Below are 144,179 nucleotides of genomic sequence, written 5' to 3'. Positions count from 1 at the left end.
ACACTTAAGAGGAAGTGCTGACGTTCACAGGGATTTCTGGGACATGAAGTCTCTCTACCTGCAAACAGGAAGAACAGAGGAGAAAGGCTCAATTGACATTCATCTGTCTGTACATGAAACACACTAAAATGATTATCTGATCCACATTTAGAAAAACAGAAGGGCCGAAAACCAATGCTAAAGTAAAGGTGGCAAAAAAAATAAATTAAAAATGCAGTTCATCTAATGGACACAAATTGGGGTCCAGCCACACCAACTCCCATGTCAGTCCTATGTTACAGCATTAACCCCCACCCCCCAAAAAATACAACAACAACACATATTTTCATCCATTTATATATTTACTATTTTATAAAGTGTTTTTCCAACTCATCCATCTGGATAACAGAGTTGTGGCTGCTTTGATTTACTGGACCTCTCAAAAGCATTTGTGATGTTGGTGCCTTTAAATGGAACTGACTGACTGATATTAAGGCCACCTTTGAGGTACAGACCATCCACATTTGTACTTCTGTTTTGGTGAGTGAAACTTTTCAGTTTCATTAGTCTGTTATTTAGTACCCACCAGCAGCTACTTGTATCTGTACACTGTATCCATATAGGTTTCTGGATGTAGCTTGATAAACTTGGCACTCCACCCTTTCATTTGCGGTCACTTGTGGCTCCCAAAAACAAAAAACAAAAAAACAACACTAATGGCAGCTGCCAAAGCACTTATATTAAGGCTTTGAAATCTTGACTATTGTTGCAACTATACTCCTACCAGCCACTGACTGAAAGCAGCAGCCTATAAACATTAAGTTTACTGTGACAATGCAAAACTCAATACCAATTTAGAATTTTTTTATTGTTAAACACGTCTTCAAACCAGAGGCTCTGTTCAGAAGCATTACCATGCAGCAGTCCCTGCTGAGAGTCTGTTGGTTGCACCCTAAGTTGATTAGTGGCTAATTTGAAGTCTGCTTGCTTGTTTGACTGTCTGGATATAAACAGGCTGTGCTGATGCAGATCCTCTTATCCACAGATTAATCATCACAACTGGCATCCTGTGCATCCTGACCTCTTCTCAACCCCACCACCACCATGGGGCAACCACAGCAAGACAGAATTTGGCTGGCCCTCCCCCTAACACCTTTTAACCCCTGATAGTGTTTCTATTGTCCAAGTCCAGACAGAAGTTGGGAATTACACAGTGTGATAGAAAACACTTTCTCATTCTTCCTGTTCATGACCAAAGCTTACCCTGTGGAGGTTGTCTAGGCTCTTTGAGTGTAGCTGAGAATTGGAAGGATGCGTCATAGAAACCACTTTCTAGTCTAAAAGCATTAGTTACTGTTCAAAACATTAGATAGTGAAATCCACTATATCAGCGGTCCCCAACCTTTTTTGCGCCACGGACCAGTTTATGCCCGACAATATTTTCATGGACCAGGCCGGTCCATGAAAATATTGTCGGGCATAAACTGGTCCGTGGTGTCGCGGATAAATACAACAAAATAAAACTAGTACCGGTATCGAAAAAAAGAAAATTTATTCATAACACACGTGAAAAGACCAAGGAAAACCGAGTAAACGATAGAAATGATAACAAAATAACGCTGAAAACCGATAAAAACCCTGAAAACTATACATTTCACACCTGAGCCTCAACTCTCGCGGCCCGGTACCAAATAACTCACGGACCGGTACTGGTCCGAGCCCCGGGGGGTTGGGGACCGCTGCACTATATATAACAACCAAGACTTTAGGTCAGCCATTAGTATATCAAAGCTTTAAGATATAGTTCGAATTTATAATATAGAAGATCTGGCAATGGCATGTGCCATAACACAATAACTTCAGTAAAGTCAGTGTTTCCAGACGCTACTATCACAACACTCTTAAACCCCTGCCACCACTCTCCCTCTGCACCTCCAGTTCTCTCACAAAGTTTTCCTGCAGCATGGAGGGATACAGCTCAGCTACTGTCACCCTGTAAGAATTGATCAATTGATATGAACTGCATGTGTGGCAACATCTGACAAAGCTCTTGTGACTCATCGAGTAATGCGACCGACTAGCCAATAGGTGGCACGTCATATTTTTGGGATCACTTGAAACCCTAGTCGAGTAGGTACTAAAAATGTACCTGGTACCAGGTACTATCACCCTATTGGAAAAGGGTGATAAAACAATTGTCTTATACAGTTGAAAAAAAAATATTTTAGTTTGTATGAGGTGGTGCTGTGTAGGGGTGGGCGATATAAACGATATACGATAGAAACTATATAAATTTGGCCAACGATAGAGATTTTGACTATATCGCTCTATGATTGATTGGTAATTTATTTCAACATGTGAACAATATACAAGTACATTTAGAAAAGAAATAAGAGAGAAAAAAAATACTATACAAATTACATACAAAAAACCATTCTGATTAATTTACATGTTGAAAGGGAGTGGGAAGAAGTATACACTTATTTAATCCCACCCCTTTGCCATATCGCGATGATGTCATCAAGCTGCGCCTGTTTTGGTCGAAAGCATCGCAGCGGCTAAAACCATTATCATCTGCAAATTATGCCGGTCGACAGTCATAGCAAAGAGATGAAGCACTTTTGAAATATGGGGAAAGCCAAAAACTGCGCTTCCTCCACTTCCGTAACATTGATTCATTAATGCTGAATTCTCTCGCAGCTGTTCTATTCCCATGTTGTTGCAGTATATTAATAACTAACCTCGTATTGTGGATGAATAATCTCAGTTGTTCTCCTGACTGAAGTTTGGCCCGTGTATAGCATCCTGCTATGCGATTGCATTTGTCCCTAACCACCAGAATCCCTCACGTTAACTTTTATCGAGTGGAAAAAAAGTTGGCGTTCATCCTCCAGCTTCACTGAGCCAATTTCTAACATTCAAAGAGCTCAAGCAAGAACAAGTGTTGTGAAAAATGAAATGTGTCCACTGCAGCCACTGTCTGTGCTTTTCATGCATTAATTTTTCATCCACAAAATTTCTTTCACAGTTTCCCTGTTCCCAGTAAACTCCACTATTGCTCCCTTTTTCATTTTGGCCCACCTGTCAGCCAATCAACATTGGACAATTGCTTACATCATTCAATTCTAGTGACACACAGTCAGGATCCTAGAATGTGCATGGGAGTGCATTTCGGGTGGGGGAAATCTCATCTCCTCCTTCTGTCTGACCAAAAAGTATACGTGGACACAGACATTTGCAGGATTAGTGAGTCACAAAGACACAATACTGGTAGCACATATGAAAAGTTTTACTACTGCACACGTTAAGGACTGCTATGAATTGTTAACTTGGCAGTTGCTGTGTGTTCGAATAGGTATTCCAAATTCAATTTCCAACGAGGAACTCAGGAATTACAACTTATTCAGGAATGCACCGCAAGTCAGACTTGAGGGGGCATTCCAGCTGAAAATTCTATTAGAAACTGAGAAAATCTGACTACAAATGAAACAATCAATTTGGAAGTGACCTCACTCACAGTTCTGACATCCAACTTCAGAGGTAAATATGGCAGCATTTAACCAGGCAAGTATTAAGAACCAATTCTTATTGTACTTACAGCGATCTGGCAAATGGAAAAGCTTCTTAGGGAAATGTGGGTAGACTAAAAAGAAAACTAATTTAACACCAACACATACTGGAGAACACACACCTGTAAAACTTTGTTAAATTATCTAATCACAAAAAATTACTTTCGCATAGACTGTACTGATTTTGTTGAAACCAACTTGCCGAAACATAGCTTTTCCAATGAGGAGTGGATACCTGAGACAAGATTAAAAGAATGTAAGCTCTCCATAAAGCATTTCTTAAACCAGAAAGACAGCAATTGAAACATGGACATTTATTACTCAGTAATTCGGCAAAGTTCGCTTGACATGATTGAAACCTACAGAACAGCTGCCACGCTCACAATATGGTGAAACAGTTACAGTACACCAACATAATAAAAGTTACACATCACATAACAGTTACACAGCAAACTGTTAAGAGAAGTGACCATTAGGTAAATAAAACAAAACAATAATATAAAAATAAATGTTGATGTAGTAACACAAGAAATCAACATTTAAATGTTCCCATGTTGAATTCAAACTTTTATACTTTATACGCAATGTTAAAAAGTCGGGCAAAGAAAGCTTTGTTATGACTAATGGAAAACAAACGTTCAGCCATATCCGAGAGAGCTAATCGTATGACCGCAATTTTTATTATTTGACGAGCCATACGGAGCCGAACTATTCACACAAACCAACTTAAGAGATATAGAACAGCTATGTTATTGGAAGCGGTAAGCCTTAGAGTTAGCTGTCCAGTTGGGTACATACAGTTTTATAGTCGAGTAGTAGCTTCACTTCCAGATTCGCTAATGTAAAGCATTGGCCGATTTCAGGCCGATAAAACGAAATAAAACTTAAAGAAATCTCTATAATCCCTCAACCTCAGACTCGGCTGCTTTCAATTAAGTCATACAATTGTTTGTCGCTCAATATAAAAGTAATTTCATGTACCGAAACCCGGAAAGCCGGCTAATGTTAGCCGATTAGATAGCCTTAGCACCACGTTAGCTTTCAAAAGCAAGCTGACTTTAACAACAAAAAAGCTTTCTCCCTACTAACAACTGAAGCGTCTGGTCCAAAAATGTTTTTTTAACTATTCAAATCATTTATATCTGTATTTTATGCTTGCTTTGTCAACCAACTATACATGCGGCCTCGGACTTCTAAAGGGAAACCACCGGACTCGAGTTCCACGAGAGCCGAGAGGCCACGATGAAACAGCGGACACAAAACTCAAGCGACAACGGCCTCGATCTTCAGGTCACCAGCAGAACGATTCACTCACCGTTTTTGCTCTTTTCGACAGAGAGACGATCGACAAGTGTATGAATAATTCTTCAGGGTTCAAATACAGGGTATAGAGCAGTTTGTGTCGGGAGTTACGTCAAGGTGTTTCCATTTCTTCTCAAAGAGTCTTAAGAGGTCAGAGTGGACGGCGGCCCGCAAAACACAACAGACCGGACTGAAATGGAGAGCTGAGGCGATTGAGCCCGCTGCCTTCAGAGGTCACTATCTGCCTCGGAAATGCCAATGTTCAAAAGCTATTCGCTTCATTTTTTCATTAATATTCTTAATTATTCTCAAAAATGTATATATCACGACTTGTAAATCACGAGCTCTCACATAAATATCATTTTAAAAAATAATATATAACACACTGAATATTAGCACGGCGTGGATTTAAATTTACAGATGTCCCCAAACAGCTCCCACATCTCCCTTAAACTTTAATTTGTACTTATGTAGAGCCACGAAGTAGCATGTGCAAGTGGCCGTTTGCCACTGTCCCTGCATCAACAGCCATGTATAGTTAGATTACTAGAGGTACACATCAGAAGCGTTTCCAGTTACAACTTAACTAAGGTGTTGATGTAATGCAGAAGTATAAATATATAAAAGTAAAGCAGAAGTACAAATAGAAAAGTAAAAGTAAATATATAAAAGTAAGTATAAATATTTATAGATATTCTAGCTGTAAGGGCCAATATATTTTCCTATATTTTCCAAAGTTTGTTCATAACAAACACCATGTTTGAGCTGTTCATAAGTTCACATGGCAACAGATCTGTGGCCATGTCTTGGACACTTGGGTAAAAAGAGCTTCTATGCTATCAACTGATCACCACCTGGTGGTGAATTGGATCAGGTGGCGGGGGAAGATGCTGGCCAGACATGGCATACTCAAAGTATATTGAGCAAGCATTGGGGACATCTGGCAGAGGCCCCAGTCCTCCAGATCTTCAATTCCCAGCTCTGACAAGACTTCAATTGCATTCTGAGGGAGGGTGGGGACAGTGAGTCTGAGTGGACCATGTTCTGCATCTGTATTGTTGAGGCAACTGCAAAATGCTGTGACTGCAAGGGCATTGGTGCCTGTTGTGGCAGTAATCCCAGAACCAGAAGTTCAAGGGAGCTATCAGGTTGAAAAAGAAGTCTTATCATGCTTGGTTAGCCTGTGGGACTCCAGAAGCAGCTGACAGACCAGCAGGTCAAGCGGAGTGTAGCTGACCCAAAAACTCGGGTGTGGGAGGAGTTGGTTAGACCACTGAACAAGACTTTTGGTCTCAAAGCGGTGGTGGGATGTCACTGACCTCAACTGAGGACATAGGTAAGGCAGTGGAAGGAACACTTAGGGAATACCTCAATCCCACTGTCACGTTTTCTGTATGGAAGAAGAGTGAGGCTGAGGGGGATGACTCGCTTATCACTTGAGGTGAGGTCACTGATTGAGTTGAACAACTGCTCCGTGGTAGGGTAGCTGGGCTGGATGAGATTCACCCTGGATGTTGTGGGGTTACCCTAGCTGACATGCCTCTGCAATGTTGCATGGAGGTCTGGTGGTGGCTTAGATTATATTGCACCAATTCATTACTAGTGTGCATAGGAATTTGTCCAATCAGTCTGCATGTTTTTTGTGGACCTGGAAAATCTATTTGACTGCATATCTCAGGACATCCTGTGTGAGGTATTTAGGGAGTATGGAATGTCTGGCCAGTTGTTACTGGCCATTCGGTCCCTGTACAACTGCAGCAAGAGCTTGGTTTGTATTGAGTACAGTAATTTAGATTCATTTCCAGTGTGTGTTGGTTTCTGCCAGGGCTGCCCTTTGTCACAGATTCATAGTTTTTATGAACAGAATATTTAGACATAGCCAGATGGTGGAGTCTCCAATTATTGGGCTTTGTTGAAAAACATCTTTGTTTTTTGCAGATAATGTGCTTCTGTTGTCTTCATTAGCTTGTGACCTCCAGATTGCTCTGGGATAGTTACTTTTGTAACCTGCTGTAATGTGGATTTTATACCAGGTTTTCGTGGTCAAGAGAACTGAAAGTGGAGGAGTCAGTTTAGCAGTTAAGACACCTTCAAACTCTTATCTATGGTCCAACATGTGGGTAGGGACAGAAGGAACGATTGGCAGAAATTAGCTTCCTCCAAGGGGTGTCTGGGCTCTCCCTTTTGGAGATGATCTTGGTCATTTGAGAGAGCCTCAGATAGGATAAACAAACTTAAAATTGCTCAGCCTATTATGAAAAGTGAGTTTACTACCCTGAATACATCAACAGCCTGTGCGAGTTTTGTAATAAACTCTTCTGCTTTCAGTGGAGGCTCCATTTGTTACAGTAATATAGCAGTATTACTGAGCAACAGAAACACACATGACCTTGTTCTAACAGTGTGAGAACTCAGTGAAAAGCTATAGGATGGAGCCAAACTGTTGGCACTATGATGACGTGACAACTTCCCTAATCACTGCATATTTGCAATTATCATAGGCATTACTTAAGTTTTAGGCAGTGTTGGGAAGGTTTCTTTTAAAATGTATTCCATTACAGAATACATGCCCCGAAATGTATTCTGTAACGTATTCCGTTACGTTACTCAATGAGAGTAACGTATTCTGAATACTTTGGATTACTTAATATGTTATCATGCTGTTTACAACTACGTGAATGTACTATTGCTGTGATTTATTACTGTTACTGAAGGTCCGCGGCTCCGAACCGTAGTAAAGGGACCTCTGGATAATACGTCGGGCTCGTAGCCGAAAACTAGCTTTACTTTGTTGTCTGGGTCAACTTTGCTAGCGAGAGACAGAGAGAGGCGTTGAAAGGCTGCTCCAACGGAGCTTATTGTTTTTGGAGGAAAACACAAACAAAGCGTACAGTCGAGTCTTAATAGCTTACTTACAACTGGGCTCATCAGGCACTCTTCTTGGCTGCAGTGGTTATTATTATATTTACATGCTTCCAGCTCCCGTTTTTGCTCGATGACAACTCGTACTTCCTTTTTCTCCCTCCCTCATAGACAAATAACGGGTATGGCAGTCCATTCTCCCTGCAGCACGGACTACACTGCCTATGATGCTACATTCTTTAGAGCTATACTGGTAGCATTCCAACAACAAAAAGGCCTCTCTCATCCAGGAAACACGCAGAGAGAGAGCGTCACCCTGTAACCATGGCGCTGCCGCCTGGAACAACAGAACGTAGCTGTCAAACAAAACCCAAACAGTCCTGACCCGCCACAATATGAAACAGGGAAGTACCGCCGTGTAATCCATTTATTTCAACAAAGTAACTGTATTCTAAATACCACCTTTATAAACGGTAACTGTAACGGAATACAGTTACTCATATTTTGTATTTTAAATACGTAACGGCGGTACATGTATTCCGTTACTCCCCAACACTGGTTTTAGGTGCTCTGTATGTACATAAGACAATAAAAGACAAACATGCCTACAGGAAGGCAGGATGGAATCACAAGGCACTATAGAAATCAAGGCACTTTATATTGTAAGGTAAAAACCTTACAAAAATACAAAGAAAACAGAGAAAACCCCAACAATTATAGGACTCTCTTTAAGCAAGTGCTTTGGTGAGAGTGGGAAGGAAAAACTCCCTTTTAACGTGAAGAAACCTCCAGCAGAACCAGGTTCAGGGAGGGGCGGCCATCTGCCGCGCCAGGTTGGGGATGAGTAGATGAAGACATGACAAAGACATGCTGTGGAAGAGAGACAGGGATTAATAATAACATGTAATTAAATGCAAAGAGGTGTGTAAATACATAGCTCCACAGCGAGTGTTGCAGTATTGGGAAAACCGATTATACACAGGAAAGGGTTGGTGGTGTACCATGGGCTTTTGTTTACAACTACGCTTCCTCCTCACTGTTACCTAGCCATCCTGTTTTCCCTTGGGACAATCTGCTGGGGGAGAGCCAACGGGGCCTACGCTACCTTTGGCTGCTCCAGCTAGAGGGGCCTAGCTACGGGTTTTTCAAGGGTGCGAAGCCGGTTCAAAAAGTGATTGCAGGAATTTAAGCTGTTAGAAATTACTCGTTGACCTAAATTCTGTCAAAAACAGATCAATCATATCTCTCAGGAAGAATGTCAAGTAATTTGGAGCCAGTAAAAGCATTCCTATCATAAAATAGCTGCTGCAACCAGTTTTTGTTAAAGAGACCAATTTATCCTGGTACAATGTGCCACTGACATTAAAACTAGATGATAGTAGTTCTATAAAAGTATTTGAAGTGACCAAAAAGGACTGGACTGACGACAATATAGGTACAAATACGCAGAGTCATGAAGATACTTCAAAAACAGGTATTCTTTTTAATTTGATCTACAATCCCTTCATGAATCATGTTCACTAGAGTGTATTTACTAATATTAGTAAAGACAGTAGACATTAAAAACACATAATGACATCAGAAATCACTTTTTGGCCCAACACTGGGTCTCCAGAGCTCCAGAGAGGAGTTACTAAACACACTGAGCAGGAAAGCGCAGGAGGGAAAGAGGAAGAGGCCATGCTGCAGGTAAATCAAATAAGACGTTATCAGTAAGTTGTTAATTAAATGGGCTACACAAAAAGCGGTAAAGAGAGCCAACTTGAAAGAGAATCACCTTTGAGTTAACTTTTTATTTCAAAGCTGCGCTATTACACTTTACACAGAGCCACTTTAATGTCATCTGATATTTGCTGTGCTGTTTTTAACCACATTTAGTAAATCGTAATTGTTTTTGGTTCTTTTGTAAATTGACTTGTTATATGTGTAATATTACTTTATATTTTGGTTTAAATGTATCATGTAGAAAATTCCAGTATTTATTTTCAGATGTTTTTGCCTTTTTTAAAAATATGTGTTTGGTCATATTTGGTCACATTTTATGCATTGCACTATGTACATTCTACTTGTTCTGTCTGCTGGGTTTAGTTTATCTATTGGAAAAGCAATGGTATTTCTTAACCGTAAGATATATTGCCTTACTACTACCGTACTTTGAACTCCGATGATTAGGATGTAGATCTTGAAATGCACCTTCTTTAACAGTTATTTCTGCTGGTAGGGTCAAGTGATTGAATTATGCTGTGGTCCTTTTACCAAATGTCTGAGCGGTACTCAAATTTAGATTGAATTCATGACTCAGTTCTTTGGAGGACATGATCATTTGGAAGGTTTACATTTACCATCTTTAAACCCTTCATAGTCAGTTTTCTAAACCATACAAACCTAAATGTGAAGAAAACAAAGAGATGAATTTAAAGACAGTTTATTTGTACATGTTCAGAACATTTAACTGTACCTACTCGTTCATTCAGTTCACACCTGTACACTGCACAAATGAGATGGCCAGGACAGAGACAGACACTCAATCTCTGCTGCCTCGTACACTTATTGCTGGTCAGTACTTTAGTGTTACCCATCATCATTCAAGAAAATCATGTTAAGAGGACAACATTTACATTTACAAAGTCAAGACTTTTTTTCTTTTTAAACAAACTGATGAGATTTAGGTTTAAGTAACCAGTCAATGCTTTTTACAGCAGATAACAGCACACTCAAAAAAACATTAAACTGTTAGTGTAGTGTTGTTTGAGGGGCAGTTAACCTCAAAAATCACAAGTATGTGTTTTCCTGTGGTCTGCAGTGCTGTTTCCTCATCTAGATTGCTTAGATTTGCAAATATCTACTGTAGATGTGTCTGCTTTTGCTTGAATAAAATGTATGTGGTGCTCAGAGCAGCAGAAAAATGACATGTGATCAATCCTAGCACAATGTCTTTGAAAAAAAAAATCATGAATGGGTTCATAAAAAAAATCTAATGAAAAAATAACAAAGTGAAATTGGCAAGTGTGCAAAACTTATACTTGGGGAAAAAAAAAAAAAACCTCAGGCAACTGAATGTTGCCTTTTAGGACATGCACGCTAACAGCTGTTGGTAGTTTTACCATTAAAGTGGCTTTAATGGTAAAGCAAACACACGGGCAAATGGAAAGGGATACTAACAATATACAGGAGCAGTTATGTCACTTTTTGTTATTGTCCCAGTCTTGACGATAGAGATTGGATTGAGGTCATATGCAAGAGGTGAAAAATGTAACTCAAAAGACTTAACTGATGACCCAGGTATCCCAGGGTTGATCAGTTAAAGTCCCACCTTTATGATGGCATGCTGTGACTTAATTCAAATTAATGCTTAATAACCCAAGAAGTTGCAATACAGCAACACTTAATACAAAATGAATTGTAGTAATCCTTTAATACGCTTTGATCATTAAGATATAGCTCATAATTCTTTACAGTACAAATAATTGTTCCCGTGGCAACACCTCAAGAAAGCAAATCTGATCACAGCAGTGTAATGTTCACAGTTCAGCTGTGGGTTTAACAGCCTATCATTGATGGTTTAGGACATAAGAGCGGTGTGAGGCACTATTAACCTGATGTGTGTATTAAATGATGTGCGCAACTTATGTTGATTGTTTTTAAAAATGATCTGACGAATGAAATCTGGGCAGGATTTATCTCCTCTCCTTTCAGAATGTTCTATTGTATCCTCTACTAAAGGGGATAATAAAGGAAGCAACAAGGCATCTTCCCTTTAGCTCTAAAAGCTCTTATTATAGCTATGCAGATGGTTTCTGTTCATGTTACTTAGTCAGGAACTGAGGAAAATCTGACTACCTGACATTTCTCGTGTGTGACTCTGGGTCTCCTACCTGTTGGATACACCCAAAACAGCTCATTCAGGAAGCATCTAGGAGGCGTCCGTGTCACATGCCAGAACCAATGAAACTGGTTCCTTCTCTTGTTTGCACACAGCTCTATCTGAATACAATTGAATCACATTCCCTTCTTTTCAAGGTGAATAAAGCTCAGTCGGTTTCACACAAGACTCTTTTTGATATTGTTAGCCATCATGTTGATCATTCACCAAATTACTGACACCGGCCTCAGTTCGTTTTGAAGCTGAGTTTGAACTCTTCAAGTTCATTCTCGTAGATATGAACTGAAGCTCATGTGTCCTGGGGAGGAGTCAGTCTGTGATTTGATCAACAGGTATGTATGACGTATGTATGATGCACAGTTCGTGTGATAAAACATGCCAACCTGGCAGAATTGATTTTTTCAAATGACATAATAAAGGTAAGCGTCAATGTGAGGTGGCATGCAGTGTGCTGGAAAAAGTAAAAGAAAAAAAAAAAAAATCGAAATTCGATCTAGTTTTTTTTTTTTTTTTTTCCCAAAATGAGACAGGAAGTGAACTCACAGAATTTTTTTTGGTCTGCTATCTGCATATATTTCAATATGGTGTACCACAAAACCAGTCAGAATGTCCCTCAGAACAATCACAAGTACCACAGTGTGTTAGTGACGTTAAACTCCAGAGACAGTCTCTGTGTGGCGGATCTAAGCTTGGCTGCCTCACAGGAACTTTGTTTTGAGCGTGATGCTGGGAGAGGACTTCCCAGTGCTGTGGGCAGCTGGGTTAGCACTGCTAGCTTTAATATTCAAACTCTCCTGATTTCCTTTGATGGCAGCTTGAAGACGAGACTTCAGGTGAGGCGATGTTGTGATGAGTGACCTGTAGGAGGAAGGAAAATATATAACCGCCTGCTTCATATTCACTGATCCTTAAAAGCAGCATGACAAAACATGGCTTTGCTCTGCATGACATGATTTAATTACTGATGGAGACTGCCAATCTCTCCTTCACAGGTAGGGTGAAACTACAGTGGAAATGATTTTGAACTATATGAAAATCATCCAAAAGTTCCTGGAGATCAATAAAATCCTAAAACCTCAGAGAGGAGTCATACAATGCTTTTTCCTACAGCCTATAATCACATTATTGTAAACTTTTTTCTTACTGAGGAGAAGAGCAGGAAAATAAAATACTCATGAATCCCAGAAATCAACATGTAATCTACATAAAAAAAACAAATTATGAAAGAGCTAAAAAGGTTGCTTGTACAGTTCAGTCCACTGAGAGCAGCAGGAGCGTTTCATACAAACCAAACCAGACCCGTATGCAAAAAAATAACTGCACACATCACTACCGACCTGAAGACAGCTGGGTGCTGAGGGCCAAAGCGCATCAGATCCTTGAGTGCCGAATCATGAAGAGACCTGGATGGCAGGGGAGCAGAGCTAAGGGCATTTTCGTCCAGGAGAAAGGAGATGAGGAGGGGCAGCAAGACTGCCACCAGCTGAGGACCTGAAGGGCAAAATACACAAAACATGGGAACAAGCTTCAGATGGGGGAGAATGTTTTATCTGTTAAATATCTCAGCAAAAGCTGGATGGACTTGTACCTTTGCTCAAGGAAGCAAGAACAGCTGAAATCACTGACCTTTAAACAAAATAATTGAATGTAACTTGAATTTATCTACTTGTGTATAACATTTTAGTGTTTTTTTTGTTTTATTGGCTTGACTGTAGTCACAAGGTCTCGTTTACGTTGTCTTTCCTGCTGGCAGCGTGCTCAGTCATATTTGGACAGGGAGTATCAATCCAGAGTGTTTAAACCAGTAATTTAGTCACCTTTAAGTTCTCACAGCAGACACATTCATCTCTCACGCACACCTACAGCCAAATTTGAATCACTGGTTAACCAAACTAACATTTCACAGCTTCTCACTTCAGTGCGTGGTTGTGAAGGGCTGCATGCTGGTTAATCAGGAAGGGAGAACACATCAGATATGCGAGCAGTGAATACTGAGAAGGATTCGCACATTTAGAGCACAAATCAGGCTGCTGCACTCCACCACTATCCTCCTTTGGACAGAGAGCCTTGCTTTACCTTCTTCCATTCTATCATCTCCTGACTCCACCATGTCTCTGCTACAGACTCTACTCACACTGTGATTCATCAGCTGCCTGGATCAAAGCCTCCATCGCTCGGATCCCCTCCAAGACTCCAAGCAGCTCCTGTGGAGTTTGAGGACGACTCCGCTCCACCTTCTGAGGAGGAAGCAGACAAATATATGCTGAAATCACCTGAACAATGCCTTCTAGTGATCATATAGGTTTTTATTTCATTTTCCCTTAGTGTACATGCAAGCATCAGCAGAAAGAAAATTAAACATATTACAAAAAATAATATATATATTATTAATGAACATAAAGCAACTCAGATACTCATGTATGGTAAATAAGTTTGGTTGGATACCTGGAGGAATCGAATCAATGTCGGACCAAGGGCCTGGATGTATGGGATGGCCACACCGGGCTGAGCCTGAAACACTGTCGTTAGCAGCTGACAACAGTGACTCACAACCTAGAGCAGAGAAGGGAGGAAACACTGTCACTGTCGAACCCCACACTTACTCAAATATCGACTTAGAGGAACATAACTCTGTCCTTAATCCAGAGTTTTACTGGTCTGGAAGAATATGGCGTACCCCAAACTGTCTAGATTAAGGATGTCAAACTCTTTTACATTGTGGGCCCACATTGACTTGAAGAGGGCCGGACCAGTGAAACTATTTTATCTCGCTGTAAAGACGTTTTCCTACATATTTAATCCCTGAGATATTCTAATATAAGAGTTTTATTACATGATAAAGGAATGCCACTATAGTGAATGAAAAATCTGTAGGGACAACTCTTTGATGTCATAAAATTTAAGCACAAGGTGTAAAACTTTGGTAGCTCATTTCCCTAAATGTCCTCTAATCACGAAACACAGTTTTGTTAACTTGCAGAAAATGTCCTGTTTTAATGTGGACCCACTTTAAAAACAAAAACAAAACAAACAAACAAAAAAAGTCTACATTTAATTGTGAAACCTTTCTGCTGCTTAATTCTTTATCTAACCCTTAATTCCTTCGGTGCCGTGTGAAACTGGATTTGGGAGAGTTGGGAAATTATAAGGAGCAAAAACTGTGAAACATATTAAATGAAATTACAGTTAAAAGTTTGAAATTTATGCCCCACATTTTTCAACGCTGTCCAGTAGACTGGATGGAGTTTTTGCTGGGCCAATTGTGGTCCCCGGGCCTTGTGTTTGACACCACTGGGGCGATCGTAGCTCAAGAGTTGGCAGCTCGAATTGTAATTGGAAGGTTGCCGGTTCGACCCCCGGCTCCAACAGTCTCGGTCGTTGTGTCCTTGGGCAAGACACTTCACGTTTCCTACTGGTGGTGGTCAGAGGGCCCGGTGGCGCCAGTGTCCAGCAGCCTCGCCTCTGTCAGTGCGCCCCAGGGTGGCTGTGGCTACAATGTAGCTGCCATCACCTGTGTGTGAATGTGTGTGTGAATGGGTGGATGACTGGATGTGTAAAGCGCTTTGGGGTCCTTAGGGACTAGTAAAGCGCTATATAAATACAGGCCATTTACCATTTACCACTGGTCTAGTTAATGGCAACAGAAATATGTGGCGGAAAAACACTTTGAGGCACAAACTGTATATGAAAGATGGTCATTGCCACACTGTATACATTGTTCCTTTTAAAGAAAACAAACAAAAAGCACTGATTGTCAAAACACAAGGTTGAAATGACTGAAACTGCAGAATGCTGCATGCTCAGTTCATAATGATTTCTCTGTCACAAGTTGTTAGTAAATGAGCAAACCCTACTTTATGCTACTCTCCGAGTCTGAAACAGACCCGAATTAACTTCACGGTGTATTCAGTAAAACTTGAAATTAGTGACTGAGCTCACAAAGTCAACAGGAAAGTGTTTACTAAGGTTAACAGCAAAGGCGCCGAGGGCTGTTTTTATATAGACCTCTATACTACCTGAGGTCTTGCAGACACTCTCTGGCTTTTAGAATGTCCATCTTCTAAGAGAGGTCATGGTCAGAATATAGCCTAACTATCAGATATTACCAGAGGGTCTTTGGAGTCTATGCTGGTGGTGAAGCGCTGCAGACAGAGCTTGTGCAGAGGCTCAATGGTACAGACATCAGGACCAGCAGATAGCAGGAAGACTGTCAGAGCGGTGAGGAGGCTGACCTTGTCTACAACACAGCTGGAAGGCCCTGAAATTACACAAAGAAACAATTTCAGGCATTCTCTTCAGTGTTTGGTAGTTTAGCATTTTTCTGCCAGTGGCTGTAATTTTTAATCAGTCAGTGTGGAGTCTACAGTTCTCTCCATCACCTCTCTGGCCATAGGGAGTACTGCTAATGAGGACTTTATTATTAGCACAGAAATACCTTACAGCTTTATTGCATAGTGCCTGTAGGTATATGGGTGGCAAATTGAAGATTTTTTAGAAGCACTTGCTAAAACTACAGAGAGCTGCACGTTTGTAAGTTACATTCACACTGTACGTACCACTGTCCCAAAATGTTAGAAGTGTATTTAGAGCTGATTGCAGCAGCAGGTTCCAGGATCCTCGACATTTCTCTTGTCGGCTCATGGGTGAAGTCAAGACGGACTTCAGAGCCTGAATAGCCGCCTGGATGACCACACTCAGACAAGCCCCACCTGCCGATTCAACTGCTGAAGCACCTGTAAGCAAGTTTAACATCATCATTGATATCAAACATGATCACTGAGTGGACAAAATACTTATACATTTTACTGAAGTCCATTTCTAAACTTGCAGAAACACAATTTATTGTTATTTTCAGCTCTGACGGTTTGGCTTTGAAGGAGAGAAGATGTGCTTATTTAAAAACTGAATGAGATGCTGTTAACGTCCACCCGATTAATCCTGACTCTTTTAGTTTTGTTTTTGGTAAATGTCACTTTTATGTATTTATGTCACTTTTATGTGACAATGTCAGTTTAATTATTTACTTTATGTGTATAAAATGCTCTTGGTATAGACGTTTTTACTTTGTTACTTCACAGTTAGTATAACACCCACCTTAGCCACATTAATAACATAAATTATTTATGGACATTACAGTCTAAATTATTTGTCTTAACCTGTTTGCGCGCTGGGCTGGTGGACCAACTCTCTCAGGACTCCCAGCAGCAAGTAGAGGACAGTGGGGAGAATGGACACACTGCCTACAAAGAGGACAGACAGCCATCAAACCAACAACAGACCAATAAAAGGAGATGCATCGCATGTGTGTCCATTTGCATAGATATTTGGCTAGACAAACTGAAGGATTATGGGTATGCAACCTATGCAGATGTGCTCTCCTCCAAAAAACCAACACACAGCCCAGAGCCCTTCAGTAGTAAGTAGCTAAAACTCAAGGGCTCTAATACAACCATGCCAGTCCCTTTATTGTTGTGTTAGCATGAGAAAATGGGTGATTCATGCTCTCACCTTCAGGAGAGCAGATGGACGGCAGCTCAGAAAGCACACAAAGAGCTGATGCTACCAGACGACAGTCGCTGTCTGTCAGAGTCCACGCTGAGCCTCCAGGACCTAAATGCACACCCCAAAAATACTGATAGGTTTATATGTGCAGACGCTTTTATCCGCAAGAATGAAGGAATGCTATTTTGGAATTTTTTTTAAAAAAATTTGTTTTTGACAGTAGCTACAAAAATCTTTGTCTTGTGCTTGTCTAGCCAATCATACACCACTGACAGAGAGTATCTGAAATGAAGTTCCCTTGAGTCCTTCCATTTATTTATTTCTTCTCCCTCTCTGCAGCAGCCCTCCCTGTTCCCATCCATCTCCTTACCAATTGGACTAGTTCCAGCCAGTTTGGGGCTCAGCTGTGGGATTTTCCGGACCAGTACACAGAGGCAGAGCTCCAGAGCACCAAAAACCAGTGAGTGACCAGGAACCAAACCACCAGTGTCTCGCCCCTCCCCAAACTCTGGAAGTGTTTCCTTCTCTGCTGCGCCATCATCCACTAAGAAACATTAAAGTTAAATAGTATGAAAGGAGCATTTAAATTATTCTGTTTGGCAACAATCTAGATAGGTTCAGACATATACAAACTGGATCTAAAAATTACAGATTACAATTATTAGAACTGTTGAGACCTGATGAGAAAGATTCAATGTAGCTGGAAGTTCCAGAAAAAGATAAAAAGTGAAGCTTGCGTTACGATTTTGTTGAGATCAGAAAGGAATTTTTGCCGTCTGGTTGTAAAAATGGTTTATTGCTTCCCTTGGTTGAGAAGCTGGTTTTACTCCTCTAAGAGGATTTATTGAACACAAAAGAAATGATACATAAACGAGTGAGGTATCTCACTATTGGAAGCACTTTCTGGCTTGACCACTACTACTATATCTTACTAAGACAGACCAATCATTTCAAGGACACGGGATCCCCTGATCCCCTTTATAACAGCCCCTGAACAAGACCAGGCATTCTCTGTGTGTTTCTTCCACATCCCAAGGAGGGCATCGCTTATTTTAAAGAGAAAACAGAGTGATATATCTCCCCTGTGCAAAGACAGTGACTTTGGCTGGCTGTGGAGCAGACAAGCTAGCTCTACCATCCAGTGCCTGCTGGGCCAGTAAAGAGCAATCAAAATTAGAGACTGGTGCTGGTGTCAGTTCCATGTAATTTATATGTGCGAGACAGACTATTTAAAAGTAGTCAGGGGACCCTGTGTCCTTGAAGTAACTGATCTAACTTACATAGATGTGGTAGTAGTAGAGTCGGTGTGGTTAGTCACACCAGAAAGCACTTCCCGTACTGAGATACCACGTGAGGTTTCAAAAAGAAGAAGCAGAATAATCTTTTTAGAATCAGAATACTTTATTAATCCCTAAGGAAATTTTGTGTTTACCTTCAGCACTGTGGCGTTTCTCCCTGATGTGCTCATGAGCAGCAGCTACAATTCGCTGCAGTAAATCCAACACAGCGAGCTGAACTGATACAGACTCTCTGGTCACCATGAGTCTGTGGAGGACGCTGAGTAGCTCCACGCTCAGAGCCTAAACAGACAAAGAAAGTCAGCACTCGACCAATGCAGTTTATTATTAGGAGTTAAATGAGCTTTGAATGACCCTTTCTAGGTGAGCGCATGCAGAGTGAAGCAGTAAACCATGCAACACAGAGAGAGATGACAGCCATTAATATTAATTGAAGTTTTAGGTTTTTGTTGTGCCAGCTAAAAAAAACAAAACAACAACTATTATTTACACTACCCTATATTGCATTTAACTGTACAGAAGAGTCCTAACTTCACGTCATTATTCACTGGGAAATAAATACCGCACATATAGAATTGCCAGTCAAATTCAAACCTGTACAATTTAGTTTGGATTCTAGTGTCGAAAGGCTAATGTTTCAAATCGTGTTTACTGTGAAAACTAGTAAAAGCTGTGCCTCACCTGGTCATTTCCAATCTTTGCTCGGGGCCACGAAACTTCCAGCAGCACCTGCAGAGCTCTCAGACAGGAGGTGATGGTCTCCATCTGGTCCTCTGAATGTGGAGAACAGAGAAACTCCACGCTGATCCCTGAATGCGAGACCAACATGATTGGAGTGAAACTATGGAACAGTCTGAATATGGAATTAAAGCAATGTCCAAACATAAAACTGTTCAAAAAGAGTTATAAAAATATGATCTTCTCGATCTATAAAGAAAAGGAAAATATTTAAATTAAGTGAATGTCTCTATTTAAAAACAAACAAACAATTCATGATGTGATATTATAGTATATAGTATATCAGAAATCTGTTCACTATTTTTATTACAAATTATATCAGTAAGGAAGCTGACTAAATATTCACTGATAATTTATGGCAAAGGGGTGGGATTAAATAAGTGTATACTTCTTCCCACTCCCTTTCAACATGTAAATTAATCAGAATGTTTTTTTGTATGTAATTTGTATAGTATTTTTTTTCTCTCTTATTTCTTTTCTAAATGTACTTGTATATTGTTCACATGTTGAAATAAATTACCAATCAATCAATCAATCAAAGTCAATACAATAGGACAGAATTTAATACATAAACACATTTTACTCAGCAGTTATAACCAGTTTGTTACCAAGTATGAGGTGCAATCTGTCAGTATTAATGTCTTCCGGACTCTTTGCTCCACCCACAGAGCTTCTGTTTCCCATGGAGGTAGGTGTTGCTGGTCTAGATAGGTTAGCAGGCGCTTCATCTGACATCACGAAACCTGCACACACACGTAAAGTAACAGATACTTTTACATGTATCTGCTTATTGCAATGAAAGAACAGCGGTATTAAGAGTGAGAAGGAGGAATACTAACCTGTGCTGTGGAGCCAGAGGGAGGTGGCATGGAGGATGGGAGCCCAGGACGATGTGTAATGACGTCTTGCTTGGCTGACAGTCTCTGCTGTGTAGAAGGAACCTCCTGCATGAGAAAGAGGGAGAGGAAAAAAATAAAGAAACGCCATATCTCTCAAAATAAAATTATCTAATCACAGCTGTGGTCCGGATTACTTTATTAGGGGAGAAAAGCTATCTATACCTGGCCCTATATGAAAAAAAGAAATCAAAACAAGTTTATATCCCACCTGTTGCAGGTAGCTGTGATGAGTACTCCTGTGGGAGGGTCAGTAGTGCATAGTCCTGTAGTGCTGCCAGCCATAGACGGCTCAGTGTCGATAGCTCTGATTGGACCAACTTCAGAAGGCCCGCCCCTCCTGACTCAGAGCCTGAGCTGTCACTGGCCAGAGAGGAGACCGATGGGTCAGCTGGTCTATGAGAGCTTTCTTTTTGTTTGCTCCTCTGAACAGCTACAATGTAAACCTGACAGAAATGAAGAAAACCACAGAAAATTGCAGCAATAATTTAATTTATTTTCTGCAGAAATATTTACGATTGATACACAATACTCATTATCTAGATAATATCTTGCCAAAAACAAGATGTTGGAGACATTTGGTGCTTAGGGCTGTTATTAAAAACCCTATCAAGTCATTCTGCCTAACACGCAACAAGTTGTTATCAGGAGAGTATTGAGGTAAGTGCTATTCGAAACATTATCCCGAGCTGTATCATCAAGAATATTTTAGACACACGAATGGACGTTTGGATTCAAGTCTTTGCGCTACTATTGCTGCAGAAAAAAGCAAAACAAAAAGAGAAGTATTTTTTTCTGCAATAAAACATTTCAATAATGATGTAAGATGACGAGAAGATTAAAAAACGAACGACTAAAAAGGGTAAATACTCACCTCAGCCCAGGCTTTGAGAACAGCCAGTGTCTCCATGGCAGCAGCAGCCTCATTGTACAGCTGGCTTGACGCTTCCCTTCCACTCTGGACCTTAGCCAATGAGGAGACAAGGAGCTGGTGGACACGTCGCAGGTCACGGAGGTCACTGACTACACCACTAGCGATCCATGCACTACACACCTGTAGAGGAAAAGGCAGCATTAAAGGTAACACTTTACATCTCTGTTCATTAGCTGACGACCTGAAGGGCAGACAGAATGACCCGAGCAGCGCAGCAGTGAGGATTATGAAAATGATTACTGACAACTGTTCACCTGGCAGGCTTTGGCAGTAATGTCAGGAGGAGCATCAGCGGTGAAGGCGGGTCTGAGAGCAGCTCCAACCTGCAAACACATACAAATTAAAATACTACAAGACTCTGACACAGCAGATTCTGTAGCATCTTTTCAAATAGAAAAAAAGTCAGGATTTTCAGGAGCCCGTTTACCCCTGTGTAATGTCACCTCTTCTTTTAGTAACTTGCTGTTGATGGCAACTAAAATCAACAGTTCAGATGAGTTACTGATCCTTACATTAGCCTGGTACTGCTCCAGGATCACATGACCAGGAAACTCTGGTTCTGGAATGGCTGAGAACTGTCTGATGATAACCAGGAGTGTTTGGAGCCCTGCTAGTCGCAGCTCATCACTGTGATCTGTTGATGCCATAAACGCCATGCGTACCAGGTCGCCAAGATGGAGGACCAGGAAATCTGAGAGAAACGGGTGAGAGATCAACGATGTCTGAGACATCCAGAAACATAAACCGAGCAAATCCCTGTGAGGTCTTACCAGTGGAGTCATGCAGGCGTCGTTCCTGAGCAAGAGGCATGTCAAAGTGAGCTGGGTCGGCAGTCTCGCACTGTGCTATGATGCGACACACACACTCCATGGCGAAACAACGTGTGGCTGAGCGCAGCGCTGTGAATGGGCCACCAGACTCAGACCGGGCTCTGAAGGCAGAGGAGTCATCATCTTTGCCAGGGTCTGCGTCTTCATCCTCCTGTTTCGACTCCAATGGGGCACGACCATCTTTAACACAGATTTTTAACGTCACAGACGCTATCAGTGACCCATTAACTCATAATCACCAGGTATTATCTTAATCCTCAGTAGTTTTCAAACAAACTGCCAGCTTTTTTCCATTCTACACATTCAAAGCAATCATCAATGAAATATTTCTTTTTCAGCTGACCCCTCCCTTCTTTTTTCTGACAGAACCCAGATTCCATAAAATAAAATTCTGTCCTTTAAAAAAATATCTTATTCTTTATATAATTTAAGCCCTTTAACTTTTAGTCTGAAAACAGAAATGTAAACTTGAGCTTTTGGGTACTCAAAGAAACAGCTACAGGCTGCCAACCTCCTGAGCCCACCTGTAGTTGCAGACAGGACATCTTTGCAGAGCTTCAGCCAGTGGGCCAGTTTGCTGCTGGTGGCACTCGCTGCCATCATATGAACCAGAGTCTCTTGAATGTCCTTCCTCAGACTGAAGTCTGACTCCTGGTCCAGCAGAATGAACAGAGCACCTTCGAGACCGACCTCTTTTATAGTGACATCTGCTCAGACAGATCGAAAGGATTAGGTGAGCAAAGATGTAGAAGAGAGGTGCGCTGCAATAAACTGCTCATATGCTACAAACAGAAGCAAGTAACTGTGTGTAAGTGAAATTTAATGATAAAACAAAATCAAGCAAATTTCACTGCACAAAGAGAGCTTCACAAGCAATGAAACACACATCAATAAAAACGTGAGATCAACAGAAGTCAGACAACAACAGTGAGCTGAAGGGCCAGAGAATAAAGTTCATTTATTATCAATCCAAACAAAAAAAAAATGGACTGCTAACACTAACAAACTGAAAAATGCAGTCCTGTTAAAAAAGAAGGCTGATAATCATCATAGTTTCCATAAAATGTCTGTTTCTTCTCACCAAGTTGCGTGTTGTCTCGTCTTGGGAGCTCTTTGACCAGAGCAATGGCATGCTCAGAGACCTCCAGCGCTTCCCGCTGGACAAGCTGGCGCAAACACGCCACCACGGCCCGGCGCAAACATAGGAACGAGCTGCACAGGTTTGCCTGAAACACAAACACACAGTTCACACACATAACAACTCTACCTGACACTGTACTTTTTCATCAGGGGAAAGCATGCTGCTAAAGACAGTGTTTCATCCAGGAGTTGTTTCCACCAAATCTTCAAGGTCTGCAGCTGCGGACCTTAAAAACAGCCCATCAATATGGAACAGTATTCTCTCAAATAATAACGTTTACAAGTTCCTAAAACTGAGTTTGAGTGGAATACTTTGTTTTGTTTTTAAAAGTCTGGCTAACAGCACAAAAAACAAAACCGGTATATTTTTGGGTTTAATATTCACATTAAAAATTCTACAATTATAGAATATTGTGCTTTTAATCAAACTTTGTTGTATGAACAAACAAAAACAATCTACAAACTAATAGTAGCAACACTTTCTCCAGAGGAAACACTGTGGGGGATAAAAAAACAACGGAGGAACTTTTTGTCAGAACTGCACTTGAGGCTGTTAATGTGTTAGCTGAAAAGCAAACAAAGTGAGAGTAGATAGTAAATTAAGAATAAACACTCAAAGAATAAGAAAAAAAACTTAATTAATACTGTAAAACAGGGAAAAAGGTTAAAATTCTGCAAAACAGAAAACTGAGCTGACAGGATTCATTCCAACAGAATGGTGTGTTCATAAGTGACGAGGAGCTGTGTTAAAACAGAGTGTCAGTGACACAGTGACTCTGGGCGATACGGGCATCTTTTTTGAGATCACATTTAAAACTGTTATTTATAACAAATTTCTGAGCTAGCATACCCTGAAAAATACAACTGTAAAAGTAGTACAAATAGGCACTATACAACTACTATACTACTGTGTTAACAGCCTGAGGTGTGTCTAAAAATCTCACTACGCCTTCCTAAGATATGTTCCAATACCTAGCTGATGTATAGATATTTCCACTAACAGTTAAGCAGATGGTGATGTTTGTGGAAAATCTATTTTGTGGTTCTTCCTGGATGCAAAAATGTCAGCTAAGGAAGAACAGCCAAGTCTGAAGCTGCTAATCAGGATCCTGATTAAACAAAGCCACAAAAGCAATCATTTTGTGCTTAAATAAAGAAATAATATAAAAATAATCTAAAATCTTTCCTATCTGTCTAAGTTCTCAGGATATTTATTGTGAAAGGAACTTTGTGTGAAGAGTATTTTTATCGCCCAGACCAAGGTCACAGCAACAGAAAAGTCACAATGAAAAAAAAAAGAAAAAAAAAGAGATTACAAAGCTAAAACTGAGAGACAGCAGCTGCGGACCTTGGGGGAAAAAAAAAAAAGAACCTACCAATACGGAATAATCCAACAAGATCTCCTGTAAGACAGAATGATCAAAAACAACACACACTATAAATCTGGACGAACTCTAATTTCGACACAGCAGAGAAACATGGCAGGAAATGCAGTATGCAGAGATGAAATATGAATCCAGTCGAGTTTGGACAAGTTGTGTCTGTCAAACAGGAAGCATGATGATGTTTAACAACATTTTATCAAAACTGAACCCAACAACCCTATAACAGCCATGACCGTGTATAAAACCTTTTTGTACTCAATGTCCCTCTGCGATTAATAAAGTCTCTCTGATAGAATAGAATAGAGAACAGAATAGAATAATCCTTTAATTGTCCCACAAGGGGAAATTTGGTTGTAACAGCAGCAGAATGAAAAACACATATACAAACAAACAGTACACAGCACACATACACAACATACACATTTTTTTTACACATTTACATCAAGGCCAATAGTTACCAAAAACAGAGTTCTGTATAGTTATTAATATTAAATAAAATTAAATACAGATAAGAGGCCCAGGTTGTAGTGTGAATCGGTTGATAAGATAGTGCAAGTTACAGCACTGATGTAAACATCTATGTTTGTTGGGAGCTATATTGATTGTACAGTCTGACAGCTGCAGGAAGGAAGGACCTGCAGAAATGCTCCTTCATGCATCTAGGAGCATGGATAAAGTCTCTCTCTGAAACACCATATTTTAACATATTTTAATAATAAACATCTAGTGACAAATCAGGAAAAAAAATCAGAATATTTGTCAAATATTTTGCAATTATTTGTTCTTTTTACCCCGAGTCACCTCAAATGGGCTGGCATTCATCAGCCTATCAGTCCACTGTTTACCTCAGCTGTCAATATGCCGGGTTTTCACATCTATTTACTCTGGAGGAGGGTGTAAAGCTGCATTTGTGAAAGCAATCCGATTTGTGGCGATGACTCAATTAACCTCTTTTTCAAGGTATCCCTTGAAAAAGAGGTTTTTAATCTCAATGGGATCTTCCTAGTTAAATAAAGGTTAATAAATAAATAAATAAACCTCACTTCCGCCCCATGACAGCGACACTGATGGTGTAATTATGTAATCAAACTGTTTATCATAGGGAAAGTGTCATTTTTAGAGCATTTGAGCCCAATGTTAGCTAGTTAGCTTATAAATAGCTGCTACTTTTACACCCAGTACTTTGTCAGCTATCTGGTGATGGGTCGCATGTTTTATCTGTTGACAGTAACTAACTGTGACAATATAGTAGTAATAAATAAGTATGTTTATGCACATTTTCTTATGTTAGAGTCTTGATTTAAGTTCAGGACATGAGGCTTGAGGCGAGAAGGAAGAGGAGGAGATGGAAATGATGCAGGAGAGAGTAGTGGTGGATGAGGCAGATGAAGAGAAGGAAATGATAATGCGAAATACAGTGGTGTAATTATTAAGTGGAAAAAAATCCTAACCTTAATGTTCCTGAGTGAAAAACTGATTGCCCTCTAAACCCAATAACTGGCTGGGCTACCCTGGAGCCAGCAAAAACTGCTATCAAGCCTTTGTGATAACTGGCTTCTAGAGCTGTGGAGGGATTTAGAGCCACTCATCTTTGCAGAACCACTGGAGGGTTTTCGAGCATAAACCCCCTTTTTTAAAGTCATGCCACAGCATCTCAATTGGATTCAGGTCAAGATTTTGAGTAGGCCAATCCAAAGTTGTCTTTTTGTTTTCCTTAAGCCATTCAGAGGCGGACTTGCTGATGTGTTTTGATTTCATTGTCCTGCTGAGAAACCCAAGTGTGCTTCAACTTGAAATCACTATTTCACACAGGGTAGATTTGGATTTTTTCCCCCTTAACAATAAACACCATTTAGAATCTGCGTTTCATGTTGACTTGTGTTATTTTTGACTAATATTTACATTTTTTGACGATCTGAAACATTTTAGTGTGACAAACATATAAAAAAAAGAGTTATTTGTGACTGAGGCTTTACAGAAGTAGAGTTTTAAGCTTTGGTGTTTACAATATCAATGAATAATCATAAGGTGAGGTTTAAAAAAATATACCTTCTTTGCCAGAAAATGTGATAAATGTCAACTTTTTTGGTCCTTGTTTTCTTTTGTAAATACAAAAAAAGGTTTCTTGACCAGTGTTTCCCAACCACTATGTGCCGCGAGAAATGAGTAGGTACGCCTAGGAAGATTATCTGGTTCCAACTGATTAGTACTCTAAATCACCAGCGTGAGTAATAGGCAGAACAATTACATTCTCTTCCACTAGAAACCAGTACAACTACCTGCTATAATTAAATAGAATGCCAACTGCCAGTAAAACAGTCATGCTGTGAGTGAGACAACGCGGCAAGTAATAGCAATAGATAAATATTTGAAAAGAATCTGACCTGGGTCCTGGAGAAAATCCTGACCCAGATGAAGGCCCTAGCATGAGTAGTGGCCAGAAGAAAGCAAAAAAGGTATCCTGGGGACAAACCAAAACCAATTCTGCTATGCCTGGTGCATAGGGAAAAATGATCAATATGCTTTTTGTGACCTTTTTGTTTGGTGGTGTGCCGTGTGATTTTTCTAATGTGAAATATGTGGCGTGGCTCCAAAAGGTTGGGAAACACGGTTCTAGTCAGCTTATAGAAAAGAAAAAGCTATAGAAAGCCATGCCTCCTCAGGTGTACTTACACAGAGTGCAGGTACAAGGCTGGTCAGGTTGACGTGTGGAGGTGAGAACATGTGCAGCTGTTGCAAACAGGAAATGGCCCTGGCCTGAACAAGACAGTCTGGACTGTCTTGCATCACTCCACATGCAACCAGACAGCTGGAGCGCAGACCAGACACTGCTGCGCCATTACCTGGAGTCAAAAACACAAATCACTTACACATCCCTAAAACATTCTCTAATTTTGAAACTGTCCTTGGGTATGACAAAGGGGTTCCATACCCTGCAGGTCTGGGCCCAAACAGGTGATCAGGCAATGCAGGCAGCGTCCTAGGCTGTAGTGCACCTCAGGGTGGGTGGGTGGAGTGGAGAGCAGCAGCCGGAGCACGAGAGTGAACGATGGTTCCGCATGGGTTCTATAAAGACCACCTGACAGGTCGACCACCAGAGAAAGACTGTAGAGAGACCAGGTCTGGACACAGAGATACACAAAAGGTATGACCAGCAAGAAGGGAAAAAAACCAAAAAAAAACCCCAAAACAAAACAGAAACCTGGTCCAGTCTTAACTTTCTCACCTTAAATCCTTTATACCTTGAGACTTGAACAAATCAAACGAAGCACCCTTTGCAGAGCAGAAGGAATGCACATCAAGTTGCCTATTAGCCAACCCTTCTCCTGATTTAAGCAACAGTTAGGTGGGGCTTTTGTGCTCACACCTAGAGCTTAGACTTTAGCTTAGCTTGTTATTCTCCGATGTAAACGTGGTTCTTATATCTTTTACATTTGTACATATAGAGTCAAACATACAGATATTCCCCCACTTGTCCCTAAGCAAGTTGCAGATTATACCAGATACTGCACTTAAAGTGTACCTCTAATTCCAAGTCACTTAAAACAAAGTAATGACTTGCCAATCTCATAAACCAATATTTTCTTTACAGGAACATAAAGAACAAATCAAATGTTTAAAATGAGACATTTTACTATTTCATAATAAACATTTGATATTTCCTAACGTCTATTGTAAAAACAATGGGTTTATCAGATTTGCAAGTCATTGCATCTTGGTTTTATTTACACAGCCTGCCGACTTTTTCAGAATTGGGGTTTTAAGTGTTGCAGAAGTGTAAGCAGTAAAGAAATAGTGCAATTTAGCTTGAAGGTTCCTGTAATGTGGTTTGGTGGAGAACAGAAGCATAATGAAATAATTTATCAAATGTTTTTCTCAATTTTCTCATTCTGGTATACAGACAGATAGATTTAGAAGTGTGTAAGGGTAAGCGTGTACCTGGACCTCGGGTGAGGTGCTGTCCTGGCTCAAGGTGAACAGGACTCCCAGACAGGTGGACAGGTGTTGAGGTGAGCTGATTCCTCCAGTGTAGCGGTATAGCGCCCCCAGAGCCAGGGCATAGCCACTGCGTGATGCCGCATCTCGAGCAGTCTTCAGCCTGCAGACACGATCAACAAAGTCAACTGTGATATTAACCAACATTATATTCATGAAAAACGTCCAACTCTATTTGTTCTAGTCTCCAGGGACTGCTTTTAATTCATTTAACACAGCCAATATCCAATGCTAGAGTATGAAAGAAAAACTACAGGTTTTGGTAAGGTACAGGTTAGTGGTCATTTAGTGGCCTATTCTGCTCTTGCATAATTTGAAAAAAAAAAAAAACCCCCAAACAAACAAAAAACATATTTACATTAAACAGGGTCGTACAGGAGATTAACTGAGGTGTTGCACATAGATAAACATTTACTATTGAAGACTGAAAATCATGCAATAAGATCAGTGAAGTCCAGGAACAAAAACGTGAAATTGGGACACTAAAATCCCACAGCTGCAGTTTTCTTTTTTTAAACGACAGACATCAACTGTCATCGTTTCCTGTCTTGAACACAGTGTGATATCTTTGGGTCCAGACTCATAGCCACAGCTATGTGAAATTTGTTTTGAACTATTTCTGGCTTATTATGCAACTTCTGTGTGTTTCAGTATATTTTTGTATCATGACCTACTTTGTTTATGCTGTTGCTCTTTTAAAGAGAGCACAGATCCAGATCAGTTTCCTGGACGTTTTTGCCTTTCCCCTGCATTCTGTGGCAAGAACTCCTAAAAGAACCAACTAACTAAAAAACTTGAATTTTGACTACTATAACTATTTTCATCAGTGGGATGAAGACAAGTGTAAGAAGTGGTACACAAAGCTATGATTTAACATCTGCCCACCTATCAAAGCAGAGCAGGGAGATAGAGACAGTGAACCCTGGATCTCCAACCACTTGAACCAGTCGGGCTAGACCTTCAGCAGCCAGGCAGCGTAGCAGAGGACTGGTGCTTTCCAGTGCCCCCAACAGGAGCGACAAGGCTGGGGGCCGGATCTCCTCAGGCCCCAGAGAGCCCCGATTGCTACCTTGATGCTGAGGAGAGGTTAGTTATGGTTATTTCGTGATAAAGTCATGAATTGTGAAAGGTTTATGTTTTTCAGAGACTGGAGCAAAGTTATGCTTAAAAAAAATTTGTGATGCACAATTACTTTTTTTTTTTTTTTTTTTTTTTTTTTTTTGGTAAATGGACATCTTGGTGATGTTAAAAAAATGAGACTCCTAACAGTCTGTAAAGTAAGTATTGTCTCTCTAAATGTCACTCTCCAGCACGGGTGTCAAACTCCAGGCCTTGAGGGCAGGTTTTAGATGCATCCTTGATCCCACGCAGCTGATTTAAATGGCTAAATTACCTCCTCAACATGTCTTGAAGTTCTCCAGAGGTCTGGTAATGAACTAATCCTTTGATTCGGGTGTGTTGACCCAGGGTGATATCTAAAACCTACAGGACACCGGCCCTCGAGGCCTGGAGTTTGACACCCCTGCTCTACAGTCTCTTGAATTTTCTACAAAGAGATGCTGTGACCCCTGTGGTTGGCCCTGAGAGCTTTGCCTCAATACCACTCTACCCTGTCTGTGTTGGCAGACCACTCCAGCTTGTGATCCAGTTGAACTCCCAGATACTTGTAAGGATGTGACTATTTCGACATCAGTCCCACCAATGCAGACAGGGTCGGGATCTGTTCCTGCCAAAGTCTACCACCAGCTCCTTTGTTTTGGCCACATTCAGCTGCAGGTGATTCACCTCACACCACCACCTCATGAAGCAATCAATCAGTCCTCTGTACTCCTCTTCCCATCCCATGTCCATACTTCCAATAATGTCTGTGTCGTCAGAGAATTTCTGGAGGAGACAGGTTTCTGTAATATACTTTAAGTCGGCCGTATAGATGGTGACAAGGAAAGGGGACAGAACACTTACCTGGGGTGTTCCTATGTTGCTGTTCAGACTCTCAGACACAGTCTGTAAGATGATCAATGTCACTGCCATGTGGTTCATACAGGGCATTCCAGTTGATGGCTTCCAAAGCCCCACAAAGTGTCTCCCTAGCCCCCTGAGACCACCTCTTCACAGTTTTTACAGTCACTGACGTCCGCTGAACCACTGGCCTATATGCTGCTATGAGCAGTACAAGGTTGTGATCTGACCTGTCCAGTGGAGGGAGGGCAGTGGAGGTGTAGGCATCTCTGACAGTAGTAAAAAAATAGGTCCAGTGTTCTATTGTCTCTTGTGGTGCATTTTACAAACAAACATCTTGTTCTCAAGTTATCGCAATCACCGGATTCTTACAAAAACGTACTCTGACCCTAAGGGGGAATGCACTGAGATTTAAACTTGTCTGAGATTTTTAATAAATGTACCTTGTATTAATTTAAATTGATCAATTTAAAAATCCAAGGCGACTTCCTACTTGAGTTATCACATTCGCAAACTTAGGTGTCCACGCCACCTGCCCATCAACCTTTTAGAACTGAGCGGTAAAAAATCAACAGTAATAGCAAACACAGTTAACCAGCTAACTACACAATATGCATCTTGGTCCTGAGAGTGGTATGCTGATCTCTTGGGTACTATACAATACACATGCGTATTGTATAGTGCACTATTACGGAGCATAGAAAGTGCAGTTTAGTGTGCATCTCATCACTGCCTTGCAAATGCAAGATTGCACATGAAGTGTAAGGATGAGCACAAAAGATTAAAAACAGAATAATGGCAACTGTTCACTTAAACATCAGGGTTTTCATTAATACCGGTTTTCTGGAAGATACACAGGGGTTACGCAGTTGCAGTACCTTGAGCAGACTGCAGAGGGCAGCACAAAGGTGAGTCTGGATAGTCTGCTGGCGTTGACCCTTTAGCTGGTTCACCGTTTCCACAAACTGCTCCAGTATCTTCACCCTGACACACAGGACTCATTATTCCACAGCTTTCTAAGCTTGGCTTAGAAAGCTTATCTATCTGGCAGAGCTGCACCAAACTGTAGCCCTAACTGAGAACAAAAACCTGCATCTCAGATTAGGACCGTGTCCTTCTAAAGAGTACAAACTTGTTGTAATGTTCAAAGAGAAAGCTGTGAGGGTTAAACTATTATAGCTCTCACCCCCTGGGGCAAGTTTTAGACATAACTGTATGTGTTCGTCACTGATGTAGTGGTGCTTATAATGCCAAGACTTTCTTCAAATATAAAGAAAGAAAATAAATAAGAATTGTAAAATGTGCAGAAGTGCTGCCTTTATTGAGGCAGCTTAAATTTTTTTGCTGTGGTTTGTTATTACAACAACATTAAGTATGCAAATGAACAGCTAAATAAATACACAATGTCCTTCTCGTGTCAGTCTGTGCTGGTTAGGCTGTCAGAGGTCGCTTACCTCTGAGCAGAGATTATGTGAGGGAACACGGCTCCAAAGAGATGGATGGAAGTGGTAGCCAGAGCGACAGGGGATGGAAGAGGAGCGGGAGCTTCGTAGCCCCTCTCACACAGACTGAAGGGGTCATTGTCCAATGATCCTCCTCCCACACTGCTACTGTGGAGCTGCAACATAAAAATAAAGCAGTCTTTCTGATTCTAATCCTCAGACTTGTCAAGTTTCTCCCCCTTTGAGCCATCACTGTTAAGAGCTGGGCTGAAGCTCACCTGTTCTTCGATGTATCTGTGGTCAGTGTCATGGAGGGCAGGGCCAGCCAGTGGTAGGTCGTCACAATGACAGAGGGGAGGCAGCAGAGAAAGCTCTGAACATGTCTGATTCAGGTTGTCCTGACCTGACACATCAGACACCAGCTGATTCATCACCAGCCCAAAACTCTCTGTAGTTGGAGAAGAAAACCGACTCACATCAACTACTGCTGCAATCTTTTTTTTTTTTGGCCTGTCCCGTTTGGCTCTTTTGCCATCAGAATTGTTGTCTAAAGGCAAAGAAAGATGCCCAACGGATTTACTTTACCAAACTGACCATCCCAGCCTTGCCGTAATGGTCCATTTGATTCACCTTTTATTGTTTATTTTATTTTCACTTACTGAATACGGGACAGACTTGACTGGGGGAAAGAAGGGGAGAAAGAAAGAGGGAAAGAGAAACAGCTGAGAAGAGAGACGGGGGAGAAGGGCAAAAGACAAAAACCAACAGAACGGGCAGAGAAAAAAAAAATGCATATATCAATCACCTGGATCACCTGCTGAGAAAGAAAAAAGAAAGCAAGCAGAAGAGAACAAGAGTAATAGAATAAACAACATCACAATGATATATGGGAATATGACAGTAAATACTAAATGTTAAACATTATTGTGCAGCACATAAGATCAACAGAACACAGTGTGCTTTGAGGTAGGAGCCAAAAAGGGTGTAGTTTGTGGGTGTGATCACCCGTGTGTACACCTGTGAGCATGGACGCGCTTGTTTTTTGTTTTTTTAAAAGGTTCCTTCATGTAATAATCTGCTAGAGGGTGTGGGGGGGCCACAGCCCCGTCCTCCAGGGCGTGAAGCAGGTGTGGAGGAGATCAAAACTCCAGACATCCAGAGGCCCCCAGAACACAAAAGACCAAGGAAGACCAACAGAGGGGCAGCTGCGCCACTGTCCCGGAAAGAGCTGAGGAGAGTCCCAGATGAGGGCTCACTCAGCAGCCGCGGAGCAGAAGCCAGGGGGAGTTGCAGTGACGCGCCCGTGAGCTCCGCCGGCAGCCAGCTGCGCCTGAGTGACCGAGCCCCAGGCCGAGAGGCCGGGGGCACCCCACCTCCAAAGTGGCCCGAGCGAGCCCCAGGCTCCAGGCCCCGATAAGCGGCCGCCAAGGAGTGAGCCGGTGTGTACCTGGACGCCCATCCCCGGACACAAAGAACCACCAACGCACCGATGTCTGAGGGGGTCCGCCACTGGCAGGGGAAGTGGTGGTAGGGGGAGATAGGCCTCCAAACCTTGGAGGGCCTGAGATGTCCCCAGAGAGGTGGCGCCTGACATCCAACCTGACATATAGACACAGACATACAGGCACACACAGATACAAACATCCATTCCCACCCTCATGCTCTCATATGCACTTACTCCACACTCAACCAACGTGGAGACAGACATAAAGAGACGTTGTACACACGATCACACTCCCCAAGCGTACTCTACAAACCGGGTCTAGGTGCCCCCGCCCCTGGAGGGGGGAACTGCACCCAGACCCAGGTGGTGTTTCCCTTTTCCCTGCGGTGGGGGGAGGCAGACCGCCCCGACTCCGCAGCAGCAGGTTGTCCTGACCTGACACATCAGACACCAGCTGATTCATCACCAGCCCAAAACTCTCTGTAGTTGGAGAAGAAAACCGACTCACATCAACTACTGCTGCAATCTTTAGCTACCCATTAGTGTCTACAGGAACTGTTAGATATTGAAGTTCTGCAGATATGTGAAGTGACAATAAACACTGGACAGTGTGTCTATAAACACTGTCCAGGTACTCTGTTTTCTCATTTTTGCCAAACTTTTACCTTCAGTAATCAGAGCTCAAAGGTTCAGCTTCAAAGTAAAAATTGCACCTTTGAAGGAAACCTCCATTTACAGTTCCAGAACACCAAAAAACAATATTCCTGAAGATATTCCTTCACCTTTACCAGATACATTCAGTAGGGCAATTTAGAATAATGCTGCAATGGCAAAAATGAGCAGATGTGAGTGGAACGTTATGTCGGTAATATAACAATATGCTGTTGTTGTTTTTAAGACACTACCAGCCAACTCATTTGAATTCTAACAATCCCTGTTCCCCAAAAAGTTGGGACATAAATAAAAACAGAATGTAATGATTTGCAATATTTTATTCACAACAGAACATAGAAAACGTATCAAATGTTTTAACTGTGAAAAGAAAAAAAAAAACAACCCCAAAGTAATGTAACTTTGAATTTGATGACAGCAACATGTGTCAAAAAAAAAGTTGGAACAGTGTCACTGTGCCCAGTGATAAACCACTGGGGCATAAACATCTGGAAACGGATGAGACCAGCTGCTAGACTTTTGGGAGAAAAATGTTGCCCCCATTCTTGACTGACACAGGATTCTAACTGATCAATAGTCCCGAGTCCTGTTTATTATATTATTTATTTCAAAATGTTCCAGATGTTTATAACTGGTCAAACATCTGTACTACAGGCAGGCATCTCTTCAGACTCTGTGAATCTTTAAATATTATGAGCTTTATTATGCTGTAATCTTTTGCTACCCATCACTGTCTACAGGAGGTTATACAGATATGTGACCCAAGTTTTTGCAATTTTGCATCGAGGAACATTCCAATGAAATTATTCAAGATTTGTAGATTTCTCAGTTTAAACATTTGAAATGTTTTCTATTGCATCCTCTTTCTTTTTTTCTTTTTTTTTAAATTAACATTTTACAAAGTAGGGACTGTTTTCCAACATGGGATTGTGAGAGCAGAACAAATAAATGTGTCAAAGACAAGCAGATCAAAAGGAACAAATAATGTACTAACAAAAATAAGTAAGTAAGCACACTTTTTATGCTTGTGTTTCTCAGAGTTTAGGGTACATAAGTTACCATGAAAGAAGAATCTATATGTTTTTGATATACAGGTGAATCCTTAGGAGTTGCTCACAACTGGTCCTGAAGACGGTGACTCAGGTGGAAAGCTGGATGTATTCAGCTGGGAGTTGCGTTACTAAAAACTAATATGAACCTGAAATCTGTGTGTAATGGCTGAGCTATTGGATGTCTAGAACAACATAAATCACTTATTGGATTATGAACTGTCTGTCTGTTAACATATTTATCTGAACCTAATATTATGAAATTGAGAAAGTAAATGAAAAGATCTGCTAAAACTAGAAAAAGTTGCATTTCCTGCAAAAATGCAGTGTGAATGCCATGTAGTGGAGTCTGCTGAAAACAGCTGAAAAGCGGTGTAGAAGCAGAAGTGCTTGCTGAAGATGGCTGTATATGTGAAAGGATACACTGAAGAGTGTCAAGAAAACAGAGTGCATGCAAGAGGGGAAGATGTGTGGCAACCGTCACAGGTAGGATTCGAACGTTTGCCACCGGGTCTCACGGCAGCTGCTCAACCAACTGAGCCTAACGAGTTCTGGTCCCAAACAAAGATATGATGAGAGAAAAAATGTGCACTGTGGAGCAAAGCTGAAATTTGCTGAAAAGAGGTGAAGAAGCAGAACTTTGTGCTGAAAACAAGTGAAAAAGCTGAAGTTTTAGCTGAAAAGGGGTAAAGGAGCTGAAATTATTGCTGAAAAGAGCTGAAAAACTGAAATTTGTGCTGAAAAGAGGTGAAGAAGCTGACAATTCTGCTAAAAAGTGCAGAAGAGGCTGAAATTTGTGTTGAAAAGAGTTGAAAGTCTAAAATTTCTGCTGAAAAGAGCTTAAGAATCTTGGATTTGTGCTAAAAAGAGCTGAAAAAACTGAAAATTGTGCTGAAAAGAGTTAAAACAGTTGAACCGTTTACTGAAGAAAATGTTGCCATAAGCAGTATTTGAACCCGGCCCTCCTGCTCTGAGAACGGCAGCTTATCTCACTGAGCTAAGACATGGCTCAGCCCGGCAAGCTAAACTTGTGATCACACTGATAATGTGCTCCCTGTCAGCAAAAATCAGCCAAAAAAAAAAATGGCATAAAAGCTTAATATCTCAAAAAGTATAAAAGTTATGAGCACCAAAAGACATAGCAGGCATTAGCAGAAGGAGCAGAACAGTTTAAAGTTTGAATGGTGAAAATCGGCTGAAAACTGAGGGAGTAGTTAACCAGCAAAGGTCGGAGCAACTAGAATAAGGTAGAAGAATAAAGAACTAGAAAAAATTGCATTTCCTGCGAAAATGCTGTGTGGATGCCTTACGCTGAAGATTTCTGCTGAAAAAAGCAGAAAAAGTTGAAAAAACAAAAAACATTGCCCTGAGCGAGATTCGAACCTGGCCTTTCTGATCTATAGGCGGCGTCTCACCTTACTGGACCAAACTGATTCTTACAAAGAAGAGGTGGAGAGACTGACAATTCTGGTGAAATTAGCAGAAGCTGCTTAGTATTGTGCTAATAAGAGGTGAAAAGGCTAAACATTTAGCAGAAAAGAGGTGAATCAGAAGAAGTTCTGCTGAAAAGAGGTAAAGAAGCAAAAAGATGAGTTGAAAAGAGGTGTAGAAGTGCTTGCTGAAGATGGCTGTATGTGTAATGACACACTGGAGAGTGTCAAGAAAGCAGAGCGCATGCAAGCAGGGAACATGTGTAGCAACTGTCACAGGTAGGATTCGAAACTCTGCCCCCGGGTCTCACGGCAGCTGCCCTACCCTCTGAGCCAAATGAGTTCTGGTCTCAAGCAAATATATGATGAGAGAGAAAATGTGCACTGTGGAGCAGAAGCTCAAATTAGCAGAAAAGAGGTGAAGAGGAAGAACTTTGTTGTGAAATGAGGTAAAGAAACTGAAATTTGTGCTTAAAACAAGTGAAAAAGCTGAACTCTGAAATCCTGCTAAAACAGTAGTAGAGGCTGATATTTTTCAGCTACTCACTGAGCCAAACTGGTTCTCACGTAACTGAAAAAAGGTGGAAAAGCTTAAAATTCTAATGAAAACAGCAGAAGAGGCTAAGTGCACTGTGGAGCAGGAGCTCTAATTAGCAGAAAAGAGGTGAAGAGGAATAATTTCTGCTGAAAAGAGGTAAAGAAGCAAAAAGCCAAGTTGAAAAGAAGTGTAGAAGCAGAAGTGCTTGCTGAAGATGGCTGTATGTGTAATGACACACTGGAGAGTGTCAAGAAAGCAGAGCGCATGCAAGCAGTGAACATGTGTAGCAGCTGTCACAGGTAGGATTCGAACCTCTACCACCGGGTCTCACGACAGATGCCCTACCCTCTGAGCCAAATGAGTTCTGGTCACAAGCAAAGATATGATGAGAGGGAAAATGTGCACTGTGGAGCAGCAGCTCAAATTAGCAGAAAAGAGGTGAAGAGGAAGAACTTTGTTGTGAAATGAGGTAAAGAAACTGAAATTTGTGCTTAAAACAAGTGAAAAAGCTGAACTCTGAAATCCTGCTAAAACAGCAGAAGAGGCTGATATTTTTCAGCTACTCATTGAGCCAAACTGGTTCTCACGTAACTGAAAAAAGGTGGAAAAGCTTAAAATTCTAATGAAAACAGCAGAAGAGGCTGAGTGCACTGTGGAACAGAAGCTCAAATTAGCAGAAAAGAGGTGAAAACAGCAGAAGAGGGTGAGATTTGTGCTGATAAGAGGTGAAACTGCGGAACCAATCAGAGGTACTGCTTCTGTCTGCTTCATCAGGCTGTGTACTTGTATGTATTTCTGCCATAGACTGTTAACCAGAATCTGAGGTCCATATTAGAAAAGCTGCTAAAATCATTAAACTTTGCAGAATTGTAATAAATTATCAATATGAATTACCGGTCTGTGATAGTGTATAAATTTGTAGTTAAAAAAAAAAACATGTGGGCCAAGGTGGAATCGAACCCACGACCTCTGGTCTGAAGAGCGGTGTCATTACCAATCGCGCCACCTCTAAGGGGGCGGGCGCTTTGAAAAAAAGGGTGATGAGGAGTCAGAATTAGATCGCGGTGAGACGCGAAAAACGCCGTTTTTTGGAGTTACAAAACGTCGTGTAACTCAAAAACTAGGTGGGATAGAAGCATAATTCTTGCACTGGGTGAATCAGCGGACTTTGGTGTACTTTGACTGCGATTTACATAGCTCTTTGTATCTCCGTCGCGGAGATATGACGAGAGAAGAAACGGCTTCATTTTCGGAATTTGAAAAATGAGAGGAGGACAGATTTCCACCCCTCAAACAAGTCTAACTCATCTCAGAACGGTAATAGGTGAGAAAATAATTCTTGAATTGTGAGTGTCAGGAGTGTCTGAAGATATACAGGGACAAGCCTCATGTCTTAACTTTGCTTCGTTAAGGAGATATGACGATTTGAAAATGCCTTCAGTTTCAGTATTTCAGCTCTGAGTTTCACAACCTCCCCATAGACTTTGAATGGGGAGTTTTTAGACCATGTGTCACTTCGAGGCAAATTGTGAAAAAAACGTAACTCTCACAATAATTATAGTGACACTGTCTTAAAGCCAGCAAAAATACCTACGTTTTGATGTATAATTTGTGGAAGTTGAGTGGAAATTGAGCGAGTAGCAAGGAGTTGTTCAGACATGAAGAGAAAATTCAGAACGGACGAGTGTGCAGTGGGAGTTAATTGCATAGCAACCATAGCAACACATGTATTTTCTGAAAAATCACAAAGTTGTAACTGAAAACTTAAAGAGTCACTAGAAAAAATTGCATTTCCTGCGAAAATGCTGTGTGGATGCCTTACGCTGAAGATTTCTGCTGAAAAAAGCAGAAAAAGTTGAAAAAACAAAAAACATTGCCCTGAGCGAGATTCGAACCTGGCCTTTCTGATCTATAGGCGGCGTCTCACCTTACTGGACCAAACTGATTCTTACAAAGAAGAGGTGGAGAGACTGACAATTCTGGTGAAATTAGCAGAAGCTGCTTAGTATTGTGCTAATAAGAGGTGAAAAGGCTAAACATTTAGCAGAAAAGAGGTGAATCAGAAGAAGTTCTGCTGAAAAGAGGTAAAGAAGCAAAAAGATGAGTTGAAAAGAGGTGTAGAAGTGCTTGCTGAAGATGGCTGTATGTGTAATGACACACTGGAGAGTGTCAAGAAAGCAGAGCGCATGCAAGCAGGGAACATGTGTAGCAACTGTCACAGGTAGGATTCGAAACTCTGCCCCCGGGTCTCACGGCAGCTGCCCTACCCTCTGAGCTAGAGCTGGGCGATATGAGATTTTTTCATATCACGATATGTTTTTTTCATTTCAGGCGATAACGATATCTATCACGATATAAGCCAAATAACTATATTTGTAAGATTTAAATGTGCCGTTGCTCACAAGTAAAATGTGAAATAATCAGCAGCTTGTTTTTATTTAAATATTTATTTCCCATAATAAGTTCAACAGGGTAGATGTACTTAAGGAACATGAGACTTTTTCAGATAAATAAAGGCAAATATTGCAAACTACACACAAGGCAGCCGCTAAAGCGTTTAAGTTTCAAAATAGAACAAACGAAACAGACTAAATTGTCAATTCCACTTAGAAACAAAATATTAATTCTAAAAATAAATCTTAGTTTGTTTTACAGAAGAACAGACAAAACTGACTAACTTTTGTCAATATCAAATAAACTGAGAACTAAAAGGAAATTCTCAATCTCTCCTTGTTGTATAGCTGAGCTTTTCAAACAGTTTTAACAGTTACTTTAGTCTGACAAAAGCCGAATGACGAATTAGCGCTTCCAGTCAGAGACTGAGGCTACGTCCACGCGTACATGGGTATTTTTGAAAACGGAGATTTTCCGTTTTCGTTTTAAAAATAATCCCGTCCACACATAAAGGCAGAAATGAAGGAAAACGCTGCTATGAACATGCCAAAGCAGCAGGTGGCGCTAGATTCCTAACCGTGCAGAAATGTTGGCCAATCAGAAGTCTAGAAGCCTCGGTGGGAAAAAGTAAACAAAGCTGGGGCATAGAAGCAGAACCGAGTCGTATGTGTGGAGGGACAGTAACTGTGTGTATATGTAAGCATTTAAACACTGCAGAGAGTAGAATTAACAGTAACAGTATTGTAGAAATTCATTTCACCGAAACAATAACGTGGCGCACAGTGTGACGCATGCACCAGTTTATTGTATTTCCAGACTTGCTTTCGGCACAATTTACAGTGCACGCTACTCTGTTTTTTGTCAGACTTGAAATAGCCGAAATACCTTCACACTACGGAACTTCTATGGCTCTTCCGTTCGACAATCTCTCCGGCATTGCAACCATCATCTGTTTTCTCTTCGGTCACGCTCGGTTGATTTTTCTAGTCGGCACACTCATTTCCTCCATTACGCGCTGGCTCCATTACCCGCTGGCTGCTTCCCAAACAAACACACGTGTGGCTTGGCACTTGTGCTGTACGTAACAAGTCACGCGACGTGACGCTGCGGCTGTGATTGGTTCGGCTCTGCGCTACTTAATTTGGATTGGCTGACCTTTTTTTTTTTTTTTTTTTTTTTTTTTTTGAGGACAAGAGCGGCGAGGTCTATCGCGATAGCTTAATTTCTCTATCGAGTAAAAGTTATATCGCGATACATATCGTTATCGTTCTATCGCCCAGCTCTACTCTGAGCCAAATGAGTTCTGGTCTCAAGCAAATATATGATGAGAGAGAAAATGTGCACTGTGGAGCAGAAGCTCAAATTAGCAGAAAAGAGGTGAAGAGGAAGAACTTTGTTGTGAAATGAGGTAAAGAAACTGAAATTTGTGCTTAAAACAAGTGAAAAAGCTGAACTCTGAAATCCTGCTAAAACAGTAGTAGAGGCTGATATTTTTCAGCTACTCACTGAGCCAAACTGGTTCTCACGTAACTGAAAAAAGGTGGAAAAGCTTAAAATTCTAATGAAAACAGCAGAAGAGGCTAAGTGCACTGTGGAGCAGGAGCTCTAATTAGCAGAAAAGAGGTGAAGAGGAATAATTTCTGCTGAAAAGAGGTAAAGAAGCAAAAAGCCGAGTTGAAAAGAAGTGTAGAAGCAGAAGTGCTTGCTGAAGATGGCTGTATGTGTAATGACACACTGGAGAGTGTCAAGAAAGCAGAGCGCATGCAAGCAGTGAACATGTGTAGCAGCTGTCACAGGTAGGATTCGAACCTCTGCCACCGGGTCTCACGACAGATGCCCTACCCTCTGAGCCAAATGAGTTCTGGTCACAAGCAAAGATATGATGAGAGGGAAAATGTGCACTGTGGAGCAGCAGCTCAAATTAGCAGAAAAGAGGTGAAGAGGAAGAACTTTGTTGTGAAATGAGGTAAAGAAACTGAAATTTGTGCTTAAAACAAGTGAAAAAGCTGAACTCTGAAATCCTGCTAAAACAGCAGAAGAGGCTGATATTTTTCAGCTACTCATTGAGCCAAACTGGTTCTCACGTAACTGAAAAAAGGTGGAAAAGCTTAAAATTCTAATGAAAACAGCAGAAGAGGCTGAGTGCACTGTGGAACAGAAGCTCAAATTAGCAGAAAAGAGGTGAAAACAGCAGAAGAGGGTGAGATTTGTGCTGATAAGAGGTGAAACTGCGGAACCAATCAGAGGTACTGCTTCTGTCTGCTTCATCAGGCTGTGTACTTGTATGTATTTCTGCCATAGACTGTTAACCAGAATCTGAGGTCCATATTAGAAAAGCTGCTAAAATCATTAAACTTTGCAGAATTGTAATAAATTATCAATATGAATTACCGGTCTGTGATAGTGTATAAATTTGTAGTTAAAAAAAAAACATGTGGGCCAAGGTGGAATCGAACCCACGACCTCTGGTCTGAAGAGCGGCGTCATTACCAATCGCGCCACCTCTAAGGGGGCGGGCGCTTTGAAAAAAAGGGTGATGAGGAGTCAGAATTAGATCGCGGTGAGACGCGAAAAACGCCGTTTTTTGGAGTTACAAAACGTCGTGTAACTCAAAAACTAGGTGGGATAGAAGCATAATTCTTGCACTGGGTGAATCAGCGGACTTTGGTGTACTTTGACTGCGATTTACATAGCTCTTTGTATCTCCGTCGCGGAGATATGACGAGAGAAGAAACGGCTTCATTTTCGGAATTTGAAAAATGAGAGGAGGACAGATTTCCACCCCTCAAACAAGTCTAACTCATCTCAGAACGGTAATAGGTGAGAAAATAATTCTTGAATTGTGAGTGTCAGGAGTGTCTGAAGATATACAGGGACAAGCCTCATGTCTTAACTTTGCTTCGTTAAGGAGATATGACGATTTGAAAATGCCTTCAGTTTCAGTATTTCAGCTCTGAGTTTCACAACCTCCCCATAGACTTTGAATGGGGAGTTTTTAGACCATGTGTCACTTCGAGGCAAATTGTGAAAAAAACGTAACTCTCACAATAATTATAGTGACACTGTCTTAAAGCCAGCAAAAATACCTACGTTTTGATGTATAATTTGTGGAAGTTGAGTGGAAATTGAGCGAGTAGCAAGGAGTTGTTCAGACATGAAGAGAAAATTCAGAACGGACGAGTGTGCAGTGGGAGTTAATTGCATAGCAACCATAGCAACACATGTATTTTCTGAAAAATCACAAAGTTGTAACTGAAAACTTAAAGAGTCATTACATGAAAACGGTAACAGATATGAAAAAGCTGAATCACACAGGAATAGCCCAATCATCTGAGAACGTTTTAAAGTTTGAATGGAGTTTCTAGGTGAAAGTATGAGGAAGTAGTTAAGTTTCAAAGACAAGCAAGTTTTAGCAGAATTGTAGAAGTTTCCCATTCATTTCAATGGGACAAATTAAAGGAAAAAAGTGTAATATTTTAAAAAGTATAATAGTAATAAGTACCAAAAGATATAGCAGTCGAAAGCAGAAATAGCAGAACAGTTTAGAGTTTGAATGGTAAAAATCGGCTGAAAACTGAGGGAGTAGTTAAGCGGCAAAGAAACGGAGCAACTAGAATAATAAAGGATAAAGAATAAAGAGAAACAGGATCTCAATAGTGTGGATGCCTACGGCATCCACCCAACTAGAAAAAGTTGCATTTCCTGCGAAAATGCAGTGTAGTGGAATCTGAAAAGAGCAGAAGAAGGAGAACTATGTGCTAAAAACACTGTGTTGAAGCTGCACTCTGCTGAAAACTGCTTTATTTGAAAGGGTACACTGAAGAGTGTCAAGAAAGCAGGGAGAGTGAGAGGAGGGAAGATGTACGGCGAGGACAACAGGTAGGATTTGAAGCTGAGCCAAACTGGTTCTCAGGTGACTGAAAAGAGATGAAACTGAAAATTGTCTTGAAAAGAGGTGAAGATGCTGAAAATTCTGCTGAAAAGAGGTGAAGATGCTGAAAATTCTGCTGAAAAGAGGTGAACTTTTTGAACTTTCTGCTGTAAAGAGATGAAGAAACAGAAAACTGTTCGGAAATGAGGTAAAGAAACTGAAAATGTTGCTGAAAACAGATCAAGAAGCTAAAAATTCTGCTGAATAGACATGAATCAGCAGAATTTCTGCTGAAAAGAGGCGAAGAAGCTAAAATTTGTGTTGAAAAGAGTTAAAAAAGTTGAACTGTTTATTGAAATTTTTTTGTCATAAGTGGGATTTGAACCCGGGTCTCCAGCTCTGAGAACGGCTGTTCATCTCACTGAGCTAAAACACAGCTCACCCTGGCGGGCAAAACCAGTGATCACACTTGTAATGTGGTCCATTGATTTTAATGGGCCAAAAAAAATGGCGAAAAAAAGCTTAATATCTCGAAAAGTATAACAGTTATGAGCACCAAAAGATATAGCAGGCATTAGCAGAAAGAAAGAAAGAAAGAAAGAAAGAAAGAAAGAAAGAAAGAAAGAAAGAAAGAAAGAAAGAAAGAAAGAAAGAAAGAAAGAAAGAAAGAAAGAAAGAAAGAAAGAAAGAAAGAAAGAAAGAAAGAACAGTTTAAAACTTGAATGGTGAAAATTGGCTGAAAACTGAGGGACTAGTTAAAGAAATTGGCAACTAGAATAAATTTTATTCTAGTTGAAAAATTGCATTTCCTGCAAAACAGACTGATGAGCAGTCAGAATTAGATCGCGGTGAGAGGCGAAAAATGCCGTTTTTTGGTGTTACAAAACGTTGTGTAACTCAGAACGTAGGTGGGATAGAGGCATAATTCTTGTACTGGGTGAATCAGCAGACTTTGGTGTACTTTCACTGCTCTTTGTACCTCCGTCGTGGAGATATGACGAGAGAAGAAACAGCTTCATTTTCAGAGTTAGAAAACTGAGAGAAGGACAGATTTCCGCCCCTCAAACAAACGTAATTCATGGCTCAACGGTAAGATAATTGTGAAAACTGCTTCCACTGTGAGTGTCAGCAGTGTCTGAAGATATATTGGCACAAGCCTCATGTCTTAACTTCGCTTCATTAAGGAGATATGACAATTTGAAAATCCCTCCCGTTACAGGATTTCAGCACTGAGTTTCACAACCTCCCCATAGACTTTGAATGGGGAATTTTCAGACCTTGTGTCACTTCGAGGCAAATTGTGAAAAAAACGTAACTCGCACGATAATGATAGTGACACTGTCTTAAAGCCAACAAAAATACCTACGTTTTGATGTATAATTTGTGTGGGTTCAGCGAACATTGAGTAAGCAACAGGAGTTTGTTCGTACATGAAGAAGGGATTCAGAGCTTAGAGTGCACGCACTCAAACTCTCAGTCCATAGCAACGATAACAACCCATGCAAATCCTCATAATTCATACAAAAGTTAAAAATTAATTTAAGGGAAACGGTAGAACTTATGGAAAAGCTGAATTAGACAATAGTAGCAGAAGGACAGGAGAATAGTTTAAAGGTGGAATGGTGGTTCTAGGTGAAAGTATGTGGAAGTAGTTAAGCTTCAAATAATGCCACTTAGAGCATTTTATGGGATGTCTGCCATTCACTTCAATGGGAGCAGAAACTGGATGAAAAACTTAATATAGCAAAAAATATAACAGTTATAACAACCAAAAGATATAGCTGGAAAGAGCAGAGCTGACAGAAACTGTAAAAATTTGAATGGTGATAATGGCATAAAAACTGGGGGACTAGTTAAGCGGCAAAAAACGTACGGAAGCAACTAGAAAAAGAAAAAGAAAGAATAAAGAGAAACAGGATCCCAATAGTGTGAATGCCTGTGAGGCATTCACACTATTGGGATCCTGTTTCTCTTAATCAGGTCAGGTCCTTAGTGTGGCAATAAGGACCTGACCACATAGTTCATACTTTTGACACACTTTGTTCCCCAGTTGCTGCTTTTCCAATCCCAGGCTGCAGCTTTTCAGCTGCCAGCGACACATACACATCAACCCCCAGATCCCAGCACACTCCTTTGAACAGGGGAGGCCACAGCCTGCCACATACCCCCATCGCCCGATCTAGGCCGGGGAGTCGTCCAGCCTAGCCTACCCACCCCCAAACATCTGTGTCCCCGGCCCATGGACCAGCGGCAGGGATGAGTGGGACCAGGGGTCCAACCGCATCACCAATGTAACGGGAATGACAGACCCGACCACATATTTCACTGGTTTACACACTTTATTTCCCGGTTGCTGCTTTTCCAATCCTAGGCTGCAGTCTGCAGATGTGCCCAAGCCACACCCTGCCACAATTGGTTTTTAAACATCCACATAAAAATATATATAACTGAAATAATCAATATATTTTTTGTAGCTTTGTCTATAGGGTTATTCATGGATGCAAAAAAAGAAGAAAAATTGTGATAATAAAAGGCAGAAACAAGAGACTTTAATCAAAGGAAAGGAAAGAAGGCAATGAGATACAAAAAGAGGACAACAGGCAAAAAGATGCAAGTCAAAGGAAATGAAAAGAAGAAAGAAAATAAGTGCAAAACAGTATCAGAGGTGAAGCATTACCCTGGTAAGTTTGTGGATGCAGTAGAGCAAGCAGCTCATATACTCTCAGCCTGTAGACGATGGACCAGCTCTTAACTGAATTGCCATAAGACCTGAATAGAGCAGGCAACCTGGAGACATAAATAAAAGGATACTAAGACTATATAACTGAAAATGACATTAAACAAATTTTTTAACATACATTTAAACAATTCTTTACAAGTAAAATCAACGAGGCACTAACTTGGTAAGCAGAGCCACAGCACAGGTTAATGGTGTGAGTAGACGGCTGATGACTTCATCAGTCACAAGCTCTCTACAGTGCTGCAGCAGGTTCTTCATCGCTGTTCAGACACACAGTTGAGAGAAATTTTAACTTTCTTTCTTAATCACACACACACACACACACACACACACACACACACACACACACACACACACACACACCTCTCTTATGGTGACATCTAATTGACATCTAATTGACATAATGCTTTCCCTAGCCCCTTACCTTAACACTAACAATGAAAAATGAATGCCTAACCCCTACCTAACCATAACCCAAATTTAACCCTGTCACTGAAACCACATTTGGAGTCTCAAAAATGCCTTCCAACTTGTGGAGACACAGATTTCTGTTTGGCAGTGAGTGTACCAACCACTGAGTGCTCCAGAACGTCCTTCGAGTGTAACCTGCCACGTGAAGTAGTCCCCACGTCGGAGCTCCATCTCCTGCTCACGAAGTGAAGCAGGAAACACACATCTCCACAGTAGAAGCAGGCGGGGCAGATGGTGCTCCACCACAGCTGGACCTATAAACACAGATTAATACACAAGGCACAACAAATTCCTATCAAATCTTTCATCTCTCCAGATACAAGCTCTCCAATCTACCACAGGGCCTCCTCGGAACACCTCAATGTAGAGGAGCAGCAGCTCTGAGCCCATTCTAAATAACTGAATTCCTTACTGTGTTGCTAAAGGAAAGCCCATCCACCCCTCAGAGAAAGCTCATTGCTTGTATCTGAGATCTCATTCTTTGGAACTAACAATAATAGTGCTAATACAGTTTGACGGATTTATTGCATTTCTCACCCGAACATTTGAAACACTTTTATAATTCAAAAAAAAAAAATAAAATAAATCATTACACTTATCTGTTTTAATTTAAGAATGTTCTGCTGGTCAGTTACAATAAATTGGAGATTTGGAGCAACAGAGAGAAAAAGCAGGAAGTGGAAGTAATTATTAGGCATGTTTGTCTCACCATCCACTTCCCTGCCTACTCTGCTGGTGCATCAACAGCAAACTACAACCTATAAAAATTTACCAGTCAACAGCTGATGGTAGAAACAGGTTACTGAATAAACTCTTTGGTGTGACAAGGGATTTAATCAAATAAAATGTTAGTTCAAAGTTTAATATTATATTGTTATATTAGAGAAGAGGAGATTTTATTGTGGTACTAGATGAAATGATGTCAGTCATGGGGACCTGTATACCATGAATTTCTTTCAGGGAAAGCAAAACCTTTCAAATACTAATATCCCCTAAAGAAGCTGCAATCTGTAAGGGCATGCTTCTACTCCATCTCAAACACAATGGTAATGAAGATGTTTGCAGATCTTCACAGTTTCCTCTGGTATGGTGCAAGAAGATTTAGAGTGTAGTTCAGCAGTTTTACCCAGCGTGATTAAAGAGGAGATGAGCAGCCAGCCAGCCTGAGTCCTCTGGAGAGAAATCTGACTGTTCTGAGAGGCTGAACGGAGGAGGTCTTCTGCCAGATCCAACACCATCTACACACATAGATACACAACATAAATAATAACAAAGTGGAGCTATCAAACAAACTCATAAACAGGATTTCAGCAATAAAAGTAGTAGCCATGAAACTGTTTCAAAATAAAATTGACAAAAGCTTCAAATCACTCTAATGATGATGTGGTGATGCAATTCTGAAGATGTGTATGGCAAAATGTTCAGTGTAATAATGTGGTGCCAGTGTACACACCTTGTCCTTTGTGTGTGGAATTCCAAGTGGGCAGTGCTGCACTGCTGCCACCAGGGCAGCAATAGCAGCTCCATACCCAGCTACAGCGTCGGGTGAGGATTTCAGTGCCACTAGACGTTCGACGCAACAGTCCAGGAGGAGAGAGCAGTGAGACGGCATAGCCATGGCAACGCAGCGCAGGCACCAAGCAGCAGCCAGCCTGGCCAAGGTGGCTGGGTGAAGGAGGACAGAGATCACCGTGTCCAGGAGGGCTGGATGCATGAATGGGAGAGACAGTCAGTCATACGCTGAGATTTTGCAGGACTTACGTCCACCTTTGTGAATACATTTGTAAATCACATTTCTTACATCACAACAAGTATTTTATTTGCCAGCTACTCTGAAAAGTAATCAGCTGCAGTGAGATGGATGTACTCCAACTTCACCATCTTAAGCTGCGATGGTATTAGGTTCTTCTCTGTAGGTTCAGTGTGCTCAGGGGTATAGTGCAGTGGAAATGCTCCCAAAATTTTGAGATATATTAGAGACATTAGCCAATATAAAAAATAAAATAAAAAACACTGTTGTGCTTTGTTCTACCTCCAGTATGACCATCTCAAAGTCTTGGGAACATTTCCAGCTAGAAGAGGAGCACCCTTAATCAGCAATGTACAACTGGAGTTAGTATCCACCTCACAGCAGTGTGGAAGATGTTGCATAATATGTGATGCATAGAGAGACACAGAGGTGGTTACAAAGAAAGAAACAAAGAAAGAAATATCTAAATTAAAACTGCAAGCAGTGATAAGAGGGCTTTTGCACTTTGGTGCACACCCTGGCTTGCTGTGGTCGAGCTGTGTTGCGATCCACCTTTGCTATAACTGAGCCTGGGAACTCATTGTTGTGGGCAGACTGATGGTCTGCTATGCCCACTAAATGGTGGTGGAGAATACCCACTAATTATGCATCCGCTCCTATATATATCATGAACAGAACTACCAATGAATTTTATATACATGGGATGATAAGATGTTCATTAAAGTACAATAGAAATGTTTAATTTTTACTGTGAAACATCATCAGTGTTTGAAGTTTATTCATGGTATCACGGATTCAAAAAAAATCTCTTAAATCCCAGGAGGAGTTTGAAAAAGTACAAGTGGTGGGAAATGCAAAAAAGATGTCAAAATCAACTATTAAATTCAAAATGGGGGACTTATGGCTGGTCGGGTTTAGGACATCAATCCAAAATAATTTTTGTGTCTCTTAGGATGTTACATGGGTGTGCCAAATTTCGTACATGTATGTGAACGACAGAGGTGGAGTTAATTGTTTGCAAATTTATAGGCGCTATGGAAGCATTCTGCACTGCACATATCTAAGACCAATAAAATACACAAGTTTTCACAAGACCTGATGTATGTGCAAAAATTTTTAATGGGATTTTGAGCATGGTTAAACTGTCAACAAGGTGACTCGTTTCCCTGAACAACAATAAACGGAGCAGATACAATAAGCCTTTTGCACTGTCAGCGCTCAGGCCCTAATGAGTGTCTTTAACACTATAGAAAAACACATCTTGCAGACCTGTGGTAGTGTCTGTGAGCAGGGGGGCCGCAGAAGATCCCAATCCCTGAACCAATGCTCCCATTTCCAGCAGGCAGCAAACCAACATGTGCTGACTGGCTGAGACATCTGCAGACGAGACTTTGGTCTCCACGTTCCTGTCAGTCAGAGCAGCATCTAAACACACATCATCAAAAACATGCATACTTTTACTAACACTTAATAAATAATGACACTGTAAATCAAATGGCTTCAGAAGCCAGTTACACCAAATATGGATATGGATGTTATTTCCTTTTTTATTTAGCACATTTTACTAAATAAATCTGGCAAAACAATACCCCAGCAACCCCAGCCCCATTTTCACCTATATAAGGTGATTCCTGTGCATCCTACAGGAATTTACAAGTTGATAATAACTTCACTGAAAAATTTGATAGGTGATGTGTCATAAAAGCTCAGATTCTCCAACATTCAGAAATGAAGGTCAAGATTATCACTGTAAGACTGTCAACGTTGGGGGGGGGAAAGTGTTGCTGTTACTTTGTTTTAGCTACTGGCTGTACTTTGGAATACAGTTGTTCTCACATCAGGTTTCAGGGGTGTTGCTCCCAAGAGACAGTTGTATTTGTTTGAGTAACACAGTGAACTTAGCTTCACATTTGGCCTAAACGTACCACAAGGTTGTTATTTATAATACTTTTCATTATCAAAATGGAAAATATTCATAATATTTGGATGATTCTTCAGCTTCAAATGTTCAAAAATAGTGGGAAAAAAAGAGTTACTCCCAAAAGTCAAAATAAATTCTAGAGTTCAGAAAAAAACAAGGTAACAAATCTGATACAGCAAAAATTCACATCTGAGAAGCTAGTACCTGTAAAATTGTTTATATTCATATGCAGTGACTTTAATCAGTTGGTACAACTGATATTTTCCTATATGATTTTTAGCATTATTTCCATAATGTTCCTTCAGGAGCTATTCTAGCAATCATAACATGCTGTTATTGAGTGAATTATATATATATATTTAATACATTTGTCTAATACAGAGAAGACAGCCATATACAGAATTTCCTTTCACCATGCTCACCAACTGCTCGTTTCTGTGTGGCCACAGCGAGACAGAGCTGTTTTACAGCGTTGATCTGGGCCTTCTCTCCCAGCAGAGACCCCAGAGTGCTCCTCAGGATAAAAGAGACACACCGACGCGTCACTGCAGCATCAGCTGGTGTCTGCGTTGCCCTGACGTGTGACGCCAGCTCCATCAGCAAGGACAGGAAAGCAGGGAAGTTGGCTTCAAGCCAGGAGCTGCCCAAAGTGGAGACAAACACCACGTAGGCCTGAGAGGCAGGGGAGAGTGAGTTCACAACAAACATCTAAATAGCATGATTCCATGCTGTCACTGTGGTTCACCTGTGTAACTCCGATGCGGACGTCCTTGCTGACAGAGCTTGTACCCTTGAGCATGTCTCCACTGGCTCGGAGAAAACCCCCTCCACCCCGCAGAAACCCTCCAGACAGTAATTCCATGACCTCCTCCAGAGAGCCTTGACTCCGAGCACCCTGCCTGGGGGCTGCAGGGGAGGAGGGGGGCAATAGAGTTTATTGATCTCATATATGTGCAAATAGCTGTCTGAACATACATGTAAATGCCAACGTGGAGGGTTGGTAATTCAACTCACCCAGCAATTACAGTGTGAGACTGCAAATCTAATAAACACTGGGAAGCTCTAACTGCAATTGTACAACTCCAATAATGTAATCTAATGGCCAATTAAATTACATAATAATATGTAATCTGTGAATATGTCTTCACTGACATACTGATTGTTGAACTTGTCATCTATTGTCATAACCTGATGCAGAGAGCTGCTTATTTATAGGTACAGTGCAGCGGGAGGAAAAAAAATAATTTTTTGTAAAAAATACAAAGTAGCTTTATTTATTTTTTGGGAAGCTGAGTTCAGTTTCACACCCAGTAACACCCAAGAATGATTACTGCTAGATTGGTAAAAAAAGAAATCACAAAAATAGAACGGATTTGACAAACTGGAATAGGTTGAAAGACCTGAAAAAGCAAAGCATGATTCCATAATCTAAAGAAACAGATGAAAGACAAATTTATTAATAATCATCAGTCTGGAAAGGGTTACAAAGCCATTTCTAAGACTTTGGGATTCCAGTGAACCATGGTGACAGCCATTATACTTGGCAAAAAAACCCGTCTTTTATGGCCCCTAAGCCTTTTGGGAAAATATTCTGTGGACTGAGAAGAAAACAAAAGTTGAACTTGAGTCCCACTAAATCTGACACAAAACTAAACACAGCATTTTATTAAAATAACTTAAAGCATGGTGGTAGTGTCATGGTCTGGGGCTGCTTTGGGTTCGGATAACCTGTACATATTACAGAGCCCTATTTTGGGGTCATACCAGTGAACTGTCGCGGTTCCACAGCAGCAGCTAGGAGAATTCCCAGCAGTTTGGATACAGACACTCTGACGTTGTAGTTTGATCCTTCAAAAGCTCTGAAGCACACAGTGGCCACATTCTCCAGCTCACTGGTCCACAAGAATGCAGCCTCTCTCTGCAGCTCCAACAAAACCTGACCGGATGACACACAGAAGTACTTAGCTATCCAAACATCTGAGCCGAAAATGAGCACAAACCAAGACAAAGTTTCATAGACCTCCAGATTCAGATTGATTTTTAAAACTAGCTGCATGGAAGGAAATCAAACCTAAACTGACAGGGTGTTACAAGAACAATAAATAATAAATAATGTCAAATGAGACATGACGGCTGCTGTTACCTTGGCAGCAGCACAGCGTACAGCCATGGACCGGTCTGTCAGACAGGCTCTCACTACCTTGTAGATGTCACGGTGACACGACACTGCACTGACACCCAAACCTCGAAGGATCCTCTCCATGCTGAGCATGATCTCATAGCGACCCTGAGACTGAGAGCAGCACAGAAGGTTATTTGTGAAAAATCATCTCACAAATCTGCAGCTGTTCTGATTAAAATCTTTCTTTATCTTATAACTACTTTGACCTGTTCAAGTGAGAAAAGCCCTTCAAAATCTCAATCAGAATATCTAGGTAACATTTTCAGCATTTATCACTACACAGTTTCAGGGCAGGCAGGGATGTCACACACATGAGCCAGAGCCAGAATTAGCCTAAAGGTGGTGGTGTCAGAAGTCCATTCCAATGTGTTGTTTTTTTTTCATTATTTCCCAAAGTGAAATTAATTACACACACAAACACATGCACGTTTTCTTTGAATTACCACAAATTACAGAACAAGGTCCTGATAATGAACTGCATTTTCTTTCCTATAATTGTATGTAAGAGCTGTGGTGATGTATTTCTTTGTTTTACTAAAACCGCATGTCTTGGATAATGTGGAAAATATTATAAATCTATTATTGCAGGTATTTGTCCTAGGACATCACAAAGATCCAATGTATAATTAAACTTCTTTAACCTGAAAGAAAGGGAAATAATTTGGAGGTGTTTTTAAAGGTTGCCGGGCAACAGTTTTAGAGGACCCCTCTATATAGTGTTAGACAAATATTCAGCCATACTTGTGCCAGAGCTACAAACTTGATGATAGCTACTAAAAGCTTCTGGTTGAGATAAAACTTAAGTAAATATATAAATGTCCCTGTGTTATATATTTGACCCAGATCCAAAATGAATTCAAACCCAGTTCTTGTTATTTAAAGCCAGATGTGTGCTGTACAATCATTCTACCTCGGAAAGAATTACATATTAATGTCTGAATAAATGTCTGGTTTGTGGTTAGTCTGCATGTGTCCCTTTTTTGTTCCAGCAGAATCACTGACAATTTGTTAAACCTGCTTTAGTCTTTTCTACATCTTTCTGAAACTTACAAAAGCAGGAGATAAGTGAACAAACCTCAGCACTCTTCATAGCCTTCAGCAGGCAAACTAACGTATCTTTGAAGCAGCCGATGAGCATCCGACCAAGCTGTTCATATAATGTGCCAAGACATGCAATGGCTGCCCTGAAAAACACATAAGAAAACGGTAAATGGACTGGCACTTACAGGGAGTGCAGAATTATTAGGCAAATGAGTATTTTGTCCACATCATCCTCTTCATGCATGTTGTCTTACTCCAAGCTGTATAGGCTCGAAAGTCTACTACCAATTAAGCATATTAGGTGATGTGCATCTCTGTAATGAGAAGGGGTGTGGTCTAATGACATCAACACCCCATATCAGGTGTGCATAATTATTAGGCAACTTCCTTTCCTTTGGCAAAATGGGTCAAAAGAAGGACTTGACAGGCTCAGAAAAGTCAAAAATAGTGAGATATCTTGCAGAGGGATGCAGCAGTCTCAAAATTGCAAAGCTTCTGAAGCGTGATCATCGAACAATCAAGCGTTTCATTCTATTTTGTCAACAGGGTCGCAAGAAGCGTGTGGAAAAACCAAGGCGCCAAATAACTGCCCATGAACTGAGAAAAGTCAAGCGTGCAGCTGCCAAGATGCCACTTGCCACCAGTTTGGCCATATTTCAGAGCTGCAACATCACTGGAGTGCCCAAAAGCACAAGGTGTGCAATACTCAGAGACATGGCCAAGGTAAGAAAGGCTGAAAGACGACCACCACTGAACAAGACACACAAGCTGAAACGTCAAGACTGGGCCAAGAAATATCTCAAGACTGATTTTTCTAAGGTTTTATGGACTGATGAAATGAGAGTGAGTCTTGATGGGCCAGATGGATGGGCCCGTGGCTGGATTGGTAAAGGGCAGAGAGCTCCAGTCCGACTCAGACGCCAGCAAGGTGGATGTGGAGTACTGGTTTGGGCTGGTATCATCAAAGATGAGCTTGTGGGGCCTTTTCGGATTGAGGATGGAGTCAAGCTCAACTCCCAGTCCTACTGCCAGTTTCTGGAAGATACCTTCTTCAAGCAGTGGTACAGGAAGAAGTCTGCATCCTTCAAGAAAAACATGATTTTCATGCAGGACAATGCTCCATCACACGCGTCCAAGTACTCCACAGCGTGGCTGGCAAGAGAGGGTATAAAAGAAGACAAACATGGCCTCCTTGTTCACCTGATCTGAACCCCATTGAGAACCTGTGGTCCATCATCAAATGTGAGATTTACAAAGAGGGAAAACAGTACACCTCTCTGAACAGTGTCTGGGAGGCTGTGGTTGCTGCTGCACGCAATGTTGATGGTGAACAGATCAAAACACTGACAGAATCCATGGATGGCAAGCTTTTGAGCGTCCTTGCAAAGAAAGGTGGCTATATTGGTCGCTGATTTGTTTTTGTTTTGTTTTTGAATGTCAGAAATGTATATTTGTGAATGTGGAGATGTTATATTGGTGTCACTGGTAAAAATAAATAATTGAAATGGGTATATATTTGTTTTTTGCTAAGTTGCCTAATAATTATGCACAGTAATAGTCACCTGCACACACAGATATCCCCCTAAAATAGCTAAAACTAACAACAAACTAAAAACTACTTCCAAAAACATTCAGCTTTGATATTAATGAGGTTTTTGGGTTCATTGAGAACATGGTTGTTGTTCAATAATAAAATTATTCCTCAAAAATACAACTTGCCTAATAATTCTGCACTCCCTGTATATTGTGCTTTTCTACTCTGAAAGCACTTACTTATTGACACGTCTTATTCACCCACACACACACATTCATGCAAACACTTTTTTCTACTGTATGCCAAGGGGCTTTTTAACCTTCACGCACTCACACTTAAGTGGATGTAATTGCAGCTCAATGTTCAAACATCCTGCCTAAGGATACGTCAACATGCAGACTAGAGGAGCCAAGGTTTGAAAAACTGCATAGGGACAGGGAGCGTGTTCAACAAACCCTAAACATCAGCAAGCATGAATTTCGCATTTCGTAACAGCATCTATTTTGTGGTGGAATATTAACACATGTCAGCATGATATTTATCTTAAAAAAAAAAAAACAGGAGGGCAAGAAAGAGCCATATATATTAGCTGAGACCACTGTCGTCACAGACAGAAAAAAAAATGGAAATCAGTGGAAATTATATTACAATTATATTAATTATAGTACGATTCATACTCAATTTCAGAACCTTACTTTTCAGAAGCTTGATAGCATTTAATGACTCATTTAATGTGAACAAATATCAACAAGCAATGTTTAGAGTGTAAACGGCCCACAGACTGCATTTAAAAACTAGCTTGAAAACTGAACTAAACATATTTTAAGTCTTAAAAAGTTTTCAGCTTCATTTTCATTCAAATAATCACATCACAATAACATTTCCAATTGTGACATCAGTGAATAGAGATTTATTCTTTAAATTTCAAGCTTTCAAAAAAATAACACTGTTGTTATTAACACTGTGTTACACCCCGGCCTAGGCAACCGGCGTGCAACACAGGAACAATAAAAATAAGGGGAAAAAAACAAAACAACTACTACGGTTTTCCACAAAAATATCCCAAAACGAAAGTATCGACAGCTATTTACATCAAAACACCAAACTATTTACAACCGGGGGGGAAGATCGCGACCATCACAAACTGAAACACAAGGCTTAAATACATAGAGGGAGCAATCAGGGAATGGACCACAGGAGGGAAACACAGCTGGGGCAAATCAGAACTGACGAGACAAGGAAGCGTAAACTGAACACACTGAGATACAACAGACCTTCAAAGTAAAACAGGAAACATAACCGTCACGCCTAAAACAAAACACTGACAACACCGAATCGTAACAACTGTCTCACATGCTCCCTGAATGGGTACTGCACCCACATTTTTAAGGGGATGGAAAAGAGGAAAAGTTTTTTTTTCTTCCCTCGTGATCATAAATGTATCCAGACTTACAACCGGGTTGGAAGGGCTGACGGCGAGTCATCTTTGCTGCGTATTATGTCGTTACACCTCTCCACCATTAAGTTGGATGGGATGGGGTCTCCTAAGCGATAGAGCACAGCCAAGCAGTGGGCCAACAGCCAGCGGGTAGGCCCGCTTGGAGAGTTAATTAGAATTTCCCACAGCTGGTCAACCAAACACCGCTGGTTCTGTCTGATATCGACCTAATGGGTAACAAACATTAATAGAATTACCACTCTCAGAGTTACACAATTAATTCCTTTTTATTTTCCATGATCATATGACCTCTTACCTTGTCAGTGACTGGGAGGAGCCTCTTTAGGTGGTTAAGCCATTCCAAGATGAACTCGGCCTTCTGGTGTTTGCCCACCTGATTACATGCGTCCTCGTCCAGGAGGAGGCTGTGAGCACGCTCCATCGCACAACACCAGTAGTGCTCCTCTTTCACCTTCTGTCTTTTTCCTGTGCTCTCCCAAGTGCTCAGTGTGGATGACCTGCCATCCTCCAAAATTCTTTGAGACATAGGATAAAAAACAAAAAACAAAGGCAGTTTAGTTTATCTAGCGTTAGTAGAAAGACAGCACCAAGGCACACAAGATTTGGCTCAGACTTTGCTCCAATCAAGGACCCCAGCTGTGGATACTGGGAACAAATATTCTCATTCGGTGAATACTGTGGGTGATGTTAACAATGAGAGTAATATTTTCTAGCATATTTCTTTAAGTTTCCAAAAATGTGTGTATGTATGTATGTATATATATATATACACATATATATATATACATATATATATATACATATACATACATACATATATATATATATATATATATATATATATATATATATATATATATATGTGTATGTATATATATATATATACATATATATATATATACATATATATATATATATATATATACATATATATATATACATATATATATATATACATATATATATATATATATATATATATATATATATATATATATATATATATATATATATATATATATATATATATATATATATATATATATATGTATGTATATATATACGTATATATATATATATATAATATATATATATATACATATATATATATATATATATATATATATATATATATATATATATATATATATATATATATATATATATATATATATATATATATAAAATTAGAGCTGGGCGATAGAACGATAACGATATGTATTGCGAAATAACTTTTTCTCGATAGAAAAATTAAACTATTGCGATAGGCTCTTGAACAGCCAATCCAAATTAAGTAGCGCAGAGCCGAACTAATCACAGCCGCAGCGTCACGTCACGTGACTTGTTACGTGCGTGCCAAGCTGCACATGTGTATTTGTTTGGGAAGCAGCCAGCCGCCATGCCGCCCAGGGTAATGGAGGAAATGAGTGTGCAGACTAGAGAAAAATCAACCGACAGCGTGACCGAAGGTTACCGAAGAGAAAACCGATGATGGTTCCAATGCCGGAGAGATTGTTGAACGGAAGAGCCATAGAAGTTCCGTAGTGTGAAGGTATTTCGGCTATTTCAAGTCTGACAAAAAACAGAGTAGCGCACTGTAAATTGTGCCGAAAGCAAGTCTGGAAATACAATAAAGCGGTGCATGCTCAATCTCTGACTGGAAGCGCTGATTCGTCATTCGGCTTTTGTCAGACTAAAGTAACTGTTAAAACTGTTTGAAAAGCTAAGCTATATAACAAGGAGAGATTGAGAATTTCCTTTTAGTTCTCAGTTTATTTGATATTGACAAAAGTTAGTCAGTTTTGTCTGTTCTTCTGTAAAACAAACTAAGATTTATTTTTAGAATTAATATTTTGTTTCTAAGTGGAATTGACAATTTAGTCTGTTTCGTTTGTTCTATTTGGGGGGCAGGGATAGCTCAGTAGGTAGAGCGGTTGCCCCATGATCGGAAGGTCAGGGGTTCGAATCCCCTGAACGGCTACCCTGAGGTACCCTTGAGCAAGGTACCATCCCTACACGCTGCTCCCCGGGCGCTGCACTGGTGGCTGCCCACTGCTTCACTGAGTGAATGGGTCAAATGCAGAGAAGAATTTCCCCACGGGGATCAATAAAAGTGTACATCATTATTATTATTATTATTATTTTGAAACTTAAACGCTTTAGCGGCTGCCTTTTGTGTAGTTTGCAATATTTGCCTTTATTTATCTGAAAAAGTCTCATGTTCCTTAAGTACTTCTACCCTGTTGAACTTATTTTGGAAAATAAATATTTAAATCAAAACAAGCTGCTGATTATTTCACATTTTACTTGTGAGCAACGGCACATTTAAATCTTACAAATATAGTTATTTGGCTTATATCGTGATAGATATCGTTATCGCCTGAAATGAAAAAAACATCGTGATATGAAACATTTTATATCGCCCAGCTCTATATAAAATATACATATTATTATATATATATATATATATTATTATATATATTATTTTGCTGTATACACCATTTAAGATTGTGGTTGGGTTTTTTTTTTTTTTTTTTTTTTTTAAATGGACGTACAGATCAACTTGACATTGGAACTAGAGGATTCCCAATAGCCAACAGCTGCCTTTGGGATCCTGATGGAGAACTAATGAACACTATGGTCTCCCTGTGCCCTAAACTGCAAAGCAAGCCAGGGCTGCGTGATATGATGAAATATGCCGGATGACGAAATTAAAACATCTATTGTTAAAGGACCTGTTAAAAAAAACAAAACAAGTCGAGGACCTTATTCCTAAATGAGTGGCTACCTATGTAGCTTGGACATGGTTTGGTTATAAAAAGTCTGACATGGACCAGAAAACTGTACTACGTAAATTATGCAGGAAATCGGTACCCACCATGGACTCAAACACGACAAACCTTTTCTACCACCTACAGAAGAATCATGTGAAACTGTATGGAGAGAGTTTACGGATGAGAAGCAAAAAGGAGTCAAAATAAAAAACCTTAGACTCAAATGATAGAATAGGCTTTTCCCCGCAGCAAGCCATGTAATAAATACTCACAAAGAAAATGGCAGCCGTTACAACTTATATCTAAAAATATATAGTTTCATGCATTGGTCAAAACACTCAACTCCAGGTACAAAATACCCAGCTGAAAACACTTCATATAAGTCAAGTTGCCCGAGATTCACAGAATTTACAGAAAATGCACCATTTTGTGATATATAGGGCTGTGCAATATGACCACAATCTCATATCCCGATCGCAATATATTTCGAGAAATAGTGCGTTTTCTGTAAATTCTGTGAATCCCGGGCAACTCGACTTGTGTGAAGTGTTTTCAGCTGGGTGTCGCTTGACAGAGGCATGAAGCTATACAATTTTAGATATATAAGTTGTAATGACCGCCATTTTCTTTGTATTTTTTACATGGTGTGCTGCAGGGAAAGGCCTGTTCCAACATTTAAGGTTTATTTTGAGCACCTGAAGGCTCTTTTTTTGCTTCTCAGCTGTAAACTCTCCTCATGCTCTTTCACATCATTCTTGCGTAGGTGGTAGAAGAGGTTTACCGTGTTTGAGTGTGGTGGGGACAGTTTGCGGCATAATTTGCATAGTACAGTTTTCTGAGAAATAAGAATAATGTATATCATTTCAGTTTATTTTGAAAAGTCTCAACAGGATCTTGAGGTTAATTGTGAAAGGTTTGTGTGGAAAATAAACAAGCGGATGGCGGAGCCACATGATGGTTTTGCCATCGTTGTTGTTAATGAAAGTAACCAGTAACTTGCTTTCGACTAATTAGATCTGGTGTTATAACCTGGTAAAAAGCAAACCACCTTATAAACACTGAAAATCCAGGATTAAATTTAAAGTTACCTCACTAAGCCCCAAATTGTGCTTCATAGTACAGGCAACATCCCTCTGTCAGGCAGAGTAAATTCTGATCTGTGCTAAGATCTCTCCAAGTTATCCTTACAGAAATCTAAAGCATAACATCAGAAATTAAAGCTTTGACAGAGGGCAGTGCTGAGCTCTGATAACTATTGAATGATTGCACTTGTTGGAAACAGTGACTCCAATGTGATTCCAAAATATAACATGCAATGTTCATAATGCATGATGCGAGATGACGCACAGTTACGCATTGTTGATGAATGTGACCAATGGTTTCAAATGCCTTTGTTTAATGAGTTTTTGACCTTAAGTAGTTCTCAAATTTAACATGATATCTCATTGTTTCTTAGTTTTAGACTGCCTTTAAAAAAATAAAACTGTTAGTCATGGTTAGCCTAATTTTTTTTCTTTGTTTAGTCGGTTAAGAACATAGTTGCCAAGAAAATCCCTAAGCCGAACTAGGGCTGTTCAATATAATGATATATATCTGATGACGATGTAAAAACGTCTATCGTTTCATTTTACGCTACCGTTTGTTTCGTGGTGTGCCAAAATGGATGATCTGATATCGTCGTGTTGGTGTTGTTTCCAGTTCCGGGTTCAACATTGAAAGTGACCAATCACATTGTTGTGACGTTATTCTTTTACGAACCAAGCCATTCGTGCATTATGAAATTCCGATGTTGCAAGGACAATATCAGTTCTGCTTACCGTTTATTAAAGGGTTACAGTTAGGGTTAGGGTCCGTTGATCGGAGGACAGAGGCGGTTTCTTGCAGCTTAAGTACAGTTTTTTGTTTTACGGCGGTTTTTCCCGAAGTCGCAAAAGTATGACGTCACAACATTCTGATTGGTCACTTGCAATGTTGATCCTGGAACAAAATGTTTTAGTATGACGATCTGGGAACAACACCAACACGACGATATCAGATTGTGTGTCGCAAAATAAACTGTTTACGGCAATATTTTTTCACCGTTTTGATGGTCACTGTAGTGGCTATATCAATTTCTTAAAGTTCTCTCTTTCTCTTATATTTAATATAGCCACACTAAGGACGGACAAGCGCCTGTTTTTATGCGTTGTGGTTAGCAACAACTACGGTAACACCATCGCGTGTCTGCTTGTTTATGTTCCACATAAACCTTTCACAATAAAGCTCAAGATCCCGTTGAGACTTTTCAAAATAAACTGAATCACGTGAAAGAGCAGATTATTTACGGATGAGAAGTAAAAAAAAAAAAAAAAAAAAAAAAAAAAGACACCAGGTGCTAAAAAACAAAACAAAACCTTAGACTCAAACGTTAGAACAGGCTTTTCCCCGCAGCACGCCGTGTAATAAATACTCACAAAGAAAACGACGGCCGTTATAACTAGGGCTGGGTATCGTCACTGATTTCTAGAATCGATTCAATTCCGATTCACAAGGTCCCGAATCGATTCGATCCACGATTCGATTTAATTCGATTCGATTCGATTCAATTTAAATCTGGGAAATTTTGACAGTCAGAAATATAATTCAGATCAGTACATTTACATATTTTTGTATCTATAAAAAGGAAGCTGACACTTGCAAGACTTTATCCAAGCTGTGAGCATCACAGCAGATGCCTTTGTGTCAAAGTAGCTGAAGATAAAACACAGAAAAACATGTAGGTGATTTTCCTGGCCTGGGATTTTATAAAAAATATTCTGCAGTACATCAAAAACGAAAGAAAACCATTAATTAATGAACATTACCTCTGACGTTACAGCGGTTTTATTAGAGACACGGCTAAGCATTTTGCATTTTGAATAATTTTAAAAAGTTTAAATTTGTTCAGTATTGAACAGCAGAAATGAGGTTTTCTTTTCGGAAGAATGTAAAAGGGAAAAAAACAGCGGCCGACAGCGCTGTAAGCAACAGTAAACTTGTGCGTAACAAGCAAGCGAATAATGAAGAAAGCAAAACTGTTCGAGAGAGAGAGAGAAAGAGAGAGGGAGAGGGAGAGAGGGAGAGAGAGAGAGCTGCGCATCGCAATGGAAGCAAAACAGTAAAAGAGTGAATTCATGACGATGTTTATGTGAAGCGTTTGGATCTTCTTTTGCTGCTGGTTCGGTCAATATTGTTTGGAGAGAGATCAAACTAACAGCCTTAGAATCAGCGCATAAAGGGCGTGAACACAAAGCGCGGACCCGGATCAGCGAGCTGTCGGCTTTCACTTTCAGCCCCGACTGTGAGAAAGGCGACATCTAACTGATTCTGATCCGCGGGTCACGCCCTGTGTTTAAGTCTATGTAAAGAATCCCTGTACCTGCTCTCATTTACTGTTTGGTGGTTCTTGAAATTTTGTGAGATGTCACCAGAGATTCTGGCATTTCGGACAAAATAAATTTATATTAAAAAATTGATTCAGGATTTTAATGAATCGATTTTACGTTATCCAAGCCAGAATCGATTTTAATCGATGAATCGATTATAAAAACCCACCCCTAGTTATAACTTATGTCTAAAAATGTATCGTTTCATGCATCGGTTAAAACACTCGACTCCAGGTACACGATGCCCAGCTGGAAACACTTCATGCAACTCAAGCTGCCCGAGAGTCACAGAATTTACAGAAAATGTTACATTTTTGTGATATGTAAAGCGCTATACAAATACAGACCATTTACCATTTATATCGTTATCTGGACGATAGAATTCTTATATCGGGATATGAGATTCTGGTCATATCGCACAGCCCTAAGCCGAACTACGGTTTTCACTGACAGTTTACCGAAGGATTTTTCTATTTTTAAATACACTTACAGATGGTCACACTGCTATAAACCCACTGTTCCCAAGTCTGGATCTTCAAAAATAAAATAAATCAGAGCAACATGGATACCTCCTCTTTGAGTGCCTCTATATACACTCAACAAAAATATAAACGCAACACCTTTGTTACTGCTCCCATTCCCCATGGGATGGACGTAGAGACCTAAAATTCATTCCAGATACACAATATAACCATCCCTCCCAAACAGTGGTCACAAATCAGTCCAAATGTGTGGTAGTGGGCACATCTGCTATATTGAGATAATCCATCCCACCTCACAGGTGTGCCACATCAGGATGCTGATCTGACATCATGAGTAGTGCACAGGTGTACCTCAGACTGCCCACAACAAAAGGCCACCCTGGAATGTGCAGTTTTTTGCGCTATTGGGGGTCTGGGGACCCAGAACCGGTCAGTATCTGGTGTGACCACCATTTGCCTCATGCAGTGCAACACATCGTCGCATGGAGTCTATCAGATTGTCAATTGTGGCCTGTGGAATGTTGGTCCACTCCACTTCAATGGCTGTGCGAGGTTGTTGGATATTCGTGGGAACTGGTACACGCTGTCGTATACGCCGGTCAAGCACATCCCGAACATGCTCAATGGGTGACATGTCCGGTGAGTATGCTGGCCATGCAAGAACTGGGACATTCTCAGCTGCCATCTGCCCTGAACAATGTGAACCATGATTCATCCGTGAAGCGCACACCTCTCCAACGTGCCAGACGCCATCGAATGTGAGCATTTGCCCACACAAGTCTGTTACGGCGACGAGCTGGAGTCAGGTCAAGACCCCGATGAGGACGACGGGCATGCAGTTGAGCGTCCCTGAGATGGTTTCTGACAGTTTGTGCAGAAATTGTTTGGTTGTGCAAACCAATTGTTCCAGCAGCTGTCTGGGTGGCTGGTCTCAGACAATCTTGGAGGTGAACCTGCTGGATGTGGAGGTCCTGGGCTGGTGTGGTTACACGAGGTCTGCGGTTGTGAGGCCGGTTGGATGTGCTGCCATATTCTCTGAAACGCCTGTGGAGACGGCTTATGGTTGAGAAATGAACATTCAATGCACGGGCGACAGATCTGGTTGACATTCCTGCTGTCAGCATGCTAATTGCACGCTCCCTCATTGCTTGTGGCATCTGTGGCATTTTGCTGTGAGACAAAACTGCACATTCCAGGGTGGCCTTTTGTTGTGGGCAGTCTGAGGTACACCTGTGCACTACTCATGATGTCAGATCAGCATCCTGATGTGGCACACCTGTGAGGTGGGATGGATTATCTCAATATAGCAGATGTGCCCACTACCACACATTTGGACTGATTTGTGACCACTGTTTGGGAGGGATGGTTATATTGTGTATCTGGAATGAATTTTAGGTCTCTACGTCCATCCCATGGGGAATGGGAGCAGTAACAAAGGTGTTGCGTTTATATTTTTGTTGAGTGTAGATCTGGCTCCAGTCCACACACCCTCAAATATCAAAAGTTCTCATAAAAGTATCTCATACTGTGAGCCTGTAGTGCATATGTGGAATATATTTTATCAATACCTATTTTTTTCTGCATCTTGTTACATCTTATTTCAAGCCTCTCTCCACTGCTAAAGCACCTCTGAGCTCCACTAAGTGCTTTTTAGACTAAGCTATTCAGCCTTTGTCCCTAACAGAGTAGATTAAACTGGAAAAGGAGGAGAAAGATGCAGAAGAAGAGAGAGCAGCTCATAAATTATTGAACAGCACAACTTGGTCTTCTTCGTTAACACACACAGTGTTCACTGAAGTGCAGGAAGACTCTAAAAATAACTACTGTCCCACAGAAAAGAGCAGACCATGTCCCTGCTGAGCAGCCCCAGTCTGAATCAAAGTGAAAACATAGACAGGACCTACTATTCGGAATTCTAACACCAGAATTTGTCAGGACATCATGAGGACAGAACTGAGCTGCCGAACATTCAGAAATAAATTGGGTGTCAGCAGCTTCATGCTCATTGTTTCATTCACAAAAACTAAGACGTTTGGTTTCCAATACACCAGAACACAGTGATAGTCTATCTTACATGACATACACCCCACATCTTAGTAGTAAAGGAGACAAGCAGCACTGACTGCACCTGCAACCACACCCCACAGAGACATCACACTTCTCCAAGAGTGCCAGGCAAGAAATAAAACCATGAATTTCAGCTGCTGTTCTGCTGCTCTTTAACCTTGGTGCCTGAACTTCATTTCCAATCCTAAATATATCAAAACTGCCAGGGTAATTACGGTAATAGAGAAAACTGTAATGAGTAAGGTGTTAAAATAATAAATAAGGAATTACAAATCTCTTTTGAGGGAGTGGTGCTGCCATCACTGTCTACTTCAGGAAAGGTTTAAAGGAACCTTTTGTTGAAGAGGTTTAAAAGGTATTCTGGTTAGAATTCTAATGTGCAGCTGTAGCAACACAGTCTGGTTTGGCAAAACTCCCCAACTTGTTCTATTGTATTCTATTCTGCGATCTTTCTGTTTACATGGACCATGAATTCGAAATGAAGATAGACTCACTGATTAAACCCAACAGCTTCAGTGAGGATTCTTAGAGGGATTACGAAGTATCTGACACTTTTAATCTCCTGAAAGTCACATACTCTCTCCTCTATTTCCAAAGACAACATCCCACTGAAGTCAACCACATGTACCAAAGTAAGCTAACAATATGAGCCGAAAAACATTTCTTTCTCTCCACTTAAACATCTATTAAACAGTGTCGTCATTTAGCTTTAACAGCTACATTAAGCAGAGGCTTACAGGTAACAGGCTGCTAGCCTGGGTTGGCTAGCGAATGGGCAAAAGTTTGCACAAAAACTGGAGGAAAAAATGAAGGTGATCATTTACCTGGTCGTTCCGGCTACAACACGTTAGTCCTTATAAGAAAATGACAGTCCACAAAAGCAAAAGGGAAAAATTTACTTCAGTTGTGTTCAAGATCTCTGCATTCTCACCGCTGCTCCGTCTGCCGCAGACCTGAGTCGGCGACAACTCAAAGGAACGGAAATATCCTGTTACTCTTCCGGCTTTTGTTTTTTCAAATTAAAATATAACCACGGCATCTCCCCATCAATAGCCAGTCACAATTATTTCCTGTTTTCATGTGTCTAATATATATTTTGAATTTTGAACTGTACTTCACTTCTCTGTGTGCAGACTGCCTGACATTGACACCTGTGTCTTTAACGAATCTTTAACTGCCTGATTACAAAATAGTGTAAACTGCTAAATTGTCTCCCGAACTTCTCTCAGCAAAAAACAAAACAAACAAAACAAAACAAAAAACCACACACGCATCAGTCCATTTTTGGCAGAGCCACAATATCCTGTACAATATCCTACAGTAGGGATTTGAAAATACTCTTACCTTTATATAAAATCCAAAATCAGTTTGAACCTTCTTACCTTCATACCTTCTTATGTTTCTGAAACTCACTCTGTATTCTAACTCACCGTTTTAGATTTCCATTGCCAAACTGTGGGGAAGCAGCCTTCCTGGCTGTTAATTTTAAATACTGGTAAATGTTACTAAAATGAGGCACAGACTACCAACTATCCGAATGCCTCGGACCTTTAACAGTTACAATTAAATGTATAATTAAATGTGACCTAAATTTGACATTAACGGTCATCTCATGCTTTATAATACAAGTAATGACCTTATAATATCAGAGAGAGAATTCTATTTATTCAACAAAACACTATAAACAAGCTCTTGGTGACAGTGGGGAGGACGAATTCCATTTGAAGAGGAAATGATCTCAAGCAGAACCCTGTTCAGCAGCCTAAGTTTACAAGAAGGATAACTATGGGCTGGTTAAATTAAACTGAATGAAGGCTTCATTGTTTCATATGTGTTTTAACATTATCTTGATTCATTATCTAGATTCATATACTTTCATTAAGGTTGTTGTTACAATCAATCAGGCAAGACTCAAACGATTGCAACCAGGTGTGTTGGCCAAGGGCGGGGACCCGGAATGGAGTGGCGCCCTTACAGAGAGGAGTGAGGAGAAGAGAGAGAAACACAAACAAACGGAGCACTGGAGAGGACTGGAGGAACATGACAGCAGATCATTCACTATAATAGTGATAGGTTTGTGTAGCACACACCTATTGCTGGAATAACCAAGACAATTCTACTACAACAGCAAAAACATCTGTATAGCAGATCCATTTCACTTACCTGTATTTTTATTCATTTGAGGGATTGGTATTTTTAAAAACTACATAAAACAGAATTACATTTGTGGGTTAGTGATTCTTTATTAGGTTTATCAGGTTTGATATAGTATTTAAGTGACTGTTTGAGGAAGATGAGGAGGACTGGCCATCCTACGTGTGTGAGGAAAAAGAACCTGAGTTAGAGCTGTTCAAAATTTATTATTTGTTTTGTAAATCTAAACTCTTTGTACATGTATTTAAGAGAAGAGTGTTAGCAGTATTCACCTTTTCCTGGTTGCGTCCTTCGCTGTATATGGAGCAAAAGAATAAAAGGAGCTCAAAGTTTATGAGCGCCGCGAGTAAACTAGTGTGCCAGGTTAGGGAGCTTTGGTTATGGTGTTCCTAATTTATATATAAGTGATTGAAGTATATATGTTATTGAATTATTTATAGGACTTGGTCCAAATATAAAAAACGTCTTCCATGCGCTTTATTGCAGTTTGAGCTTTGCTTATGTGGATGTTTATTTTCTCCTTTGGTTTGATAACCCCTGACTTAGGCTATTCAGATGCTCACCTGAATCAGGTATCATATAAAAGAGACCATGCCAGAACTTTTTTTTTTTTTTTAAAGTCTGAAGTTCTGGTTTCTCAAAATACTGTGCACCAATTGGACCAATTAGAGGGGGTGGGGTCTTTTGTGAGTAAATTCATCCTTTCCTTAATAAAGAGTACCATTTGATGGATACATTTTATTCCAGCCTCAGCCATGTTGGATTTATTTGATTCAATAGTGGACATTGAAGCCAGGGTACACCCTGGACAGCTCACCAGTCTATCACATAGACACAAACAACCATTTGCAGCAGATTGTGGATTTGAACCCCAGGACCTTCTTACTGTGAGGCAACAGCACTAACCATCAAAAATAGGAAAGCTATGATTTCAATTCAATTCAATTCAATTCAATTTTATTTATATAGCGCCAAATCACAACAAAAGTCGCCTCAAGGCGCTTCATAGATACAGAGAAAAACCCAACAATCATATGACCCCCTATGAGCAAGCACTTTGGCGACAGTGGGAAGGAAAAACTCCCTTTTAACAGGAAGAAACCTCCGGCAGAACCAGGCTCAGGGAGGGGCGGCCATCTGCTGCGACCGGTTGGGGTGAGAGAAGGAAGACAGGATAAAAGACATGCTGTGGAAGAGAGACAGAGATTAATAACAGATATGATTCAATGCAGAGAGGTCTGTTAATACATAGTGAGCGAGAAAGGTGACTGGAAAGGAAAAACTCAATGCATCATGGGAATCCCCCGGCAGCCTATGTCTATTGCAGCATAACTAAGGGAGGATTCAGGGTCACCTGCTCCAGCCCTAACTATACGCTTTAGCAAAAAGGAAAGTTTTAAGCCTAATCTTGAAAGTAGAGATAGTGTCTGTCTCCCGAATCCAAACTGGAAGCTGGTTCCACAGAAGAGGGGCCTGAAAACGGAAGGCTCTCCCTCCCATTCTACTTTTAAATACTCTAGGAACAACAAGTAGGCCTGCAGAGCGAGAGCGAAGTGCTCTAATAGGGTGATATGGTACTACAAGGTCATTAAGATAAGATGGGGCCTGATTATTTAAGACCTTGTATGTGAGGAGCAGGATTTTGAATTCAATTCTGGATTTAACAGGAAGCCAATGAAGGGAAGCCAAAACAGGAGAAATATGCTCTCTCTTTCTAGTCCCTGTCAGCACTCTTGCTGCAGCATTTTGGATTAGCTGAAGGCTTTTCAGTGAGTTTTTTGGACATCCTGATAATAATGAATTACAGTAGTCCAGCCTGGAAGTAATAAATGCATGAACTAGTTTTTCAGCGTCACTCTGAGACAGGATATTTCTAATTTTAGAGATGTTGCACAAATGGAAGAACGCAGTCTTACATATTTGTTTAATATGTGCGTTGAAGGACATGTCCTGGTCAAAAATGACTCCAAGGTTCCTCACAGCGTTACTGGAGGCCAAGGTAATGCCATCCAGAGTAAGAATCTGGTTAGATATCATATTTCTAAGCTTGTCAGGGCCGAGTACAATAACCCCAGTTTGATCTGAATTAAGAAGCAGAAAGTTAGCGGCCATCCAGGTCTTTATGTCTTTAAGACATTCCTGCAGTTTAACTAATTGGTGTGTGTTATCTGGCTTCATGGATAGATAGAGCTGGGTGTCATCAGCATAGCAGTGAAAATGTATGCTATGTCTTCTAATGATGCTGCCTAAGGGAAGCATGTATAATGTAAACAGAATTGGTCCTAGCACTGAACCTTGTGGAACTCCATAATTAACCTCAGTGTGTGAAGAGGACTTCCCATTTACATGCACAAATTGGAGTCTATTAGATAGATATGATACAAACCACTGCAGTGCAGTACCTGTAATACCTACAGCATGTTCTAATCGCTCTAATAGGATATTATGGTCGACAGTATCGAATGCTGCACTAAGGTCTAGCAGGACAAGCACAGAGATGAGTCCACTGTCAGAGGCCATAAGAAGATCATTTGTAACCTTCACTAAAGCTGTTTCTGTGCTGTGATGAGCTCTGAAACCTGACTGAAACTCTTCAAATAAACCATTCCTCTGCAGATGATCTGTTAGCTGTTTGACAACTACTCTTTCAAGGATTTTTGATATGAAAGGAAGGTTGGAGATTGGCCTATAATTAGCTAAGACTGCTGGGTCTAGAGATGGCTTTTTGAGTAAAGGTTTAACTACAGCCAGCTTGAAGGCCTGTGGTACATAGCCGATTATTAGAGATAGGTTGATCATATTTAAGATCGAAGAATTAATTAATGGCAGGACTTCTTTGAGCAGTTTTGTAGGAATGGGGTCTAAAAGACACGATGATGGTTTGGAGGAAGTAATTATTGAAGTTAACTCAGAAAGATCAATTGGAGAAAAAGAGTCTAACTTAACATCAATGGTACTAAGAGTAGCTGTAGATAATATTACATCTGTGGGATGATTACTGGTAATTTTTTCTCTAATGATAAAAATTTTATTTGTGAAGAAGTTCATGAAGTCATTACTAGTTAACGTTAAAGGTTAAAGATTTCAAGTCTTGATGCAGAATTTTCTTTACATTTTTGTCCTTGACAGGTTACCCCATAATAAAAAGCAATAACATACACGTGGTGTGTGTGTAGTTGTCTGCCTCTTATAACTCCAGTGATTTTTCTGCAGTTTGAAATCTCATGTGATCTTGTTAATTTCATGAGTCCAGCAACTAAACACTACAGTAGATTGTATAATGTCATCTCTACAAGAACAAATTAAGTTGTTGAATTTCATACAGATCCTACGTGATTTAATTCAAGATAGAACCAAGACATTTATGTGTTCAAATTACAAGGTAGACTTTTTTAATGAAACAACCACCCATTTACTTTTTTTGGTATACCAAAAAAAGTAGAGGCGGCTGCTCGACTTGACTGAGATGGATGCCTTCCTCAAACCACGATCAAAAGCGCGCGAGACTGAAATCCCGTGCGGTGTCGCAGGATTTAACATTGCTATTTTATTGACTTACTTTACTCGAACATGATATGAACAATTTAATCTACCCGCTCTGCATATTATGTAGTTTCTATATAGTTACACTTAATTTTAAAGCATGAGGCACTTGTGTTAAATACCAGCAAGATGCTTACATAAATCCAAGAGCTGGCCAATCCCTTTTTTTTTTAGTGTAGTAGCGGTACTTCTACTTCTACCACCTCTGGTTATATGCAGAGAAAAGAATAGTACAACAATCTTTACAGACAACTACGAAAGCTTTAGCCTACCTTTATAAGTATACATGCAGTGCTCATAAAGCCAATTTAGCTTTTGTATCTTCTGTCTAAAAGATCATAGAATATGCAGAATATGCATATGCATCTCCCGGTGCACTTTGGTTAAGATGCAGGGTAGCACATATCACCTTTCACTAATGTTTCTCTCCTTAGCCTCTCAACCTGCCTCATAGCAGGTTGGGCAAGTACTAAATAAGAGAGTACTTGATCCACTTTAGCTCATGTGCTGCTGGTATGCACTCAGTCAATAAAAATAAAATTGGTGGAATCAATATATAATATTTGCTGGAGAAAGATGAGAGAAAAAGATAGAAAAAAGAAATAAGCAATAATAATAGAGAAAATTCAACAAAAAGTCTAAAGTTCTGGTTTCTAAAAATACTGTGGACATATGTAAAATCAGTATTTTTTCAGAAAAAAAAAAAGAAATAAAAAGAATCCTGATGTTGTGCACTAAAATGGCCTTATCTGCTTTTCCTGTGTGATCTAGTTAAGACCTATGCAATCTATGCATCCGAGCTGAGCTGAAGTTCTCTCATGTCCTCTCTTCATTGGCTTCCTGTTTATCACAGAATTAATTTAAAAGTCCTAATGTTGGCTTATAAATCCCTAAACAGTCTTGGTTCTCCATACATTTCTTACCTTTCGTACTTCAGTCTTGTATGCCCTCGCGGGCCCTTATATCAGTTGACCAGCTGCTTTTGGTTGTCCCCAAAACTAGGCTGAAACTTAGAGAAGAACGGTTTCAGGGGCCCATGTACAGTTGTGGGACCATTCAAGAGGCAAGTGAAAAAAAAAGACCACAATAGTATTTTCTCAAATACTGAGATCTTGAAACCATATATTATCAAAAGACAGACAAATGTGTTTTTTTTATAATTACAATTGAATTGGTGGAATACAGTAGTCTACCTGCCCTTTTCTTTCCTACACTACTAAGGCTAGTGGTATTTCTTAAAGTCAGCTAACTGGTGGATACTTCCAAAGTAAGTGAAACAGGCATGAAAGGAAAACAAACAAACAAACAAACACATTCATTGTGATGACATGCAAAGTAATTTGCATGACTGTGGTACTTTCAGGAGCTGCAGGAGTTGTTGGAAGAAGACAACAACAAGTGTGTATGTTTATGAATGTATATAAAAACCATATAAACAGTATATTCATTGTGAAAAACAAAACAAACACACAAAACAACATGAAAAGCTCTGACAGTTTAGTTTTCCATTCAATATAAGATACTTTAGATATTTTACACAAATTATACAGTTATGATTCCTTTTTTTTAAAGCAAGGCACACTCTCTCTATTTCAAACTATTGTGTATGATTTGTCTGATCATCAAAACAAGTTGGCTAGACCACATCAAACATTTGTGCCTAGGGGTCTGTAACTTAATAGTCATACATGAAAGGGTCTAGCAGGGTGACAGGTGAGCCACACGAGAGTTATAGCAAGCGGTGTACTTCTGTCAGAATGCAACAGAGTCGCTGTCATGTCTGACCATATGTGTCTGTTTATATATCCATATTGTTGAACACGCCGGTTATCTTCAATGCATGGCTTTTATTCAAACTATGTAGCATTTTTTAACTTTGAAAGTGCTATACAAATAAAGTTATTATTCATTTATATGGTTGAGAGGCTGAAAAAATGTTGTTGTCTGCTTTGCTGCAAATACAAATACAAATTTAAATTATTTTGGAAAATTGTGGACAACATGATTGAGGCTTTGCCTCATGTTTGATAACTAAGGTGCTCAGTTTGAAACTGGTGTATTATACTGATTGCGATTATTCATTTTGAATCATTCTTAGACACTACAATAGGTCATCCAACTAATTGATTGCTTTTGAAAGAAACATTTGCATGTGCCCCAGCTGAATTTGGGTTTGTAAAGGAAAAATAATTGAAAATGTTTGCAAGCTGCTTATTCCAATAATATTAATTGCACACACTGTACACATGACATCATGTATGGCGCCTCTGACCCCTAAATGTTTGATCCTAGCTTCGTCCTGTAAAAGAAGAAGAACAAATTCACTTTTATTGGGTGTATTTAGTGTTTAGGCTAATGAAGTAATTATTCCAAACCAGTCGGTGGCGCCCAGGCGTCGAGTTTGCCACCGTCACATGAAGAAGAAGAAGACGCCACAAGAGGGCAGGGCTAGTATAACTGTAGAAGAAGTTTCTGGTAACCTTGGGAAGCTACGCTCATGTTTGCTGTCCAACACTTTTCTGTGTGTAATTGAGTGTCTCAGTAACTCCGGTTGTTAGACGGCGGGAGCTGCAGTACTGACTCTAACCTGGTGCAGGCTAAGCCGAAGCTATAGGCTGTTTACTAACTGTCAGCAGTGATGTTCGGCTGTTTGGTCGCAGGGAGGTTGGTGCAGACAGACGCGGTGCAACTTGCCCCGGACAAGTTCCTCTTTAACCTGTCGGACTACGAGAATGTGAACCATGTGGTGGTATTTATGCTAGGTACCGTGCCATTCCCTGCCGGCATGGGCGGTGCCGTATACTTCTCTTTCCCTGATCCGGCGAGTGGCGGTCCCGTGTGGCAGCTACTCGGCTTCATCACCAACGATAAGCCAAGTGCCATCTTCAAGATCTCTGGGCTGAAGGCTGGGGAGGGCGGGGCGCACCCCTTCGGTATTATGACCTCTTCTGCGTCTCCCTCCGTTGCTCAGGTCGGCGTGTCAGTGGAGGCTCTGGAGCAGCTGGCTCAGCAGATCCCGGTGTCCAGCGCCGCCGTGTCCACCGTGGACACCTTCCTGCAGTTCACCCAAAAGATGTTGGACAGTCTGTACAACTTCGCCTCTTCCTTTGCTGTGTCGCAGGCCCAGATGCTGCCAAACCCCACAGAGACTTTTATTCCTTCCAGTTGCATCCTCAAGTGGTATGAAAACTTTCAGAGGAGGATGGCGCAGAATCCGAATTTCTGGAAAAACTGAAGGCATTAAAGACCAAAGAGCAAACCTGCTAAGACAATTCCCAGGGTGCCTAACAAAGGCAGGGTCGACCTTCATCTCTGTCACAATGCCTCTTCACCTACAGAAAAACTGCTGCTCACAATGACTCCATCCCATCTTTTATCGGTCTGAACAATAAAGCACTTGAATTTAAAAGGAAAACACAATTAAATTGAATCCATTCAGTTGGTTTTCAATGTCTTAGTCTTGCTTAATAGTTTTCCTCCCATGAGAGCTTTTAGTTGTTTTGTTAGGGCATAGGGCATTTCTTCAGTATGGTCAAGACCATGTCTTTGGAAGACATGATCAGAAAAATGAAATAAGGAAACATTTGGATTTTTGTAATGGGCATAAAAATCAGAGGGAAAAGCAAAACAAAAAACAAGTCAGTATGATCCAAAGAGATACACAAGTGCAAGAACAAAACTAATTAATTAACATACATGCTGATATTTAATTATCATAAACTGTATAAAAACTAAAATGGGGCAGATTCAAGAGGTTTGAGAGTGTGTTTATGATTGAATTATTAGTACTTGTGTTACAAGATTGCAGTGCTGTGCTCTCAAAGCTTCATTGAAGCTTCAGTTTGAAGTTATGTTAAATAAATAGTGCATTTTAATTTTTGCCAGTTTATTATATTTATTTCTTCAAAAGAACTATGTTTTCCATTATAAAAAGTCCATTCTCAAAACTGTTTTCTTTTCATTTTTTTGAAGAATGAATTTTGATATTTTACAAGAAGATAAGTTTTTGATTCTTTTATTTTATTTAGAATAAAATACATTTTGCAAGTGCTGTGCAGTTTTGCATCACTTTTTATCATGTGCCAAATCTGACAAGCCTTTGGAAATCTAAATAAAATAGAAAATTGTTACTTTTATGGTTTTCTATTCTAAAAAACAGTTGGAACAATTGCCAGTAGGTGGGGCTACTGCATTGTTTCATATCTAAGTGAATTGTTTTTCTTCATCTTTCATGCGGTTGTGTTCAATGTGTATTCAGTGTGACATATTACCCAATGCAGGGCTCGCAAAATTTCAAAGTCCCTGGTAGCCCTTCGGGCAGGGACTCTTCAGTTTTTGGTAGCCCAAAATAAATTTAAGTAGCCCGAATAAAAAAGAGCGCAATTTTTTGATTGATGTTTTGTTTCCTGTTTTGTTTCTGTTACAACATTATACATTAAAGTATAATATTGTAACAGAAACAAAACATTAATCAAAAAATTGTTGAAACACAAATTACAACATTGTATAAAAATTTCAATCATCAACTCAAATACTTGGTTCTAATTAAACAGAAATTTCTATGAACTTGTAAGAACTGTAGAACATGAATTGGTCTGTGTCAGATCCTGAATTTGAATTTTCCACTGAAGTCACGGGTTTTTGAAGTTTGCAAAGACTGCTAAATTGTGCCTGTGGTAGTTCACTCTTTGCAACATAGTACGCTGTTCTAAGCAGATTTTTCAGGTTTATTTTTAGTATGTTATTTGCAATTGGTGTTTGTTCTGGGAAAGATAGTGCAGACTGAGCAATAATGCATTTCTTATGGGTTCTAACGGGGACCTTTCTTAAAATGACTGGTCCCAATAACAAAGGCGCTTGTCGACTCGGAAATCGAGGCAAAACCAACGACACACCCGGCAGAACATTATGTTATTTACACGGGTGCACATAAGTGGTCCGTATGTGTGCATTCGCTGTCAAAATAAAAGATAAGAAGTTGCAACACGCGTTTGCGTCCATATAAAAAGCACTGTTTTTGTCCGCTAGAGTGGGATTTTCACGGCACATTCTGAACCACATCTCTGTGCGTTCATCATTTGTTTGAAGCCAGCTCACCTCCTGCAACCACTTTTCCGATAATACGTGCTTCTTTTGTGGTTTGGACTCCTTCTGACATTTCTTTGGAGGTGGAGGAACACCAAAGTAATTGCTTAAAGGAGCTTCTTCAACATCTTTAAGAGTTCTAAACAAATGTCTGTCCTTCTCCAGAAAATCCTATGTACGCAAACACGCGTTGCAACTTCTTATCTTGTGCGCGTTTTTTATTTTGACAGCGAGTGCGCACCTGCGGACCACTTATGTGCAGCCCTGGTTATTTAGCTTGTCATATTGCAGCCACAGAAATTATTTTGTCCATGAAACCATAAAGCTGCACTTTCTTTTTGCCTTATAGTCTGATTTGTCATAACTTTTCCGTTTTGTGGTAAGCTTTTCTTTGGCTGTCACTTCTTCACCCTGACCTGTCTTATTTGGCTCAGCAGAACTAAAATATATATCCTGCTGCTTTTACACACCAGTGGCGTGTCTAGAAAATTTTTGTTGGGGGGGCCAGGTAGGGGCACAGATTTGGAGAAGGGTGGCAGATTTAATTGGCAGATAATGTTTAAAAAAAAAATTCTACCAACCCTTAACCATAATTCAATAATCCTATAAACCTAATAACCAAATGCACTTTTAACTCTTATTAGAATGAGATTTTAACCACTACGGTGCAAAGTTTTTAGATACTGCGTTGATAAAGTACAAGAGATACAATCAGTGCTTTGTCAGTGTTTACTCAGCAGTCAAGGACATCAATATTTACATAGTATTTTTACTGACATATAGTGCACATATGTTTTGGGCAAAAACATTTTTGAATATTAAAATACGAACATTTTTAACATACAATTGACAAATTAGCCAATTCCAATGTAAAACTTTATCTGCTTATTAAAAAAAGAAGATAATCTTCTCACAAACTGGTGTTTGATTTTGAAACAGGAAAAAAGTGGGGAAACAAATGAAAAGACTAACATTTGAATAAAACCTGAAAGCAAGTAAATACTTTCTATGCTGCCTTATGGTAAACTTTGGTAATATTGATAAAGAACAACACTGGCTGATGATGAAATACAGTCAGCTGGCATGGTGACACTGCCAGTATTAACCTGCAGGGCTGGACTGGGACAAAAAAATTGGGCATTTTCACTACAGACCGACCCACCAGGTATTAAAGCCATAAAGACTTTGACTGAAAACAAACCCTGTTGTGACAGTGATGTATAGTCTTGTTGGTATATGTATGATTTCTATACATTTTACGTCAGATAAAAACTTTGGTTGTAAGATTTAGATAATTATTTAATAAAAGCTAGGTATTTTAAATGAGAATAAGAAAGAAAAGTATTTCTTTGTGCCTTTCCCTGTTAATGCCCTACATGCCCCCCTGGCAAAACTTTCCTAGACCCGCCCCTGCACAGTTACCAGCTGTCAGCTACATAAAAAAGGATCCTGGTGTTATTTGTCTCTCAGAAACAGTTCATAACTTCCCTTCAACTCATTCATGTGACCTAAAAGGTAAACCTGTTTCTCCATCACCTGTTCAGCTCTGATGGTTCAGTAAGGACATCTCCTGGTATCATCTTCATGTTTCCCTCTCACCACATATCCAAACCGATATCATGACCAGCAGCTTTACAGCTGTGGCTCCAGCAAACAACAGCTGATACTAGAAATTAATATTAAATAAATTCTAACAACAGCTGATCAAGCTTAAACGTGCTGCTGTTGTTTAGCGCGACATCCGCTGGTTTCCTCTTTCTGGTGCAAAGTGGGCGATAAATAAACAAGAGAGAAAAGCCGATCAGCTGATCATTGATCAGTTTCATGATTGAAGTAGCAACAGGAGAGGCAGGGGAGAGAATGAGAGAAGAAGAGGCAGCTGTGCAGCATAAAGACAGAATAAATCCAGCTTTGTGTCTTTTTTCCATTCTAGCTAAAGTTCGGGACAAACTGCGTCTCTTCTCAGCTCAATACGAAACGTGTAATATTTTCTCTGAATGAGGGACCATTCCATTTTTTTAAGGAGCCGTTGGCAACTCTACTAACTAACCTTATGAATAAAATAAAGTTCACTATCAGTAACATCATAGCACCCACCCAGCTGGCTAAAACGCAGTATGAGTTATTGCAACTGACAGTAAAAAGTCAGCAACATGAAAATAAACTCCACCTAAACTTGGTTTATATCTGACCCAGATAGACTGCAGGTTATGACTTCTTACCTGAAGTTCAGTTCACCTGACACTCGGACTGGCGGCTGCCTCGGGGCTCTCCTCCTGCCTCCCCTTCCCTCATCCACCTGCTGGCCTCTGTGGAAGCCCCACCATAGCCACCACCAAACAACCAAGTTATTTCTACACATCGACCTGCATCTGGCCAATCCACCACCTCTCATTGTTCATGCCATTACAAAAAAAAATAAAAAATAAGTCACTGGGGATATGTCCGGTATGCCCGATGGCCAGTCCAGCTATGTTAACCTGCAACCAAATCTGTAGCTCCATACAGCAATGTTACGACTTAGATTACATCTTATAACTCATAACTCTTATGTTAGCTGCCCTCAGTAGCATACTGTCTGAAATATTCGACGGCTGCAATAATTCTTTAAGTGTTATTTTTTCCTTGGTATTCTAATTTTACCGAAGTTTACTAAACTCAACAAACTTAATATTACTTACCGGGACATTTATTCTGTCATTTTCTTTCACCGAAAAATTGTTTCCTGCAGTGCCGTCTTGAATGGGAAACTCGCCTGAAACAAAGTATAGGTTTTCATTATGTGAATAATTTTAAAATCTTAGCTCAAACAGCTGCCCAGCACGGGGATATTGAGTTCTATAAGATGAAGCCATAGAAATGTGTTTCTGAGTCTTCTATCAAAAGTTAGAGCGATTTATATGAAGTTGTACGAAAATGCTTTCTTTCGCCAGGACAATGCGTTTCTCACTGTTACATGCATTTGAATGGGAAACTCGCCTGAAACAAAGTATAGGTTTTCATTATGTGAATAATTTTAAAATCTTAGCTCAATCGGCTGCAAAAACATGTTTGCCCAGCACGAGGATATTGAATTCTATAAGATAAAGCCATAAACATGTTTGTCTGAGTCTTCTATCAAAAGTTACAGCGATTTATATGAAGTTGTTCAAAAACGCTTTCTTTCGCCAAGACAGTGTGTTTCTCACTGTTACATGCATTTGAATGGGAAACTCGCCTGAAACAAAGTATAGGTTTTCATTATGTGAATAATTTTAAAATCTTAGCTCAAACAGCTGCCCAGCACGGGGATATTGAGTTCTATAAGATAAAGCCATGAACATGTATTTCTGAGTCTTCTATCAAAAGTTAGAGCGATTTATATGAAGTTGTTCAAAAACGCTTTCTTTCGCCAAGACAATGTGTTTCTCACTGTTACATGCATTTGAATGGTAAACTCGCCCGAGACAAAGTACAGGTTTTCATTATGTGAATAATTTTAAAATCTTAGCTCAATCGGCTGCAAAACCTGTTTGCCCAGCACGGGGATATTGAGTTCTATAAGATAAAGCCATGAACATGTATTTCTGAGTCTTCTATCAAAAGTTACAGCTATTTCTATGAAATTGTACAAAAACGCTTTCTATCGCCAAGACAATGCGTTTCTCACTGTTACATGCATTTGAATGGGAAACTCGCCTGAAACAAAGTATAGGTTTTCATTATGTGAATAATTTTAAAATCTTAGCTCAAACAGCTGCCCAGCACGGGGATATTGAGTTCTATAAGATAAAGCCATAAACATGTTTGTCTGAGTCTTCTATCAAAAGTGACAGCGATTTATATGAAGTTGTTCAAAAACGCTTTCTGTCGCCAAGACAATGCGTTTCTCACTGTTACATGCATTTGAATGGGAAACTCGCCCGAGACAAAGTATAGAATTTGATTATGTGAATAATTTTAAAATCTTAGCTCAAACAGCTGCAAAACCTGTTTGCCCAGCACGGGGATATTGAGTTCTATAAGATAAAGCCATGAACATGTATTTCTGAGTCTTCTATCAAAAGTTAGAGCGATTTATATGAAGTTGTACGAAAATGCTTTCTTTCGCCAGGACAATGCGTTTCTCACTGTTACATGCATTTGAATGGGAAACTCGCCTGAAACAAAGTATAGGTTTTCATTATGTGAATAATTTTAAAATCTTAGCTCAAACGGCTGCAAAGACCTGTTTGCCCAGCACGGGGATATTGAGTTCTATAAGATAAAGCCATGAACATGTGTTTCTGAGTCTTCTATCAAAAGTTACAGCGATTTATATGAAGTTGTACGAAAATGCTTTCTTTCGCCAAGACAGTGTGTTTCTCACTGTCACATGCATTTGAATGGGAAACTCGCCTGAAACAAAGTATAGGTTTTCATTATGTGAATAATTTTAAAATCTTAGCTCAAACAGCTGCCCAGCACGGGGACATTGAGTTCTATAAGATAAAGCCATAAACATGTTTGTCTGAGTCTTCTATCAAAAGTTACAGCGATTTATATGAAGTTGTTCAAAAACGCTTTCTTTCGCCAAGACAATGTGTTTCTCACTGTTACATGCATTTGAATGGGAAAGTCGCCTGAAACAAAGTATAGGTTTTCATTATGTGAATAATTTTAAAATCTTAGCTCAATCGGCTGCAAAAACCTGTTTGCCCAGCACGGGGATATTGAGTTCTATAAGATAAAGCCATAAACATGTGTTTCTGAGTCTTCTATCAAAAGTTACAGCGATTTATATGAAGTTGTACGAAAATGCTTTCTTTCGCCAAGACAGTGTGTTTCTCACTGTTACATGCATTTCAATGGGAAACTCGCCCGAGACAAAGTATAGAATTTCATTATGTGAATAATTTTAAAATCTTAGCTCAAACGGCTGCAAAACCTGTTTGCCCAGCACGGGGATATTGAGTTCTATAAGATAAAGCCATAAATATGTATTTCTGAGTCTACTATCAAAAGTTACAGCTGTCTTTATGAAGACCATTAAAAACGCTTTATTTCACCACTTTAGTGCGTTTCTCGCTGTTACATGCATTTGAATGGGAAACTCGCCTGAAACAAAGTATAGGTTTTCATTATGTGAATTATTTTAAAATCTTAGCTCAAACAGCTGCCCAGCACGGGGATATTGAGTTCTATAAGATAAAGCCATGAACATGTATTTCTGAGTCTTCTATCAAAAGTTAGAGCGATTTATATGAAGTTGTACGAAAATGCTTTCTTTCGCCAAGACAATGCGTTTCTCACTGTTACATGCATTTGAATGGGAAAGTCGCCCGAAACAAAGTATAGGTTTTCATTATGTGAATAATTTTAAAATCTTAGCTCAAACAGCTGCCCAGCACGGGAATATTGAGTTCTATAAGATAAAGCCATAAACATGTTTGTCTGAGTCTTCTATCAAAAGTTACAGCGATTTATATGAAGTTGTTCAAAAACGCTTTCTTTCGCCAAGACAGTGTGTTTCTCACTGTTACATGCATTTGAATGGGAAACTCGCCTGAAACAAAGTATAGGTTTTCATTATGTGAATAATTTTAAAATCTTAGCTCAAACAGCTGCAAAACCTGTTTGCCCAGCACGGGGATATTGAGTTCTATAAGATAAAGCCATAAATATGTATTTCCGAGTCTACTATCAAAAGTTACAGCGATTTATATGAAGTTGTTCAAAAACGCTTTCTTTCGCCAAGACAGTGTGTTTCTCACTGTTACATGCATTTGAATGGGAAACTCGCCTGAAACAAAGTATAGGTTTTCATTATGTGAATAATTTTAAAATCTTAGCTCAAACAGCTGCCCAGCACGGGGACATTGAGTTCTATAAGATAAAGCCATAAACATGTGTTTCTGAGTCTTCTATCAAAAGTTACAGCGATTTATATGAAGTTGTTCAAAAACGCTTTCTTTCGCCAAGACAGTGTGTTTCTCACTGTTACATGCATTTGAATGGGAAACTCGCCTGAAACAAAGTATAGGTTTTCATTATGTGAATAATTTTAAAATCTTAGCTCAAACGGCTGCAAAGACCTGTTTGCCCAGCACGGGAATATTGAGTTCTATAAGATAAAGCCATAAACATGTATTTCGGAGTCTTCTATCAAAAGTGACAGCGATTTATATGAAGTTGTACGAAAATGCTTTCTTTCGCCAGGACAATGCGTTTCTCACTGTTACATGCATTTGAATGGGAAACTCGCCTGAAACAAAGTATAGGTTTTCATTATGTGAATAATTTTAAAATCTTAGCTCAATCGGCTGCAAAAACATGTTTGCCCAGCACGGGGATATTGAGTTCTATAAGATAAAGCCATGAACATGTGTTTCTGAGTCTTCTATCAAAAGTTCCAGCGATTTATATGAAGTTGTACGAAAATGCTTTCTTTCGCCAAGACAGTGTGTTTCTCACTGTTACATGCATTTGAATGGGAAACTCACCTGAAACAAAGTACAGGTTTTCATTATGTGAATAATTTTAAAATCTTAGCTCAAACAGCTGCCCAGCACGGGGACATTGAGTTCTATAAGATAAAGCCATAAACATGTTTGTCTGAGTCTTCTATCAAAAGTTACAGCGATTTATATGAAGTTGTTCAAAAACGCTTTCTTTCGCCAAGACAATGTGTTTCTCACTGTTACATGCATTTGAATGGGAAAGTCGCCTGAAACAAAGTACAGGTTTTCATTATGTGAATAATTTTAAAATCTTAGCTCAATCGGCTGCAAAAACCTGTTTGCCCAGCACGGGGATATTGAGTTCTATAAGATAAAGCCATAAACATGTTTGTGTGAGTCTTCTATCAAAAGTTACAGCGATTTATATGAAGTTGTTCAAAAACGCTTTCTGTCGCCAAGACAATGCGTTTCTCACTGTTACATGCATTTGAATGGGAAACTCGCCCGAGACAAAGTATAGAATTTGATTATGTGAATAATTTTAAAATCTTAGCTCAAACAGCTGCAAAACCTGTTTGCCCAGCACGGGGATATTGAATTCTATAAGATAAAGCCATAAATATGTATTTCCGAGTCTACTATCAAAAGTTACAGCTGTCTTTATGAAGACCATTAAAAACGCTTTATTTCACCACTTTAGTGCGTTTCTCGCTGTTACATGCATTTGAATGGGAAACTCGCCTGAAACAAAGTATAGGTTTTCATTATGTGAATAATTTTAAAATCTTAGCTCAAACAGCTGCCCAGCACGGGGATATTGAGTTCTATAAGATAAAGCCATAAACATGTTTGTCTGAGTCTTCTATCAAAAGTGACAGCGATTTATATGAAGTTGTTCAAAAACGCTTTCTGTCGCCAAGACAATGCGTTTCTCACTGTTACATGCATTTGAATGGGAAACTCGCCCGAGACAAAGTATAGAATTTGATTATGTGAATAATTTTAAAATCTTAGCTCAAACAGCTGCAAAACCTGTTTGCCCAGCACGGGGATATTGAGTTCTATAAGATAAAGCCATGAACATGTATTTCTGAGTCTTCTATCAAATGTTAGAGCGATTTATATGAAGTTGTACGAAAATGCTTTCTTTCGCCAGGACAATGCGTTTCTCACTGTTACATGCATTTGAATGGGAAACTCGCCTGAAACAAAGTATAGGTTTTCATTATGTGAATAATTTTAAAATCTTAGCTCAATCGGCTGCAAAAACATGTTTGCCCAGCACGGGGACATTGAGTTCTATAAGATAAAGCCATAAACATGTTTGTCTGAGTCTTCTATCAAAAGTTACAGCGATTTATATGAAGTTGTTCAAAAACGCTTTCTTTCGCCAAGACAGTGTGTTTCTCACTGTTACATGCATTTGAATGGGAAACTCGCCTGAAACAAAGTATAGGTTTTCATTATGTGAATAATTTTAAAATCTTAGCTCAAACAGCTGCCCAGCACGGGGATATTGAGTTCTATAAGATAAAGCCATGAACATGTATTTCTGAGTCTTCTATCAAAAGTTAGAGCGATTTATATGAAGTTGTTCAAAAACGCTTTCTTTCGCCAAGACAATGTGTTTCTCACTGTTACATGCATTTGAATGGTAAACTCGCCCGAGACAAAGTACAGGTTTTCATTATGTGAATAATTTTAAAATCTTAGCTCAATCGGTTGCAAAACCTGTTTGCCCAGCACGGGGATATTGAGCTCTATAAGATAAAGCCATGAACATGTATTTCTGAGTCTTCTATCAAAAGTTACAGCTATTTCTATGAAATTGTACAAAAACGCTTTCTATCGCCAAGACAATGCGTTTCTCACTGTTACATGCATTTGAATGGGAAACTCGCCTGAAACAAAGTATAGGTTTTCATTATGTGAATAATTTTAAAATCTTAGCTCAAACAGCTGCCCAGCACGGGGATATTGAGTTCTATAAGATAAAGCCATAAACATGTTTGTCTGAGTCTTCTATCAAAAGTGACAGCGATTTATATGAAGTTGTTCAAAAACGCTTTCTGTCGCCAAGACAATGCGTTTCTCACTGTTACATGCATTTGAATGGGAAACTCGCCTGAAACAAAGTATAGGTTTTCATTATGTGAATAATTTTAAAATCTTAGCTCAATCGGCTGCAAAAACCTGTTTGCCCAGCACGGGGACATTGAGTTCTATAAGATAAAGCCATAAACATGTTTGTCTGAGTCTTCTATCAAAAGTTACAGCGATTTATATGAAGTTGTTCAAAAACGCTTTCTTTCGCCAAGACAGTGTGTTTCTCACTGTTACATGCATTTGAATGGGAAACTCGCCTGAAACAAAGTATAGGTTTTCATTATGTGAATAATTTTAAAATCTTAGCTCAAACAGCTGCCCAGCACGGGGATATTGAGTTCTATAAGATAAAGCCATGAACATGTATTTCTGAGTCTTCTATCAAAAGTTAGAGCGATTTATATGAAGTTGTTCAAAAACGCTTTCTTTCGCCAAGACAATGTGTTTCTCACTGTTACATGCATTTGAATGGTAAACTCGCCCGAGACAAAGTATAGGTTTTCATTATGTGAATAATTTTAAAATCTTAGCTCAAACGGCTGCAAAGACCTGTTTGCCCAGCACGGGGATATTGAGTTCTATAAGATAAAGCCATGAACATGTGTTTCTGAGTCTTCTATCAAAAGTTACAGCGATTTATATGAAGTTGTACGAAAATGCTTTCTTTCGCCAAGACAGTGTGTTTCTCACTGTTACATGCATTTGAATGGGAAACTCGCCTGAAACAAAGTATAGGTTTTCATTATGTGAATAATTTTAAAATCTTAGCTCAAACAGCTGCCCAGCACGGGGACATTGAGTTCTATAAGATAAAGCCATAAACATGTTTGTCTGAGTCTTCTATCAAAAGTTACAGCGATTTATATGAAGTTGTTCAAAAACGCTTTCTTTCGCCAAGACAATGTGTTTCTCACTGTTACATGCATTTGAATGGGAAACTCGCCTGAAACAAAGTATAGGTTTTCATTATGTGAATAATTTTAAAATCTTAGCTCAATCGGCTGCAAAAACATGTTTGCCCAGCACGAGGATATTGAATTCTATAAGATAAAGCCATAAACATGTTTGTCTGAGTCTTCTATCAAAAGTTACAGCGATTTATATGAAGTTGTTCAAAAACGCTTTCTTTCGCCAAGACAGTGTGTTTCTCACTGTTACATGCATTTGAATGGGAAACTCGCCTGAAACAAAGTATAGGTTTTCATTATGTGAATAATTTTAAAATCTTAGCTCAAACAGCTGCCCAGCACGGGGATATTGAGTTCTATAAGATAAAGCCATGAACATGTATTTCTGAGTCTTCTATCAAAAGTTAGAGCGATTTATATGAAGTTGTTCAAAAACGCTTTCTTTCGCCAAGACAATGTGTTTCTCACTGTTACATGCATTTGAATGGTAAACTCGCCCGAGACAAAGTACAGGTTTTCATTATGTGAATAATTTTAAAATCTTAGCTCAATCGGCTGCAAAACCTGTTTGCCCAGCACGGGGATATTGAGTTCTATAAGATAAAGCCATGAACATGTATTTCTGAGTCTTCTATCAAAAGTTACAGCTATTTCTATGAAATTGTACAAAAACGCTTTCTATCGCCAAGACAGTGTGTTTCTCACTGTTACATGCATTTGAATGGGAAACTCGCCTGAAACAAAGTATAGGTTTTCATTATGTGAATAATTTTAAAATCTTAGCTCAAACAGCTGCCCAGCACGGGGATATTGAGTTCTATAAGATAAAGCCATAAACATGTTTGTCTGAGTCTTCTATCAAAAGTGACAGCGATTTATATGAAGTTGTTCAAAAACGCTTTCTGTCGCCAAGACAATGCGTTTCTCACTGTTACATGCATTTGAATGGGAAACTCGCCCGAGACAAAGTATAGAATTTGATTATGTGAATAATTTTAAAATCTTAGCTCAAACAGCTGCAAAACCTGTTTGCCCAGCACGGGGATATTGAGTTCTATAAGATAAAGCCATGAACATGTATTTCTGAGTCTTCTATCAAAAGTTAGAGCGATTTATATGAAGTTGTACGAAAATGCTTTCTTTCGCCAGGACAATGCGTTTCTCACTGTTACATGCATTTGAATGGGAAACTCGCCTGAAACAAAGTATAGGTTTTCATTATGTGAATAATTTTAAAATCTTAGCTCAAACGGCTGCAAAGACCTGTTTGCCCAGCACGGGGATATTGAGTTCTATAAGATAAAGCCATGAACATGTGTTTCTGAGTCTTCTATCAAAAGTTACAGCGATTTATATGAAGTTGTACGAAAATGCTTTCTTTCGCCAAGACAGTGTGTTTCTCACTGTTACATGCATTTGAATGGGAAACTCGCCTGAAACAAAGTATAGGTTTTCATTATGTGAATAATTTTAAAATCTTAGCTCAAACAGCTGCCCAGCACGGGGACATTGAGTTCTATAAGATAAAGCCATGAACATGTTTGTCTGAGTCTTCTATCAAAAGTTACAGCAATTTATATGAAGTTGTTCAAAAACGCTTTCTTTCGCCAAGACAATGTGTTTCTCACTGTTACATGCATTTGAATGGGAAAGTCGCCTGAAACAAAGTATAGGTTTTCATTATGTGAATAATTTTAAAATCTTAGCTCAATCGGCTGCAAAAACCTGTTTGCCCAGCACGGGGATATTGAGTTCTATAAGATAAAGCCATAAACATGTTTGTGTGAGTCTTCTATCAAAAGTTACAGCGATTTATATGAAGTTGTTCAAAAACGCTTTCTGTCGCCAAGACAATGCGTTTCTCACTGTTACATGCATTTGAATGGGAAACTCGCCCGAGACAAAGTATAGAATTTGATTATGTGAATAATTTTAAAATCTTAGCTCAAACAGCTGCAAAACCTGTTTGCCCAGCACGGGGATATTGAATTCTATAAGATAAAGCCATAAATATGTATTTCCGAGTCTACTATCAAAAGTTACAGCTGTCTTTATGAAGACCATTAAAAACGCTTTATTTCACCACTTTAGTGCGTTTCTCGCTGTTACATGCATTTGAATGGGAAACTCGCCTGAAACAAAGTATAGGTTTTCATTATGTGAATAATTTTAAAATCTTAGCTCAAACAGCTGCCCAGCACGGGGATATTGAGTTCTATAAGATAAAGCCATAAACATGTTTGTCTGAGTCTTCTATCAAAAGTGACAGCGATTTATATGAAGTTGTTCAAAAACGCTTTCTGTCGCCAAGACAATGCGTTTCTCACTGTTACATGCATTTGAATGGGAAACTCGCCCGAGACAAAGTATAGAATTTGATTATGTGAATAATTTTAAAATCTTAGCTCAAACAGCTGCAAAACCTGTTTGCCCAGCACGGGGATATTGAGTTCTATAAGATAAAGCCATGAACATGTATTTCTGAGTCTTCTATCAAATGTTAGAGCGATTTATATGAAGTTGTACGAAAATGCTTTCTTTCGCCAGGACAATGCGTTTCTCACTGTTACATGCATTTGAATGGGAAACTCGCCTGAAACAAAGTATAGGTTTTCATTATGTGAATAATTTTAAAATCTTAGCTCAATCGGCTGCAAAAACATGTTTGCCCAGCACGGGGACATTGAGTTCTATAAGATAAAGCCATAAACATGTTTGTCTGAGTCTTCTATCAAAAGTTACAGCGATTTATATGAAGTTGTTCAAAAACGCTTTCTTTCGCCAAGACAGTGTGTTTCTCACTGTTACATGCATTTGAATGGGAAACTCGCCTGAAACAAAGTATAGGTTTTCATTATGTGAATAATTTTAAAATCTTAGCTCAAACAGCTGCCCAGCACGGGGATATTGAGTTCTATAAGATAAAGCCATGAACATGTATTTCTGAGTCTTCTATCAAAAGTTAGAGCGATTTATATGAAGTTGTTCAAAAACGCTTTCTTTCGCCAAGACAATGTGTTTCTCACTGTTACATGCATTTGAATGGTAAACTCGCCCGAGACAAAGTACAGGTTTTCATTATGTGAATAATTTTAAAATCTTAGCTCAATCGGCTGCAAAACCTGTTTGCCCAGCACGGGGATATTGAGTTCTATAAGATAAAGCCATAAACATGTTTGTCTGAGTCTTCTATCAAAAGTGACAGCGATTTATATGAAGTTGTTCAAAAACGCTTTCTGTCGCCAAGACAATGCGTTTCTCACTGTTACATGCATTTGAATGGGAAACTCGCCTGAAACAAAGTATAGGTTTTCATTATGTGAATAATTTTAAAATCTTAGCTCAAACAGCTGCCCAGCACGGGGATATTGAGTTCTATAAGATAAAGCCATGAACATGTATTTCTGAGTCTTCTATCAAAAGTTAGAGCGATTTATATGAAGTTGTTCAAAAACGCTTTCTTTCGCCAAGACAATGTGTTTCTCACTGTTACATGCATTTAAATGGTAAACTCGCCCGAGACAAAGTATAGGTTTTCATTATGTGAATAATTTTAAAATCTTAGCTCAAACGGCTGCAAAGACCTGTTTGCCCAGCACGGGGATATTGAGTTCTATAAGATAAAGCCATGAACATGTGTTTCTGAGTCTTCTATCAAAAGTTACAGCGATTTATATGAAGTTGTACGAAAATGCTTTCTTTCGCCAAGACAGTGTGTTTCTCACTGTTACATGCATTTGAATGGGAAACTCGCCTGAAACAAAGTATAGGTTTTCATTATGTGAATAATTTTAAAATCTTAGCTCAAACAGCTGCCCAGCACGGGGATATTGAGTTCTATAAGATAAAGCCATAAACATGTTTGTCTGAGTCTTCTATCAAAAGTGACAGCGATTTATATGAAGTTGTTCAAAAACGCTTTCTGTCGCCAAGACAATGCGTTTCTCACTGTTACATGCATTTGAATGGGAAACTCGCCTGAAACAAAGTATAGGTTTTCATTATGTGAATAATTTTAAAATCTTAGCTCAATCGGCTGCAAAAACCTGTTTGCCCAGCACGGGGACATTGAGTTCTATAAGATAAAGCCATAAACATGTGTTTCTGAGTCTTCTATCAAAAGTTACAGCGATTTATATGAAGTTGTACGAAAATGCTTTCTTTCGCCAAGACAGTGTGTTTCTCACTGTTACATGCATTTCAATGGGAAACTCGCCCGAGACAAAGTATAGAATTTCATTATGTGAATAATTTTAAAATCTTAGCTCAAACGGCTGCAAAACCTGTTTGCCCAGCACGGGGATATTGAGTTCTATAAGATAAAGCCATAAATATGTATTTCTGAGTCTACTATCAAAAGTTACAGCTGTCTTTATGAAGACCATTAAAAACGCTTTATTTCACCACTTTAGTGCGTTTCTCGCTGTTACATGCATTTGAATGGGAAACTCGCCTGAAACAAAGTATAGGTTTTCATTATGTGAATTATTTTAAAATCTTAGCTCAAACAGCTGCCCAGCACGGGGATATTGAGTTCTATAAGATAAAGCCATAAACATGTATTTCTGAGTCTTCTATCAAAAGTTAGAGCGATTTATATGAAGTTGTACGAAAATGCTTTCTTTCGCCAAGACAATGCGTTTCTCACTGTTACATGCATTTGAATGGGAAAGTCGCCCGAAACAAAGTATAGGTTTTCATTATGTGAATAATTTTAAAATCTTAGCTCAAACAGCTGCAAAACCTGTTTGCCCAGCACGGGAATATTGAGTTCTATAAGATAAAGCCATAAACATGTTTGTCTGAGTGTTCTATCAAAAGTTACAGCGATTTATATGAAGTTGTTCAAAAACGCTTTCTTTCGCCAAGACAGTGTGTTTCTCACTGTTACATGCATTTGAATGGGAAACTCGCCTGAAACAAAGTATAGGTTTTCATTATGTGAATAATTTTAAAATCTTAGCTCAAACAGCTGCCCAGCACGGGGATATTGAGTTCTATAAGATAAAGCCATGAACATGTATTTCTGAGTCTTCTATCAAAAGTTAGAGCGATTTATATGAAGTTGTTCAAAAACGCTTTCTTTCGCCAAGACAATGTGTTTCTCACTGTTACATGCATTTGAATGGGAAACTCGCCTGAAACAAAGTATAGGTTTTCATTATGTGAATAATTTTAAAATCTTAGCTCAATCGGCTGCAAAACCTGTTTGCCCAGCACGGGGATATTGAGTTCTATAAGATAAAGCCATGAACATGTATTTCTGAGTCTTCTATCAAAAGTTACAGCTATTTCTATGAAATTGTACAAAAACGCTTTCTATCGCCAAGACAATGCGTTTCTCACTGTTACATGCATTTGAATGGGAAACTCGCCTGAAACAAAGTATAGGTTTTCATTATGTGAATAATTTTAAAATCTTAGCTCAATCGGCTGCAAAACCTGTTTGCCCAGCACGGGGATATTGAGTTCTATAAGATAAAGCCATAAACATGTTTGTCTGAGTCTTCTATCAAAAGTGACAGCGATTTATATGAAGTTGTTCAAAAACGCTTTCTGTCGCCAAGACAATGCGTTTCTCACTGTTACATGCATTTGAATGGGAAACTCGCCTGAAACAAAGTATAGGTTTTCATTATGTGAATAATTTTAAAATCTTAGCTCAATCGGCTGCAAAAACCTGTTTGCCCAGCACGGGGACATTGAGTTCTATAAGATAAAGCCATAAACATGTTTGTCTGAGTCTTCTATCAAAAGTTACAGCGATTTATATGAAGTTGTTCAAAAACGCTTTCTTTCGCCAAGACAGTGTGTTTCTCACTGTTACATGCATTTGAATGGGAAACTCGCCTGAAACAAAGTATAGGTTTTCATTATGTGAATAATTTTAAAATCTTAGCTCAAACAGCTGCCCAGCACGGGGATATTGAGTTCTATAAGATAAAGCCATGAACATGTATTTCTGAGTCTTCTATCAAAAGTTAGAGCGATTTATATGAAGTTGTTCAAAAACGCTTTCTTTCGCCAAGACAATGTGTTTCTCACTGTTACATGCATTTAAATGGTAAACTCGCCCGAGACAAAGTATAGGTTTTCATTATGTGAATAATTTTAAAATCTTAGCTCAAACGGCTGCAAAGACCTGTTTGCCCAGCACGGGGATATTGAGTTCTATAAGATAAAGCCATGAACATGTGTTTCTGAGTCTTCTATCAAAAGTTACAGCGATTTATATGAAGTTGTACGAAAATGCTTTCTTTCGCCAAGACAGTGTGTTTCTCACTGTTACATGCATTTGAATGGGAAACTCGCCTGAAACAAAGTATAGGTTTTCATTATGTGAATAATTTTAAAATCTTAGCTCAAACAGCTGCCCAGCACGGGAATATTGAGTTCTATAAGATAAAGCCATAAACATGTTTGTCTGAGTCTTCTATCAAAAGTTACAGCGATTTATATGAAGTTGTTCAAAAACGCTTTCTTTCGCCAAGACAGTGTGTTTCTCACTGTTACATGCATTTGAATGGGAAACTCGCCTGAAACAAAGTATAGGTTTTCATTATGTGAATAATTTTAAAATCTTAGCTCAAACAGCTGCCCAGCACGGGGATATTGAGTTCTATAAGATAAAGCCATGAACATGTATTTCTGAGTCTTCTATCAAAAGTTAGAGCGATTTATATGAAGTTGTTCAAAAACGCTTTCTTTCGCCAAGACAATGTGTTTCTCACTGTTACATGCATTTGAATGGTAAACTCGCCCGAGACAAAGTACAGGTTTTCATTATGTGAATAATTTTAAAATCTTAGCTCAATCGGCTGCAAAACCTGTTTGCCCAGCACGGGGATATTGAGTTCTATAAGATAAAGCCATGAACATGTATTTCTGAGTCTTCTATCAAAAGTTACAGCTATTTCTATGAAATTGTACAAAAACGCTTTCTATCGCCAAGACAATGCGTTTCTCACTGTTACATGCATTTGAATGGGAAACTCGCCTGAAACAAAGTATAGGTTTTCATTATGTGAATAATTTTAAAATCTTAGCTCAAACAGCTGCCCAGCACGGGGATATTGAGTTCTATAAGATAAAGCCATAAACATGTTTGTCTGAGTCTTCTATCAAAAGTGACAGCGATTTATATGAAGTTGTTCAAAAACGCTTTCTGTCGCCAAGACAGTGCGTTTCTCACTGTTACATGCATTTGAATGGGAAACTCGCCTGAAACAAAGTATAGGTTTTCATTATGTGAATAATTTTAAAATCTTAGCTCAAACAGCTGCCCAGCACGGGGATATTGAGTTCTATAAGATAAAGCCATGAACATGTATTTCTGAGTCTTCTATCAAAAGTTAGAGCGATTTATATGAAGTTGTTCAAAAACGCTTTCTTTCGCCAAGACAATGTGTTTCTCACTGTTACATGCATTTGAATGGTAAACTCGCCCGAGACAAAGTATAGGTTTTCATTATGTGAATAATTTTAAAATCTTAGCTCAAACGGCTGCAAAGACCTGTTTGCCCAGCACGGGGATATTGAGTTCTATAAGATAAAGCCATGAACATGTGTTTCTGAGTCTTCTATCAAAAGTTACAGCGATTTATATGAAGTTGTACGAAAATGCTTTCTTTCGCCAAGACAGTGTGTTTCTCACTGTTACATGCATTTGAATGGGAAACTCGCCTGAAACAAAGTATAGGTTTTCATTATGTGAATAATTTTAAAATCTTAGCTCAAACAGCTGCCCAGCACGGGGACATTGAGTTCTATAAGATAAAGCCATAAACATGTTTGTCTGAGTCTTCTATCAAAAGTTACAGCGATTTATATGAAGTTGTTCAAAAACGCTTTCTTTCGCCAAGACAATGTGTTTCTCACTGTTACATGCATTTGAATGGGAAAGTCGCCTGAAACAAAGTATAGGTTTTCATTATGTGAATAATTTTAAAATCTTAGCTCAATCGGCTGCAAAAACCTGTTTGCCCAGCACGGGGATATTGAGTTCTATAAGATAAAGCCATAAACATGTGTTTCTGAGTCTTCTATCAAAAGTTACAGCGATTTATATGAAGTTGTACGAAAATGCTTTCTTTCGCCAAGACAGTGTGTTTCTCACTGTTACATGCATTTCAATGGGAAACTCGCCCGAGACAAAGTATAGAATTTCATTATGTGAATAATTTTAAAATCTTAGCTCAAACGGCTGCAAAACCTGTTTGCCCAGCACGGGGATATTGAGTTCTATAAGATAAAGCCATAAATATGTATTTCTGAGTCTACTATCAAAAGTTACAGCTGTCTTTATGAAGACCATTAAAAACGCTTTATTTCACCACTTTAGTGCGTTTCTCGCTGTTACATGCATTTGAATGGGAAACTCGCCTGAAACAAAGTATAGGTTTTCATTATGTGAATTATTTTAAAATCTTAGCTCAAACAGCTGCCCAGCACGGGGATATTGAGTTCTATAAGATAAAGCCATGAACATGTATTTCTGAGTCTTCTATCAAAAGTTAGAGCGATTTATATGAAGTTGTACGAAAATGCTTTCTTTCGCCAAGACAATGCGTTTCTCACTGTTACATGCATTTGAATGGGAAAGTCGCCCGAAACAAAGTATAGGTTTTCATTATGTGAATAATTTTAAAATCTTAGCTCAAACAGCTGCAAAACCTGTTTGCCCAGCACGGGAATATTGAGTTCTATAAGATAAAGCCATAAACATGTTTGTCTGAGTCTTCTATCAAAAGTTACAGCGATTTATATGAAGTTGTTCAAAAACGCTTTCTTTCGCCAAGACAATGTGTTTCTCACTGTTACATGCATTTGAATGGGAAACTCGCCTGAAACAAAGTATAGGTTTTCATTATGTGAATAATTTTAAAATCTTAGCTCAAACAGCTGCCCAGCACGGGAATATTGAGTTCTATAAGATAAAGCCATAAACATGTTTGTCTGAGTGTTCTATCAAAAGTTACAGCGATTTATATGAAGTTGTTCAAAAACGCTTTCTTTCGCCAAGACAGTGTGTTTCTCACTGTTACATGCATTTGAATGGGAAACTCGCCTGAAACAAAGTATAGGTTTTCATTATGTGAATAATTTTAAAATCTTAGCTCAAACAGCTGCCCAGCACGGGGATATTGAGTTCTATAAGATAAAGCCATGAACATGTATTTCTGAGTCTTCTATCAAAAGTTAGAGCGATTTATATGAAGTTGTTCAAAAACGCTTTCTTTCGCCAAGACAATGTGTTTCTCACTGTTACATGCATTTGAATGGGAAACTCGCCTGAAACAAAGTATAGGTTTTCATTATGTGAATAATTTTAAAATCTTAGCTCAATCGGCTGCAAAAACCTGTTTGCCCAGCACGGGGACATTGAGTTCTATAAGATAAAGCCATAAACATGTTTGTCTGAGTCTTCTATCAAAAGTTACAGCGATTTATATGAAGTTGTTCAAAAACGCTTTCTTTCGCCAAGACAGTGTGTTTCTCACTGTTACATGCATTTGAATGGGAAACTCGCCTGAAACAAAGTATAGGTTTTCATTATGTGAATAATTTTAAAATCTTAGCTCAAACAGCTGCCCAGCACGGGGATATTGAGTTCTATAAGATAAAGCCATGAACATGTATTTCTGAGTCTTCTATCAAAAGTTAGAGCGATTTATATGAAGTTGTTCAAAAACGCTTTCTTTCGCCAAGACAATGTGTTTCTCACTGTTACATGCATTTGAATGGTAAACTCGCCCGAGACAAAGTATAGGTTTTCATTATGTGAATAATTTTAAAATCTTAGCTCAAACGGCTGCAAAGACCTGTTTGCCCAGCACGGGGATATTGAGTTCTATAAGATAAAGCCATGAACATGTGTTTCTGAGTCTTCTATCAAAAGTTACAGCGATTTATATGAAGTTGTACGAAAATGCTTTCTTTCGCCAAGACAGTGTGTTTCTCACTGTTACATGCATTTGAATGGGAAACTCGCCTGAAACAAAGTATAGGTTTTCATTATGTGAATAATTTTAAAATCTTAGCTCAAACAGCTGCCCAGCACGGGGACATTGAGTTCTATAAGATAAAGCCATAAACATGTTTGTCTGAGTCTTCTATCAAAAGTTACAGCGATTTATATGAAGTTGTTCAAAAACGCTTTCTTTCGCCAAGACAATGTGTTTCTCACTGTTACATGCATTTGAATGGGAAAGTCGCCTGAAACAAAGTATAGGTTTTCATTATGTGAATAATTTTAAAATCTTAGCTCAATCGGCTGCAAAAACCTGTTTGCCCAGCACGGGGATATTGAGTTCTATAAGATAAAGCCATAAACATGTGTTTCTGAGTCTTCTATCAAAAGTTACAGCGATTTATATGAAGTTGTACGAAAATGCTTTCTTTCGCCAAGACAGTGTGTTTCTCACTGTTACATGCATTTCAATGGGAAACTCGCCCGAGACAAAGTATAGAATTTCATTATGTGAATAATTTTAAAATCTTAGCTCAAACGGCTGCAAAACCTGTTTGCCCAGCACGGGGATATTGAGTTCTATAAGATAAAGCCATAAATATGTATTTCTGAGTCTACTATCAAAAGTTACAGCTGTCTTTATGAAGACCATTAAAAACGCTTTATTTCACCACTTTAGTGCGTTTCTCGCTGTTACATGCATTTGAATGGGAAACTCGCCTGAAACAAAGTATAGGTTTTCATTATGTGAATTATTTTAAAATCTTAGCTCAAACAGCTGCCCAGCACGGGGATATTGAGTTCTATAAGATAAAGCCATGAACATGTATTTCTGAGTCTTCTATCAAAAGTTAGAGCGATTTATATGAAGTTGTACGAAAATGCTTTCTTTCGCCAAGACAATGCGTTTCTCACTGTTACATGCATTTGAATGGGAAAGTCGCCCGAAACAAAGTATAGGTTTTCCTTATGTGAATAATTTTAAAATCTTAGCTCAAACAGCTGCAAAACCTGTTTGCCCAGCACGGGAATATTGAGTTCTATAAGATAAAGCCATAAACATGTTTGTCTGAGTCTTCTATCAAAAGTTACAGCGATTTATATGAAGTTGTTCAAAAACGCTTTCTTTCGCCAAGACAATGTGTTTCTCACTGTTACATGCATTTGAATGGGAAACTCGCCTGAAACAAAGTATAGGTTTTCATTATGTGAATAATTTTAAAATCTTAGCTCAAACAGCTGCCCAGCACGGGGATATTGAGTTCTATAAGATAAAGCCATGAACATGTATTTCTGAGTCTTCTATCAAAAGTTAGAGCGATTTATATGAAGTTGTTCAAAAACGCTTTCTTTCGCCAAGACAATGTGTTTCTCACTGTTACATGCATTTGAATGGGAAACTCGCCTGAAACAAAGTATAGGTTTTCATTATGTGAATAATTTTAAAATCTTAGCTCAATCGGCTGCAAAACCTGTTTGCCCAGCACGGGGATATTGAGTTCTATAAGATAAAGCCATGAACATGTATTTCTGAGTCTTCTATCAAAAGTTAGAGCGATTTATATGAAGTTGTTCAAAAACGCTTTCTTTCGCCAAGACAATGTGTTTCTCACTGTTACATGCATTTGAATGGTAAACTCGCCCGAGACAAAGTATAGGTTTTCATTATGTGAATAATTTTAAAATCTTAGCTCAAACGGCTGCAAAGACCTGTTTGCCCAGCACGGGGATATTGAGTTCTATAAGATAAAGCCATGAACATGTGTTTCTGAGTCTTCTATCAAAAGTTAGAGCGATTTATATGAAGTTGTACGAAAATGCTTTCTTTCGCCAAGACAATGCGTTTCTCACTGTTACATGCATTTGAATGGGAAAGTCGCCCGAAACAAAGTATAGGTTTTCATTATGTGAATAATTTTAAAATCTTAGCTCAAACAGCTGCAAAACCTGTTTGCCCAGCACGGGAATATTGAGTTCTATAAGATAAAGCCATAAACATGTTTGTCTGAGTCTTCTATCAAAAGTTACAGCGATTTATATGAAGTTGTTCAAAAATGCTTTCTTTCGCCAAGACAGTGTGTTTCTCACTGTTACATGCATTTGAATGGGAAACTCGCCTGAAACAAAGTATAGGTTTTCATTATGTGAATAATTTTAAAATCTTAGCTCAAACAGCTGCCCAGCACGGGGACATTGAGTTCTATAAGATAAAGCCATAAACATGTTTGTCTGAGTCTTCTATCAAAAGTTACAGCGATTTATATGAAGTTGTTCAAAAACGCTTTCTTTCGCCAAGACAATGTGTTTCTCACTGTTACATGCATTTGAATGGGAAAGTCGCCTGAAACAAAGTATAGGTTTTCATTATGTGAATAATTTTAAAATCTTAGCTCAATCGGCTGCAAAAACCTGTTTGCCCAGCACGGGGATATTGAGTTCTATAAGATAAAGCCATAAACATGTGTTTCTGAGTCTTCTATCAAAAGTTACAGCGATTTATATGAAGTTGTACGAAAATGCTTTCTTTCGCCAAGACAGTGTGTTTCTCACTGTTACATGCATTTCAATGGGAAACTCGCCCGAGACAAAGTATAGAATTTCATTATGTGAATAATTTTAAAATCTTAGCTCAAACGGCTGCAAAACCTGTTTGCCCAGCACGGGGATATTGAGTTCTATAAGATAAAGCCATAAATATGTATTTCTGAGTCTACTATCAAAAGTTACAGCTGTCTTTATGAAGACCATTAAAAACGCTTTATTTCACCACTTTAGTGCGTTTCTCGCTGTTACATGCATTTGAATGGGAAACTCGCCTGAAACAAAGTATAGGTTTTCATTATGTGAATTATTTTAAAATCTTAGCTCAAACAGCTGCCCAGCACGGGGATATTGAGTTCTATAAGATAAAGCCATGAACATGTATTTCTGAGTCTTCTATCAAAAGTTAGAGCGATTTATATGAAGTTGTACGAAAATGCTTTCTTTCGCCAAGACAATGCGTTTCTCACTGTTACATGCATTTGAATGGGAAAGTCGCCCGAAACAAAGTATAGGTTTTCATTATGTGAATAATTTTAAAATCTTAGCTCAAACAGCTGCAAAACCTGTTTGCCCAGCACGGGAATATTGAGTTCTATAAGATAAAGCCATAAACATGTTTGTCTGAGTCTTCTATCAAAAGTTACAGCGATTTATATGAAGTTGTTCAAAAACGCTTTCTTTCGCCAAGACAATGTGTTTCTCACTGTTACATGCATTTGAATGGGAAACTCGCCTGAAACAAAGTATAGGTTTTCATTATGTGAATAATTTTAAAATCTTAGCTCAAACAGCTGCCCAGCACGGGAATATTGAGTTCTATAAGATAAAGCCATAAACATGTTTGTCTGAGTGTTCTATCAAAAGTTACAGCGATTTATATGAAGTTGTTCAAAAACGCTTTCTTTCGCCAAGACAGTGTGTTTCTCACTGTTACATGCATTTGAATGGGAAACTCGCCTGAAACAAAGTATAGGTTTTCATTATGTGAATAATTTTAAAATCTTAGCTCAAACAGCTGCCCAGCACGGGGATATTGAGTTCTATAAGATAAAGCCATGAACATGTATTTCTGAGTCTTCTATCAAAAGTTAGAGCGATTTATATGAAGTTGTTCAAAAACGCTTTCTTTCGCCAAGACAATGTGTTTCTCACTGTTACATGCATTTGAATGGGAAACTCGCCTGAAACAAAGTATAGGTTTTCATTATGTGAATAATTTTAAAATCTTAGCTCAATCGGCTGCAAAACCTGTTTGCCCAGCACGGGGATATTGAGTTCTATAAGATAAAGCCATGAACATGTATTTCTGAGTCTTCTATCAAAAGTTACAGCTATTTCTATGAAATTGTACAAAAACGCTTTCTATCGCCAAGACAATGCGTTTCTCACTGTTACATGCATTTGAATGGGAAACTCGCCTGAAACAAAGTATAGGTTTTCATTATGTGAATAATTTTAAAATCTTAGCTCAATCGGCTGCAAAACCTGTTTGCCCAGCACGGGGATATTGAGTTCTATAAGATAAAGCCATAAACATGTTTGTCTGAGTCTTCTATCAAAAGTGACAGCGATTTATATGAAGTTGTTCAAAAACGCTTTCTGTCGCCAAGACAATGCGTTTCTCACTGTTACATGCATTTGAATGGGAAACTCGCCTGAAACAAAGTATAGGTTTTCATTATGTGAATAATTTTAAAATCTTAGCTCAATCGGCTGCAAAAACCTGTTTGCCCAGCACGGGGACATTGAGTTCTATAAGATAAAGCCATAAACATGTTTGTCTGAGTCTTCTATCAAAAGTTACAGCGATTTATATGAAGTTGTTCAAAAACGCTTTCTTTCGCCAAGACAGTGTGTTTCTCACTGTTACATGCATTTGAATGGGAAACTCGCCTGAAACAAAGTATAGGTTTTCATTATGTGAATAATTTTAAAATCTTAGCTCAAACAGCTGCCCAGCACGGGGACATTGAGTTCTATAAGATAAAGCCATAAACATGTTTGTCTGAGTCTTCTATCAAAAGTTACAGCGATTTATATGAAGTTGTTCAAAAACGCTTTCTTTCGCCAAGACAATGTGTTTCTCACTGTTACATGCATTTGAATGGGAAAGTCGCCTGAAACAAAGTATAGGTTTTCATTATGTGAATAATTTTAAAATCTTAGCTCAATCGGCTGCAAAAACCTGTTTGCCCAGCACGGGGATATTGAGTTCTATAAGATAAAGCCATAAACATGTGTTTCTGAGTCTTCTATCAAAAGTTACAGCGATTTATATGAAGTTGTACGAAAATGCTTTCTTTCGCCAAGACAGTGTGTTTCTCACTGTTACATGCATTTCAATGGGAAACTCGCCCGAGACAAAGTATAGAATTTCATTATGTGAATAATTTTAAAATCTTAGCTCAAACGGCTGCAAAACCTGTTTGCCCAGCACGGGGATATTGAGTTCTATAAGATAAAGCCATAAATATGTATTTCTGAGTCTACTATCAAAAGTTACAGCTGTCTTTATGAAGACCATTAAAAACGCTTTATTTCACCACTTTAGTGCGTTTCTCGCTGTTACATGCATTTGAATGGGAAACTCGCCTGAAACAAAGTATAGGTTTTCATTATGTGAATTATTTTAAAATCTTAGCTCAAACAGCTGCCCAGCACGGGGATATTGAGTTCTATAAGATAAAGCCATGAACATGTATTTCTGAGTCTTCTATCAAAAGTTAGAGCGATTTATATGAAGTTGTACGAAAATGCTTTCTTTCGCCAAGACAATGCGTTTCTCACTGTTACATGCATTTGAATGGGAAAGTCGCCCGAAACAAAGTATAGGTTTTCATTATGTGAATAATTTTAAAATCTTAGCTCAATCGGCTGCAAAACCTGTTTGCCCAGCACGGGGATATTGAGTTCTATAAGATAAAGCCATAAACATGTTTGTCTGAGTCTTCTATCAAAAGTGACAGCGATTTATATGAAGTTGTTCAAAAACGCTTTCTGTCGCCAAGACAATGCGTTTCTCACTGTTACATGCATTTGAATGGGAAACTCGCCTGAAACAAAGTATAGGTTTTCATTATGTGAATAATTTTAAAATCTTAGCTCAATCGGCTGCAAAAACCTGTTTGCCCAGCACGGGGACATTGAGTTCTATAAGATAAAGCCATAAACATGTTTGTCTGAGTCTTCTATCAAAAGTTACAGCGATTTATATGAAGTTGTTCAAAAACGCTTTCTTTCGCCAAGACAGTGTGTTTCTCACTGTTACATGCATTTGAATGGGAAACTCGCCTGAAACAAAGTATAGGTTTTCATTATGTGAATAATTTTAAAATCTTAGCTCAAACAGCTGCCCAGCACGGGGACATTGAGTTCTATAAGATAAAGCCATAAACATGTTTGTCTGAGTCTTCTATCAAAAGTTACAGCGATTTATATGAAGTTGTTCAAAAACGCTTTCTTTCGCCAAGACAATGTGTTTCTCACTGTTACATGCATTTGAATGGGAAAGTCGCCTGAAACAAAGTATAGGTTTTCATTATGTGAATAATTTTAAAATCTTAGCTCAATCGGCTGCAAAAACCTGTTTGCCCAGCACGGGGATATTGAGTTCTATAAGATAAAGCCATAAACATGTGTTTCTGAGTCTTCTATCAAAAGTTACAGCGATTTATATGAAGTTGTACGAAAATGCTTTCTTTCGCCAAGACAGTGTGTTTCTCACTGTTACATGCATTTCAATGGGAAACTCGCCCGAGACAAAGTATAGAATTTCATTATGTGAATAATTTTAAAATCTTAGCTCAAACGGCTGCAAAACCTGTTTGCCCAGCACGGGGATATTGAGTTCTATAAGATAAAGCCATAAATATGTATTTCTGAGTCTACTATCAAAAGTTACAGCTGTCTTTATGAAGACCATTAAAAACGCTTTATTTCACCACTTTAGTGCGTTTCTCGCTGTTACATGCATTTGAATGGGAAACTCGCCTGAAACAAAGTATAGGTTTTCATTATGTGAATTATTTTAAAATCTTAGCTCAAACAGCTGCCCAGCACGGGGATATTGAGTTCTATAAGATAAAGCCATGAACATGTATTTCTGAGTCTTCTATCAAAAGTTAGAGCGATTTATATGAAGTTGTACGAAAATGCTTTCTTTCGCCAAGACAATGCGTTTCTCACTGTTACATGCATTTGAATGGGAAAGTCGCCCGAAACAAAGTATAGGTTTTCATTATGTGAATAATTTTAAAATCTTAGCTCAAACAGCTGCAAAACCTGTTTGCCCAGCACGGGAATATTGAGTTCTATAAGATAAAGCCATAAACATGTTTGTCTGAGTCTTCTATCAAAAGTTACAGCGATTTATATGAAGTTGTTCAAAAACGCTTTCTTTCGCCAAGACAATGTGTTTCTCACTGTTACATGCATTTGAATGGGAAACTCGCCTGAAACAAAGTATAGGTTTTCATTATGTGAATAATTTTAAAATCTTAGCTCAAACAGCTGCCCAGCACGGGAATATTGAGTTCTATAAGATAAAGCCATAAACATGTTTGTCTGAGTGTTCTATCAAAAGTTACAGCGATTTATATGAAGTTGTTCAAAAACGCTTTCTTTCGCCAAGACAGTGTGTTTCTCACTGTTACATGCATTTGAATGGGAAACTCGCCTGAAACAAAGTATAGGTTTTCATTATGTGAATAATTTTAAAATCTTAGCTCAAACAGCTGCCCAGCACGGGGATATTGAGTTCTATAAGATAAAGCCATGAACATGTATTTCTGAGTCTTCTATCAAAAGTTAGAGCGATTTATATGAAGTTGTTCAAAAACGCTTTCTTTCGCCAAGACAATGTGTTTCTCACTGTTACATGCATTTGAATGGGAAACTCGCCTGAAACAAAGTATAGGTTTTCATTATGTGAATAATTTTAAAATCTTAGCTCAATCGGCTGCAAAACCTGTTTGCCCAGCACGGGGATATTGAGTTCTATAAGATAAAGCCATGAACATGTATTTCTGAGTCTTCTATCAAAAGTTAGAGCGATTTATATGAAGTTGTTCAAAAACGCTTTCTTTCGCCAAGACAATGTGTTTCTCACTGTTACATGCATTTGAATGGTAAACTCGCCCGAGACAAAGTATAGGTTTTCATTATGTGAATAATTTTAAAATCTTAGCTCAAACGGCTGCAAAGACCTGTTTGCCCAGCACGGGGATATTGAGTTCTATAAGATAAAGCCATGAACATGTGTTTCTGAGTCTTCTATCAAAAGTTACAGCGATTTATATGAAGTTGTACGAAAATGCTTTCTTTCGCCAAGACAGTGTGTTTCTCACTGTTACATGCATTTGAATGGGAAACTCGCCTGAAACAAAGTATAGGTTTTCATTATGTGAATAATTTTAAAATCTTAGCTCAAACAGCTGCCCAGCACGGGGACATTGAGTTCTATAAGATAAAGCCATAAACATGTTTGTCTGAGTCTTCTATCAAAAGTTACAGCGATTTATATGAAGTTGTTCAAAAACGCTTTCTTTCGCCAAGACAATGTGTTTCTCACTGTTACATGCATTTGAATGGGAAAGTCGCCTGAAACAAAGTATAGGTTTTCATTATGTGAATAATTTTAAAATCTTAGCTCAATCGGCTGCAAAAACCTGTTTGCCCAGCACGGGGATATTGAGTTCTATAAGATAAAGCCATAAACATGTGTTTCTGAGTCTTCTATCAAAAGTTACAGCGATTTATATGAAGTTGTACGAAAATGCTTTCTTTCGCCAAGACAGTGTGTTTCTCACTGTTACATGCATTTCAATGGGAAACTCGCCCGAGACAAAGTATAGAATTTCATTATGTGAATAATTTTAAAATCTTAGCTCAAACGGCTGCAAAACCTGTTTGCCCAGCACGGGGATATTGAGTTCTATAAGATAAAGCCATAAATATGTATTTCTGAGTCTACTATCAAAAGTTACAGCTGTCTTTATGAAGACCATTAAAAACGCTTTATTTCACCACTTTAGTGCGTTTCTCGCTGTTACATGCATTTGAATGGGAAACTCGCCTGAAACAAAGTATAGGTTTTCATTATGTGAATTATTTTAAAATCTTAGCTCAAACAGCTGCCCAGCACGGGGATATTGAGTTCTATAAGATAAAGCCATGAACATGTATTTCTGAGTCTTCTATCAAAAGTTAGAGCGATTTATATGAAGTTGTACGAAAATGCTTTCTTTCGCCAAGACAATGCGTTTCTCACTGTTACATGCATTTGAATGGGAAAGTCGCCCGAAACAAAGTATAGGTTTTCATTATGTGAATAATTTTAAAATCTTAGCTCAAACAGCTGCAAAACCTGTTTGCCCAGCACGGGAATATTGAGTTCTATAAGATAAAGCCATAAACATGTTTGTCTGAGTCTTCTATCAAAAGTTACAGCGATTTATATGAAGTTGTTCAAAAACGCTTTCTTTCGCCAAGACAATGTGTTTCTCACTGTTACATGCATTTGAATGGGAAACTCGCCTGAAACAAAGTATAGGTTTTCATTATGTGAATAATTTTAAAATCTTAGCTCAAACAGCTGCCCAGCACGGGAATATTGAGTTCTATAAGATAAAGCCATAAACATGTTTGTCTGAGTGTTCTATCAAAAGTTACAGCGATTTATATGAAGTTGTTCAAAAACGCTTTCTTTCGCCAAGACAGTGTGTTTCTCACTGTTACATGCATTTGAATGGGAAACTCGCCTGAAACAAAGTATAGGTTTTCATTATGTGAATAATTTTAAAATCTTAGCTCAAACAGCTGCAAAACCTGTTTGCCCAGCACGGGGATATTGAGTTCTATAAGATAAAGCCATAAATATGTATTTCCGAGTCTACTATCAAAAGTTACAGCTGTCTTTATGAAGACCATTAAAAACGCTTTATTTCACCACTTTAGTGCGTTTCTCGCTGTTACATGCATTTGAATGGGAAACTCGCCTGAAACAAAGTATAGGTTTTCATTATGTGAATTATTTTAAAATCTTAGCTCAAACAGCTGCCCAGCACGGGGACATTGAGTTCTATAAGATAAAGCCATAAACATGTTTGTCTGAGTCTTCTATCAAAAGTTACAGCGATTTATATGAAGTTGTTCAAAAACGCTTTCTTTCGCCAAGACAATGTGTTTCTCACTGTTACATGCATTTGAATGGGAAAGTCGCCTTAAACAAAGTATAGGTTTTCATTATGTGAATAATTTTAAAATCTTAGCTCAATCGGCTGCAAAAACCTGTTTGCCCAGCACGGGGACATTGAGTTCTATAAGATAAAGCCATAAACATGTGTTTCTGAGTCTTCTATCAAAAGTTACAGCGATTTATATGAAGTTGTACGAAAATGCTTTCTTTCGCCAAGACAGTGTGTTTCTCACTGTTACATGCATTTCAATGGGAAACTCGCCCGAGACAAAGTATAGAATTTCATTATGTGAATAATTTTAAAATCTTAGCTCAAACGGCTGCAAAACCTGTTTGCCCAGCACGAGGATATTGAGTTCTATAAGATAAAGCCATAAATATGTATTTCTGAGTCTACTATCAAAAGTTACAGCTGTCTTTATGAAGACCATTAAAAACGCTTTATTTCACCACTTTAGTGCGTTTCTCGCTGTTACATGCATTTGAATGGGAAACTCGCCTGAAACAAAGTATAGGTTTTCATTATGTGAATTATTTTAAAATCTTAGCTCAAACAGCTGCCCAGCACGGGGATATTGAGTTCTATAAGATAAAGCCATGAACATGTATTTCTGAGTCTTCTATCAAAAGTTAGAGCGATTTATATGAAGTTGTACGAAAATGCTTTCTTTCGCCAAGACAATGCGTTTCTCACTGTTACATGCATTTGAATGGGAAAGTCGCCCGAAACAAAGTATAGGTTTTCATTATGTGAATAATTTTAAAATCTTAGCTCAAACAGCTGCAAAACCTGTTTGCCCAGCACGGGAATATTGAGTTCTATAAGATAAAGCCATAAACATGTTTGTCTGAGTCTTCTATCAAAAGTTACAGCGATTTATATGAAGTTGTTCAAAAACGCTTTCTTTCGCCAAGACAATGTGTTTCTCACTGTTACATGCATTTGAATGGGAAACTCGCCTGAAACAAAGTATAGGTTTTCATTATGTGAATAATTTTAAAATCTTAGCTCAAACGGGTGCAAAACCTGTTTGCCCAGCACGAGGATATTGAATTCTTTAAGATGAAGCCATGAACATGTGTTTCTGAGTCTTCTATCAAAAGTTACAGCGATTTATATGAAGTTGTACGAAAATGCTTTCTTTCGCCAAGACAGTGTGTTTCTCACTGTTACATGCATTTGAATGGGAAACTCGCCCGAGACAAAGTATAGAATTTCATTATGTGAATAATTTTAAAATCTTAGCTCAAACGGCTGCAAAACCTGTTTGCCCAGCACGGGGATATTGAGTTCTATAAGATAAAGCCATGAACATGTATTTCTGAGTCTTCTATCAAATGTTAGAGCGATTTATATGAAGTTGTACGAAAATGCTTTCTTTCGCCAGGACAATGCGTTTCTCACTGTTACATGCATTTGAATGGGAAACTCGCCTGAAACAAAGTATAGGTTTTCATTATGTGAATAATTTTAAAATCTTAGCTCAATCGGCTGCAAAAACATGTTTGCCCAGCACGGGGACATTGAGTTCTATAAGATAAAGCCATAAACATGTTTGTCTGAGTCTTCTATCAAAAGTTACAGCGATTTATATGAAGTTGTTCAAAAACGCTTTCTTTCGCCAAGACAGTGTGTTTCTCACTGTTACATGCATTTGAATGGGAAACTCGCCTGAAACAAAGTATAGGTTTTCATTATGTGAATAATTTTAAAATCTTAGCTCAAACAGCTGCCCAGCACGGGGATATTGAGTTCTATAAGATAAAGCCATGAACATGTATTTCTGAGTCTTCTATCAAAAGTTAGAGCGATTTATATGAAGTTGTTCAAAAACGCTTTCTTTCGCCAAGACAATGTGTTTCTCACTGTTACATGCATTTGAATGGTAAACTCGCCCGAGACAAAGTACAGGTTTTCATTATGTGAATAATTTTAAAATCTTAGCTCAATCGGCTGCAAAACCTGTTTGCCCAGCACGGGGATATTGAGTTCTATAAGATAAAGCCATGAACATGTATTTCTGAGTCTTCTATCAAAAGTTACAGCTATTTCTATGAAATTGTACAAAAACGCTTTCTATCGCCAAGACAATGCGTTTCTCACTGTTACATGCATTTGAATGGGAAACTCGCCTGAAACAAAGTATAGGTTTTCATTATGTGAATAATTTTAAAATCTTAGCTCAAACAGCTGCCCAGCACGGGGATATTGAGTTCTATAAGATAAAGCCATAAACATGTTTGTCTGAGTCTTCTATCAAAAGTGACAGCGATTTATATGAAGTTGTTCAAAAACGCTTTCTGTCGCCAAGACAATGCGTTTCTCACTGTTACATGCATTTGAATGGGAAACTCGCCTGAAACAAAGTATAGGTTTTCATTATGTGAATAATTTTAAAATCTTAGCTCAAACAGCTGCCCAGCACGGGGATATTGAGTTCTATAAGATAAAGCCATGAACATGTATTTCTGAGTCTTCTATCAAAAGTTAGAGCGATTTATATGAAGTTGTTCAAAAACGCTTTCTTTCGCCAAGACAATGTGTTTCTCACTGTTACATGCATTTGAATGGTAAACTCGCCCGAGACAAAGTATAGGTTTTCATTATGTGAATAATTTTAAAATCTTAGCTCAAACGGCTGCAAAGACCTGTTTGCCCAGCACGGGGATATTGAGTTCTATAAGATAAAGCCATGAACATGTGTTTCTGAGTCTTCTATCAAAAGTTACAGCGATTTATATGAAGTTGTACGAAAATGCTTTCTTTCGCCAAGACAGTGTGTTTCTCACTGTTACATGCATTTGAATGGGAAACTCGCCTGAAACAAAGTATAGGTTTTCATTATGTGAATAATTTTAAAATCTTAGCTCAAACAGCTGCCCAGCACGGGGACATTGAGTTCTATAAGATAAAGCCATAAACATGTTTGTCTGAGTCTTCTATCAAAAGTTACAGCGATTTATATGAAGTTGTTCAAAAACGCTTTCTTTCGCCAAGACAATGTGTTTCTCACTGTTACATGCATTTGAATGGGAAAGTCGCCTGAAACAAAGTATAGGTTTTCATTATGTGAATAATTTTAAAATCTTAGCTCAATCGGCTGCAAAAACCTGTTTGCCCAGCACGGGGATATTGAGTTCTATAAGATAAAGCCATAAACATGTGTTTCTGAGTCTTCTATCAAAAGTTACAGCGATTTATATGAAGTTGTACGAAAATGCTTTCTTTCGCCAAGACAGTGTGTTTCTCACTGTTACATGCATTTCAATGGGAAACTCGCCCGAGACAAAGTATAGAATTTCATTATGTGAATAATTTTAAAATCTTAGCTCAAACGGCTGCAAAACCTGTTTGCCCAGCACGGGGATATTGAGTTCTATAAGATAAAGCCATAAATATGTATTTCTGAGTCTACTATCAAAAGTTACAGCTGTCTTTATGAAGACCATTAAAAACGCTTTATTTCACCACTTTAGTGCGTTTCTCGCTGTTACATGCATTTGAATGGGAAACTCGCCTGAAACAAAGTATAGGTTTTCATTATGTGAATTATTTTAAAATCTTAGCTCAAACAGCTGCCCAGCACGGGGATATTGAGTTCTATAAGATAAAGCCATGAACATGTATTTCTGAGTCTTCTATCAAAAGTTAGAGCGATTTATATGAAGTTGTACGAAAATGCTTTCTTTCGCCAAGACAATGCGTTTCTCACTGTTACATGCATTTGAATGGGAAAGTCGCCCGAAACAAAGTATAGGTTTTCATTATGTGAATAATTTTAAAATCTTAGCTCAAACAGCTGCAAAACCTGTTTGCCCAGCACGGGAATATTGAGTTCTATAAGATAAAGCCATAAACATGTTTGTCTGAGTCTTCTATCAAAAGTTACAGCGATTTATATGAAGTTGTTCAAAAACGCTTTCTTTCGCCAAGACAATGTGTTTCTCACTGTTACATGCATTTGAATGGGAAACTCGCCTGAAACAAAGTATAGAATTTCATTATGTGAATAATTTTAAAATCTTAGCTCAAACGGCTGCAAAACCTGTTTGCCCAGCACGGGGATATTGAGTTCTATAAGATAAAGCCATGAACATGTGTTTCTGAGTCTTCTATCAAAACTGACGGCGATTTATATGAAGTTGTACGAAAATGCTTTCTTTCGCCAAGACAGTGTGTTTCTCACTGTTACATGCATTTGAATGGGAAACTCGCCTGAAACAAAGTATAGGTTTTCATTATGTGAATAATTTTAAAATCTTAGCTCAAACGGCTGCAAAACCTGTTTGCCCAGCACGGGGATATTGAGTTCTATAAGATAAAGCCATGAACATGTATTTCTGAGTCTTCTATCAAAAGTTACAGCGATTTATATGAAGTTGTACGAAAATGCTTTCTTTCGCCAAGACAATGCGTTTCTCACTGTTACATGCATTTGAATGGGAAACTCGCCTGACACAAAGTATAGGTTTTCATTATGTGAATAATTTTAAAATCTTAGCTCAAACAGCTGCCCAGCACGGGGATATTGAGTTCTATAAGATAAAGCCATGAACATGTATTTCTGAGTCTTCTATCAAAAGTGACAGCGATTTATATGAAGTTGTACGAAAATGCTTTCTTTCGCCAGGACAATGCGTTTCTCACTGTTACATGCATTTGAATGGGAAACTCGCCTGAAACAAAGTATAGGTTTTCATTATGTGAATAATTTTAAAATCTTAGCTCAATCGGCTGCAAAAACATGTTTGCCCAGCACGGGGATATTGAGTTCTATAAGATAAAGCCATAAACATGTGTTTCTGAGTCTTCTATCAAAAGTTACAGCGATTTATATGAAGTTGTTCAAAAACGCTTTCTTTCGCCAAGACAATGTGTTTCTCACTGTTACATGCATTTCAATGGGAAACTCGCCCGAGACAAAGTATAGGTTTTCATTATGTGAATAATTTTAAAATCTTAGCTCAAACGGCTGCAAAGACATGTTTGCCCAGCACGGGGATATTGAGTTCTATAAGATAAAGCCATGAACATGTGTTTCTGAGTCTTCTATCAAAAGTTACAGCGATTTATATGAAGTTGTACGAAAATGCTTTCTTTCGCCAGGACAATGCGTTTCTCACTGTTACATGCATTTGAATGGGAAACTCGCCTGAAACAAAGTATAGGTTTTCATTATGTGAATAATTTTAAAATCTTAGCTCAATCGGCTTCAAAAACATGTTTGCCCAGCACGGGGATATTGAGTTCTATAAGATAAAGCCATAAACATGTGTTTCTGAGTCTTCTATCAAAAGTTACAGCGATTTATATGAAGTTGTTCAAAAACGCTTTCTTTCGCCAAGACAATGTGTTTCTCACTGTTACATGCATTTCAATGGGAAACTCGCCCGAGACAAAGTATAGGTTTTCATTATGTGAATAATTTTAAAATCTTAGCTCAAACGGCTGCAAAGACATGTTTGCCCAGCACGGGGATATTGAGTTCTATAAGATAAAGCCATGAACATGTGTTTCTGAGTCTTCTATCAAAAGTTACAGCGATTTATATGAAGTTGTACGAAAATGCTTTCTTTCGCCAAGACAGTGTGTTTCTCACTGTTACATGCATTTGAATGGGAAACTCGCCTGAAACAAAGTATAGGTTTTCATTATGTGAATAATTTTAAAATCTTAGCTCAAACAGCTGCCCAGCGCGGGGACATTGAGTTCTATAAGATAAAGCCATAAACATGTTTGTCTGAGTCTTCTATCAAAAGTTACAGCGATTTATATGAAGTTGTTCAAAAACGCTTTCTTTCGCCAAGACAATGTGTTTCTCACTGTTACATGCATTTGAATGGGAAAGTCGCCTGAAACAAAGTATAGGTTTTCATTATGTGAATAATTTTAAAATCTTAGCTCAATCGGCTGCAAAAACCTGTTTGCCCAGCACGGGGATATTGAGTTCTATAAGATAAAGCCATAAACATGTGTTTCTGAGTCTTCTATCAAAAGTTACAGCGATTTATATGAAGTTGTACGAAAATGCTTTCTTTCGCCAAGACAGTGTGTTTCTCACTGTTACATGCATTTCAATGGGAAACTCGCCCGAGACAAAGTATAGAATTTCATTATGTGAATAATTTTAAAATCTTAGCTCAAACGGCTGCAAAACCTGTTTGCCCAGCACGGGGATATTGAGTTCTATAAGATAAAGCCATAAATATGTATTTCTGAGTCTACTATCAAAAGTTACAGCTGTCTTTATGAAGACCATTAAAAACGCTTTATTTCACCACTTTAGTGCGTTTCTCGCTGTTACATGCATTTGAATGGGAAACTCGCCTGAAACAAAGTATAGGTTTTCATTATGTGAATTATTTTAAAATCTTAGCTCAAACAGCTGCCCAGCACGGGGACATTGAGTTCTATAAGATAAAGCCATAAACATGTTTGTCTGAGTCTTCTATCAAAAGTTACAGCGATTTATATGAAGTTGTTCAAAAACGCTTTCTTTCGCCAAGACAATGTGTTTCTCACTGTTACATGCATTTGAATGGGAAAGTCGCCTTAAACAAAGTATAGGTTTTCATTATGTGAATAATTTTAAAATCTTAGCTCAATCGGCTGCAAAAACCTGTTTGCCCAGCACGGGGATATTGAGTTCTATAAGATAAAGCCATAAACATGTGTTTCTGAGTCTTCTATCAAAAGTTACAGCGATTTATATGAAGTTGTACGAAAATGCTTTCTTTCGCCAAGACAGTGTGTTTCTCACTGTTACATGCATTTCAATGGGAAACTCGCCCGAGACAAAGTATAGAATTTCATTATGTGAATAATTTTAAAATCTTAGCTCAAACGGCTGCAAAACCTGTTTGCCCAGCACGAGGATATTGAGTTCTATAAGATAAAGCCATGAATATGTATTTCTGAGTCTACTATCAAAAGTTACAGCTGTCTTTATGAAGACCATTAAAAACGCTTTATTTCACCACTTTAGTGCGTTTCTCGCTGTTACATGCATTTGAATGGGAAACTCGCCTGAAACAAAGTATAGGTTTTCATTATGTGAATTATTTTAAAATCTTAGCTCAAACAGCTGCCCAGCACGGGGATATTGAGTTCTATAAGATAAAGCCATGAACATGTATTTCTGAGTCTTCTATCAAAAGTTAGAGCGATTTATATGAAGTTGTACGAAAATGCTTTCTTTCGCCAAGACAATGCGTTTCTCACTGTTACATGCATTTGAATGGGAAAGTCGCCCGAAACAAAGTATAGGTTTTCATTATGTGAATAATTTTAAAATCTTAGCTCAAACAGCTGCAAAACCTGTTTGCCCAGCACGGGAATATTGAGTTCTATAAGATAAAGCCATAAACATGTTTGTCTGAGTCTTCTATCAAAAGTTACAGCGATTTATATGAAGTTGTTCAAAAACGCTTTCTTTCGCCAAGACAATGTGTTTCTCACTGTTACATGCATTTGAATGGGAAACTCGCCTGAAACAAAGTATAGGTTTTCATTATGTGAATAATTTTAAAATCTTAGCTCAAACAGCTGCAAAACCTGTTTGCCCAGCACGGGGATATTGAGTTCTATAAGATAAAGCCATAAACATGTGTTTCTGAGTCTTCTATCAAAAGTTACAGCGATTTATATGAAGTTGTACGAAAATGCTTTATTTCGCCAAGACAATGCGTTTCTCACTGTTACATGCATTTGAATGGGAAACTCGCCCGAGACAAAGTATAGGTTTTAATTATGTGAATAATTTTAAAATCTTAGCTCAAACGGGTGCAAAACCTGTTTGCCCAGCACGAGGATATTGAATTCTTTAAGATGAAGCTATAGACATGTGTGTCTGAGTCGTCTATCAAAAGTTGCACCGATTTATACTTTGTCTCGGGCGAGTTTGCAGCCGTTTGAGCTAAGATTTTCAAGTTATTCACAAAATGAAAACTACTTTGTGTCAGGCGAGAACTCCATTCAAATGCATGTAATAGCGAGAAAAGCACTAACGTGGTGATATAAAGCGTTTTTCATGGTCTTCATAAAGATCAGTGTAACTTTTGATAGAAGATTCCGATACACATGTTTATGGCTTTATCTTATAGAACTCAATGTCCCCGTGCTGGGCAAACAGGTTTTGCAGCTCTTTGAGCTAAGATGTTAAAGTTATTCACATAATGAAAACCTATACTTTGTTTCGGGCGAATTCCCAATTCAAATGCATGTAATCGTCAGAAACGCACTGTCTTGGCGAAAGAAAGCGTTTTTGTAAGACTTCATATAAATAGCTGTAATTTTGATAGAAAATTCAGATATACGTATTCATGGCTTTATCTTATAGAATTCAATATGCCTCGTGCTGGGCAAACAGGTTTTGCAGCTAATATTTTCAAGTTATTCACATAATGAAAACCTATACTTTGTGTCGGGCGAGTTCCCCATTCAAATGCATGTAATAGCGAGAAACGCACTGTCTTGGCGAAATAAAGCGTTTTAAATGGTCTTCATAAAGACAGCTGTAACTTTTGATAGAACACTCGGAATTACATATTTATGGCTTTGCCTTATAGAACTCAAGGTCCCCGTGTTGAGCAAACAGGTTTTTAAAGCTGTGTGAGCTAAGATTTTCAAGTTATTCACAAAATGAAAACCTATACTTTGTGTCGGGCGAGAACTCCATTCAAATGCATGTAACAGTCAGAAACGTGGTGAAACAAAGCGTTTTTCATCAACTTCAACTCTAGTTATTAAAGACAGCATGGGACCAAATGCATGTAGCCACCCTTCACCCACCTGACATTTCTTCCTCCTGAATTAAATGAATGAATGGATGAAAGTTAAATGACTACAAACGTAAAGCCACTAGTTCCCACACTGGAGCTCCCTGATACTGTGTGTTAACTGTATTTAGCTTTTATCAACAGTTGTAACAGGCTAAGCCACCTGAGACACTGCATTGAATGATTGTTCCTGTCTTAATGATTTCAGCTGACTGGTTTCAGCTCAGATGTTCTGCTTTTTCCTTTCAGTAGATCAAATCAGGTCGTGCTGCTTCTACTTCCAATTTAATGGCAAGAAGAAGAATAAGAATGCTTCAGCGAAGTGGCGTTCATGGTCTCAGTGAACAGTCATGGTCACACACTGCATGTGGTTTTAAAAGCAACATGTCTGTTCAGTACAACGATCGAGATGTGTAATATTAGTGCAGCTACGGTTTGTTCTTGAACATCAGTTCTGTTTTCTACTTTGATCACTTAGACCAAAAAAGTGTTGTTTTCAGATTCTTTCTTTTAAATCTATAAAGCACCTGCTCATTTTTTATTACAATTAGTTTCACATAAATGTTAGTGTTTCCTTTATGATCTTTTAATGCTTACACTACACTGTACACATTAGAGACATTTCTGTTACCTGTTTCTGTTGACTCAAGAGTTGTGAAATGTTCTTTTATTTAATGCACAATATGAAGTTCATAATTTTCTTACAAATAAAACTCTAATGACAAACATCAACAGCTGTGCTTATTTCTGAGACATGAGTTTTTGAATGTGTTTAGACAGTGTGCATTTGTATGCTGAAACTGTAATGGTGAACCTGAGGTGATGGTCAACAGAAGGCAAATATATATCAATATAAAACAATATTGAAGTAATGTCTTTACCCCCTGCAGAGTGTGGACGCTGTGCACTCAATCACCTTATTCACTGTAGTAAACGTGCACCGCTAGCTCACGTGACTGACTGTCTCCATGGTTACATCGTATATTATTATCTATGTAAACAGCTTCCATAGATACCGCCATAGCTCTCTGCAGCTGTAACACTTTCACACTTTGCAAATCATTTCACGATTTTGATAGTTATGAAGACAGAATATGTTTTTAAGGTCATGCTAGGCGGTTGCTATGGTGGTTGCTGTGGACTTGGCTGGACCGCGTCCGATTCCTGTTATTAGCTGTCTGCCGTAGGAAGGCTGCGTTCCATTTACAAGTAGTGACAGTCTGCCGCAACTCGAACTCAAACCCCGCTTTGTTCTTTAATTATAGGCCTTTTATAGCCGTTCATGACACACACACACACACATAAAGCACTTTGCCTCACCATGAGAATGGAACTTTACCTAAGCTAACCTTTAAAATATCTGATATAGGATATAAAAATGAAGCAACCAGAGATTTAATGATGAAGACTCTGGGTTCTGTAGTGACCTGAATGACTCTTTGCATACAATTTATTGAAGAGGACTTTAGAATGCACTTTACATTTAGACTGTTGCTGTTTAATTTTTTACATTGTTGCGGTGTTATGTCATGAATAAGGTTCACCTGCTGGGGGTTTGATGGATCAGATCATCATAATCAATGGGTCCTGAGGTGGGCGGGACTGTCTCTGGTGATGTCACCATGAAGGAACAGCATCTGGCACATGTTACTGAAACATCCCAGTACACTGGTGTAGTTTCCTCTCCAGCTGTTTGACATTTGACACTTCAACATTAAGGGGAAGAAGAAGAAACAGTGCTAGGTCAGGTGACCACATGGTTTCTAAAGTAACTGACAGGAAGTAACCAGGCCGTTAGAAATGGATGGCATGTGTTTAGAGTTACTGGAGTTGGGTAACTCTACTTACCAAAAGCAGAAGCACACAGATGACAGATCAGATGCTGAATGTTGCAGGAACATGCTCGTGTGGTGGTCATTCAGTGCTGCTCCGGCAGGTTAGACAGTCCAAGACTGATATGCTGCCCATCTGAGAGTTTGAAAACACACATGCAAAGATTTATTTTGTATTACAATCAAAGTTGGATGTTCATTTTTGTCCTTTAAAAATGTTTGTGTATTTGAAAGCACTAACATTTAAGGATGACTTGGATCGTCTCCTTTAAAGGGGAGACAAGTGTATCCACTGATCCACGTCACTTTACCTGGATGATGACTCCTCTCCCCCTCACTCAGAAACACTCCTAATATAACCAAGCAAATAAATAATATTGAAGATTTACTTACATCATTACAAAAACATCAAAAACATCTCCCTTTGATTCTATTTCTCCATTCCTGCTGAACATCAGGCAACAAATATCTCAATAAATCACAGTAAAATGTAAAGCACATGTTTTCTCTGCTTTGTCTAACCTCTGCAGAGCCTCTGTCAAGAAAAACATATCTGTAAGCATAAAACAAATATACATTTCATAACACGTCACTGGACAAACCTCGGTCAGTTGATTTCCTCTGTGCAGTGCAGACGAGCATCAGTCAGCAAGTCAAGGTGGTGAGATGGACTGGTGTCCTTTGTGACTCTGCTGGTTCTTCTGAGGAAACACCACCGTCTCTCCACACCGTCACCATTTGTGAGCACAAACTGCTGCTCTGCCAGCATGTAGGAAATCACATATCACATACACAGGGGTGAAGAAACATCAGAGCTCAACTTTGGATACTTTAGATCTAAACAGATCAAAGTAGCTCTTAGCTACAACAATCAGTGAACAGACAAACAATGATACCATACTGATTCTGTATGAATACAATATGGTATTTTCAATACAGGTGTCAAATTAATTCATTAAAACTACTACAGATATATGTATATATATATTTTTTGATAAATTAGTTTGCTAAATTATAAGAATATATTTTTTTTCATTTAACAATTGCAACTGAAAGAAATTAAATATTGAACAAAAATATATTGTCACATTCTGAGCATGCTCAGCATGCTGAAAGACTTGAAGTTGCTACAGATTTTAAGAAGTGATAATTATAGGGAAAAAACTTCTCTTTTTCATCCGTTTAATCAAACATTTGATGCCTCAGCTGTCTCAGTCCTATAGCGTTCTGCAACTACAACTAACCTGAAGCTTGGATTTGGCTGCAGGTGCCCCTGTACATCCTTCTCAGCAGCACACATGTGGGTACCATTTAATCACACTTCTTCCTGAGCTTTGCTTCATCACAAGACCAAAGGTGGCATCCCGTGTCACGGTCATATCATCATCCAGAAGAAACATTTGAAGAAACATCATGGAGAAGAAACATTTACGCGCCTCCTGGTTTTGTTTTCTGATCCTGCAAAAAGACTGAGGACAACAAAGCCCAGAGAACACGAGATACACAACATCCAACATTCAGACTCAACAGCCTCCATAAATGAAGAGCACCAGGTTGGTTCAGTTATAGTAGATATGAGCATACTTCACATTACTGGGTATGAATAATAATCAAGAGACAAACTTTAAAGATGCAGAGCATGATGTCCCACCATCAGACTGTAAACAAACATCCACCAGGCTTCTTTGCTGGCAAAATTGATGATTCTCCTATCAGGGATCAGTAACAGTATTAACCTGTGGTATAAGCAGCAGTCACTGAAATATTACTGTTTCAGATAAGAAATCTAGCACATAAAAGCCAGGGTGGGAGGGATCTCTGCAAACTGACTTACCTCTGCAAGTATGAAGCTCAACAAAAATCTGACTCTCCAGTCACAGACAAACAAAAAACTCCAGCTGGGAGATAGAAAACGCTGTCTGGGTCTTGCTGGATGTTGCTGGTCAGAGTCCACACATTAGCAGAGTGCTTCTTGGTCCCACTGACCCATATGGACAGTGACTGTGGAGAACTGTTCTGGAAAACAGAAAAGAGAATTAAAATAACAAAAAGCCAAAGAGGATTTCCACAAAGACTCTCTTGGAATCAGCAATCAAAAAATCACTGGTTCATATTTCAATTAAATATGAACAGGTTCCTTAAATGTACGCATTTCAGATCTGATTTAATTTAATTTCCTTCACACAGCACATTCGTCCAGGCTGACAGGTAAACATAGAATTAATCTCAGGTAACATGACTCATAGTAGAGATTCAGTAAGAAAGATTGCAGGCTCTAATATTATTACCACACAATCCAAGGACACACCAACAGCTCAGATTTCTAGAACTATTTAAACAAATGTCTTCTGAATATTCAATTCATGTTCACAGTGGGAGGGTGGGGGGTGTCGTGGAATTTTTTAAATAAAGTCTGCAACACAGAAAGAGCTGTGATCAAGCTATTTATTACTGCGCACAGGAGAGCAAACACACATCAAACATCACAGTTCAGTCATGTCAGCTCTGCTACTTCAGCGTTATCAGCACCTGTAAAGGGAGTTGTTTTCTCAAACTGCTGAAGTAAGTTCATCTAGTTTTAGAAACTTTCATTGAACAGTCTATAACAGTGTCACAACTAAGCATATGCATAAGCACTTAAATGCTTTAAATGAGAATAACATAAAATTTCTATTACAGGAGCTAGAGCCTGTCCCAGTAGTCATAGGTAGAGCACACCTGGACAGGTCACCAGTCTGTCAGAGGACTAACACAGATGCAGCCTGACTCAATCCTAAATGTTCAGCACACAGAGACACAGTTTAAAGTTTAGTGTTAACTTGAGTCACTGATCATTTGCAGTATTACAGAGTCTGGCAGTCTTTGCATGATGTCCACGTCACTGTACGTTTCTAGCTGACTCTCAGGTGTGACAGGTGTGCCAGCAGGAAAGAGTAATAATAGCCTGCATCCTGAGGTTTTTCATGCAGGATTAAAGGAGCCAGGCTTTGTTCACACAGCTAGGATTGTATTTTACACTGACCCTGGGTCAGTATAAGTATCATACAGTTTAAACGAAGCACTGAAACTTGCACATATTTATTACAGATGCACTGAAGCTAATCGAGATATTTGCTGTCAATCTGTGGCTGCGATTAAACACTTTACTGGAAACTTTATTAACTAGTAACTTCGTCAGTCATGACAGAAGCTAATATTTCTGTGCTAACATCGTTTAAACAGTAACAGCTTTACTCCAATATAAGCTAACGTTTACACCGTAACTTTAAGCTAGCACCAATAAAGACGGTAAAACACGTAATAACATCTACAAATGCATCTTAAAGCTGTTATATTAGCACTCGGTGTATTACTAAGATAACCACATTAACATTATTGACACTCGCTGACTTTTTCTATAAATGCTGTCCGTTTAAATGGTATTACCTGTAAACACTGCTGTATCCACCGGATTGCAGCCAGAGTGGATTCTGGAGTCTTCCCACGCTCCTGTTAGTGATCCTCCATCTGGATGGATGATAACAACCTTCTGAACAATCTAGCAGGAGATGTTCCATATCTATGGGACTGATTTGTGCTAATAACGCCCATTGTATGGACTGATAACAGCCGAAGCGGGTGAATAAAGTCACCCAGTCGCTAGCTGTGCCATTACCCAGCATACACCAGCACAATATTAGGCACAGCACCACCATAGACATTTTCAGTGGTTTTGAATGCAGGACATGGTTATCTTACCTTGTAAAATGCATGACAATAAAACAGCTAACCACCATAAAATGGTATTGTGTGTGTATGTATGTGCATGTGTGTGTGTGTGAGAGAGAGAGAGAAAGAGAGAGGGGGGGGATCAAAGGCGTGCGTTTATGTTTTTTCTTGATCAAGAGTGTGCCTCCTCTCTCTTATTGGATGTATGGTATAGCATGTTTATTCAGGTGCACCTTTGAAGTCTATGAGAATACTTTGCAGCCTGGTCTGAGTGGTCATTTCTGCACAGACACAATGAAGCGTGCACTCAGTTTAGAGGAGGCTGTTGCTGCAGTTTTGCACTCTCCACAAGCAGTGGAGATACTTCTGACAGCGAAGAAGAATTTTTGCCAGGCACCGAGGAGCTTTGCAGCTCATGTGCGGAGGAGGAGAAGGAGAAGGAGAAGGAGGAAGAAGAGCAGGAGGAAGAGACAAGACTGGAGGATGGCCAGTGGAGATCTAAAAATGGAGAAATCATGTGGCAACCCACACTCGAAGAGGTCCTGCCATTTTTTCCTCCCCCCATTTTAACCCCAGGACCAACCCATTATGCAATTCGTATAGGATCAGCAGCCCTGTGAGCACTTTCCATCTTTTTTTTGCAGAGGACATTATGCAGCTAATCCTGCATTTCACCAACCTGCAGGGGCAACAGGTCAGTAAAAGACTGGAAGGACATAGATGAGGAGTTGCAGGCTTACATGGGGCTTGTGATGCTGGCTGGCCTGTACAGGTCTCAACATGAAACGACAACAAGCCTGTGAAATGGGGAGACAGGGCTCTTCTGTTTCCTGCTACCAAGTCCAGGACTCTGGGAAGAGAAAGCCCCACATCATCCTGGATTATAACAAATGCAAAGGGGCTGTGGATCATCTGGACCAGGTAAGCACAATTATAAGTCATTTATTTGCCAAATTGTTTACCGTTTCTCATTGTTATAACTGATAAAGTCAGATAATGTGATTATAATAGTTTTGATATGAGATGATAGTTTTAGACTATGATAGTTTTGATAGTTACAGTAAGGGGGGTCCAGTTTGACGCAGGAAGAATCTCTTGCTTATGGCTGTATAAATCTGTTCATGTCACCTGATCATTTCTTTTTGTTTTGCAGGTTTGTGGCAACTACTCCTGCCATAGGAGGACACGTAGGTGGCCTATGTGTCTGTTCTACCGCATGATCGAGGTAAGCTGCTATAATGCTTTCATTCAGACAGCTGTAACTTTTGATAGAAGACGCATATACACATATTTATGGCTTTATCTTATAAAGTTCGATATCCCCGTGTTGAGCAAACAGGTTTTCCAGCTGTTTGAGCTAAGATTTCCAAGTTATTCACATAATGAAAACCTATACTTTGTTTCGGTCGAGTTCCCCATTCAAATGCATGTAACAGTGAGAAACGCACTGTCTTGGCGAAAGAAAGCGTTTTTGTACAACTTCATATAAATAGCTGTAACTGTAGATAGAAGACTCGGATACACATGTTTATGGCTTTATCTTATAGAACTCAAGGTTCCCGTGCTGGCAAAACAGGTTTTGCAGCTGTTTGAGCTAAGATTTCCAAGTTATTCACATAATGAAAACCTATACTTTGTTTCGGTCGAGTTCCCCATTCAAATGCATGTAACAGTGAGAAACGCACTGTCTTGGCGAAAGAAAGCGTTTTTGTACAACTTCATATAAATAGCTGTAACTTTTGATAGAAGACTCGGATACACATGTTTATGGCTTTATCTTATAGAACCCAAGGTCCCCGTGCTGGCAAAACAGGTTTTGCAGCTGTTTGAGCTAAGATTTCCAAGTTATTCACATAATGAAAACCTATACTTTGTTTCGGTCGAGTTCCCCATTCAAATGCATGTAACAGTGAGAAACGCACTGTCTTGGCGAAAGAAAGCGTTTTTGTACAACTTCATATAAATAGCTGTAACTGTAGATAGAAGACTCGGATACACATGTTTATGGCTTTATCTTATAGAACTCAAGGTCCCCGTGCTGGCAAAACAGGTTTTGCAGCTGTTTGAGCTAAGATTTCCAAGTTATTCACATAATGAAAACCTATACTTTGTTTCGGTCGAGTTCCCCATTCAAATGCATGTAACAGTGAGAAACGCACTGTCTTGGCGAAAGAAAGCGTTTTTGTACAACTTCATATAAATAGCTGTAACTTTTGATAGAAGACTCGGATACACATGTTTATGGCTTTATCTTATAGAACCCAAGGTCCCCGTGCTGGCAAAACAGGTTTTGCAGCTGTTTGAGCTAAGATTTCCAAGTTATTCACATAATGAAAACCTATACCTTGTTTCGGTCGAGTTCCCCATTCAAATGCATGTAACAGTGAGAAACGCACTGTCTTGGCGAAAGAAAGCGTTTTTGTACAACTTCATATAAATAGCTGTAACTTTTGATAGAAGACTCGGATACACATGTTTATGGCTTTATCTTATAGAACCCAAGGTCCCCGTGCTGGTAAAATAGGTTTTGCAGCTGTTTGAGCTAAGATTTCCAAGTTATTCACATAATGAAAACCTATACTTTGTTTCGGTCGAGTTCCCCATTCAAATGCATGTAACAGTGAGAAACGCACTGTCTTGGCGAAAGAAAGCGTTTTTGTACAACTTCATATAAATAGCTGTAACTTTTGATAGAAGACTCGGATACACATGTTTATGGCTTTATCTTATAGAATTCAAGGTCCCCGTGCTGGCAAAACAGGTTTTGCAGCTGTTTGAGCTAAGATTTCCAAGTTATTCACATAATGAAAACCTATACTTTGTTTCGGTCGAGTTCCCCATTCAAATGCATGTAACAGTGAGAAACGCACTGTCTTGGCGATAGAAAGCGTTTTTGTACAATTTCATATAAATAGCTGTAACTGTTGATAGAAGACTCGGATACACATGTTTATGGCTTTATCTTATAGAACTCAAGGTCCCCGTGCTGGGAAAACAGGTTTTGCAGCTGTTTGAGCTAAGATTTCCAAGTTATTCACATAATGAAAACCTATACTTTGTTTCGGTCGAGTTCCCCATTCAAATGCATGTAACAGTGAGAAACGCACTGTCTTGGCGAAAGAAAGCGTTTTTGTACAACTTCATATAAATAGCTGTAACTTTTGATAAAAGACTCGGATACACATGTTTATGGCTTTATCTTATAGAACCCAAGGTCCCCGTGCTGGTAAAACAGGTTTTGCAGCTGTTTGAGCTAAGATTTCCAAGTTATTCACATAATGAAAACCTATACTTTGTTTCGGTCGAGTTCCCCATTCAAATGCATGTAACAGTGAGAAACGCACTGTCTTGGCGAAAGAAAGCGTTTTTGTACAACTTCATATAAATAGCTGTAACTTTTGATAGAAGACTCGGATACACATGTTTATGGCTTTATCTTATAGAATTCAAGGTCCCCGTGCTGGCAAAACAGGTTTTGCAGCTGTTTGAGCTAAGATTTCCAAGTTATTCACATAGTGAAAACCTATACTTTGTTTCGGGCGAGTTCCCCATTCAAATGCATGTAACAGTGAGAAACGCACTGTCTTGGCGAAAGAAACTGTTTTTGTACAACTTCATATAAATAGCTGTAACTTTTGATAGAAGACTCGGATACACATGTTTATGGCTTTATCTTATAGAACTCAAGGTTCCCGTGTTGGCAAAACAGGTTTTGCAGCTGTTTGAGCTAAGATTTCCAAGTTATTCACATAGTGAAAACCTATACTTTGTTTCGGTCGAGTTCCCCATTCAAATGCATGTAACAGTGAGAAACGCACTGTCTTGGCGAAAGAAAGCGTTTTTGTACAACTTCATATAAATAGCTGTAACTGTTGATAGAAGACTCGGATACACATGTTTATGGCTTTATCTTATAGAACTCAAGGTCCCCGTGCTGGCAAAATAGGTTTTGCAGCGGTTTGAGCTAAGATTTCCAAGTTATTCACATAATGAAAACCTATACTTTGTTTCGGTCGAGTTCCCCATTCAAATGCATGTAACAGTGAGAAACGCACTGTCTTGGCGAAAGAAAACGTTTTTGAACAACTTCATATAAATAGCTGTAACTTTTGATAGAAGACTCGGATACACATGTTTATGGCTTTATCTTATAGAATTCAAGGTCCCCGTGCTGGCAAAACAGGTTTTGCAGCTGTTTGAGCTAAGATTTCCAAGTTATTCACATAATGAAAACCTATACTTTGTTTCGGTCGAGTTCCCCATTCAAATGCATGTAACAGTGAGAAACGCACTGTCTTGGCGAAAGAAAGCGTTTTTGTACAACTTCATATAAATAGCTGTAACTGTAGATAGAAGACTCGGATACACATGTTTATGGCTTTATCTTATAGAACTCAAGGTTCCCGTGCTGGCAAAACAGGTTTTGCAGCTGTTTGAGCTAAGATTTCCAAGTTATTCACATAATGAAAACCTATACCTTGTTTCGGTCGAGTTCCCCATTCAAATGCATGTAACAGTGAGAAACGCACTGTCTTGGCGAAAGAAAGCGTTTTTGTACAACTTCATATAAATAGCTGTAACTTTTGATAGAAGACTCGGATACACATGTTTATGGCTTTATCTTATAGAACCCAAGGTCCCCGTGCTGGCAAAACAGGTTTTGCAGCTGTTTGAGCTAAGATTTCCAAGTTATTCACATAATGAAAACCTATACTTTGTTTCGGTCGAGTTCCCCATTCAAATGCATGTAACAGTGAGAAACGCACTGTCTTGGCGAAAGAAAGCGTTTTTGTACAACTTCATATAAATAGCTGTAACTTTTGATAGAAGACTCGGATACACATGTTTATGGCTTTATCTTATAGAATTCAAGGTCCCCGTGCTGGCAAAACAGGTTTTGCAGCTGTTTGAGCTAAGATTTCCAAGTTATTCACATAATGAAAACCTATACTTTGTTTCGGTCGAGTTCCCCATTCAAATGCATGTAACAGTGAGAAACGCACTGTCTTGGCGATAGAAAGCGTTTTTGTACAATTTCATATAAATAGCTGTAACTGTTGATAGAAGACTCGGATACACATGTTTATGGCTTTATCTTATAGAACTCAAGGTCCCCGTGCTGGGAAAACAGGTTTTGCAGCTGTTTGAGCTAAGATTTCCAAGTTATTCACATAATGAAAACCTATACTTTGTTTCGGTCGAGTTCCCCATTCAAATGCATGTAACAGTGAGAAACGCACTGTCTTGGCGAAAGAAAGCGTTTTTGTACAACTTCATATAAATAGCTGTAACTTTTGATAGAAGACTCGGATACACATGTTTATGGCTTTATCTTATAGAACCCAAGGTCCCCGTGCTGGTAAAACAGGTTTTGCAGCTGTTTGAGCTAAGATTTCCAAGTTATTCACATAATGAAAACCTATACTTTGTTTCGGTCGAGTTCCCCATTCAAATGCATGTAACAGTGAGAAACGCACTGTCTTGGCGAAAGAAAGCGTTTTTGTACAACTTCATATAAATAGCTGTAACTTTTGATAGAAGACTCGGATACACATGTTTATGGCTTTATCCTATAGAACTCAAGGTCCCCGTGCTGGTAAAATAGGTTTTGCAGCGGTTTGAGCTAAGATTTCCAAGTTATTCACATAATGAAAACCTATACTTTGTTTCGGTCGAGTTCCCCATTCAAATGCATGTAACAGTGAGAAACGCACTGTCTTGGCGAAAGAAAGCGTTTTTGTACAACTTCATAGAAATAGCTGTAACTTTTGATAGAAGACTCGGATACACATGTTTATGGCTTTATCTTATAGAACTCAAGGTCCCCGTGCTGGCAAAATAGGTTTTGCAGTTGTTTGAGCTAAGATTTCCAAGTTATTCACATAATGAAAACCTATACTTTGTTTCGGTCGAGTTCCCCATTCAAATGCATGTAACAGTGAGAAACGCACTGTCTTGGCGAAAGAAAGCGTTTTTGTACAACTTCATAGAAATAGCTGTAACTTTTGATAGAAGACTCGGATACACATGTTTATGGCTTTATCTTATAGAATTCAAGGTCCCCGTGCTGGCAAAACAGGTTTTGCAGCTGTTTGAGCTAAGATTTCCAAGTTATTCACATAATGAAAACCTATACTTTGTTTCGGTCGAGTTCCCCATTCAAATGCATGTAACAGTGAGAAACGCACTGTCTTGGCGAAAGAAAGCGTTTTTGTACAACTTCATATAAATAGCTGTAACTTTTGATAGAAGACTCGGATACACATGTTTATGGCTTTATCTTATAGAACCCAAGGTCCCCGTGCTGGTAAAACAGGTTTTGCAGCTGTTTGAGCTAAGATTTCCAAGTTATTCACATAATGAAAACCTATACTTTTTTTTCGGTCGAGTTCCCCATTCAAATGCATGTAACAGTGAGAAACACACTGTCTTGGCGAAAGAAAGCGTTTTTGTACAACTTCATATAAATAGCTGTAACTTTTGATAGAAGACTCGGATACACATGTTTATGGCTTTATCTTATAGAATTCAAGGTCCCCGTGCTGGCAAAACAGGTTTTGCAGCTGTTTGAGCTAAGATTTCCAAGTTATTCACATAATGAAAACCTATACCTTGTTTCAGTCGAGTTCCCCATTCAAATGCATGTAACAGTGAGAAACGCACTGTCTTGGCGAAAGAAAGCGTTTTTGTACAACTTCATATAAATAGCTGTAACTTTTGATAGAAGACTCGGATACACATGTTTATGGCTTTATCTTATAGAACCCAAGGTCCCCGTGCTGGTAAAACAGGTTTTGCAGCTGTTTGAGCTAAGATTTCCAAGTTATTCACATAATGAAAACCTATACTTTGTTTCGGTCGAGTTCCCCATTCAAATGCATGTAACAGTGAGAAACGCACTGTCTTGGCGAAAGAAAGCGTTTTTGTACAACTTCATATAAATAGCTGTAACTTTTGATAGAAGACTCGGATACACATGTTTATGGCTTTATCTTATAGAATTCAAGGTCCCCGTGCTGGCAAAACAGGTTTTGCAGCTGTTTGAGCTAAGATTTCCAAGTTATTCACATAGTGAAAACCTATACTTTGTTTCGGGCGAGTTCCCCATTCAAATGCATGTAACAGTGAGAAACGCACTGTCTTGGCGAAAGAAAGCGTTTTTGTACAACTTCATATAAATAGCTGTAACTTTTGATAGAAGACTCGGATACACATGTTTATGGCTTTATCTTATAGAACTCAAGGTTCCCGTGTTGGCAAAACAGGTTTTGCAGCTGTTTGAGCTAAGATTTCCAAGTTATTCACATAGTGAAAACCTATACTTTGTTTCGGTCGAGTTCCCCATTCAAATGCATGTAACAGTGAGAAACGCACTGTCTTGGCGAAAGAAAGCGTTTTTGTACAACTTCATATAAATAGCTGTAACTGTTGATAGAAGACTCGGATACACATGTTTATGGCTTTATCTTATAGAACTCAAGGTCCCCGTGCTGGCAAAATAGGTTTTGCAGCGGTTTGAGCTAAGATTTCCAAGTTATTCACATAATGAAAACCTATACTTTGTTTCGGTCGAGTTCCCCATTCAAATGCATGTAACAGTGAGAAACGCACTGTCTTGGCGAAAGAAAACGTTTTTGAACAACTTCATATAAATAGCTGTAACTTTTGATAGAAGACTCGGATACACATGTTTATGGCTTTATCTTATAGAATTCAAGGTCCCCGTGCTGGCAAAACAGGTTTTGCAGCTGTTTGAGCTAAGATTTCCAAGTTATTCACATAATGAAAACCTATACTTTGTTTCGGTCGAGTTCCCCATTCAAATGCATGTAACAGTGAGAAACGCACTGTCTTGGCGAAAGAAAGTGTTTTTGTACAACTTCATATAAATAGCTGTAACTGTAGATAGAAGACTCGGATACACATGTTTATGGCTTTATCTTATAGAACTCAAGGTCCCCGTGCTGGCAAAACAGGTTTTGCAGCTGTTTGAGCTAAGATTTCCAAGTTATTCACATAATGAAAACCTATACTTTGTTTCGGTCGAGTTCCCCATTCAAATGCATGTAACAGTGAGAAACGCACTGTCTTGGCGAAAGAAAGCGTTTTTGTACAACTTCATAGAAATAGCTGTAACTTTTGATAGAAGACTCGGATACACATGTTTATGGCTTTATCTTATAGAACTCAAGGTCTCCGTGCTGGGAAAACAGGTTTTGCAGCTGTTTGAGCTAAGATTTCCAAGTTATTCACATAATGAAAACCTATACTTTGTTTCGGTCGAGTTCCCCATTCAAATGCATGTAACAGTGAGAAACGCACTGTCTTGGCGAAAGAAAGCGTTTTTGTACAACTTCATAGAAATAGCTGTAACTTTTGATAGAAGACTCGGATACACATGTTTATGGCTTTATCTTATAGAACTCAAGGTCTCCGTGCTGGGAAAACAGGTTTTGCAGCTGTTTGAGCTAAGATTTCCAAGTTATTCACATAATGAAAACCTATACTTTGTTTCGGTCGAGTTCCCCATTCAAATGCATGTAACAGTGAGAAACGCACTGTCTTGGCGAAAGAAAGCGTTTTTGTACAACTTCATAGAAATAGCTGTAACTTTTGATAGAAGACTCGGATACACATGTTTATGGCTTTATCTTATAGAACTCAAGGTTCCCGTGCTGGGAAAACAGGTTTTGCAGCTGTTTGAGCTAAGATTTCCAAGTTATTCACATAATGAAAACCTATACTTTGTTTCGGTCGAGTTCCCCATTCAAATGCATGTAACAGTGAGAAACGCACTGTCTTGGCGAAAGAAAGCGTTTTTGTACAACTTCATAGAAATAGCTGTAACTTTTGATAGAAGACTCGGATACACATGTTTATGGCTTTATCTTATAGAACTCAAGGTCTCCGTGCTGGGAAAACAGGTTTTGCAGCTGTTTGAGCTAAGATTTCCAAGTTATTCACATAATGAAAACCTATACTTTGTTTCGGTCGAGTTCCCCATTCAAATGCATGTAACAGTGAGAAACGCACTGTCTTGGCGAAAGAAAGCGTTTTTGTACAACTTCATAGAAATAGCTGTAACTTTTGATAGAAGACTCGGATACACATGTTTATGGCTTTATCTTATAGAACTCAAGGTCTCCGTGCTGGGAAAACAGGTTTTGCAGCTGTTTGAGCTAAGATTTCCAAGTTATTCACATAATGAAAACCTATACTTTGTTTCGGTCGAGTTCCCCATTCAAATGCATGTAACAGTGAGAAACGCACTGTCTTGGCGAAAGAAAGCGTTTTTGTACAACTTCATAGAAATAGCTGTAACTTTTGATAGAAGACTCGGATACACATGTTTATGGCTTTATCTTATAGAACTCAAGGTTCCCGTGCTGGGAAAACAGGTTTTGCAGCTGTTTGAGCTAAGATTTCCAAGTTATTCACATAATGAAAACCTATACTTTGTTTCGGTCGAGTTCCCCATTCAAATGCATGTAACAGTGAGAAACGCACTGTCTTGGCGAAAGAAAGCGTTTTTGTACAACTTCATAGAAATAGCTGTAACTTTTGATAGAAGACTCGGATACACATGTTTATGGCTTTATCTTATAGAACTCAAGGTTCCCGTGCTGGGAAAACAGGTTTTGCAGCTGTTTGAGCTAAGATTTCCAAGTTATTCACATAATGAAAACCTATACTTTGTTTCGGTCGAGTTCCCCATTCAAATGCATGTAACAGTGAGAAACGCACTGTCTTGGCGAAAGAAAGCGTTTTTGTACAACTTCATATAAATAGCTGTAACTTTTGATAGAAGACTCGGATACACATGTTTATGGCTTTATCCTATAGAACTCAAGGTCCCCGTGCTGGTAAAATAGGTTTTGCAGCGGTTTGAGCTAAGATTTCCAAGTTATTCACATAATGAAAACCTATACTTTGTTTCGGTCGAGTTCCCCATTCAAATGCATGTAACAGTGAGAAACGCACTGTCTTGGCGAAAGAAAGCGTTTTTGTACAACTTCATAGAAATAGCTGTAACTTTTGATAGAAGACTCGGATACACATGTTTATGGCTTTATCTTATAGAACTCAAGGTCCCCGTGCTGGCAAAATAGGTTTTGCAGTTGTTTGAGCTAAGATTTCCAAGTTATTCACATAATGAAAACCTATACTTTGTTTCGGTCGAGTTCCCCATTCAAATGCATGTAACAGTGAGAAACGCACTGTCTTGGCGAAAGAAAGCGTTTTTGTACAACTTCATAGAAATAGCTGTAACTTTTGATAGAAGACTCGGATACACATGTTTATGGCTTTATCTTATAGAATTCAAGGTCCCCGTGCTGGCAAAACAGGTTTTGCAGCTGTTTGAGCTAAGATTTCCAAGTTATTCACATAATGAAAACCTATACTTTGTTTCGGTCGAGTTCCCCATTCAAATGCATGTAACAGTGAGAAACGCACTGTCTTGGCGAAAGAAAGCGTTTTTGTACAACTTCATATAAATAGCTGTAACTTTTGATAGAAGACTCGGATACACATGTTTATGGCTTTATCTTATAGAACCCAAGGTCCCCGTGCTGGTAAAACAGGTTTTGCAGCTGTTTGAGCTAAGATTTCCAAGTTATTCACATAATGAAAACCTATACTTTTTTTTCGGTCGAGTTCCCCATTCAAATGCATGTAACAGTGAGAAACACACTGTCTTGGCGAAAGAAAGCGTTTTTGTACAACTTCATATAAATAGCTGTAACTTTTGATAGAAGACTCGGATACACATGTTTATGGCTTTATCTTATAGAATTCAAGGTCCCCGTGCTGGCAAAACAGGTTTTGCAGCTGTTTGAGCTAAGATTTCCAAGTTATTCACATAATGAAAACCTATACCTTGTTTCGGTCGAGTTCCCCATTCAAATGCATGTAACAGTGAGAAACGCACTGTCTTGGCGAAAGAAAGCGTTTTTGTACAACTTCATATAAATAGCTGTAACTTTTGATAGAAGACTCGGATACACATGTTTATGGCTTTATCTTATAGAACCCAAGGTCCCCGTGCTGGCAAAACAGGTTTTGCAGCTGTTTGAGCTAAGATTTCCAAGTTATTCACATAATGAAAACCTATACTTTGTTTCGGTCGAGTTCCCCATTCAAATGCATGTAACAGTGAGAAACGCACTGTCTTGGCGAAAGAAAGCGTTTTTGTACAACTTCATATAAATAGCTGTAACTTTTGATAGAAGACTCGGATACACATGTTTATGGCTTTATCTTATAGAATTCAAGGTCCCCGTGCTGGCAAAACAGGTTTTGCAGCTGTTTGAGCTAAGATTTCCAAGTTATTCACATAATGAAAACCTATACTTTGTTTCGGTCGAGTTCCCCATTCAAATGCATGTAACAGTGAGAAACGCACTGTCTTGGCGAAAGAAAGCGTTTTTGTACAACTTCATAGAAATAGCTGTAACTTTTGATAGAAGACTCGGATACACATGTTTATGGCTTTATCTTATAGAACCCAAGGTCCCCGTGCTGGTAAAACAGGTTTTGCAGCTGTTTGAGCTAAGATTTCCAAGTTATTCACATAATGAAAACCTATACTTTGTTTCGGTCGAGTTCCCCATTCAAATGCATGTAACAGTGAGAAACGCACTGTCTTGGCGAAAGAAAGCGTTTTTGTACAACTTCATATAAATAGCTGTAACTTTTGATAGAAGACTCGGATACACATGTTTATGGCTTTATCTTATAGAATTCAAGGTCCCCGTGCTGGCAAAACAGGTTTTGCAGCTGTTTGAGCTAAGATTTCCAAGTTATTCACATAGTGAAAACCTATACTTTGTTTCGGGCGAGTTCCCCATTCAAATGCATGTAACAGTGAGAAACGCACTGTCTTGGCGAAAGAAAGCGTTTTTGTACAACTTCATATAAATAGCTGTAACTTTTGATAGAAGACTCGGATACACATGTTTATGGCTTTATCTTATAGAACTCAAGGTTCCCGTGTTGGCAAAACAGGTTTTGCAGCTGTTTGAGCTAAGATTTCCAAGTTATTCACATAGTGAAAACCTATACTTTGTTTCGGTCGAGTTCCCCATTCAAATGCATGTAACAGTGAGAAACGCACTGTCTTGGCGAAAGAAAGCGTTTTTGTACAACTTCATATAAATAGCTGTAACTGTTGATAGAAGACTCGGATACACATGTTTATGGCTTTATCTTATAGAACTCAAGGTCCCCGTGCTGGCAAAATAGGTTTTGCAGCGGTTTGAGCTAAGATTTCCAAGTTATTCACATAATGAAAACCTATACTTTGTTTCGGTCGAGTTCCCCATTCAAATGCATGTAACAGTGAGAAACGCACTGTCTTGGCGAAAGAAAACGTTTTTGAACAACTTCATATAAATAGCTGTAACTTTTGATAGAAGACTCGGATACACATGTTTATGGCTTTATCTTATAGAATTCAAGGTCCCCGTGCTGGCAAAACAGGTTTTGCAGCTGTTTGAGCTAAGATTTCCAAGTTATTCACATAATGAAAACCTATACTTTGTTTCGGTCGAGTTCCCCATTCAAATGCATGTAACAGTGAGAAACGCACTGTCTTGGCGAAAGAAAGTGTTTTTGTACAACTTCATATAAATAGCTGTAACTGTAGATAGAAGACTCGGATACACATGTTTATGGCTTTATCTTATAGAACTCAAGGTCCCCGTGCTGGCAAAACAGGTTTTGCAGCTGTTTGAGCTAAGATTTCCAAGTTATTCACATAATGAAAACCTATACTTTGTTTCGGTCGAGTTCCCCATTCAAATGCATGTAACAGTGAGAAACGCACTGTCTTGGCGAAAGAAAGCGTTTTTGTACAACTTCATAGAAATAGCTGTAACTTTTGATAGAAGACTCGGATACACATGTTTATGGCTTTATCTTATAGAACTCAAGGTCTCCGTGCTGGGAAAACAGGTTTTGCAGCTGTTTGAGCTAAGATTTCCAAGTTATTCACATAATGAAAACCTATACTTTGTTTCGGTCGAGTTCCCCATTCAAATGCATGTAACAGTGAGAAACGCACTGTCTTGGCGAAAGAAAGCGTTTTTGTACAACTTCATAGAAATAGCTGTAACTTTTGATAGAAGACTCGGATACACATGTTTATGGCTTTATCTTATAGAACTCAAGGTTCCCGTGCTGGGAAAACAGGTTTTGCAGCTGTTTGAGCTAAGATTTCCAAGTTATTCACATAATGAAAACCTATACTTTGTTTCGGTCGAGTTCCCCATTCAAATGCATGTAACAGTGAGAAACGCACTGTCTTGGCGAAAGAAAGCGTTTTTGTACAACTTCATAGAAATAGCTGTAACTTTTGATAGAAGACTCGGATACACATGTTTATGGCTTTATCTTATAGAACTCAAGGTCTCCGTGCTGGGAAAACAGGTTTTGCAGCTGTTTGAGCTAAGATTTCCAAGTTATTCACATAATGAAAACCTATACTTTGTTTCGGTCGAGTTCCCCATTCAAATGCATGTAACAGTGAGAAACGCACTGTCTTGGCGAAAGAAAGCGTTTTTGTACAACTTCATAGAAATAGCTGTAACTTTTGATAGAAGACTCGGATACACATGTTTATGGCTTTATCTTATAGAACTCAAGGTCTCCGTGCTGGGAAAACAGGTTTTGCAGCTGTTTGAGCTAAGATTTCCAAGTTATTCACATAATGAAAACCTATACTTTGTTTCGGTCGAGTTCCCCATTCAAATGCATGTAACAGTGAGAAACGCACTGTCTTGGCGAAAGAAAGCGTTTTTGTACAACTTCATAGAAATAGCTGTAACTTTTGATAGAAGACTCGGATACACATGTTTATGGCTTTATCTTATAGAACTCAAGGTTCCCGTGCTGGGAAAACAGGTTTTGCAGCTGTTTGAGCTAAGATTTCCAAGTTATTCACATAATGAAAACCTATACTTTGTTTCGGTCGAGTTCCCCATTCAAATGCATGTAACAGTGAGAAACGCACTGTCTTGGCGAAAGAAAGCGTTTTTGTACAACTTCATAGAAATAGCTGTAACTTTTGATAGAAGACTCGGATACACATGTTTATGGCTTTATCTTATAGAACTCAAGGTTCCCGTGCTGGGAAAACAGGTTTTGCAGCTGTTTGAGCTAAGATTTCCAAGTTATTCACATAATGAAAACCTATACTTTGTTTCGGTCGAGTTCCCCATTCAAATGCATGTAACAGTGAGAAACGCACTGTCTTGGCGAAAGAAAGCGTTTTTGTACAACTTCATAGAAATAGCTGTAACTTTTGATAGAAGACTCGGATACACATGTTTATGGCTTTATCTTATAGAACTCAAGGTCTCCGTGCTGGGAAAACAGGTTTTGCAGCTGTTTGAGCTAAGATTTCCAAGTTATTCACATAATGAAAACCTATACTTTGTTTCGGTCGAGTTCCCCATTCAAATGCATGTAACAGTGAGAAACGCACTGTCTTGGCGAAAGAAAGCGTTTTTGTACAACTTCATAGAAATAGCTGTAACTTTTGATAGAAGACTCAGATACACATGTTTATGGCTTTATCTTATAGAACTCAAGGTCTCCGTGCTGGGAAAACAGGTTTTGCAGCTGTTTGAGCTAAGATTTCCAAGTTATTCACATAATGAAAACCTATACTTTGTTTCGGTCGAGTTCCCCATTCAAATGCATGTAACAGTGAGAAACGCACTGTCTTGGCGAAAGAAAGCGTTTTTGTACAACTTCATAGAAATAGCTGTAACTTTTGATAGAAGACTCGGATACACATGTTTATGGCTTTATCTTATAGAACTCAAGGTCTCCGTGCTGGGAAAACAGGTTTTGCAGCTGTTTGAGCTAAGATTTCCAAGTTATTCACATAATGAAAACCTATACTTTGTTTCGGTCGAGTTCCCCATTCAAATGCATGTAACAGTGAGAAACGCACTGTCTTGGCGAAAGAAAGCGTTTTTGTACAACTTCATAGAAATAGCTGTAACTTTTGATAGAAGACTCGGATACACATGTTTATGGCTTTATCTTATAGAACTCAAGGTCTCCGTGCTGGGAAAACAGGTTTTGCAGCTGTTTGAGCTAAGATTTCCAAGTTATTCACATAATGAAAACCTATACTTTGTTTCGGTCGAGTTCCCCATTCAAATGCATGTAACAGTGAGAAACGCACTGTCTTGGCGAAAGAAAGCGTTTTTGTACAACTTCATAGAAATAGCTGTAACTTTTGATAGAAGACTCGGATACACATGTTTATGGCTTTATCTTATAGAACTCAAGGTCTCCGTGCTGGGAAAACAGGTTTTGCAGCTGTTTGAGCTAAGATTTCCAAGTTATTCACATAATGAAAACCTATACTTTGTTTCGGTCGAGTTCCCCATTCAAATGCATGTAACAGTGAGAAACGCACTGTCTTGGCGAAAGAAAGCGTTTTTGTACAACTTCATAGAAATAGCTGTAACTTTTGATAGAAGACTCAGATACACATGTTTATGGCTTTATCTTATAGAACTCAAGGTCTCCGTGCTGGGAAAACAGGTTTTGCAGCTGTTTGAGCTAAGATTTCCAAGTTATTCACATAATGAAAACCTATACTTTGTTTCGGTCGAGTTCCCCATTCAAATGCATGTAACAGTGAGAAACGCACTGTCTTGGCGAAAGAAAGCGTTTTTGTACAACTTCATAGAAATAGCTGTAACTTTTGATAGAAGACTCGGATACACATGTTTATGGCTTTATCTTATAGAACTCAAGGTTCCCGTGCTGGGAAAACAGGTTTTGCAGCTGTTTGAGCTAAGATTTCCAAGTTATTCACATAATGAAAACCTATACTTTGTTTCGGTCGAGTTCCCCATTCAAATGCATGTAACAGTGAGAAACGCACTGTCTTGGCGAAAGAAAGCGTTTTTGTACAACTTCATAGAAATAGCTGTAACTTTTGATAGAAGACTCGGATACACATGTTTATGGCTTTATCTTATAGAACTCAAGGTCTCCGTGCTGGGAAAACAGGTTTTGCAGCTGTTTGAGCTAAGATTTCCAAGTTATTCACATAATGAAAACCTATACTTTGTTTCGGTCGAGTTCCCCATTCAAATGCATGTAACAGTGAGAAACGCACTGTCTTGGCGAAAGAAAGCGTTTTTGTACAACTTCATAGAAATAGCTGTAACTTTTGATAGAAGACTCGGATACACATGTTTATGGCTTTATCTTATAGAACTCAAGGTTCCCGTGCTGGGAAAACAGGTTTTGCAGCTGTTTGAGCTAAGATTTCCAAGTTATTCACATAATGAAAACCTATACTTTGTTTCGGTCGAGTTCCCCATTCAAATGCATGTAACAGTGAGAAACGCACTGTCTTGGCGAAAGAAAGCGTTTTTGTACAACTTCATAGAAATAGCTGTAACTTTTGATAGAAGACTCGGATACACATGTTTATGGCTTTATCTTATAGAACTCAAGGTCTCCGTGCTGGGAAAACAGGTTTTGCAGCTGTTTGAGCTAAGATTTCCAAGTTATTCACATAATGAAAACCTATACTTTGTTTCGGTCGAGTTCCCCATTCAAATGCATGTAACAGTGAGAAACGCACTGTCTTGGCGAAAGAAAGCGTTTTTGTACAACTTCATAGAAATAGCTGTAACTTTTGATAGAAGACTCGGATACACATGTTTATGGCTTTATCTTATAGAACTCAAGGTCTCCGTGCTGGGAAAACAGGTTTTGCAGCTGTTTGAGCTAAGATTTCCAAGTTATTCACATAATGAAAACCTATACTTTGTTTCGGTCGAGTTCCCCATTCAAATGCATGTAACAGTGAGAAACGCACTGTCTTGGCGAAAGAAAGCGTTTTTGTACAACTTCATAGAAATAGCTGTAACTTTTGATAGAAGACTCGGATACACATGTTTATGGCTTTATCTTATAGAACTCAAGGTCTCCGTGCTGGGAAAACAGGTTTTGCAGCTGTTTGAGCTAAGATTTCCAAGTTATTCACATAATGAAAACCTATACTTTGTTTCGGTCGAGTTCCCCATTCAAATGCATGTAACAGTGAGAAACGCACTGTCTTGGCGAAAGAAAGCGTTTTTGTACAACTTCATAGAAATAGCTGTAACTTTTGATAGAAGACTCGGATACACATGTTTATGGCTTTATCTTATAGAACTCAAGGTTCCCGTGCTGGGAAAACAGGTTTTGCAGCTGTTTGAGCTAAGATTTCCAAGTTATTCACATAATGAAAACCTATACTTTGTTTCGGTCGAGTTCCCCATTCAAATGCATGTAACAGTGAGAAACGCACTGTCTTGGCGAAAGAAAGCGTTTTTGTACAACTTCATAGAAATAGCTGTAACTTTTGATAGAAGACTCGGATACACATGTTTATGGCTTTATCTTATAGAACTCAAGGTCTCCGTGCTGGGAAAACAGGTTTTGCAGCTGTTTGAGCTAAGATTTCCAAGTTATTCACATAATGAAAACCTATACTTTGTTTCGGTCGAGTTCCCCATTCAAATGCATGTAACAGTGAGAAACGCACTGTCTTGGCGAAAGAAAGCGTTTTTGTACAACTTCATAGAAATAGCTGTAACTTTTGATAGAAGACTCGGATACACATGTTTATGGCTTTATCTTATAGAACTCAAGGTTCCCGTGCTGGGAAAACAGGTTTTGCAGCTGTTTGAGCTAAGATTTCCAAGTTATTCACATAATGAAAACCTATACTTTGTTTCGGTCGAGTTCCCCATTCAAATGCATGTAACAGTGAGAAACGCACTGTCTTGGCGAAAGAAAGCGTTTTTGTACAACTTCATAGAAATAGCTGTAACTTTTGATAGAAGACTCGGATACACATGTTTATGGCTTTATCTTATAGAACTCAAGGTCTCCGTGCTGGGAAAACAGGTTTTGCAGCTGTTTGAGCTAAGATTTCCAAGTTATTCACATAATGAAAACCTATACTTTGTTTCGGTCGAGTTCCCCATTCAAATGCATGTAACAGTGAGAAACGCACTGTCTTGGCGAAAGAAAGCGTTTTTGTACAACTTCATAGAAATAGCTGTAACTTTTGATAGAAGACTCGGATACACATGTTTATGGCTTTATCTTATAGAACTCAAGGTCTCCGTGCTGGGAAAACAGGTTTTGCAGCTGTTTGAGCTAAGATTTCCAAGTTATTCACATAATGAAAACCTATACTTTGTTTCGGTCGAGTTCCCCATTCAAATGCATGTAACAGTGAGAAACGCACTGTCTTGGCGAAAGAAAGCGTTTTTGTACAACTTCATAGAAATAGCTGTAACTTTTGATAGAAGACTCGGATACACATGTTTATGGCTTTATCTTATAGAACTCAAGGTCTCCGTGCTGGGAAAACAGGTTTTGCAGCTGTTTGAGCTAAGATTTCCAAGTTATTCACATAATGAAAACCTATACTTTGTTTCGGTCGAGTTCCCCATTCAAATGCATGTAACAGTGAGAAACGCACTGTCTTGGCGAAAGAAAGCGTTTTTGTACAACTTCATAGAAATAGCTGTAACTTTTGATAGAAGACTCGGATACACATGTTTATGGCTTTATCTTATAGAACTCAAGGTTCCCGTGCTGGGAAAACAGGTTTTGCAGCTGTTTGAGCTAAGATTTCCAAGTTATTCACATAATGAAAACCTATACTTTGTTTCGGTCGAGTTCCCCATTCAAATGCATGTAACAGTGAGAAACGCACTGTCTTGGCGAAAGAAAGCGTTTTTGTACAACTTCATAGAAATAGCTGTAACTTTTGATAGAAGACTCGGATACACATGTTTATGGCTTTATCTTATAGAACTCAAGGTCTCCGTGCTGGGAAAACAGGTTTTGCAGCTGTTTGAGCTAAGATTTCCAAGTTATTCACATAATGAAAACCTATACTTTGTTTCGGTCGAGTTCCCCATTCAAATGCATGTAACAGTGAGAAACGCACTGTCTTGGCGAAAGAAAGCGTTTTTGTACAACTTCATAGAAATAGCTGTAACTTTTGATAGAAGACTCGGATACACATGTTTATGGCTTTATCTTATAGAACTCAAGGTCTCCGTGCTGGGAAAACAGGTTTTGCAGCTGTTTGAGCTAAGATTTCCAAGTTATTCACATAATGAAAACCTATACTTTGTTTCGGTCGAGTTCCCCATTCAAATGCATGTAACAGTGAGAAACGCACTGTCTTGGCGAAAGAAAGCGTTTTTGTACAACTTCATAGAAATAGCTGTAACTTTTGATAGAAGACTCGGATACACATGTTTATGGCTTTATCTTATAGAACTCAAGGTCTCCGTGCTGGGAAAACAGGTTTTGCAGCTGTTTGAGCTAAGATTTCCAAGTTATTCACATAATGAAAACCTATACTTTGTTTCGGTCGAGTTCCCCATTCAAATGCATGTAACAGTGAGAAACGCACTGTCTTGGCGAAAGAAAGCGTTTTTGTACAACTTCATAGAAATAGCTGTAACTTTTGATAGAAGACTCGGATACACATGTTTATGGCTTTATCTTATAGAACTCAAGGTCTCCGTGCTGGGAAAACAGGTTTTGCAGCTGTTTGAGCTAAGATTTCCAAGTTATTCACATAATGAAAACCTATACTTTGTTTCGGTCGAGTTCCCCATTCAAATGCATGTAACAGTGAGAAACGCACTGTCTTGGCGAAAGAAAGCGTTTTTGTACAACTTCATAGAAATAGCTGTAACTTTTGATAGAAGACTCGGATACACATGTTTATGGCTTTATCTTATAGAACTCAAGGTCTCCGTGCTGGGAAAACAGGTTTTGCAGCTGTTTGAGCTAAGATTTCCAAGTTATTCACATAATGAAAACCTATACTTTGTTTCGGTCGAGTTCCCCATTCAAATGCATGTAACAGTGAGAAACGCACTGTCTTGGCGAAAGAAAGCGTTTTTGTACAACTTCATAGAAATAGCTGTAACTTTTGATAGAAGACTCGGATACACATGTTTATGGCTTTATCTTATAGAACTCAAGGTCTCCGTGCTGGGAAAACAGGTTTTGCAGCTGTTTGAGCTAAGATTTCCAAGTTATTCACATAATGAAAACCTATACTTTGTTTCGGTCGAGTTCCCCATTCAAATGCATGTAACAGTGAGAAACGCACTGTCTTGGCGAAAGAAAGCGTTTTTGTACAACTTCATAGAAATAGCTGTAACTTTTGATAGAAGACTCGGATACACATGTTTATGGCTTTATCTTATAGAACTCAAGGTCTCCGTGCTGGGAAAACAGGTTTTGCAGCTGTTTGAGCTAAGATTTCCAAGTTATTCACATAATGAAAACCTATACTTTGTTTCGGTCGAGTTCCCCATTCAAATGCATGTAACAGTGAGAAACGCACTGTCTTGGCGAAAGAAAGCGTTTTTGTACAACTTCATAGAAATAGCTGTAACTTTTGATAGAAGACTCGGATACACATGTTTATGGCTTTATCTTATAGAACTCAAGGTTCCCGTGCTGGGAAAACAGGTTTTGCAGCTGTTTGAGCTAAGATTTCCAAGTTATTCACATAATGAAAACCTATACTTTGTTTCGGTCGAGTTCCCCATTCAAATGCATGTAACAGTGAGAAACGCACTGTCTTGGCGAAAGAAAGCGTTTTTGTACAACTTCATAGAAATAGCTGTAACTTTTGATAGAAGACTCGGATACACATGTTTATGGCTTTATCTTATAGAACTCAAGGTCTCCGTGCTGGGAAAACAGGTTTTGCAGCTGTTTGAGCTAAGATTTCCAAGTTATTCACATAATGAAAACCTATACTTTGTTTCGGTCGAGTTCCCCATTCAAATGCATGTAACAGTGAGAAACGCACTGTCTTGGCGAAAGAAAGCGTTTTTGTACAACTTCATAGAAATAGCTGTAACTTTTGATAGAAGACTCGGATACACATGTTTATGGCTTTATCTTATAGAACTCAAGGTTCCCGTGCTGGGAAAACAGGTTTTGCAGCTGTTTGAGCTAAGATTTCCAAGTTATTCACATAATGAAAACCTATACTTTGTTTCGGTCGAGTTCCCCATTCAAATGCATGTAACAGTGAGAAACGCACTGTCTTGGCGAAAGAAAGCGTTTTTGTACAACTTCATAGAAATAGCTGTAACTTTTGATAGAAGACTCGGATACACATGTTTATGGCTTTATCTTATAGAACTCAAGGTCTCCGTGCTGGGAAAACAGGTTTTGCAGCTGTTTGAGCTAAGATTTCCAAGTTATTCACATAATGAAAACCTATACTTTGTTTCGGTCGAGTTCCCCATTCAAATGCATGTAACAGTGAGAAACGCACTGTCTTGGCGAAAGAAAGCGTTTTTGTACAACTTCATAGAAATAGCTGTAACTTTTGATAGAAGACTCGGATACACATGTTTATGGCTTTATCTTATAGAACTCAAGGTCTCCGTGCTGGGAAAACAGGTTTTGCAGCTGTTTGAGCTAAGATTTCCAAGTTATTCACATAATGAAAACCTATACTTTGTTTCGGTCGAGTTCCCCATTCAAATGCATGTAACAGTGAGAAACGCACTGTCTTGGCGAAAGAAAGCGTTTTTGTACAACTTCATAGAAATAGCTGTAACTTTTGATAGAAGACTCGGATACACATGTTTATGGCTTTATCTTATAGAACTCAAGGTTCCCGTGCTGGGAAAACAGGTTTTGCAGCTGTTTGAGCTAAGATTTCCAAGTTATTCACATAATGAAAACCTATACTTTGTTTCGGTCGAGTTCCCCATTCAAATGCATGTAACAGTGAGAAACGCACTGTCTTGGCGAAAGAAAGCGTTTTTGTACAACTTCATAGAAATAGCTGTAACTTTTGATAGAAGACTCGGATACACATGTTTATGGCTTTATCTTATAGAACTCAAGGTTCCCGTGCTGGGAAAACAGGTTTTGCAGCTGTTTGAGCTAAGATTTCCAAGTTATTCACATAATGAAAACCTATACTTTGTTTCGGTCGAGTTCCCCATTCAAATGCATGTAACAGTGAGAAACGCACTGTCTTGGCGAAAGAAAGCGTTTTTGTACAACTTCATAGAAATAGCTGTAACTTTTGATAGAAGACTCGGATACACATGTTTATGGCTTTATCTTATAGAACTCAAGGTTCCCGTGCTGGGAAAACAGGTTTTGCAGCTGTTTGAGCTAAGATTTCCAAGTTATTCACATAATGAAAACCTATACTTTGTTTCGGTCGAGTTCCCCATTCAAATGCATGTAACAGTGAGAAACGCACTGTCTTGGCGAAAGAAAGCGTTTTTGTACAACTTCATAGAAATAGCTGTAACTTTTGATAGAAGACTCGGATACACATGTTTATGGCTTTATCTTATAGAACTCAAGGTTCCCGTGCTGGGAAAACAGGTTTTGCAGCTGTTTGAGCTAAGATTTCCAAGTTATTCACATAATGAAAACCTATACTTTGTTTCGGTCGAGTTCCCCATTCAAATGCATGTAACAGTGAGAAACGCACTGTCTTGGCGAAAGAAAGCGTTTTTGTACAACTTCATAGAAATAGCTGTAACTTTTGATAGAAGACTCGGATACACATGTTTATGGCTTTATCTTATAGAACTCAAGGTTCCCGTGCTGGGAAAACAGGTTTTGCAGCTGTTTGAGCTAAGATTTCCAAGTTATTCACATAATGAAAACCTATACTTTGTTTCGGTCGAGTTCCCCATTCAAATGCATGTAACAGTGAGAAACGCACTGTCTTGGCGAAAGAAAGCGTTTTTGTACAACTTCATAGAAATAGCTGTAACTTTTGATAGAAGACTCGGATACACATGTTTATGGCTTTATCTTATAGAACTCAAGGTTCCCGTGCTGGGAAAACAGGTTTTGCAGCTGTTTGAGCTAAGATTTCCAAGTTATTCACATAATGAAAACCTATACTTTGTTTCGGTCGAGTTCCCCATTCAAATGCATGTAACAGTGAGAAACGCACTGTCTTGGCGAAAGAAAGCGTTTTTGTACAACTTCATAGAAATAGCTGTAACTTTTGATAGAAGACTCGGATACACATGTTTATGGCTTTATCTTATAGAACTCAAGGTTCCCGTGCTGGGAAAACAGGTTTTGCAGCTGTTTGAGCTAAGATTTCCAAGTTATTCACATAATGAAAACCTATACTTTGTTTCGGTCGAGTTCCCCATTCAAATGCATGTAACAGTGAGAAACGCACTGTCTTGGCGAAAGAAAGCGTTTTTGTACAACTTCATAGAAATAGCTGTAACTTTTGATAGAAGACTCGGATACACATGTTTATGGCTTTATCTTATAGAACTCAAGGTTCCCGTGCTGGGAAAACAGGTTTTGCAGCTGTTTGAGCTAAGATTTCCAAGTTATTCACATAATGAAAACCTATACTTTGTTTCGGTCGAGTTCCCCATTCAAATGCATGTAACAGTGAGAAACGCACTGTCTTGGCGAAAGAAAGCGTTTTTGTACAACTTCATAGAAATAGCTGTAACTTTTGATAGAAGACTCGGATACACATGTTTATGGCTTTATCTTATAGAACTCAAGGTTCCCGTGCTGGGAAAACAGGTTTTGCAGCTGTTTGAGCTAAGATTTCCAAGTTATTCACATAATGAAAACCTATACTTTGTTTCGGTCGAGTTCCCCATTCAAATGCATGTAACAGTGAGAAACGCACTGTCTTGGCGAAAGAAAGCGTTTTTGTACAACTTCATAGAAATAGCTGTAACTTTTGATAGAAGACTCGGATACACATGTTTATGGCTTTATCTTATAGAACTCAAGGTTCCCGTGCTGGGAAAACAGGTTTTGCAGCTGTTTGAGCTAAGATTTCCAAGTTATTCACATAATGAAAACCTATACTTTGTTTCGGTCGAGTTCCCCATTCAAATGCATGTAACAGTGAGAAACGCACTGTCTTGGCGAAAGAAAGCGTTTTTGTACAACTTCATAGAAATAGCTGTAACTTTTGATAGAAGACTCGGATACACATGTTTATGGCTTTATCTTATAGAACTCAAGGTTCCCGTGCTGGGAAAACAGGTTTTGCAGCTGTTTGAGCTAAGATTTCCAAGTTATTCACATAATGAAAACCTATACTTTGTTTCGGTCGAGTTCCCCATTCCAAATGCATGTAACAGTGAGAAACGCACTGTCTTGGCGAAAGAAAGCGTTTTTGTACAACTTCATAGAAATAGCTGTAACTTTTGATAGAAGACTCGGATACACATGTTTATGGCTTTATCTTATAGAACTCAAGGTTCCCGTGCTGGGAAAACAGGTTTTGCAGCTGTTTGAGCTAAGATTTCCAAGTTATTCACATAATGAAAACCTATACTTTGTTTCGGTCGAGTTCCCCATTCAAATGCATGTAACAGTGAGAAACGCACTGTCTTGGCGAAAGAAAGCGTTTTTGTACAACTTCATAGAAATAGCTGTAACTTTTGATAGAAGACTCGGATACACATGTTTATGGCTTTATCTTATAGAACTCAAGGTTCCCGTGCTGGGAAAACAGGTTTTGCAGCTGTTTGAGCTAAGATTTCCAAGTTATTCACATAATGAAAACCTATACTTTGTTTCGGTCGAGTTCCCCATTCAAATGCATGTAACAGTGAGAAACGCACTGTCTTGGCGAAAGAAAGCGTTTTTGTACAACTTCATAGAAATAGCTGTAACTTTTGATAGAAGACTCGGATACACATGTTTATGGCTTTATCTTATAGAACTCAAGGTTCCCGTGCTGGGAAAACAGGTTTTGCAGCTGTTTGAGCTAAGATTTCCAAGTTATTCACATAATGAAAACCTATACTTTGTTTCGGTCGAGTTCCCCATTCAAATGCATGTAACAGTGAGAAACGCACTGTCTTGGCGAAAGAAAGCGTTTTTGTACAACTTCATAGAAATAGCTGTAACTTTTGATAGAAGACTCGGATACACATGTTTATG

General features: G+C 39.0%; 3 protein-coding genes and 1 long non-coding RNA gene across 13 annotated transcripts in view; 1 reads left to right on the top strand and 3 right to left on the bottom strand.

Annotated features, from left to right (window-relative positions):
* hectd1 (HECT domain containing 1) overlaps positions 1–5,050 on the bottom strand; it is a 47,826-nt gene extending 42,776 nt beyond the window's left edge. For all 4 annotated transcript variants that reach the window (XM_085440842.1, XM_085440844.1, XM_085440843.1 and 1 more), the window contains exons 1-2: positions 4,864–5,050; positions 1–58 (exon numbers count right to left, since the gene is read on the bottom strand). The exon at positions 1–58 is cut by the window's left edge and continues 102 nt beyond it. The gene's annotated coding sequence lies outside the window, so the exon portion shown is untranslated. The remainder of the gene's footprint in view (positions 59–4,863) is intronic.
* Positions 5,051–10,121: 5,071 nt separating this feature from the next.
* Positions 10,122–65,950, bottom strand: heatr5a (HEAT repeat containing 5a). Its single transcript, XM_085442519.1, has 42 exons — positions 65,763–65,950; positions 56,507–56,726; positions 56,206–56,417; positions 53,253–53,361; positions 52,139–52,288; positions 51,760–51,931; positions 50,741–50,901; positions 50,418–50,667; positions 49,344–49,499; positions 47,778–48,028; positions 47,451–47,562; positions 46,426–46,578; positions 46,014–46,113; positions 45,791–45,900; positions 31,994–32,163; positions 31,728–31,891; positions 31,152–31,257; positions 29,200–29,390; positions 28,258–28,417; positions 27,251–27,440; positions 26,992–27,161; positions 24,310–24,336; positions 22,875–23,019; positions 22,318–22,500; positions 21,734–21,973; positions 21,476–21,654; positions 21,218–21,286; positions 20,904–21,083; positions 20,241–20,475; positions 19,973–20,077; positions 19,742–19,876; positions 19,077–19,204; positions 18,530–18,677; positions 17,468–17,641; positions 17,104–17,205; positions 16,752–16,835; positions 16,152–16,328; positions 15,702–15,853; positions 14,041–14,148; positions 13,730–13,832; positions 12,933–13,086; positions 10,122–12,453 (listed from the first exon to the last, which is right to left on the bottom strand). Exons 2-42 carry the CDS (start codon positions 56,630–56,632, stop codon positions 12,294–12,296), a joined length of 6,201 nt encoding a protein of 2,066 aa, XP_085298645.1. The 5' UTR covers positions 56,633–56,726; positions 65,763–65,950; the 3' UTR covers positions 10,122–12,293.
* Positions 65,951–73,040: 7,090 nt separating this feature from the next.
* Positions 73,041–74,686, top strand: hikeshi (heat shock protein nuclear import factor hikeshi). Its single transcript, XM_085441143.1, has one exon. The coding sequence runs from the start codon at positions 73,274–73,276 to the stop codon at positions 73,868–73,870; it is 597 nt and encodes a 198-aa protein (XP_085297269.1). The 5' UTR covers positions 73,041–73,273; the 3' UTR covers positions 73,871–74,686.
* A 921-nt stretch (positions 74,687–75,607) lies between these two features.
* On the bottom strand, positions 75,608–119,284 carry LOC146685480 (uncharacterized). Of its 7 annotated transcripts, none has more exons than XR_014916686.1 (10): positions 118,899–119,284; positions 117,307–117,488; positions 117,124–117,181; positions 116,717–116,941; positions 116,075–116,226; positions 115,714–115,822; positions 115,489–115,608; positions 115,185–115,346; positions 78,402–78,475; positions 75,608–78,029 (listed from the first exon to the last, which is right to left on the bottom strand). It is a non-coding gene; the product is annotated as an uncharacterized LOC146685480 (long non-coding RNA). The 7 variants fall into 7 exon arrangements; XR_014916682.1 differs by having other exon boundaries at positions 116,717–117,181; positions 118,899–118,979; positions 119,211–119,284; XR_014916681.1 differs by having other exon boundaries at positions 116,075–116,231; positions 116,717–117,181.
* Positions 119,285–144,179: the final 24,895 nt, after the last annotated feature.

The sequence above is a fragment of the Copadichromis virginalis genome, linkage group LG19 (assembly GCF_057382275.1).
Source record: "Copadichromis virginalis isolate Kocher_CV1m ecotype Utaka linkage group LG19, C_Virginalis_male_GT1.1, whole genome shotgun sequence".
Classification (NCBI taxonomy): domain Eukaryota; kingdom Metazoa; phylum Chordata; class Actinopteri; order Cichliformes; family Cichlidae; genus Copadichromis; species Copadichromis virginalis.
This window is presented reverse-complemented; position numbering and strand designations above follow the sequence as displayed.

What these genes read in the sequence shown, in the direction of transcription:
- heatr5a (XM_085442519.1), bottom strand. Translation starts at nt 56,632, where the DNA reads ATGGAGCGTGCTCACAGCCTCCTCCTGGACGAGGACGCATGTAATCAG. An exon ending in ACGAGACAACACGCAACTTG is followed by an intron (nt 22,501 to 22,874) that starts GTGAGAAGAAAC and finishes CTGTCTGAGCAG; the next exon opens with ATGTCACTATAAAAGAGGTC. An exon ending in CCAGCCCAGCGCGCAAACAG is followed by an intron (nt 16,329 to 16,751) that starts GTTAAGACAAAT and finishes ACTTGCTTACAG; the next exon opens with GTGCTTCAGCAGTTGAATCG.
- hikeshi (XM_085441143.1), top strand. Translation starts at nt 73,274, where the DNA reads ATGTTCGGCTGTTTGGTCGCAGGGAGGTTGGTGCAGACAGACGCGGTG.